This window comes from Lytechinus pictus, chromosome 10, assembly GCF_037042905.1.
Source record: "Lytechinus pictus isolate F3 Inbred chromosome 10, Lp3.0, whole genome shotgun sequence".
NCBI lineage: Eukaryota > Metazoa > Echinodermata > Echinoidea > Temnopleuroida > Toxopneustidae > Lytechinus > Lytechinus pictus.
In genome coordinates this window covers 25,130,773-25,272,198 of record NC_087254.1, presented here as the reverse complement: position 1 = coordinate 25,272,198, position 141,426 = coordinate 25,130,773, and the positions used below count along the sequence as shown (strand labels likewise).

The 141,426-nt window shown below is 34.9% G+C and overlaps 7 protein-coding genes across 7 annotated transcripts; 2 read left to right on the top strand and 5 right to left on the bottom strand.

Moving 5' to 3' along the window:
• Positions 1-46,335: 46,335 nt before the first annotated feature.
• Positions 46,336-58,965, top strand: LOC129270380 (cytoplasmic phosphatidylinositol transfer protein 1-like). The gene is made up of 6 exons (XM_064106069.1): positions 46,336-46,341; positions 46,865-46,963; positions 47,526-47,585; positions 48,813-48,908; positions 51,335-51,398; positions 55,360-58,965. Exons 1-6 carry the CDS (start codon positions 46,336-46,338, stop codon positions 55,533-55,535), a joined length of 501 nt encoding a protein of 166 aa, XP_063962139.1. The 3' UTR covers positions 55,536-58,965.
• Positions 58,966-61,609: 2,644 nt separating this feature from the next.
• LOC129270020 (thiosulfate sulfurtransferase-like) lies at positions 61,610-68,497 on the bottom strand. Its single transcript, XM_054907450.2, has 4 exons — positions 67,867-68,497; positions 66,761-66,884; positions 65,607-65,832; positions 61,610-64,297 (listed from the first exon to the last, which is right to left on the bottom strand). Exons 1-4 carry the CDS (start codon positions 68,130-68,132, stop codon positions 63,999-64,001), a joined length of 915 nt encoding a protein of 304 aa, XP_054763425.2. The 5' UTR covers positions 68,133-68,497; the 3' UTR covers positions 61,610-63,998.
• A 2,617-nt stretch (positions 68,498-71,114) lies between these two features.
• On the bottom strand, positions 71,115-75,934 carry LOC129270019 (thiosulfate sulfurtransferase-like). The gene is made up of 3 exons (XM_064105660.1): positions 75,667-75,934; positions 72,792-73,424; positions 71,115-72,105 (listed from the first exon to the last, which is right to left on the bottom strand). Exons 2-3 carry the CDS (start codon positions 73,399-73,401, stop codon positions 71,756-71,758), a joined length of 960 nt encoding a protein of 319 aa, XP_063961730.1. The 5' UTR covers positions 73,402-73,424; positions 75,667-75,934; the 3' UTR covers positions 71,115-71,755.
• A 3,439-nt stretch (positions 75,935-79,373) lies between these two features.
• LOC129269361 (3-mercaptopyruvate sulfurtransferase-like) lies at positions 79,374-86,180 on the bottom strand. The gene is made up of 3 exons (XM_054906852.2): positions 86,110-86,180; positions 83,543-84,156; positions 79,374-83,013 (listed from the first exon to the last, which is right to left on the bottom strand). The coding sequence occupies exons 2-3, from the start codon at positions 84,129-84,131 to the stop codon at positions 82,697-82,699; spliced, it is 906 nt and encodes a 301-aa protein (XP_054762827.1). The 5' UTR covers positions 84,132-84,156; positions 86,110-86,180; the 3' UTR covers positions 79,374-82,696.
• Positions 86,181-86,402: 222 nt separating this feature from the next.
• Positions 86,403-101,809, top strand: LOC129270018 (AP-4 complex accessory subunit tepsin-like). The gene is made up of 10 exons (XM_054907448.2): positions 86,403-86,490; positions 87,768-87,840; positions 90,443-90,534; positions 91,265-91,358; positions 92,583-92,650; positions 93,557-93,719; positions 94,848-95,027; positions 97,366-97,566; positions 98,764-98,872; positions 99,469-101,809. Exons 1-10 carry the CDS (start codon positions 86,428-86,430, stop codon positions 99,632-99,634), a joined length of 1,209 nt encoding a protein of 402 aa, XP_054763423.2. The 5' UTR covers positions 86,403-86,427; the 3' UTR covers positions 99,635-101,809.
• Positions 101,810-117,842: 16,033 nt separating this feature from the next.
• Positions 117,843-120,146, bottom strand: LOC129270371 (uncharacterized). Its single transcript, XM_064106154.1, has one exon. It carries the CDS (start codon positions 118,939-118,941, stop codon positions 117,925-117,927), a length of 1,017 nt encoding a protein of 338 aa, XP_063962224.1. The 5' UTR covers positions 118,942-120,146; the 3' UTR covers positions 117,843-117,924.
• Positions 120,147-135,627: 15,481 nt separating this feature from the next.
• LOC129270370 (uncharacterized) lies at positions 135,628-136,860 on the bottom strand. The gene has a single exon (XM_054907763.2). It carries the CDS (start codon positions 136,765-136,767, stop codon positions 135,727-135,729), a length of 1,041 nt encoding a protein of 346 aa, XP_054763738.2. The 5' UTR covers positions 136,768-136,860; the 3' UTR covers positions 135,628-135,726.
• Between the last annotated feature and the right edge of the window lie 4,566 nt (positions 136,861-141,426).

The following is a 141,426-nucleotide window of genomic DNA, read 5'->3' as shown; positions in this document are numbered from 1 at the left end:
TGAAAGGATGGAAAGGGGTATAAAGTCACCCTTTTAATTGGCTGAGGAGTGACATCGCTTTAAATAAGAGTGAAAAAAAACTGTTATTCCTCAGTCATTTTAAAGGGTATAACTTACCCTTTAGTTTTAACCCTTTTATTTTGTTAAGTGAATATGAAATCTTATGTTGTCATGAAATTGCAATTCTTGATATATCAACAAAGAGGATTAAATTATATAATGGCTTGCCATACCTTAGTCAGCATACATTGGCTAAATTGTCAAGGTGTGACAGGTCTCTTAACCTTACCATTGAGTCTTGTGCTGCATTATGCTATAACCTTGGTGGAAATATGGGTTTATGGGAGAAAGGGATATTTTGACTGTGGAGACCTCTCAGCTTGATGGAGGAGATTGGCTTCTAAATCAGCAAGATCCTTATTCAGGAGATGTGGTCTGATTGGCATTGATGAGAGTAATGAGATGGGAAGAGATGAGAAGAGAAAGTGAGAGAGTGAAAAGGGAGATGTAGAGAGAAAATATACCAATTGACTGGCTGAAATAGAGTGCGAGAGAAAGTGAGAGAGAAAAAGAAAGGAATGGTGGCAGACAGAGAAAATGGCAACATATTCAGAAGAATGGACACAGAGAAGGAATTACCAACAAAACAAAACTTAAAACCAGAATATTCCATGAAAAAGTTTAATAAAACCAAAAAGCTTAACAGTATTATCATTAGGAGAGTAGATACTCGAAAACTTTCATTTTCTATGTTTACGTTTTACAGGAAAGAGTAAGATATAGTATAAACTAAACTTAGAAGCAGAATATTCCATGAAAACAAAAAACGCTCTAATAAATATAGTAGTACGAGAGTTGAGACCATGATGAAAATTTTTACTTTCTTTTACTACCTTGATATTTTACATGATAAAAAAGCTTTTAAACTGCAGGTTTCTCTGAAGAAATAAAATTATGGAATATTTGAAATGCATCAGAATGAGGTGAAACATCACATACACACACACACATTCCAATTTGTAGAGAGATTTTGTAAAAGGTGATTTATTCTCTTACAAGAAGAGACATGCGTCCTATACTCTGAGATATGAAGCCAGAACTTTTAAAAAAGAGATGCTTAGAACTGCATATTGTGCTTTTTTGCTGAATGGATTTTAGGTATGTTTTTTTACTCTTCATTGAAAAAAAAAACATTTATAAAGAACATCAAAGAACATTGAATTGTAATTTTAGGAAAGGGAAACCTGGGGGCTCTACTGCAAGTGTAGAAGGTTCCTTGTACATAATGATTGCAAGGACTTCAGCAGAAGAAGCCGCTTTGAAAAGTTATAGAAAGTACAATAATTTTCAAGGAGAAAATTATTCTACAACAACATAAAAAGTTAAAGTGGTGGAAAGCCTCACTTCATGTACTATTACTGAGGCAGACTTTTTTAGTGAGAAATTATTGGCGGAAATATCCAACCAGTGAAGTCTTTGGTGTGCAGGTAATGAAATCCTTTATTGTTTGAATGGTTTATTATTACATTCATGTACACCACTCACTCAATCAAGGTAACTTGCTGAAAAATATATTCTTGCATGAAGAAAGCAAGATAGCATTAAGTACCGGTAGTGCATTCAGTTTCACATTCGTGAGAAAACACCTACATGTAGTTGACTACTTGTAAATTCTCAAAAGGAAAAGTTGTGAGCAATGAAGCATACTTCATTTCCTCTTATCTTTCTTTTCTTTTCTTTACAAATAAAGCATGCATGTTCTGTATTTTTCTGTGGAAGAAATGAAATGAAAATTAATCGACTTCCAATTTCATGCCGGTGTTGTTTTTCTGACGTCAATGGAAATGTTTTTTGCATTGAGGTAGAATGAAATCTTGAGAAAACACTTTGCGTTAACTTTAATTTGACATCTGTCGTAAGGTTGGGTAGATACAGAAGAGAGTTGGGGAAGAAAACTTGATATACGTACATCATTTTGTACTTTGTAGAAAAGAGAGAGAGAGGGGGGGGGGCAGATTGAGGAAAACAGGGCAAAAGGGAGTTTGGAAAAGGAAATGGGAAGATACAAATACTTGTACATGTATGTAAAAACCAAGAGAGTGACAAAGAGAAGTCATAAAGAGAAACAAAAAAAAGTTGAAAAAGAAAGAGAGAGAGAGAGAGTGTGAGTGCAAATAATGAAATACAAGAGGGACATGCAGCTTTTATGTGAGATGGAGTGTAGGTAACAGAATTCTTGCTTTTTATTCATATAAAAAATCGGAAGACTGAATAATAAAGGAAAGGCAAAATATAGAAGTTCATAGAGAATTGGAAGTAGAGGACAGAGAGAAAAGGTCACACGGAGTCTACCTATAGATGTTTCATTGCATTTTCTGTCTCTTGTATCTTTCGGTACCACATAGGGCAGCTGTACATGGCAGCTAAACACAGTGATGAACAGTGTCCAACTATGTCTCATTGTGTTTTTGTCTCTTGTATCTTTCAGTACCACATAGGGCAGCTGTACATGGCAGCTACTAAAACACAGTGATGAACAGTGTCCAACTATGTCTCATTGTGTTTTGTCTCTTGTATCTTACAGTACCACATAGGGCAGCTGTACATGATAGCTAAACACAGTGAGGAACAGTGTCCAACTATGTCTCATTGTGTTTTTGTCTCTTGTATCTTTCAGTACCACATAGGGCAGCTGTACATGGCAGCTACTAAAACACAGTGATGAACAGTGTCCAACTATGTCTCATTGTGTTTTTGTCTCTTGTATCTTACAGTACCACATAGGGCAGCTGTACATGATAGCTAAACACAGTGAGGAACAGTGTCCAACTATGTCTCATTGTGTTTTTGTCTCTTGTATCTTTCAGTACCACATAGGGCAGCTGTACATGGCAGCTAAACACAGTGATGAACAGTGTCCAACTATGTCTCATTGTGTTTTTGTCTCTTGTATCTATCAGTACCACATAGGGCAGCTGTACATGGCAGCTACTAAAACACAGTGATGAACAGTGTCCAACTATGTCTCATTGTGTTTTTGTCTCTTGTATCTATCAGTACCACATAGGGCAGCTGTACATGGCAGCTAAACACAGTGATGAACAGTGTCTATCTATGTCTCATTGTGTTTTTGTCTCTTGTATCTTTCAGTACCACGTAGGGCAGCTGTACATGATAGTTAAACACAGTGAAGAACAGTGTCCAACTATGTCTCATTGTGTTTTTGTCTCTTGTATCTTTCAGTACCACGTAGGGCAGCTGTACATGATAGCTAAACACAGTGAAGAACAGTGTCCAACTTTGTCTCATTGTGTTTTTGTCTCTTGTATCTTTCAGTACCACATAGGGCAGCTGTATATGATAGCTAAACACAGTGAGGAACATTGTCCAACTATATCTCATTGTGTTTTTGTCTCTTGTATCTTTCAGTACCACATAGGACAGCTGTACATGATAGCTAAACACAGTGAGGAACAGTGTCCAACTATATCTCATTGTGTTTTTGTCTCTTGTATCTTTCAGTACCACATAGGGCAGCTGTATATGATAGCTAAACACAGTGAGGAACAGTGTCCAACTATATCTCATTGTGTTTTTGTCTCTTGTATCTTTCAGTACCACATAGGACAGCTGTATATGATAGCTAAACACAGTGAGGAACAGTGTCCAACTATATCTCATTGTGTTTTTGTCTCTTGTATCTTTCAGTACCACATAGGGCAGCTGTACATGATAACTAAACACAGTGATGAACAATCTCAGAAAGGGGAAGGTGTAGAGGTCATCCAGAATGTGGAGTGCAATGACCCCGTCCATGGCAAGGGCAGGTTCACAGAAAAACGGGTCTATCTTTCAAAGTAAGTCCAACAAGTCACACGTAACAAAGTGTGATTATTTTCTTAGAGTGTAATTAACATTAGATTGACTTTTCTTTCTGCTTTAATTGTGAAGGTCCTGTGACATAATCTATGTAATGATACCTTCTGAAGAAAAAGTGAATATTGGTACATTTCTATTTTCATTCATTCTGCAACAGTTTTTATTGCAGAGATTTCAAGATATTGGGAGATGATGAAGTGTTTTTTAGCTTTTATTTTGACCCGTTCACATTGAATTTGTCTTGTCTCTTTTACATGTGACACAGGCAGATGGCATTGTTGAATTGAAGTGTGTGACAGGCCAGGGCTTAAATTCTTTATAACTCAACATGACTCTTTGAAGAAAAGTTTATTCTATAATAGATATCCCAGTTTACCCATGGCTGAATATAAATAGAAAAATAGGTATGAATTCTACATGAATGAAAATAACATCAATTTTTTTCTAATTTTCTCTGGAAATGAAAATTTTTGAGAAAGTGTGGAATGGGTAATATATTGTTACTTCATTATCATGGCATGTGATTTAGGTTTTTCAGTTTGATATCTTACATTATAGACTTTTGATTTTTTTTTGACAGTCGATTACCAGTGTGGATACAAAAGTTAGTTTCCAGGTTGTGTAGTTACTTCTATATAACAGAGAAAGCATGGAATTACTATCCACATACAATGACAGGTGAGCTTTAATATGACTTTAAATCTCTTATTGTACTGATACATGTACATAAATCTCTTATTGTATTGATACATTCATTCATGTACTTTCTCTCCATCATAAACCACAGTTGCATGTTGAGTCCAATAATATTTTTATAGTGTAACTTGTATTGTTGTATACCGGTACATCTCAATTTTACAAACCACTTTCTAATTGTGTTTAAAATTAATTATTTTGCAGACTTGGCTTTTCTGACTCCCCATTTTGGTTAATCTAACACTAGGAGAATAAGAAGGGGAAAAGATGTTGAGTAGGAGAAATACATGTAGAGAGAGAGGGGGGGAGTGAGACAGAGAGAGATATATATATATACAGTGCGTCCCACAAAAAACGAAACCGAGATTTAGCGATGATTTATCATAACTTTATCATAAAAACAATAGACAAATGACCTACCAATGTAAAGCTTAGAATCTCTTCTTTCATCTGAAATTACTTAGATTATTCCTCATTCTCGCATGAGTGAGCAAAAACAATTTGAAGAAAGGATACCAAAAACTAATTTGGCGGGGGGGGGTATCTGAATTTCAAAAAGAAAATCACATGCCTAAAAAGTTCAATATCTGCTCTTTCATTTGATACCTTAATCACAGAAAATGGTCAAGAAGTAAAAAAGTTCTGTTCCCTCGAAACAATGCTTGTATTTCCATAATTTCATTAAATAAACGTGTATTCACCGGTTTCCCACAGAAGCTATCGCACGGTCAACAAAAGACTTAATGCATGGCTGATCATCAACAAAACGGAGTGTCGAGTGAGACTGGACGCTAGCCTGTAAAACCTCTTCATTTTATGAAATTGTTGAAATTCAAGCCTTAATTCAATTAACCAGAACTTTGTCATTTCTTGACAATTTCCTGTAATTGAGGGGTATCAAATTAAAGAGCAGATATTGAACTTTTAAAAAATAAGGTTTTCTTTTTGAAACCCAGATACAGCCTGCCAAGTGACTTTTTGGTACCCCCTCTTCAAATTGTTTTTGCTCACTCATGCATGAATGAGAAGTAATCTAAGTAATATCAGATGAAAGGGGAGATTCTAAGCTTTACAAAGGTATGTCATTTGTCTATTGTTTTTGTGATTAAGTTATGATAAACCATTGATAAATCTCGGTTTCGTTTTTCGTGGGACGCATTGTATATATATACAGTGCGTCCCAGAAAAAACAAAACCGAGATTTAGCGATGATTCATCATAACTTAATCACAAATAAAATAGACAAATGACCTACCAATGTAAAGCTTAGAATCTTCTCTTTCATCTGATATTAATAAGATTATTTCTCCTTCACGCATGAGTGAGCAAAAACAATTTGAAGAGGGGATACCAAAAAGTCATTTGGCGGGTTGTATCTAGCTTTCAAAAGGAAAACGACATTTTTAAAAAGTTCAATATCTGCTCTTTAATTTGATACCTCAATTACAGAAAATGGTCAAGAAATAACAAAGTTTTGGTTATTTGAAATAAGGCTTGAATTTCAATAATTTCATAAAATGAAGAGGTTTTACAGGCTAGCGTTCAAACTCACTTGACACTCCGTTTTGTTGACAATCAGCCATGCATTAAGTCTTTTGTTAACCATGCAATAGCTTCTGTGGGAAACCGGTGAAAACAGTTTATTTAATGAAATTATGGAAATTCAAGCCTTATTTCAAATAACCAGAACTTTGTTATTTCTTGACCATTTTCTGTAATTGAGGTATCAAATTAAAGAGCAGATATTGAACTTTTAAGACATGTGATTTTCTTTTTGAAATTCATATACCCCCGCCAAATTAGTTTTTGGTATCCTTTCTTCAAATTGTTTTTGCTCACTCATGCATGAATGAGAAGTAATCTAAGTAATTTCAGATGAAAGGGGAGATTCTAAGCTTTACAAAGGTAGGTCATTTGTCTATTGTTTTTGTGATTAAGTTATGATAAACCATTGATAAATCTTGGTTTCGTTTTTTGTGGGACGCATTGTATATATATATATAGAAAGTTAGAGAAACAGTGTAGAAAGCAAGTGAGGGAAAGGGAGATAGAAGAAAGAGAGAGGGGCTGAAGGGATGGGGGGGGGGGGGGAAAGATGGCTATAAGGGCTATACAAGATGGTTATATTGGTAGTTTAATAACCAAAGCATACAATTCACACTTAGCTAGCTGTATTTGGAGATAAAACCCTCCATGGTATTGATTTTACATTTATGGATAGTGCACATGACTTTCGCCATTTGTGTGATATGCAAACAAGTAGTACTCTGTAGTCATGTGCACAATGTAACCTTGTAATCTCTTGATACACATGTATAAGGTCACACTGGAGTTGTGGCCTTGGGCAATAGTAAGTCTTTAAAGCCCTTTGTGTTGACTTTGATTACAAATCATATGGTGCTGCAAAGTTTCTGGCATGCTAAGAATTAATAATCAAGGTTTAATTTACAAACATAGACAGGTCAGAAGAAGGATTACTTTGGGACTGGGGCAATTTAGCTCGAAAATGCACAAAAGATCCCTGGAAACTTTTTTTTGAAAAATAGATATAGGCACTAAGTTGTTACAAGTAGCCCCCAATAATGAAATTTATAGCTTCTTTGGTGTGGTTAAAGTAAAATGGACTTGGTATTGGGAAATTTTCACAAATACATGCACTTGTAGTTAAAGGAGAAATATATTGAAAATAGTAAAAATGGAGAATCATATATCAAATCAAAGGAGAAAATAAGTAGAACACGATGGTGTACATCATTTATCATGGAGACCGATGGAACTCAGTTAATTGATAGTTTGAAGTTCTCTCTCTGAATGCTTCAAACACGCAGAATTACGTCCGCGAAATTGGGGATTTTTTATGACGTCACTTTCTGTACGAGAGGCGTGATTGGCTCTCCCACGTGAAGCTCCACTTGCATGCAAAACCTGTTGCGAGGGTACGTTTTCTCCACATTGTCACTGAATACTTCGATCACGAAATGAAAGAAAACCCAGAATTTTATCTAGATTTGGATTTTCAAATTGATGATTTTGAAGATGAAGAGAATGATGATGAAGTGAACAACAAAGTGACGTAGTTGGGGGTAAATTTGGGGAATCGATGATGAGGAGTCGGACAATTCAACTTGCAACACGATCACATGCCGATTCGCTACCAACTCATGCAGCTGCTAAGTGCTAGCTACACCGCACGTGCCAAATTGAATTCACGAAAATGACTTACCACACTGTCCAGACAGAGTCTCTTACTTCTGTGACTATGAAGAAGGAAAATAATGATAAAACTGTACTTACAAATAAGTGAATGTAATCCGAACCTGAAGGCAAATCAACTCAACGAATGCCAGCAGACGATATGCACCGATGATAAACTTCATGTGGCTGGGATAGATTGTCACTCGTTCTGTTAGATGTAAGTTTTATCTCATTAATTTGACAAAATTACGAAACTCGGGGAATTATTTATTTTTATAAAAATATAGTAACATCTCGTATAATTTTTAAATTACGATAAAATGTTTTTTGAAGGAAAACGTTGAGGGAAATTAAAATTAGATGTAAAAGATCCCCAACATGCGTAGCTTGATTGAGAGCTGTGCAACACGTGCATAGATCTACTCTCTCAGCCAAGGCGAGAAAGCGATACGGCATGTTTGTGATTTTGATTACGATCACATATACGAGCTTTTAAAAGGTTTTATCGTAATTTAAAAAATAATACGAGATGTTACTATATTTTTATATAGATAAATAATTCCCCGAGTTTCGTAATTTTGTCAAATTAATGAGATAAAAGTTACATCTAACAGAACGAGTGACAATCTATCCCAGCCACATGAAGTTTATCGTCGGTGCATATCGTCTGCTGCTATTCGTTGAGTTGCCTTCAGGTTCGGATTACATTCACTTGTTTGTAAGTACAGTTTTATCATAATTTTCCTTCTTCATAGTCACAGAGGTAAGAGACTCTGTCTGGACAGTGTGGTAATTCATTTTCATGAATTCGATTTGGCCCGCGCGGTGTAGCTAGCACTTAGCAGCTGCATGAGTAAGGTAGCGAATCGGCATGTGATCGTGTTGCAAGTTGAATTGTCCGACTCATCATCATCGGCGTAATTCCCCCACTTTACCTCCAACTACGTCACTTTGTTGTTCATTTCATCATCATTAATTCTCTTCATCTTCAAAATCATCAATTTGAAAATCCAAATCTAGATAAAATTCTGGGTTTTCTTTCATTTCGTGATCGAAGTATTCAGTGACAGTGTGGAAAAGGTACCCTCGCAACAGGTTTTGCATGCAAGTGGAGCTTCACGTGGGAGAGCCAATCACGCATCTCGTACAGAAAGTGACGTCATCAAATACAAGTCAATTCAGAGACCGATGCGAGGCATATTTCGGAGAGGCATTTTGAGCGTTTTTTAATGGCCGATTTGCACCTTATGTATTATTTTCGTTATTTTTGAATTACCCACTGATAATCCCCACATCATTACCTTTCCATTGACATATAATAAGACCTCATTCATAATCAATATAGTTCTCCTTTAAGTGTGACTCAAAGTAAGTGCTAACATAATCTGACTCATCATGCCGTACATGTACATTATATGCTACGCACGGCTACAGAGTTTAGTGTAACCTTATAAAGTCAAACTAAACTTTGAGAGAAACAGCACCCTGGACGTGTTCACTAATACCCCTTTCATAAACCCATTAAAACCCAATTATGCGGCTAATAGCAGCATAATTTGGTCATAAAATCAGAGGAGGACAAGAGTTATCTGCATTATTCTGATGCTGCTATTATCCGCATAATAGCGGCATCGGGACAAGATTTTGAGTTTATGAACGTATTTCCAAATAATGCGGATAATTGCCATAGTGCGGTCACAAGGTCACCCTTTTCCAACACAACCGCATCGGAGGGGGCGTGTCCAGTTGTCATGACAATTATCCGCCTTTTTCAGGACAGGCGCTCGTAAAAAGAATGCGGATAATTTTCAGAGTTTGTGAACGCAATTTTTATTGAATTATCCGCATTACGCTTAGGCGGCTAATTGGAGGATAGGTTTTATTGGGTTTATGAAAGGGGTATTAGAGGCCGTTCTCATTACGCTTTCTAAAACTAGTTTACTGGAAACCGATTCAGGAAACCACTTTGGAAGATCGCTTTGCTAGCGTTCCCACTTGATCACACGAAAGTGGTTTTCAAATCTTGTTGCTGTGGAAACGCTCTCAGTGGGGTGACACGTTTCGCGCGAAATTCAAAACCGCAGCATAGGCATTCTACACCTGTCGTGTGGAGTAGCGCGCTCAAAATGTGCGAAGATCGCTTCCCGAAGAACGGTTGTGTCCTCACTTACGCTAAAACCAGTTTAACGAGGCAAAGCGATCTTGAAAACTACATTGCGGGGTGGTTTTCCAAACTGGTTTGGAAGATCGCTTCCAAGACCGCTTCGACCGTTCTCACTACGCGTTAAACTAGTTTCCAGTAAACTAGTTTTAGGAACGTAGTGAGAACAGCCTCTTAGTTCTTGCATGTACATGTACTTGTATAGTCCTTGGTTTTGTGGTTGTAAGCATCTATTGTTTACAAGTGTAAAGACCTGCTGTACTACTTATTGGTTCTTCACCCGGTATAATACAGTCCATCAACAATCCCCCATGTACCATCAGCTGTTCCATGTCAATTGACTTTAGCCTGGGGATTGGTCTGGGATCAACTGTCTATCATTTTGATTTTCATACATAATCCTCTTAAATCCAAGGATGGTTTCATACAGTTGCTCTGACTGTCATGGGAAAAGGGGTATCAGAGTGGAAGCCAAGACAGTTTCCATTAAAGGGGCATTGCAAGAAACTCAAAGTTTTGTAATAAAGTCTAAAATCGATTATATGTCTTGCAATTGATTGCAAATGTGCAATTGATTCTTGGTCTGTTGTTTAATGTTGTTTGCTCTGTAAAATATTGTTTTCCCTTCATTAAAGTTGATTTTGATGTCATTTGCAAACTTAGTTTGAATTTGCAACTGATTGCCAACAAAACGATTTTGCAACAGCCCTAAGAGTGCATTCAAGCAATTTTCTTTTATAGCCATAGATTATCACAGGCATGAATTATAATACTGCATGATAGCACTCAGGTGATCATTTCAGGCAATGCCGATTCTACATGTAGTCATAGTGCTGAGTATTGCGCAGTTTGAAGTGTCTTTTTTTGGGGGGGGGTCTAACATTCCTAATATTTGGAAACCATAGCAAGAATTAAAAAAAATCTAAATGTTACGATGGGCTGGGCATTAATTCATTTAAATTAATTAATACTGTGATCCATGTATGAGAACGGTTGTAATTTACAGTTCAATTAAAAAAATAAGTATGATTAATTGTGCTATTGACTACAATTTTCTTGATCACTTAATTGGAATATTAGATGATAGATCACTCAATAAAACAGCTAACATTTTTTTCTTTATTCTGAACACAGCAAAACGTTTTGTGTTGGATGAAAGCATTAGTCAGTATGTTTCTCTTTTAAAACAATATGTAATTTAAAATTTCAAGGAATATGTACATGTACATATGTTTGACATTGACAAGAAAATGCAACAATTGTTAATTGGAAAAAAGGTGAAGATAGCCTTGACAGTGATAGGCATGCCAAAATTTCAATCTCTGAAATATTCATTGGGTATGGGGATTGATTTTATTGTCATTCTATTCAAGGGTTAAAACATTGTAACGTCACAGTTTTGGAATGCCAAAATTTATTCAGTTACTTTTAAATCTACTGTTTTATAATAAGGTTTATACCTCTTTTGCAGTCTATCATTATTTGTAAGTATTGAAAGTATTTCAATAACAATAGTCAAACAAATTAAGATAATTAAGGGTACATTTACATACATGTATAAAGAAATTAAAATGAGAGCTATGAAAAAGAAAAACAAATCTTATATCAATTGATTTTCATTTATTAAAAAAAGGTATATTCTTTTTTTCTTTTTTGCAATTTACAAAAAAAGAACCCAATAAAATGATACTGCAAGAAAGAATAGGGATGAAACAAGGCATCACGGTGACAATCCCAGCATTTCCTCCTATCAGTGACACATAGAAAAATCTAAGCATTATTCCCAGTTGTGTGCAGTCTATCATGATTATGAAGAGGATTTAGATGCTCAGTCAAGGTATTTAGTCCAATTTTGATACTGAACCCTTGTAATACTAGATGATTTACTGCAGCATAGACTGTCAGGAAAAATGGGAGAGACTCTTTTGCTGGATCATTCTTATGAGCATTATTGGTGATATTTTCAGCATTTGTCCTGATATTTAATGGGAATTTGCATGATTTTATTTTAGGATTTTATTGCATAAATCAATTTTCCTTTGTATTTTACATATACAAAATAATAGAAAGATAATAAGCAAGTAGTGTGTGCTGTATCAGTTCTACTATCGATTAGTCTATCATTTGTTCATTTTTTTGTAGTTGAGTTTTTGTTGTTATATAGTGGCAATTGTTACTGTAGTAGTAGTAGTAGTAGTAGTAGAAGTAGTAGTAGTAGTTACTGTAGTAGTAGTAGTAGTAGTAGTAGTAGCATAGTAGTAGTTAGTAGTAGTAGTAGTAGCATAGTAGTAGTTAGTAGTAGTAGTAGTAGTAGTTACTGTAGTAGTAGTAGTAGTAGCATAGTAGTAGTTAGTAGTAGTAGCAGCATAGTAGTAGTTAGTAGTAGTAGTAGAAGTAGTAGTAGTAGTACTAGTAGTAGTACTAGTAGTAGTAGTATTAGTAGTAGTAGAAGTAGTAGTAGTAGTTACTGTAGTAGTAGTAGTAGTAGTAGTAGTAGCATAGTAGTAGTTAGTAGTAGTAGTAGTAGCATAGTAGTAGTTAGTAGTAGTAGTAGTAGTAGTTACTGTAGTAGTAGTAGTAGTAGCATAGTAGTAGTTAGTAGTAGTAGCAGCATAGTAGTAGTTAGTAGTAGTAGTAGAAGTAGTAGTAGTAGTACTAGTAGTAGTACTAGTAGTAGTAGTATTAGTAGTAGTAGTAGTAGTAGTAGAAGTAGAAGTAGTAGTAGTAGTAGTAGTTACTGTAGTAGTAGTAGTAGTAGTAGTAGTAGTAGTAGTAGCATAGTAGTATTTAGTAGTAGTAGTAGTAGTAGTAGTAGTAGTAGTAGTAGTAGTAGTAGTAGTAGTAGTAGTAGCATAGTAGTAGTTAGTAGTAGTAGTAGAAGTAATAGTAGTAGTAGTAGTAGTAGTAGTTGTTACTGTAGTAGTAGTAGTAGTAGTAGTAGTAGCATAGAAGTAGTAGTTAGTAGTAGTAATATTAGTTGTAGTACTAGTAGTAGTAGTTTTAGTAGTAGTAGTAGTAGTAGTAGCAGCAGCATTAGTCGTAGTAGAAACACTTAGTGTTGGTACAGAATAGAGGTAGTAGTGGTAGTAATCAGAGTTTGAATAGTATTATGAATATAAGTGTAGAAGTACTAAATCAATTTTCCTTTGTATTTTACATATACAAAATAATAGAAAGATAATAAGCAAGTAGTGTGTGCTGTATCAGTTCTACTATCGATTAGTCTATTATTTGTTCATTTTTTTGTAGTTGAGTTTTTGTTGTTATATAGTAGCAATTGTTACTGTAGTAGTAGTAGTAGTAGTAGTAGTAGTAGAAGTAGTAGTAGTAGTTACTGTAGTAGTAGTAGTAGTAGTAGTAGTAGCATAGTAGTAGTTAGTAGTAGTAGTAGTAGCATAGTAGTAGTTAGTAGTAGTAGTAGTAGTAGAAGAAGTAGTAGTAGTAGTAGTAGTACTAGTAGTAGATCCTAGTAGTAGTAGTAGTACTAGTAGTAGTAGTAGTAGCATAGTAGTAGTTAGTAGTAGTAGTAGTAGTAGCATAGTAGTAGTTAGTAGTAGTAGTAGTAGTAGTAGTAGTAGTAGTAGTAATAGTAGTTAGTAGTAGTAGTAGTAGTATTAGTAGTACTAGTAGTACTAGTTAGTAGTACTAGTAGTAGCATAGCAGTAGTTAGTAGTAGTAGTAGAAGTAGTAGTAGTAGTAGTTGTTATTACTGTAGTAGTAGTAGTAGTAGTAGTAGTAGTAGTAGTTAGTAGTAGTAATAGTAGTTTTAGTACTAGTAGTAGTAGTTTTAGTAGTAGTAGTAGTAGTAGTAGTAGTAGCAGCAGCATTAGTGGTAGTAGAAATACTTAGTGTTGGTACAGAATAGAGGTAGTAGTGGTAGTAGTCAGAGTTTGAATAGTATGAATAGAATTTTAGAAGTACTAGTAGTGTGTAGTTGTGGGGGTGTTGATGGTAGTACAGGTGTCTAGCAGTGTCATACAGTATGTAGTCATGTTAATAGCAGTTGGAGCATTGATGGAATTTAGTTGTAAAGAGAACAAAGCATTTGTAGGAAGTAGTAATAGTAGTAAAAGTGGTAATGTTATTCTTAGTTGATTATTTTTTCTTCCCAATTACCCGCTTGATATCTATCTCATAACTTCATATCTTCATTAGATATCATGAATTGGGTGAAATATATGTAGACTTGATTATACATTGATTGTTCAACTAGGATAAATTACAGATACAAGGAAAGTCTCTCCAAAGTTAATGAGACAGTAGAAAATAACACAAGAGGCTGATTAAATTTTGGTCACCTTGCTTCAAAAAGCTGCTGAACAAGATAAGCACAGAACTGGTACAAAATGATGTTTTTAATTCATTTGTGCAACTTAACATTAATTTTATTATCAGAGGGTCATGAATGCTCAGAACAATTAGTGTTTGTTAAAGCAAAAATAAAAATCAATTTTTGCCTTGAGATGTCTGAAAGCTTTAAATGAGCTTATTTGCTAAAAATTATTGTACTTTATCTCTACTGTGAACAAAGAGCTCTTGGATGTCTCATATTTTCATTCCTTCCCTATATCAATACGTCTTTGTATAACCCACAGACTTTATCTACATAACCATGGAGCGAGTAGCACCATGATATAATGTTATCCCAAGGACCCACACATTTACTTTCTATGTAAGAATTTCATTGGCTGATTTCAAGCTCAAATTAAGTGCTGATGTTAGTGTCAAAAGCACAATGCAAATGAACATTGACTTCCAGTTCCTGATCCAACTCTATCATTTTGTGAGATTACAAAGATAATAATTCAATATTTATATAGCGCCTATCAAAATTTCTCTAAGCGCACATATCATTATCAGATTAAAAGCTGAATGCCAATGCGTTTTCTAAAGATTATCCCCATTTTGTAGTGCTGTGCTCAGTGTGCTGGTGAAAGTATTAGCTCGTAAACCAACACCAACATCAAATTAAAAAAAACCAATGTACAGTACATGTACCTCGGAGTCCAGATCTACACCAGCCACCCCAAACCAACAATAAGTCACCAGAGAAGGTTCTCTGTATATAGCCTATAAGCAATTTGGTCTTCTAAAAGCAAAAAAAAAAGATTATCTAAGTGATAAATTTTAATAAAAGACAAGATACAAGAGTTATATTAATTGTAGACTGCATGGAGTTTTTACTGAGATTGCACATTGCGCACGTCTCATGCTTGAGAGAATTCCAAATTTCAAGCCCTGCTTTTTCCTTATTTCTTGAAGCTCATGCTGAATTACTTCTACATTCAATCATTTTCAATCAAGTACTTGTGAGTGCTATTTTTGATCAATTTTGTCAAGTTAAAAAGCAAATAATACTTTCATATCTACTTTGGATTGAATTTGTGAAATGCTTTCATGTAAAAGACTCCAACCATTACCTCTCTGGACTTGTTTTGCCAACCAGTATATGTACCTAGCACAATGAACCCATGTATAAAGTTATCCATGGTTCTTTTCTCCCCCCCCCCCCCCCTCGCCCTTCCCATTAACTTTAATTCTCAGTGATTGCCATGTTCATGGAAGTGGAAACGGTACATGGCCCTAAAACTTATTTGTGATTACAAATTTTCCAAGAAAATTTCTCCAAGAAAACAATCCCAGTGCCGTTCCTAGTCTTAATAGTTTCCATCAAGATTGAGACACATGTACTCCTGCTTGAAGTTAATGCTTTTGACGCATGTATCATGAGGTTAAAAGTCAAATTCTTTTAAAAAGTCTGTGCTATGGGCTTTAAAGATTTCATCTCTGATAACATTTCTGTAAACTCTCTTTGTGTAAAGATTAACATGATAGCAGTCTCAATCACACATGGACCACATCCTATACATCAGAGACAAGAGGAGTAGCATACTTCATTTTTTTAGCCCTGAAGGATACTATATTAAACGCACTAGAAATCATTAATGTTTATTCCTTGAGGGAATGACGCATGTGAAATTGATAGGCCCTGCATGTAGTACCCTTCTTGGATCGTATGAGAGGGCAACGCTCTCCACGAAACCATCCACTTCAGTTTGCCCCAACAGATCTATGATTTATGAGCATGTCAAGCGTTCATGTATTATTGATATCACCCTCAAGCTCCAAGCCCATCAATATTCACGCTCACAGGTAAGTGCTTAGAGTTAAATGAAGCCTGAAATGGCCCCTCGGTCCCATGTGTAGGTTCCCATGTCATGCAGTGGCGGGTCATGCACCCATCCCAAGCCTTAGCTGTCCAGTAGCGTAGGGTCGTACTTCATGACGGAAATGAGGTTGCAAATTTTGCAATATTTGATTAACATAAAAATGATATTGGCTGCTATGGATTTTTCTCTCTTTTTTTGCCCATGCATGGATGGCCCTAAAATTCTTCTTCACCAATTCAAGATTTGCCCACATATGTAACCATATGCAAACCTGAAAAAATCTGAAAAAAAATTGTAGAAATTATGTCCACAGTCCATCTAAAAATTTTTTTTACTCTAGAGATAGGATAAAAGTGTATTAGGCCTTTACATAAATGGGATATTGTGTTTATTCAAAATACAGGCATGTGGGATAATATGCACGACATAGGGAAAAGAGTATCAACATAATGAATGCAGAATTAAGTATTATGGTGGAAATAATTTGAGTGATGATGTAATACAAAGTATTGAGGCTAAGAAGTCCCATTGTTCCTACTATTTTTCATGTTTTATACAATGCACATGGGATGCTGAGGGCTTTCTTTTGGAACCCTACATGTAGCTGCATGCAATGGGTTTGCTTGCTCCTGGTTCTCGCGCCTGTCACAGAAAGAATTGTGTTTAAAAGCAACTCCAAAAATCAAATGTATATTAAGAGTGTGCCCCTGTGATTGGTTGAAAATCAAGATGTGTTCAATGTTCAGTCTTAAGGTATCAGTGCAACTGAATCTGGAATGGGTCCCAGGGTCTCCTTGATCTGCTCATGAAATTGTAATGTTCCCAAGGTTTCCTGAGTTACAATTTGATTGAATAGAGAAAAGAATGAAAGCAGATAGACAGACAGTGGGGTGGATAGATAAACAGTTGGAGGCAGAAAGTGGATGGAGAGAAAAGAGAGGAAGAATCAAAATATGTCAACAGAGAAGGGGAGAGAAAGAGAGAGAGAAAGAGATGGATGGACACATGGTAATAGAGGAGGGTGAGAAGGTTTGTGGAGAAAAGAAAAAAACAGCAACAATCAGGACAAGAACAAACAGTTATGCATGTAGGGGAGAAGAAAAAATTACCAAGTGTATGCAGATCTTTCTTCATCCAACATGGAATGGGGAAAGGGAAAGTAAAAGGAATAAAAAGATGAAATACAAACCTAGCTTAAGAGAGAGAATTAGATATAGCATTGAAGAATAATAGGGAAGTGATTACTCCTAAAATTAAAAGTGACACAAAAAATACTCTTGGAAGCAAAACTAATTCCCGCAAGACCCCAATAGAAAATTAGTTTCACACTCGCTATTTAAAACGTTTGAATATTTGATGATGTCCCCTTTGCCATCGCAAGTCAAGCAGAGCTGCCAATAGTCCCTGAGGATTCCTCTTAGTAATCAGATATATGCCGCGACTTCTTTGAAGATAGGAGAGTTGACAGGGTCTGTACTTGCTGTTTATTTGGGCCATTAGTTTTGCTCATTTAGGCCAGACAGGGGACACTGATTCCATGAATATTATTACTCTTTAAAGTCATGATCAATCATGTCTTGGCACAAATAGTACACTTCAAGGATTTTCATTGTATTTTTGTTTTTGTTAGGTTTTCATGTGTTATTATTTTGTGTGGGTGTGTGTCCTGGTTTGGGTGGATGTGTGTGTGTGCATGAATGTTTATGTTCAGGGTTTGGACGCAAAGTAATATGAAGTTAGAATAAACACATATACACTGGTGTGAGTGTGTGTTTTTTATTAAAAATTGAATTATATCTCGCATGGATAGAGTATATCCTGCATGCAAAACAGAAGCGGATCAATGTTTTCCAAAAATAAAAACAAACAACATTGAATGTTAGATCAGATAGAAAGGGATAATTATTGAAATGCAGGTTTTGCATAAATATATTTTGGATCGATGTCTTTACCGAACTTCCATGTCAATCATACTCTCTTTTTTTAACACCTAGTAATATTAGAACCACTAGGCTTTTCCAGCTCATCTCACATCCATGGCAGTATCATCATAGGTTGAGACAAGTTTGACAGCTCTGCATGAAAATACTAGCATAAAATCAATACTTTGAAAATATTATTCATCTGACAGAGACTATAATTTTATAAACATTTACCAAACTGTATAATTAGAATAGTTCTTGTATACAAAATTGTTATCACTGGGGAGTTAGCGTTTGGGAAATCATTACTTTATCAATTGGAATGAAAAATAACCATGTATGCTGATGCAATATTAGAAATTCAAAACACATATGACATTTACAGTATGTGACTTAAATTGACTCAGAAATCTTGAAATATAAAGACATTGATATATATGCTCTGAATGAGTACCGTTCCAATTTCACTCACAAGTTGAACCAGTGCTTGCTACAAGTAGAACTTCCCAGGTTGAGCCAATAGCATTGTGTTGGAAGTGAGTGTGGGTATGAGTGGAATACTCATGATCATAGCTCTTACATACAGATACTTTTAATGAAACTCAAATGATATGAGAAAAGTTTATTGTGTAATGCTGAATTACAATTTTCATAATTCCATTGAAGCCAGTGTTTAAATGTACATGTATAGTTTTTGGAATATGTTCAGAGTTTTATAATATTTGAATTATTTTGCATGATAATGATATATTCAAATAAACAAATTAAAAAAAATCAGGGTAAAACAGTTAGTGGTCAATGCAGAGTTCATATCTAATGCTCTTTTTATTAAAAGAATTCTCTTATTCTCATATTACGTTTTAGGGATTTTAATTTCTTTGCACCACCTTTTCATTGATATGTACACCGTGTACTGTACAGTACACATGTGCTTATGAGCTCCAATTTTCCATTTTTGTCTCACCTGCATAGCAGAGTGAGACTATAGGCGCCGCTTTTACGACGGCGGCAGTGTCAACACCAAATCTTAACCGAAGGTTAAGTTTTTTAAATGACAGCATAACTTAGAAGGTATATTGACCTAGTTCTTGAAACATGGACATAAGGTCAATAAAGTTTTATGAAACATCTTGCCGGAGTTTCAGGTCACATGACGAAGGTCAAAGATCATTTAGGGTCATTGAACTGAGACCATGTTGGGGGAATCAACATCAACATCTTAACGTAAGGTTAAGTTTTTGAAATGTCATCATAACTTAGAAAATATATGGATTTAGTTCATGAAACTCAGCCATAAGGGTAATAAAATATTTCTTAACATCCTGCCTGAGTTTCAAGTCACATGACCAAGGTCAAAGGTCATTTAGGGTCAATGAACTTTGGCCCTGTTGGGGAAATTGTTGAATACCATCATAACTCTGAAAGTGTATGGATCTAGTTCTTAAAACTTGGACATACTATAAGAGTAATCAAGTATCACTGAATATCCTGTGCGAGTTTCAGGTCACATGTCCAAAGTCAAAGGTCATTTAAGGTCGATGAACTTTGGCCATTTTGGGGTAATTATTGCTGTCATAACTTTCAAAGTTTATATAATTTATAAAAATTGGATATAGGGGTGATCAAGTATTACTGACAAGTCTTAGGTCGCATGATCAAGGTCAAATGTCATTTATTGTCAATGAACATAGTATTGTATCATTATATGAATTGTGCTTTTTGTGAATAATTATTTTATAGTAGTTTTCAAAGTCAGCACTGCTGCTTTATTGAATGGCATGATGCAGATGAGACTGCCAGAGGCACTCCACTTGTTGGTTGAAAGTAGCATCACTCCCTATTGTTAATTGTTTATCATTATGTTATTTATAACCAGGTGTTAGCAGTCAGCTGATGTTCGCCTCAGGAGTCTGTAATTACAAACCTTATACAAGAAGCTGAGCTTTTAGTTTCATAAAAGAAAAGCCTTGTGTTTGAGTCTGACTTTATGAATGACGTAAAATATGTAGAGATACACTATTCTCATTGATCTACCATTCAAATTATAAAGCTTTTTTGGTACTCAAGTGGACAGTTACAGTCACAGTTAGAGTTCACTTGTATGTATTGTAAAATAATATTTCTTGATGCCAGCTAAAAAAAAATTTCCATATGTATGTAATATTATACCACACATGTATAATACTGAATATTGTATGTAATTTGTTTTTCTTCAGGATGGTTCTCAGCATAAAGACTGTTGTACTACTGTCAGAGCATACTGTACATGTAATGTAACCAGCCACCCCAAAACTGAATAGTTGTAGGTTCCATGTGAAAAGTTAAAACAATAAATAGGTCTTCTAAAAATAAAAATTAAAAATATGTAAACTAGCATACCTGAAAAGTATTAGAAAATATTGCATAATAAGGAAGGATGCTGTAGTCTTTCCACATTTTATAAAGAAATCCCTAATAAGAGCCAGGTCTTTTTAAGCTATGATTCAGCAAGACTGATGCAGTCAAAATATTTTTCCGTCTACTGAAAAATAGACTTGAAAGTCATTATGTCGGCTATTTATCATATTGGACCATTTTTAAAGAGGCTTCTGGAATTGCAAGTGAAGTAGATTTTACAATGTATTTGATAATACTAATAGGAAAGTACCTGGTATATTTCCACTGACCTGGAATTATTCAAAGCTACAGTATTGTTGATGGGTTTAGTTTATTAATTGTGTCCCTGTATTATGGAGTGACTAATAAGGAACATCATCCATGCTCATATCTCTAAGTAACTCAATTATTTTGATATATGAATCCCCCAACTACCAGGGAACTTGCCCCTCATATATGATGAATGGATGCTCTTGAGATTTGTTTACATACAGAATTGACTCTGACACAAGCTGTTCATGGCATGGTGTCAACCGCTTGGAGGCTTTGGGTGCATTCAAGCGAGTTTTCTGAAGCAAGAATCACAAAGCAAAACCAGAACATGGTTCACAGTGTGGATGAGCATTCAAGCAATTTTTCCTCAACGTTGATTCTTCCTAATTTCAAGTTGTGTCTGGGCAACCATAATGGACAGTTTGACCAGAGAGATACTTGACCTGAAAAATATACAGGTCAACTTGCAGTACTTGTTTGAACTGGAAGTAAGCTTCTGAAATGGTGCCACAGAATCATATTTATTCATCTCTGTTGCATTAAAGTGATTCACAGTGATCTTGGTTTTTCAAAATCGTGACAAACACATGTCTCGTTTTTGACAAGTTTTCTATTTGTACTTTCAATTTTTAACGAAAAATTTCCTGAACACTACCACATTAAATATCATTTGAAAAAAACCTCCAGTAATTCCAGGGGAAAATTGTTGCTTGAATGTAGCCATTGGCACCGTCCTGTTTGCTCTCTGGGTCTGATATTGAAAAGACAGTGATCATTTATTAAGGGATGAACATGTACATCTGAATGTGAATTATTGCTCATTAATCTCCAGTCAAGCATTATGGTTTTACTAATGGAGCAGTTAATGGGCTTTTTTAGATACAGCTTGGGTATGGGGAAGATTTGATAGTCAAGTTTAGTTGGTTATTTTTCAGATTAAGTATTGCTATGGTTGTAGCAACAGCAAGTACGATTGAATTGTGAAAGAAACTATGTGAAAGTGACTGGGAAAATTGATTATATTGCACTTTGATAAATGTATGCATGTATGAAAGGGTGTAAATGTAGTTTTATTTGCAGTTGAAAATAAACAATAAAAACATATTCTACAAAAACACCTTTTGAAACACACCTTTTTCAAATTTTCATGTTTTCATTCTGAAATTGATGAAAAATCTCTCAGTTATAACATGGTTTAAGCTGTGGTTAAGGGTTGTTGATTGAATGCAGTCCTATAGACTCCCAGAGTTGTACCTCCACGATTATACAGTAGGTCCCAGAAAAAACTAAACCGAGATTTATCGATGATTTATCATAACTTAATCACAAATACAATGGACAAGTGACCTACCATTGTAAAGCTTAGAATCTCTCCTCTTTCATCTGAAATTACTCATATTGTTTCTCATTCACACATGAGTGAGCAAAAAAAATTTGAAGAGGGATACCAAAAAGTCATTTGGTGGGCTGTATCTGGGTTTCCAAAGAAAATTACATTAAAAAAAAAATTCAATATCTGCTCTTTAATTTGATACCTCAATTACAGAAAATGGTTAAGAAATAACAAAGTTCTGCGTATTTGAAATAAAGCTTGAATTTCAATAATTTCATAAAATGAAGAGGTTTTACAGGCTAGCATTCCAAGTCACTCGACACTCTGTTTTGTTAACGTTCAGCCATGCATTAAGTCTTTTGTTAACCTTGCGATAGCTTTTGTGGGAAACCGTGAAAACACGTTTATTTAATGAAATTATCGAAATACAAGCATTGTTTCGAGGGAACAGAACTTTTTTACTTCTTGACCATTTTCTGTGATTAAGGTATCAAATAAAAGAGCAGATATTGAACTTTTTAGGAATGTGATTTTCTTTTTGAAATTCAGATACCCCCCCCCCCCCCGCCAAATGAGTTTTTGGTATCCTTTCTTCAAATTGTTTTTGCTCACTCATGCGTGAATGAGGAATAATCTAAGTAATTTCAGATGAAAGAAGAGATTCTAAACTTTACAATGGTAGGTCACTTGTCTATTGTATTTGTTATTGTTATGATAAATCATTGATAAATCTCAGTTTCGTTTTTGGGACGCACTGTACAGTAGTGTCGTGTATGATTTAAAGATTATCATGCCATTATGGCTGTCAGCTGGTGATATGTAAAATGTGAACAGTTGGTAGATATCATGTTCTGAATGGTTGAGTACAGGAACAGTAATTGAGGATCATGGCTTACAGCTATTAAAACAGAGCTTTGAAAGCAGGAAGAGTATGTGAATAGATGAAAAGCAGTTTGGGGCATTTTGACAGAAGTCACCCTAATTAGGTCAAATGAAAATTGTAGTAATCCCAATTCATGTTATGATTTTTGTTTGTTGAGGATATATAGATCTTTATTTAGTGGTAGAGAGAAGATGATTTGGTAAATTTACAATATATCGTCATGATATTGCAAAAAATATTACAATTGTGTGCTTTTTAAAAAATGTATTAAATGTATCAGAGCAACCATATGATAAAACAGTGTCCTGTATGTTCATATATTTCTTTATACAAGAAGGGCTTAGGCCCTGCACTTTTAACCATTCTATTCATGTTGCTTTCTTCCATAAGCCTTCTCAAACTACTTGCGCTTTTTCGTACTTCATGATGTAATGACATTTTTATGACTTTTCAATTATTTTCCCCTTTTATCTTTCTCACTTCATGTTGCTGATCTCTTACTGGGTGTCATCTTTGAATCTCATCAGAGTACACAGTGAGTATTTATTCCTTCAATAATGATTTGAAGCTTCTTTTTAAAATAATAATTGAGTAAACAACCCTCTTGAAAATATGTAGTGTTTACATGTACCTAAAGTGAATTTAAAGGGAGCGCCCGCTCAAAATCCATGTATGATCAATTTCATTCGCTTATCCCTAAGGCAAGCCCGTATATCACAACGATCTTGGAGCTGCGAACACAATTACTGAGGGTGGGATAGTTTGTCAGATGGCTTGTTTGGTTTGTCTTTGTTCGAGTGCAAGCTGCATAGGCAAGTACACACAAATCATGCGCGCGCCTATCGCAAACATGTACGGAGATTCCCGAAAGTTACCCGAGCTAGGCCAAGTTCCAAAGTACCGCAATTTGCTACTTAAGCTGTTTATGAATTAAAATATATCTTTGTTTGTTAAAAAAAATAATAATGAGGTCTTGCAGCGTTATTTGGTATTCTAAAACTTATACATTAGCATTGTGTAAGAATTTATTATTTTTAATACTTTTCCACTTTATTATCATACACATAGGTCTACTTTACCAGTCAGGTGCACACATGTCTTTACATTGTTAATCTCACAATTTTTTTGAGCATTTTTTTATCGGGGGCAGAAATGTTAATTCTTATCAAATAGATATAAATTCCCATCCTCATTCTTTCTTTTATAAACTCAGATTCTCAACATATCAATTTACCTGGATACTCCTTTAAAATGACGAAAATGCAAAAGGGACGCTCCACCTTTAAGATATGAAATGGGAGAGTGTTGGAAAGTGACTGTTGAATCAATTTGATTGTCATTCTCTTCATATCTGTCCAACATGATGTGTCTGTCGATGTATTATCTGTTCACATGGGTTTGTTTTTATCATCAGTCTCAGTTTACACTCTGGCTTTCCACTCAATACCTGTTGGTACAAAATAGAATCATTATCTATCAGTTATCTCTTAAATGGGGAAAAGGGCATTGTTGCCAGAAGTGTTACAACAGAAATGTAGCAATTTCTGAGTACGTGGCTCTGAAAAGTAGATTGAATCGGGGGGGGGGGGGGGTGGGTGAAAGAGCCCCTTTCCACCCTTTTTGCTTGTAAATCAATTTCAATAATGAGCAAATTTGTCTCCTCTGTAAAATCAAGGAGCTGTGTTGGAAGCTCCTTGGTAAAATGCACAATTATCTAAAAATAACGTGTTTTCCTATTTCGTTTTTAAAGCCCATTTTCAGTATTGGTAAATCCAGTCAAAAGTGCCTGTCACTATTTCACTAATTTTTGATATGCCCGATCTATTATAATACATTCATGATGTGGACCCTGGTGGAGGATATCAAATAAAAACATGTTTTATTTGAAGAATTTAGGTATTTTTTGGTCGAGTGCCTAATCAAAATAACAGTGTGCGGCACATTTTTTTAAATATATATAAAACCACTACTTTTCAAGCATGGAATGAGTTGAAAATTTAAGATATAATCTTTGTAGCTTACTGATATCCAATCACTGAATTTGAAATATCATTCAAAAGTGCTGCCTAATTTGACCCTTTTTTAAGAAGAAATTACCAAGAAAGATATCCAAAAAGTCAATTTACACAGAGAATGAATGGAAGAAGGATTCAACAGCCACTACACTTTTGTAAGATTTGAATGTTAAATGATAATGTATAATTCATATCATTGACCTTTTAGGCTTTCACCAATAAAGGAGACAAACAACTGAAAAATATTGCTGCAATTTCTTCACTTTAAGTGAACATGTATTGTTACTTTCATGATGTATAGATTTTTTTTCTTTTAATTGGCAACTTTTTTTCAAGGCAAAAGGATTCCACCTACCTTTTGATATCCACAGTGCATTAAGCGATTAATGGAAGATTTAGTAGGGCAAACTTTAATGGGACAGCATTATCAAATATGTTGCCAGGGCAACGGATGCCTTTGGAATACTCCTGAGGATGAGTGATTATGTCCATCATCCATCTTGATGGGTAGTCAGGTGATGCATCATGGTAATGAGAATAAGTTTACCGCTCTACCCACTTCACAATGAGGTTTAATTAGATAGAACTTCATATTTTGAAAGTAAGGATAGATTGCTTGTCAAAGCCAAAGGTCCTTCATTTTTTATCATGAATAATTCATATTGAGTTCAGTATTGCTTGATTTATTAGGGACCCATGAAATATGGTGACAGTGATGCCAATCTTTTATCTAATGTTTGCAGTAGGGCTATTTTCTATTTAGTAGTGTTTTTATAATTTTGTAGAAGACCTATTATTTCCTCTTGATGAAATTGAATGCTTCAGGTTTATACTTGAAATGTTTTGTAGTTCTTTTTTTTGTATTGTTTTCACACTTTTAAGGAGAATGAAACCTTTGGACCGAGATAGCTCGTGTGAAAACAGAAAAATCAAAGAAACAGATCAACAAAAGTTTGAGAAAAATCGGACAAATAATGAGAAAGTTATGAGCATTTGAATATTGCGATCACTAATGCTATGGAGATCCTCATATTGGCAATGCGACAAAGATGTGTGATGTCACTTGTGAACAACTCTCCCCATTACTTTACTATATATTTCACTTAAACTGCCTCTTTTATCACATCTATCAGTAGATCATGTATTCTTTCTATAGGAGGGCATGTAATACAGATTTTTTTAAATACATCATGGATCATGATCATGTATCACCTTAAGAAAAAGCAAAAAGATATATTTTGGGGGTATTTTATAGTCCATCAAAGGGAAAGTTGTTCACAAGTGACATCACACATCCTTGTCACATTGCCAATGGGAGGATCTACATAGTATTAGTGATTGCAATATTCAAATGCTCATAACTTTCTGAAACAGTCTTTGTTCTTAATCTTTGATTATTCTGTTTCGACACAAGCCTATTTGTTCCAAAGGCTTCATTCCCCTTTAATACATGGAGAATAACAGTTTGTCGTACATCCACAACCATTTGACCCTCTCCCCCTTCCAATATAACTGCTATCACCATCTACATATCTTAAGAGATGATTATTGTTTACTATGTTACTGTACACGTAGGGACTGGTGACCTATACATGTACATGTAGAGTATCAAATGGTGTTTTGACAACTCTATAGGCATGGATGGACACAACTCAATCTGAAATCCAAGATCAAATTGTGCTCCAGTGGTTATTGCTCCTGTATTATTGATGAGATAGTACAATACATCTTATATACCTTTTTTGGGATTGTTTAATAAAGCATCTTGTGCTTTTTACTAAGTACTAACAATGTGTTTTCCACTATTAAAAACAAAGTTGCTATTAGCTTTATCAGATGCAAGGATTTCAGTAGCTTAAAATATGAAAATATGAAAAGGGGGGATACTGTTAGGTGGACAGAAAGACAAAAAAAATGTTGATGAGAGGACGTAAAACAAAGCATTTCAAATAAAGCAAATGCATGATGAATGAGAATGTTCTCTTTTTCTCGAAGTTGCTTTCTCTGTACATGTACACAATATTGATGTTGAAATTATAGTAAACTTTGAAGTTGATTTTTGTCTAAAATTCACACTGTTGTATGTGTAATGCGACGGTTTAGATGACCGCCAAGGATACATACGACTGCTTTGAGTCCTCTTCTCTTGGAAACACATTTCATCATAGGGCATAGATTCCTTATCAGTGGGCCTACTAACCTATAAAGTTTTTCTTTCTTGTAAACTGATTTATAATAGCCTAATATCACATACTTGTACATGTATATTCATTAAATAAACCAAATGGGACTCTCATTAATCTTTGAAATTCTACAAAATACAGGAACTTGGGATTTTTCTAATGCTGTAAATGAAATTCAAGGAAGAAAAATGTCTTTTTCATACCACTGAGTACTTCTAGATGTTTCAGGGTATTGTTACATCTATGGTTATTCCAAGGAGCTACCTTTCTATTCCCTCTGCAAATATTAGTATGATATTACACGTTCCCCCTGCATGACACACAGATTGAGGTCAAAATTATTGAAGATTTCGAGTGATGTGGACCATCAGCTGACCCAGATTTTAAGCTGTTGTCCCTCAGAGCTAAGAACTTTCTCCCAGGGAAAGTTGTTTACTAAAAAAAAACAGGTTATGGATCATTAAGCATTGTTTTTCATAAATATTGAGGAGTCGTCAGTTGATACTAATGGCAGATTCAGGATTCATTTGACAGATGATACAAGGTGACATCCACATTTATTCTCTTTACTTTCATGTGAATTTCTATTTAGGCCTGTATTATTAAATCATGGAGCTATTAATAACTATGATTAAATCTTACTTCTTCTTAATCACTTTTCATTTTCAAGTTCTTGATTACACTTATTTGGGCAGGGGTGGGAAGGGAAGTGAGTTAAAGGTCAAGTGCACAAAAAATCTTTGAATTAATAGAGAAATTTCCCTTGTTTAACACAAAACAGTTATATACACAAAACAATGGTATGCAAATAGAGTTGATTATGTCGCTCACATCACATTACTTTCTAAATTTTGGTTGCATTTTATGATATCAATTTTAGCAAATTTGATATCAAAACTCTTCATCGAATCACAATATGTTACATTCATGAAAACTACGAATGTTAATGGAGGATTTAAAATCGCTCTCAAAATTTGTTGAAGAAAATGAGAAAATTAAAATAAAATATACATGTCATGTACATGTATCAAAAAAAAAAATACACAAGAAATTAGAGTGTGCGTGTGACATAATCGGTTCTGTAATTTGCACATTGACCAAGATGAGCATATAATTGTTTTGTAGAATTAGGCAAATTTCTCAATGTCAAAATAGTAATTTTTTAAATTTTGAATCATATTTTTTATGAAATTTTCTGCAATACTTTATTTTTCCTTAAATTCAAATTAATTTTTTGGTGGGGTGGACTTCTCCTTTACTCTTTGCATGGAATGTAGGGAATGCACATATGCAAATCAGTGATTGGGACACATGTTCACTTTCCTTTCATCCAGGCGACTCCCTCACATCCACCAGGTTTACAGTCTTATAACAAAAATGATGAATTAATTAGAATACCATCACACCATAGCTCCATGATCACACAACATTCACCCAGTGCTTCACAACAAATATTTCACTTCTGTTCATACATGCAATAATTACTGTGGAAAACATAAACAAGGCGTAACCACATTCGAATACCGTTTAAAAGGACAAATATATTATAAAACATGGCGAGATCTTTGATTTGAATCATGTGTAGAATTTAAAGTGAACGTGAAATGAGATTTTGGCATTCTGTCACAACTGAAATGCACTTTCGCACCGGGCGATTTTCGCCAATTAATTTTGGCACAATATAATAATTTTATTCCCAAATGTCTAATCAATCCATAACCTGAATTTCAGCCGATCTCGACGCCTTCGTTTGAAGGCACAATATAATAATTTTATTTTATTTTATGTGAACCTGCCTCGCGAAGGATGGGGCAGTTTGCGCCGCGCCGCCTGTGTGTCCGCGCGGCAGGTTCACATCATTATGATCGCTAACTTCAGTCCATATCGCAACTACGGCTTCTTTGTTTTTTCCCCATTGCTTTCATACTTTTTTTCTTTTTCTTTTACATTTTTTCCCTTTGACTCCTTTCACTTTGTTCTTTCTTTTTCCCTTTTATTTATCCTTTCTTTACCTTTCACTTCTTCTTTCTTTTCTTTCGTCCTTCCTTTCCTTTATACTTCCTTATTATTTTCTTTCTTTAATCCTTTTTTTTTGTGATAAAGGGGACAAAAAAAATAATAATAAATAAAAATAAATAAACTTGCGTCATTTTAAAATGTTTTCTTCCTTCTTTACTTTTTTGGACCAATAGAAATAAAAAAAAGTAAAAAAATTAAAAAATTAAAAGCGGGGGCGATAAAATGAATATCAGCTAAAGCAATGAAATACGTTGAACAAGTAAATAAAAAGGTTAATGTAAATCCTCCAAAACCAAATACTTTTTAAACTTCCATTTTTGTCTCACCTGCATAGCAGAGTGAGACTATAGGCGCCGCTTTTCCGACGGCGGCGGCGACGGCGGCGGCGTCAACACCAAATCTTAACCTTAGGTTAAGTTTTTGAAATGACAGCATAACTTAGAAAGTATATGGACCTAGTTCATGAAACTTGGCCATAAGGTTAATCAAGTATTACTGAACATCCTGCCTGAGTTTCATGTCACATGACCAAGGTCAAAGGTCATTTAGGGTCAATGAACTTAGACCATGTTGGGGGAATCAACATCAAAATCTTAACCTAAGGTTAAGTTTTTGAAATGTCATCATAACTTAGAAAATATATGGATCTGATTCATGAAACTTGGACATAATAGTAATCAAGTATTACTGAACATCCTGTGCAAGTTTCAGGTCACATGATCAAGGTCAAAGGTCATTTAGGGTCAATGAACTTTGGCCAAATTGGGGTATTTGTTGAATTACAACCATAAATTTGAAAGTGTGTTGGTCTAGTTCATAAAACTTGGACATAATAGTAATCAAGTATCACTGAACTTCCTGTGCGAGTTTCAGGTCACATGATCAAGGTCAAAGGTCATGTAAGGTCAAAGAACTTTGGCCACGTTGGGGGTATTTGTTGAATTGCCATCATATCTCTATAAGTGTATTGGTCTAGTTCATAAAACGTGGAAATAAGAGTAACCAAGTATCACTGAACATCTTGTGCGAGTTATAGTAGTTTTCAAAATCAGCACTGCTGCTATATTGAATCGCGTGATGCAGGTGAGACGGCCAGAGGCATTCCACTTGTTGTAGTTAAAATGAGGGGCAAAATTTTTTCAAACGCTACTTTAACTAAATATCATATTCGTCCAACTTCAATAGCATTTTAATTCTCTTATCTGTATTTCTCTTATTAACCATAATCCTATACTCTATCACTTTTTACTTTCTCACTATTACCTTTAATCAATCATATATTTTTCAAAACAAATTACGACTTCAAATAAAAACCTAACTTTCACATTCCTTTCAAACCACAACCTTCTCTTAAAAAATTCAAATGTTTATTTCTTTCCCTATCTTGAATAAACATGTCAATCTACAACAAATTCTATTTAACTTAATCACACCCCCAAAACCCGTGGAATTTCCACGGGCTCTGCTAGTAATTACATGATTGGTCTACAGTCAAACCTAATATAGAAACAACCTGTATAGAAGAACTACCTGTCCATAAAAACTCCATAAGCTTGATTTCCCTTTAACACTGTAGTATTCCCCCTTGGGTATCCTTTTCACTGGCCCTATCACAAAATTCATTATTTAAATTGTTATTGCATTCATTATTGGATAACTTGTAATTAGAAACGGAATATTGATGTTTTTTTATTTATTTTTGTGTATTGTGACATACTGATTGACATTTGACATAGTACCTGTTTACTTTTATCTCAATTAAGAAAGGTCTGATCTTGCTATGATTAAATTTATGTGTCTTATTGCCTTTTATTTATTATCCATAACTGGTATTCTACAGGAGGGGTGGTGGGGCTAGCTCCCAAAAAATTATTTGCAAGATATAAAATTTCCAATATATTACAGGGGCCGCGGAACGGTTTTCAAAGTGGGGGGGGGGGCTGACCATGTACATGTTCATGTTCCCATCCTTATCCTTTCACTCTCATCATTCCTTCACTTCTTCAAGCATACACTATATTTTAATCTATTCATACTTTTATATATATATTATTTTTTTAATTTTCTGAACACGTACATGTATTTGTTATTATAAACGCATAGGTGGCCATTATTAAAGGTCAAGTCCACCCCAGGAAAATGTTGATTTGAATAAATAGAGAAAAATCAAAATAGCATAACGCTGAAAATTTTATCAAAATCGGATGTAAAATAAGAAAGTTATGGCATTTTAAAGTTTCGCTTATTTTTCACAAAACAGTGATATGCACAACTCAGTGACATGCAAATGAGTCAGTTGATGATGTTCATCACTCACCATTTCTTTTGATTTTTATTGTTTGAATTATACAATATTTCACTATTTTACAGATTTGATAATGAGTACCAACTTGACTGAACCATATACATGTAGTATTCAAAAAATGCCAATTCCATATGTTCAAAGAGGAATTAATCTTTGTTTCACTTGTCAATGAGGAGAAAATTTGAATATATCATAATAAAATACAAAAGAAAAAGTGAGTGGTTGACGTCATCAGTCTCCTCATTTGCATACCGACCAGGATGTGCATATAACTGTTTTATGAAATTAAGCAAAACTTTAAAATGTCATAACTTTCTTATTTTACATCCGATTTTGATGAATTTTTCAGTGTTATTCTTGTTGGATTTTTCTTTTTTTTTTATTCAAATCAACCTTTTGTTGGGGTGGACTTGTCCTTTAAGGGACTTCATGTAACACAACAAACTATTACATGTAACTATGTCAATCTGTTTGATTTCATCACTAAATTAGTCCTTTTTGGTTTTCTTTTGTTCACAGTGTTCTTTTGTTCCGAAGTTTTCCATCCACATTGATACAAGATACGAGAATAACTCAGGGACCACAGATAATGTGAGTATTTTTTTAATCATTTATTTTGCAAATAAGATTGGTTGCCCAGGTAAAATGTCACAATACTCCTTATAAAAGAACGTGTATATACATTTATACATGTACATGCAAAATGAAAGATCTACAATTTACTTGCAAAATTATGTCAGAACATTAAAATCAACTAGTAATCACTAACTTGGCATCAATTTTAGTACATACATGTACATAAAGAGCACACAAATTAATATAATGAGATAGTTTTAACAATTGAAGTAGATGAAACTTCAAAAGTTTTTTTTTTCAAATTAAACCTTTTCACAGCGCATTTTGCACATAAGTTAGACTTTGGATATGCAGAATAGAATACCAAAGCGATGACGTCAGTTGCCATGGTGTCATGGCGGCCTGGTTCTAAACAAATGAACCCGGGGGATGTTTCATAAAGCTGTTCGTAAGTTAGGAGCGACTTTAAGAATGACTGGTGATCCTTTCTTACGTGCTAAACCATCGCCACTTTATTATACCATTTACCACAAGAAAGGATCACCAGTCATTCTTAAAGTCGCTCTTAGCTTTATGACTGTTATGACTCTCAGAATGATGGTAACAACCAATGACAAAACACATCACCATTTTTGCAAATACAAATGTGTATGTAGACGATCGTGCAGCTGCGACTCAGTTTAGAACCAGCCGGTTCGTTGTCATGACATTGTGACATCACACTTCGGTACTCTATAACACAAGTCGAATGAGGGGAGGATTTAGGATATTTTTACAGCAGCCTGTAAGAGAAGAGGGTATATTCACAGGGGCGGATCCAGCTTTCGCCAATAGGGGGGGCCGAAAAATATTTTCATCAACATTTTTCTCGATTGGCCGCTATATAATCAGATTTTTTGTTGGTTTTTCAGGGGGTAGTCCTAACTAAAGACTGAAGTTTTGAGTATATGTTAGTTTTTATTGTTATAAACAAGTTAAGGTATCTCATGTGGTCTTAATATATAATGCGAGCGCGAAGCGCGAGCTCAAATTCTTTGATATTTTATGTCCTTAGACCTGAAGATTCTGAGAAGATTTTATAATCATGAAAAAAATAAGTATCCAACTAAACTGCGAAATTTTTGATATTCCGACCTGAAAACTGTTCAGTCTAAGCGCGTTTTTATTTTAATAAAGAACAAAGCTGTGTGTCTCAAACAAGTAAATGCGAGCGCGAAGCACGAGCTTAATTTTTTGATATACTGACATGATAAAGGAGCATTTTGACAAATTTTGGTAAGAATTTCCAAAGAGGATAGGTAACTCACAAATCAAACAATGCGAGCGCGCAGCGCGAGCTGAAAATTGTGATATATACTAACAATTTGTGTAAATCAAACAAAATAATGAAAGCTTGATGTGCGAGCTAAAATATTGTGTGCAAATTGATTTCAGAACTGGATATATAAGTGCCATTTAATCCTCTTGAATGGGATTCATTACACAGGCAATGCGAGCGCGAAGCGCGAGCGAATTTTTTTATATAAAGTCTATTTTCCAATTCTTCCCTCACCTTTTTCTTGTTTCCTTTCGGGGTCGGGCCGGCCGTTACGAGGCTGTAAATTACACATCATGGGTATGCTACCTCTTTCTTACTTTTCTTTCTGTTTTTCACAATTTCTATCAAGTTAAAGAGTACACTTTTTCTGCAGGTTGTCAAAAAATAGGGGGGGCCGGCTCGGCCCCCTCCTGGATCCGCGCCTGATTCATCTCCCGGTGTTAACAAAAAAATTAAGAATTCAACTTCCCATATATGGTCTGAAAAATTACATTAACTTTATTAACAGAAAGTTTAAGATCAAAATTCTACTTTTAAAAGCAGACTTTGTATTATGCATTATTTCCAATTGCACTGTACATGCATATCTAAAATGTCCCTTGAACAAGAAAAGAATCAAGATTATAGATCATTATCAAAGATATAGAATATTTGTTCTTATCAATATTATCTTAAAAAAATATGGGACAAATTATCAAATATACTTTCCAAACTGAAAAATCGCCCAGTCATGCGTAAAACCAGTGATGTAAAACAACACTATATTCAAGTGCATATGGGCTCCGGAGCCTTTAAACGAGTTTTTAATTGCTACCATTATACATGTACAGCCAGCTTATCAAATTGAATCAATTTGTATAAATTTACAATTTTCTTGAGTATAATGAGCTATGTAATCTAATTTGACTGCATTTTGTCAGCAAGTGCTAGGCAATTAAATGTTGGTGTGTTATGAAGGAAGTAAAGTGCATTCATCTTTTCAATTTCTATGAAAGGTATTTCAGGTGATGAAAGTGGGATGGAGAAGCTTATTGGCATAAGGAAACAGTCAGTGGGAGTGTATCACACACACACACAAATATACTTTCAAGCTCCTGAAATTCTTGAATCTGGTTGACTGAGAGCAGAATTGTATTCCACTCCCCCCTCTGACCACCCCACCCCCCCCCCCCCCCCGTTAAGAACGATGAAGTTTAAATATCAACTATATTTTCACTGTTGAATAAAATTTTTTAAAAGATCTACATGCACATGAATTTGGGGTATATCAAACAAATCGTCGGCAGTCATCCAAACCGTCATATCCACATACGACGGTGCAAACCCATTTCAGAGAAAATCGACTTCAAAGTTTACTATAATTTTCACACTTAGTTTTCCAGCCTTACAGCATATTCATTGCGAGAAAAATACATGGTTGGAAAGACCAAAACAATAGCTTGACAATGGTATTCTGATTTTTACACAAAACCAAGGATCATAGAAAATATCGCAAAAGAGCTCCTTGCTTGTAATTTCTGTTTGAACGGTTTAGATTTCCCCCGTTCAAAGACGCCATAGGGAATACAACAACCCTGACCGCGTTTTTAATGTGCGTGGTCAGTCAAAACGTCGTATCGCTTTTCACGTGCAAAGTCAATGCAGTGCAGATGGCCGATACGACAGTTTGGTTGACCGCGCGCATTGAAATCGTGGTCAGTCAAAACGTCGTATCGGTCTGCTACAGTACACGTTTCCAATGGGATTTGCGCATTTTATTAAAAATTTGTAGGGCATCGCTGTGCTAAAATGAATTGCTGCCTAGAAATTCAGTTATGAATAGAATAGGACTTGCACATTCATTTTCTGCAAAAATCTCAAAATCAATGTTTTAAAACCAATATTGACTGATACGACTGTTCGGATGAACTCTGATAAAATATGGACCGCTCTGTATTCGGATGACAGTGGAAATCATCACTTCCTCTGTGGTTTTCATACTGGCCGTCTATCACCCCTCGGCAAAGGCCTCAGGGTGATAGTAGGGCTGGTATGAAAAGCACCCCGGGAATGATAATCTATACAGTTATCTTCATTTGCAGTCAATATTTGTATAATAATGCATTTCTAAAGCAATCATAATCTTTAATGATTTGAATTCAATGATATCAATGGGTAATAGGTCAATGTCCAACTCTCATATACAGTATTTGCCCTACAAAGATGTTTTCATCACTAAATCATTTGCCTATATTTTAGTGAAAAGAGTATGTGCAAACAATATTTGTTTGAACTAGGTTATCTTGAGATGTATTTGAATAGTTTATTAAATCATATTCAGTGGTTGATCTGGTATGCCCAAGACGCTGTTGATATGTCATGCATAAAACGCTCTAAAAACCATATGTAGTGTTAATGTGCTTTCTAAAAGACTGATAAAGTACAAGTCATGCTGATAGCCAATATATCATCAAACTACCAGTATTATTCATAAATATATTTTCATAGAAAGAATATGAATTAACTTTCAGTACAATTTTTCAGTTATAGCATCATTGCTGCAAAAATATATATATTTGAAATGACAGTTACATGTCAGGGAAGGTGGGGGTGGGATGTTGTGTTTGACAATAGCATGCCATTTTTGCCTTCGAACCTGAAACTTCTTATAATCCTTTGCAATAGAAAGATGCTGATTATTTTGGTTTAGGTTCTTTTTACTGTATGATTTATTGAAAACATATAAACATGGACAGAGGAAAAATATAAGCATTTATAATCAAGTATGATAACAACAGTTTAAACACTGATTTTATTTTGAATCCTTGTCAAAGTTACTAAGTGCCTTTTAACAGATGTTCTCCCATGCTAATATTTTCTGTCAGTGTCAAGCTTGGTTTATTAAAACAAGCATGAAATGAAATTCATTGGATACATGTATATGTTAGCCGTCATAGAAAACACCTGTTTCCTGCTATAATATGCTTTGATCTTGCACATTGAATAGATTGATCACCAAGGGAGCGTGGGTGCTGAGGGTGTTGAAGCACCCCCAAGATTTTCTGGGAAGGGGGGGGTGTGCTGCGTGTATTATTCTCCATAGGCAGCACCCCCTGGATTTCTTGTAAAAACTTCTTTGTTTTTTTTGCTTGTCAAATTTTTCGGGGCCAAAATTACCTTCATTCTGTAGGGATCCCCCCCCCTTTATCAAATTTCCAGGGACCAAAATGACCTTCAATTTTTAAATGAAACCCTTTTTTTTTCTTGTGTAATTTACAGTACATCAGCACCCCCCCCCCCCCCCCCCCCGGTTAACAAAAGAATTGTTCCCAGGTCCCTGCAAGAAAGTCCACTCTTATGTAAAGGTGGTTTTGATAAAAGATGGAAAATTAGAAAACATTTAAGGTTTGGCAGAAACCCAACCCAACACATTATGAATTTTTAAAATTTTAATTTTGTGATATGATTGCTATCTTCGGTGAGTTGCTCCTCCCTGAATATTTCATGTAATACTATTGCCAGAAATTGCAATTATTGCAGATAGAGTGTGTACGAATGACAGAAAACCACTTTCTCTTTGCTTTTTGAACAAATTATTAATTCTGCTGTACACATTCTGGGCCCCAAAATGTAAAGCTTAACAATTGATCTTGGGGGTCAGTTTTATAGGAATGGTTATTGTGTATTGTCAAAGGTAAAATCAGCCCACATTCAATTCTCGCTACCCCAAATAGGAACAAAAATCTCATAATGCGCGAGACGAGATAATTTTCACTCCGTCGGGTCGTCTTCAACACTTCCGGTTCAGAGTCATGCTCGCGCGAGGTTCGCGATACTGAGTTTTCCACCACGCTGAAATCGATGACAATCAGCGTAATATGTACAGATTATAATACTTTTTATTTAATTTGGTCAGTTTTGATTCCATTTGAATTATGAATAAAAATGAAAAATATATTTCATGTGAAAATAGTTTTTATCCATGTTTTTATTTGGTTATAAAAAATTAAACAAAAAATGAATATCTTAAAATTTTGCATTTAGCGACCGGCCTGACATCACGATCGTATTCGACTAGACGCTAAATATATACAGCATTCATTCCGTTCAATTTTTCGTCGACCACAAAATGGATAGAAAATCAGTTTCGGAACTTAAAAAAAATCTTAACTGACAGAGGAATACCGTGCAATGGAAAGCGTCGGGCAGAATTAGTGACTTTAGCAGAAAAGGCTGTTAAACTGTATCGTGAAAGAGAGGGTTGTGATCACGAACTTTCCGAGCGAAAGCGACGTTGTGTTGTTGTGCATGACGGCACTGTTGATCTAAATGGCAAAACAGTGCATTGGACTTCCGAACAGGAAGTTGTAATACCGAAAAGCTATCCCATAATGCAATGCGCGTTACAGGGATTTTCCCGGATCTCGGCGAAATCGCTATTTGGGGTAGCGAGAATTGCTATGCTTCAATAGTGGCCCGGAAAGTGCATACATGTGCACAAGTCAGTCAAACTACAAGCTTCTGCCACGCTGTTGCATTGCATGAATACATTCATGTTGTGGACTTTAGTATTTTCAATCAACTTTCACAAGTCATGGAAGTTACTAGGTCAAAATAGAAATGGTAATTAGCGATATGACAGCACCTTGCAGATGATCAGCAAACAACATTTTTAAAATCTAATTCTTCACAGTCTATATTTTAACTCTTGATAACAGGAATTTAAAATAAATCCAGATCTTTTGTGGTTTAATAGTGACCAGTTCAACTTTGTAATTCAAATCTAAATCATCAAGATTCATTTTTCAATCAGAATGTGATTTGAGTTAAAGTCTTATAAGATATAGATCTAAATCCATAGGTTGAACATTCACTCTTTACAGTGTATTTGGATGTATGTTTAAATTCATTTAGAGTGTATTCAGCCAGGAATAACCTAGACATATCGGGAGTGATTATCCTAGAAGTTACTTCACATATTCTAATGCTGATTTCTGTACACTTATCACTCTTTTTATTATAGGGGATAGGGTTTTTTTAAGTGGTTTATTCTGTGCATTCACAATGCCTTAACCATGTTCTCTTTTATCAAAACTTTTTGTCAACAATTGGACGTTAATACTTGTACTTCAAGTCTAGCACAAAGCCTGTAATACAGTGTTAGGGCCTTTAGGTGGCAAATTCAGACCACAAGGATTTGTGTAGCATGAGCCAGCAACCACTCTCACATGAAAGGATGCGCATTCTTCTTGCTTTTCACATCTAAAGTTGATTGGTTTTCACACGGTCAGAACCACTTGGCATAAAGAAAACTCTTGTGATATTTCTTCAAATTTTTAAATAACTTAGGGGTATTTTCTTTCTTACATGTAGATATTACAAGTTCTTAACTCTCGCAAAATATGTGATAATCAATCAAACAGAATATGACAAAATTTATGCATGTATCAAGGAATATGTGACAAATTGTCAAATATTTATTTTAAAAAAATTGTAACTACTCAGTAATTAGCAAATTATGTGATGCAATCCTTCATAACATATAGATGACTCTTCCCTCTGTGTATGGTTGATAAGCATATTAAATATGTTCAGTTTTCAGCAAGTTTTACTTCATATTTATTAGCTTGCTTGATGATGGTAATTAAAATTCGCTTTGGTTTTAGAGAATTTATCTTGAAATCATGACCAGCTGCAATGACCTTTTTACCTTACATTGGTGTAGAATAAATTTGTTTTTATTTAATAGAGTTGTTCAGATGGGGAATAAGTATCTGTTATTTTTCATTTTATTTTCACTGCATTGGGGCGTGATTGATGGAAAAATTACATATATAATTTTCAGTGAACTCTAATAATTTTTTATTGGAACACTCTGTAGCAGAGGACATACATGTAAAAGATGATACTCATATCAAATGATCCTTTATGAGTCAGGATAAGTGTGTCAAGATGACAGCATCATTGTCTGTAAATCATCTTTATGTACAGTGTAGATGATCAGAATACGCTTTTGATTGGATACATTTCAGTGTTGAGTTGATTTACATAGACTGTGCTAATAAGATTTTCTGGAGTGTGTGTCTTTTTCAAACTGAAATTCAGTGACCTTCTTTTAACATGCAATCTAATTTAGAAGAATATTTATGTATTGAACAAAATACAGTAGGGAATAAAATAGAATGTTTTTCTACATTATGATGTAATTTCATTCTGATAAAATTGTTAAAAATCAGATATTTTGATCTTTTTGTCTTGTTTGATATGTTTACAAGGTATGAAAGAGCACTATACTTCTTATAGTTGACTGCTTCCGTAAATCATACGTAGTCTTTAATAGTGACTCTGTCCATGATTGAAAATCAAAATCGCAGATTCAGCTGACAATGCAATCATAATTGCAACCCTCTTAGTCAGACAGGAATGACTAGAGTTTTATAAGCCAAGTGGCCATTTATTCCTCAAGATATTATTAATATGATTTCACAATAATAGTAACATTATACACCATGAAGAATTTTCTGACATGGGCCCCATTGCATAAAAGTTACTACTATGGTAACTTTCGGCGTGTTTCTACAGAGAATCGTTAAACGGCATTACCCGCATACATGTAAGTATCCAGAATTCTGGAAAACTTCTTTGTAGAAAAAGACGCGATGCAGTTTATTGATAAACTGCATTGCACAAAATACGGTTTGTCATAACCACCTCTTAGAGGAGGTTATTGCCGTGTAAATCTGTTTATTTCTTCTGTAGAATGTGAGTTCATCGCATTATTCACTCTGTAGAAACAGGTTGGTTTAAGGACGATACGGTCGTTTTATTACGGAAACGACAAACCGTTTTTAACGATTCCCTGTAGAAACACGCCGAATGTCATCCAGTGGTAACTACCATGGTAACAATGCTCATCAGCCAATCAAAATCAAGGATTCAATGAAAGTTACCATTGGATGGCAAAGTTACCATAATACTCATGCAACAGGGCCATGGTGTTTGTGTCGCATGCCACCATCTTCGGACACTCTCATGGTCTTGCCAACTGGATGCTCTGGAGAAGGGTGCAGGGTGAACCTCAATTTAATATTAATCACCTACATGTATATAGACACTTATTTACTTCAATTTCATCTATAAAGTTTATGTATTGTTAATTATACTCCAGGAAGCCATACAGTATACCTCTTATTCCATCAGAACCTTTTTTTTCCTAATAGTTAAATCCAATTTGTGCCTTTAAACCACACTACTCATAAATCTCTTTAGCAAATCTCAGTAGTGATTAGAGACCAGCCATCAGGCAGGGTCTAATTTGTTCCAAAGAAATTCCCTGTAGATCTGTATGGTAGTATAAAAACCAAGATGTGTTTGGCTGCCCTTTTCTACAAGCTGTGACCTTTCCAATTAATGCCATCTCCAACCAAGATCTACTGGTAATAATGTCATCATTTGCTGTCCAATTAAAGTGTGCTTGGGGGATATTAAAAGCAAGATATGTAGTCCCAGGTCATGCATATTTGTGTATTTTAAATATGGGATGTGATATAATACTAATTTGATTGATATACATGTGCTGTTCTCATTCAGTTAATAATTCACTACTTCATTTTGCATTTAAAATAGATTTTTGAGCATAGGCCCTACTTATAATAGGATGATGTGAATGTTATCAGTACTACATGAATGGTCCATAGTCCTGTCTGTGAGACATTGTAATGAGTTGACTCTTCGGAATTAAGGGTGTAAGCAAATGAGATGGTGAAAGCTTAACTGCGAATTAGTGACTGCCATATTCACAGATTTTCGACAGAATATACAGGACGCAGCAAGGAATTAAATTTTTGTCGAGAAAAGATATTTTGCAAATGAATTTCAAGTGAAGAAAAATGTCTTGGGTGGAAATATCAAAATGTTTTATTTTTACAAATTCAGATATAAATAATGAGGTGTAAATCTCAAAATTGTTCTCAGATTATCAATTGATATCTATTGTCATTTTTCGACCTAGAGCCAGTTGCTGAAAGTTTATTCAATAAATGTGAATCTAAAAATCAAATGCAACCTGAATTTCTGACCAATAAGGAGCATGCATTTATGACTTACATTTGATTTTTTTAATTATTGCGATGGAACTCTAATCAATCAAGGTACACATGTATGTAGAGTCCCATCTATCTTCTTGCATAGGGATTTGGTATTGGAGAAGCCCCTCTGTGAGTGTTATCAGTTAATATCGCTTGGCTCACCCCCTTACACGGTTGGACGCCTGCAGTATTAAACATTAGGAAAATTTGTTGAAAGATTGATGCGAAGGGACTGAGGCCTGCCGAAGATCTCTATGGCGCCGTCTCCTGGGCCCAGGGATTTTTTTTGTCAAGAAACAAAGATTTGATTTTAAAGGTTTATCGCCGAAGGATTCATTAAAAAAAACAATGAATATGAAATGATGAAAGGTGACCAAATATCCACCAAAAAAATAGATCACTACATGTATGAAAAATTGACAAGAAGTGATATATGATTATTTTTGTTGGATGTTATTTGTATTTGTCAACCAAAGTAAAGATGGCCATTAAAGATGTGCCTTTATTACTGGTATGAATTGTCAGACTGCCAACTGCTGATTCCGAATGAGATCTGATAGCCTCTGATTATTTGCTTTGATATCATGTAATGTTCTCACTTTTGGCAGAGAGAATTTAAGAAACATTTTATAACTTTGGTATTCGACTTGAAGCATTTTCCACTGCGAGATAAAAGAAGTGTCAAATGTACCCCTTGTGATTAGGGATTGGCTGTTGTTAAAAACTTTTAATACAGATAATGAAAGAATATATTGATGTGGAACATACTACATGTATGTATTTGCATATTACTTTTTTACTCTAAATTTGGATATGCTTGATTTTTCTTTAATTGGTTATTGTTGCTGAATAATGATCTTTTTTTTTTTAATTGCAAAAGTTGTTTTTTTTTGTAATGTACCGGGCAAACAGTATATGAGTTGTCTACATTTCATCTGCGGAGTCTAGTTCTGTACAAATCACTCAATTTCTTTTGTTAAAGAGATAATTGATACTCTTCATCAATAGTTTCTCTTATTTTGCTTTACAAACCGAGGCTATAAATACCACATGAAGTCCAAAGTTGGACATCTTACATTGCAAAAGTTTTATATTTAAATCTTGCTTATGAATATTCATTTGCTAGATTTACAATATATCTTGATGAATCTCCTTTTCAGGTTCAGAAATTATTATTATTACTTAAAGATGTCTCATCTTTATCTTTACAGCTATTCAATATAGTATTTCATACTCTTATCCTTAACTCTTAACATGCCACTATTGCAAATTGTCACCAAATAGTACACATAAATCCCATCTTGAGCTGAAACTCTTCTGGCATGTTAAGAGCAATGCTACTGTATGCATCTCATCTACCCCCCCCCCCCCTCACTTCCCCCAGCATGTAATGTGACTCTCCATCTCAAGGGGGTCAAGCATAAACAGTAGACTTGATTCTTGCAGTGCATGTTAAGAAATTTAAAAAAGAACGACGTTCTTTGACCATGTCCATGTCAATCACCAGACTGACCATTAGCTGCTTAGTGCCCCTCTCACCGCGGCTAGTCTGATACGAGGAAAACCCACTCATCCTAAGGGTGGAAGAAACCAAGTGGCGGATTGTTTCGTCGCCTGGAGCGGCGCTCATCCTAATAAACGAGATCCATCTCATTCTCGTTTCCCTAATTCAATTTGCCCCTCTCAGAGTTCTCCATATATACTGCCACCATGTTTTGCATGTGTCTCTTATGCTAGTCTTACATGCAGACCTCATCCGTCAAGCAGTAGTGATGTAATGATTAGACTTCAAGGAAACAAACAACATATATAAAAAGAACCAGAAAATGAGGAAAGATCTGAGTAACTAGAATTTATGTGACTGTTTGAGAGTATAGGGCACATTAATCAACTTGTTTGAAATGTAAAGTTCTGAGATTGAGCTGTATTAATGCACTGCACTATTACTCAATGTCTGTATTATGCTCAGGGTACCATTGTAGAAGGGGTGGCAATGAAAAAACTTGTAAAAATCATACGCAGCTCAATTTTTAACCCATCAACATCACATACCTTAATAGTGATATTTCTGTGATAACTTTCTGGCTTTCAAGTTTTGCATCATATGAACAATTATTAACAAAGTGCTTTCCGATAAAAATTGTGATTTCCCCATACTTCATACATGTATGTACATTTATGCATGGCCTTTTAATTCCAACGTTCCAATCAGTCATAGAAACTGGGGCAACTGCGTGGATGATCAGCTTGCATGTAGATTGAAGAGATTAGCGATTGCACCTCTCTCATTTCTCAATCTTGCGAAGATCTACAATGGTATCAAAATGAAAGAGATCTGGAAAGAAACACAAGATGTTTGAGATCTAGGTAAACCAGTGTCTCTCTCCTCCTTGTAAATCATAGGTTAGTTAGCATAAATCTTCAGCATATCAAATCATCGGTAAAGCAATCATTCTGGCGGTGCTACTCTGCTTCCCAGAATTCATCGATTGGCATATATCTGTTTCCTGAAAGAGAACGCTGGTGGTGTGGGTGTCATTACTAGTGATACCCTGTGGGTGTTTCATAAAGCTGTTCATAAGTTATGAGCGACGTCATGAACGACTGGTGATCCTGTCTTGTGGTAAATGATGTACACTGAATTTTCATTGATGTTGGTTAAGTGCCTAATAAAGGGTCTCCGGTCGTTCATAAAGTCACTTATAACGTCTTACAGTTTTATAAAACACCTACCTGGGGGTCTAACATAAAGAGACACACTCAATACATGTATTCACAATCAATCATAACTATTTGTCAGGGTTAGTCATAGATAGTTAAATTCAATTTTGCAATTGACTTTGAAAGAGCCCTGGCGGGTGTTTCATAAAACTGTTCGTAAGTTAAGAAGGACTTTAATAACGACTGGTGATCCTTTCTTGTGGAAAATGGTATATTCATTGGTGATGGTAAGCGCGTAAGAAAGTTACACCAGTCGTTCTTAAAGTCACTCTTAACTTACAAACAGCTTTATGAAACCGCCCCCTGAACAGGCAAACCACATAGAATTAAAACAAGTACAATAGGGTGTTATTACTCATTACTCACGTTATCACTGTTGAATCTTGATAGACTTTAAACTGGAACACAAGTGATCTATGATCTGGCATACAGTATAATCTATGGTAGTATGAGCTCGAAGCCTGAGATCATCACACCAGCATTTGCTATTCAATACAATGAACAGCCTCGCTTTCAACCACAGCACCTTCTCTTTGTAATAATTTTCCTGGGAACGCATCACAATTTGCTCCACATTCTTTAAGACTGCTACAAAGAAAGATTTTGTTTATGTAGGACAACGTACATGTAGTTGAGAGCTTTTCTCTTTTGAGCAAAAATTGCTAATCAAATTTAATAGGCAAAATCATTCCCAAGAATTAGAGAACTATCACATATAGCTAGAGACCTTCAAATTCAAAGTGAAGTCTAATCTTTTTTTATGATATATACCAGAATCATAGTAATGCAAAGTGTAGCAACAATTGCTAATATTTGTGTAACAGGCCAGAGTTCTTGACACAGGATTGTGACACTCATCCAAACTTTTTGATCACTGATATTTCTAGTTTTGCACACCTCAGAGAAGAATATATCCTGAGTCATAAAATGTCTAATATTCATTAAAGTACACTCTACATTTCATGAATATTAATAATATATATTTTGGCTGTGAATAATGACCAGTAAATGTCTGGATTTGTGTCTGAGCTTGAGTTTAATGATCTATCCAAATGATATCTTGTTATACCAACATATGTCCAATATTAATTACAAGATTTTAAAATGCAATGGGTTGAATTGGAATCAATCCGTGAAAATAAACAAGAAAGAAATCCACATAGTTTTATAAAAGTAAGAAAATATCAATGAATGCAAAAGATCACCATTTGGATTTCAGCCTAGTTAAACCAGGGTCCCTCTTCCTTGTAAACAATAGGGTATTTTAATGTAAATTGTTGGCATATATTTAATAATTAAATCATTATGGAAATTTGACAGTGGAAGAACGCATACATGTAACCCATTCAGACCCAATTAGATTGAAACAAAAGTGGAAAACGAATATGCACCCCCACCCCCCCCCCCCCCCCCCTCTCTTGAGATCCTGTATTCCCCAATATAATGATCTACAGTAGATATTAAGTTCACTGTTTACCAATGGGTTCAGTAGTAGAGTATACATGTAGATGATTTCTTAATTAATGGTATTATCATGTAGTAGCATCTTATACATAATGTAGTCTTGACACCTTTGATAAAACCTTTTTCTTAATTATTCCTATCGTAATGCAATGCAAATGCACTAATGAATATACAAGTATACAACAGACAAAATTTAACTGAAAACCAAATGCACTGATAATCAGTGACACAGGCAAACACGTGGGCACATGGTTTTAATGTTGCTCAGAAAAAAAACAACTTGAGTGTGCTTTCAGATTACGCTTACATGACTTATGGAGCGTTTTAAGAACCTTCCAATCAATTGCAAGTCAATTTTAGGTCCCAAATTCAATCATAAGTCTTACAATTTTAATTGCAAACTTTCACTCAATATTCTTGGTCTACTTTTTGAAACAAAAAGTTCAAATTGATTTGCATTAGTTAGAAAGGATCTATCAATTGTATGCTTGCAAGGAAATTTGCAATTAATTGCAATTATTTTCTTTCACCACCTCATTAGGGTGTCATTTTCATTGAATCACGTTAGAAACAACATTGCTGCAAGTAGATCATTCATTATCTTCAATGCTGAATCATCAACTCAACTGAAGTTGCTGTTTTTAACATCCCCCATATTTTTGGAGGTTTGACCGTTAGAATCATGTATTTGCATGATGATAAGTATTGACACACTTTCTCCGAGGTCCACTCATAGATATTATATGATATTGTCATTTCCTGAGAAATGCATGCCTAAGGATGGAGGTTACTAGTATAAGGTTACCTCCTTCTGCTTTAGTGATTATTCAACACTTCTCACCCTTTGAATCTCATTTACAATCGATACTTTCATACTCACTTGATTTGAATATACCTGATAAAAGAAAATACCTTGTTTTCCGAGCAGGAAGTTGACCCTCATCAGAAAATACCAGGTTTAATGGAGGTTGAATTTTTTTTTTTTACAACTTAATTATTTTCAAATCAAAATTTTAAGAGTACATATATATTGCTAAGATGATAAAAATAATTAAGAAAAGGGGTTTTCAGTTATTTCACTTTACCCTAGGTGATTAACATTACATTTTACTGTTCTCTATCATTTCACCTCATGATATTTTAGGGGTTACATTTTCCATCCTTATTTTTGTCACACTTGTTTTATGTCTATATTTATGCCTGGGGTACTTTGAAAACCAGCCCTTCATAAAGGGCTATCTACCTGATGAATGTAAATTTATATATAAATTATCATTTACTTTTATTCTCCATTATTTTCTTTCTCCAGTGCCTTAGTCTTTCAGATACAGAATTAAGTGAAAGAGAAGTTGTCCATGTTGATATAGCATACAACAATGTTCCAGAAAAGTATTACAAGGAAAATGAGGTAATAAGAATGTGTCATTCTTGATATTTCAGAAAATGATAATGTGTACTACCTGTATACAATTGATAAAACACATTTTAATTAAGTTCAATAATCATTGTGATATCATTATGACATCAGTATGCTTTACTTGATGACTTGCTAAAGTATTTACTTACGCCCAGGATACTGCCAAGCCAACTCCCCTATAAAAAAGGGGTCAAACGGGCTGGGGTATGGTAAAGAGATGCTATTTGAATCAAATGCAACTGAAGAAAAATTCTTATGCCAAGCATAATGCTAAATTATTTTCTTTTACATAAACATAATTTATAAAAATAAAGCTATTGAATTGATTTAAACTTAGTTCAAATATAATTTAGATAACTACACATATGCATATAAAATCAAAGCCCAGAAACAAATGCAATTAGATACACATAATATACTGTACTAAGTTTGAAATTTGTCAACTGGAAATCTCATCTAATTTCAATTGGTCACACCTGGTTCCAGTTGTTAACCTAATTTAAGATGTATTTTATATAACCCATCGACATATTCGTACTTGTCCTTTTTTCAGGATCCTACAAAGTTCAAGTCAAAAAAGACTGGGAGGGGTCATTTACAAAAGGATTGGAGGGTGAGTTGGACTAAATATATTTCTGATTTTAATTTTTTATTCCCTTCAATAGAAATTCCATTTCATATTGTGAACAGACAAACTGAGGGAGTTAGAATAAATGTACAGAAGGCCTCAGTATTGAATTATAGCTTGGTCAAATTTGATGAGGAATTTGCAAACTCTCTGTACATAGTATCTGCTGTGCACAAAATCTTTACATTGATAGTTCTTTCTGGATTGATACTTTTCTGTCATTCTATCATTATCATCATGTTATATAATTCAATTTCCATCGTTTTAAGCAATAAAATTTTCCATTATACAATGAAAATGTTGAGAAACGTTTGCAAATTATAATCAAGCTGCACTGAGAAGGTTAAAAAGTGCTCTAATTTTAAAAAAAAGAAGACTCACTGAAATCATATGAGTTGAATGTCAGATGATCTCGAACTCTTATCTTATATCCATGGCAGATAATTTGACTCTATATTTATTCAGATTCAGAGCATTATTCTTACTGCTGCAAACACTGGATATGAGCTTAAATCCTCCTATGTTATTTTATAGTCAATTAAATCTTTGACTATGCATTATTTTGTCATTTTCATGCAATAGGTTGAGCAAGATGGTTGCTTATGAGCAATTTTGAATTCTTGATATGTTCCTATTTCACACCCTTCTTATGTACTAAATTGTATACACAAATGCCCCTGCTGCTAGCTATATTGGGCAGGGCATAAAGGCTTTATCGGTTTTCAATTCACAAGCACATGGATTTGAAAATTGTTTCAGCATAGAAGTTGTAAAAGGTTTATCCAACAAATATTCCCAAGATCTTCTCATGCCTTATACACCAGTGTATATTCTTAAATCATTGTGTTCTAAAAAAATCAAAGGCTTTTGAAAAAATACTTTCTCTGCCTTCGCACTTTCTCTCTTGGAATAATTTGCCATTATCTTTGAGAATTATATAATCATTAGAGACCTCCAAATCTGATCAAGTTTGGTATCTTTTTAACAGTTCAACATGTACTACAACACTCATCCGACTCCTCTTTAATATTCTTTCTATTTTTTGTACCTGGGAATAAAATATTTTTAGATAGACAGCATCAGACAAATGTTTTTTGTTATTATTAAGATTATTTTTTGTCACTTGTTTCCTTTTGCCATGAGATATCAGAGTGGATTCCACATTTTAATATAATTCTAATCTCATTTTTGTCACCAATCTGAATCCCACAGGAGACAAGTAATCCTATTATGTGTTCCTACAAATTGGTACGGGTCAAGTTTGAGCTTTGGGGTCTACAGACGAAAGTGGAAAGCTTTGTACATAAGGTATGTATGCCATTGTTTACATGAAAACACCAGCAAGTGTTTCGTATACATGTAGGGTACACGTAGCAGGAGAGGGAGGGGACTCTCCCACCCCCCCCCCCTCCCAATACGCCTTTTCTCCCAAATTTACCATTTCACAAATTTTTTTTTTTGCAATTTTTTGGCCCACTAAGAATTTATTTCTGTTTACAGTCATGGTGTAGAGTTGAATTGGCTTACAGTATGAATCACTGCATTGATTAGATAATTTCAGGAGATGGATACTATTTGTCTACCCTTGAGAATATGCATGAGATAGCATATGCACACAGATACTGGAGGTATAAAGTTCATCTCTGTGAAACATGTGAAGGTTGTTAGTTGTCATGAATAACCTCATTGTATTGTTTCTGGTGGGTGTTTTATAAAGCTGTTCACAAGTTAGGAGCGACTTTAAGAACGACAAGTGATCCTGTGTTGTGGTAAATGATACCTGTACACCAAATTTTCATTGATGTTGACTTGTGGTAAATGGTATACACCAAAATGTTGATTGGTGATGGTTTAGAATGTAAGAAAGGTTCACCTGTCGTTCTTAAAGTCGCCCTTAACTTACAAACAAGTTTGTGAAACACCCCCTGGTCTATTTCCTAATTGAAATTGTGTTTCCTTTTTTTTTGTTAAAGTATTAATTTTTTTCTTCTCAACATCCCACTCTTTGAACTTTACAAAGAGAGAATATCATAAAAGACCTATTATGCACCCACCTATATCCACAGGATTACTACTAGTAGCATTATATCCAACAAAGTCTTTGAGATCTTCTCACTAATGAAAAGTAACATGTCATTATAGCCTTAGGGAGTCATTAGAGCTAAACCATCATTACAATGCTGATACCTTCATTATGGAAATGATTTGCAGAGGTGTTTTGTCAGAAAGCTTGATCTCCTTCTCTGCCATTTTGTCACGTCATCATGCTTGCTCTTTAACCATCCATTTAATGTGCATACAATCTAGGAACACTGTAGTACCCTATCTAACCAAAAAGAAATGAATGATGGAGTATTGCTGATAAAAAGTAAAGGGATATTTTCATCTGTATACAGAAATCTTGATGATTCAATTTGAAGTTTCTGAATATTTTTTTTTCATTTTGCATGATTGAAGATACAAATACATTTAAAATCATTCACTGTTATATTTCCATACCATGCAGTCCCATATCCTTAGTTGATGTAACATCATACTTTTTATGGAGTTATTGTTGCCAGCTCCATTAGTGTATAGATAATTTTTTCATCAGAGTAATATATCAGCTTTCATTGGAGATATTTACCATTCAGGTGTTCTTAACCAAGGTGGGAAAATTATAATGAATAAAGTCTGTTAAAGTATTGTGTGTTATATGATGCTATTGACAAATTAAGCATCTCAAGAGTTGACCCTTTTTTAAACACTTCCAGGAATATAGGTGTTATCATGACTTCAAATTCTTTTGATCAGCTCTTTTTTTTTTATCCTTCAGTCTGATTGATATTCAACGGGAGTTATATTTCTGGCTTCATTAAAACTTGATACCACCAGCTTAAAACATGTGGCTTGATAGATATGGAAATATGTGAAAGCTCTTGATCCAGTTAGTATTATTATCCAGGGCATGAAATGCTGACGTTCATACCACTATAGATCTACTGCATACATATATGCCACTAACATAATGAAGTTAAAGCAAGACTTGTGTAGTTGCAGCAAACAATAATTTCTTGCTATAATCTTTAAATTCAAAGATTAATTTTAACAATATGCAGAGAGCTAGTAGTAAATATGCAAATTAAACTTTGTGATATCATGAAATTTGCGCTCAAAAGCCAGCATACTGAAGATTACCAACACAGATAAGCGCATGTTGGAACTTGTATTATTGTCTTTGTGAAGATGTATATTGCTCATTTTTTGTAATTTTGCTAAAGTTTACAGTAATTAGATGTTTTCTATGACAGTCATGTTTGGCAAATACCTGTAAGAAGATCTTGTACCCTTCACAGTATGAGACACTGGGCACCAATTGCATAACATTTGCTGATTATGGTAATGACAGGAAACATGTCGACAGTGACAGCTCAAAGGAAGTGGATGAGTGGCTACTGCAGACAGATGTATACATGTATTATGTCTCCACGAGAATCATAGGTCACTATAGGCAGGAAGCCCCAAAATACATGTTTATTCTTCCGTGGGAATTCACCAGTTTATTGTGGTCACTATGAAAGACAAGTGACTGCTTTTTTATACACATGCCTTGGTTGCAATTGTGGTGTAAATAGTCACTTTAGGCAGATGACTGGTATATGGAGATTGCCTCTAAAACAGACTTTACAGTACTCAACTTGGATATGATATTATAAATTATACTCTCTTTATTTATCATTTCTCCATTTTAATAGGCAATACAAGACATCCTATTACTGGGTCACAGACAAGCTTTTTCATGGATTGATGAGTGGTATGGTAAGTTCATTTCACACAAAGTATTACACAACCTGCAAAATTCCCCTTAACTCATTGCATTGTTTTATTTATATGTGGCCTGATTATCACAAACTTCTTTCCAAAATATCTGAAGGGAAAGTTCTTCCTGATGCAGGCTTCACTTTTCAATATTTTTAGGGCAAGGTCTTTAGAGCACATTTCCATATTACAGCACAATGATGAATAATAATAATGATAATAATAATGATAATAATAATAATAATAACAGTATATTTACCCAGCTCCCAGCGGGCCCTGCTATTATTATAACCCAGCTAAGCTAGGCTACCTATTCAGGTGCATACAGCTTTTTTTTAGGAATTCCTGCCGGTACCCATTAACCTCACCTGGGTCGAGTGCAGCACACTAGATGAATTCTTTGCTGAAGGAAATTACGCCATGGCTTGGATTTGAACCCATGACCCTCTGTTTCAAAGTCCGGAGACTAATCCACTGGGCCACGACGCTTTAGAAGACTTTAAGAGGGCACAGTATTGTTCAAGTCCAAGGATAGGGTACATTGGAGTCAATCGATAGGACACCTGGCTCTTCCAGGGATAGGAATAGCAGCAGTAATGATATAACTAAACATATTCTAAAAATTTCGCATTGAAGAAATTTGGTACATTTGAAACTTATACAACTTGATGATATTTTCACTGCACCAAATCCATACTGCATAAGCAAATTTCGTAACAGGATTGAACTTCGCTTTGATTTCACTAATTAGGTGACCCAAATTTCCTTTCAGTATAATTTAAAAACTATGTTTATTTCTGGCCATGAAAACACAACCAAAATCATGAATACAACAACTGGTTAACTTGCTAAAGTTGAAAATTGCTAATGCATTGCCTTATGCATGCCTGTTGCCAACTTTGGGGATTGGCATGTCAATCAACAGTAGAGGGGGGTATATACATCATGATTTGTTTATACATTGCAGCTTTCTACTCTTCCTTTGCTTCACTGACTCTTCTACATTGTCATTTCTTTGCTACATATCTTGAACATAAAGGCTGTAGGTAGTTACTCATGGAAATATACATAGCTAAGAAACAATAAGCTTACCAGTTTTATGATCTCCATGATAAGCGTAGTAAGCATGGATTAGTTTTATACTAAAACAGTTGATAGTCATTACAACTCATGGGCGTTATACATGACGCCGTACTATTCAAGTGGAAGGATGACGCAACAGTTCATCCCCCCCCCTCCCCGAATAATATGTGACACAATATTTGCTTCTGTGACAAATTGTTCCTGGCTTTATTTCTTCTACGATATAGGGTTGCAACAGGGTTCTATGTAAGGTTTATAGTTAGGTTTAGTATAGGATGTTGAATCCAGGGTTAGTTAGACTTTCGATTAGTGTGTGGAATTTAACCCTAAAAGGCCTGAGGGGGGGGGCAGATTCTAAATTTTTCACGATAAATCCGCCACGCAAAATTTTTCAACCGTGACTTTTTACTTTTAAATCTCGCACAACTTTTGAGACCAAATTTGCGATGCCCGGTTACGATGTTACGAAATTACGCAACATTATGTCCGGAGGGGGCCACTTCCATTGACGAGTGGATACCATGCGTGACCATGAGATCTCAAAAAGCACCCTAAACACGTATTTTCCATATTCTAAAAATGCCCCCTTAACAAGTTTTGGCGTGTTAAACCCTACCCTTAACCAGTATTGGAAACAAAACGATAATTGGCAAGTATTCCCTGAATTGAACCCCTAAACAAGTACGGCGATATTTCAACTGTTATGTAACGGACGTCGGTTTTACCTTTACATACATCATTGGGTTTAGTACAGCCCCACGATTGCGCAAATCGTACTCTTAACACGTAGTGTTGGTTCTTGGGGCAAAAAGTACATCCGTTATAAAACATTTTAGTCTCGATTTTTTATACCTTTGCAAATTTGACCCTAAACACGTAGCTTTCCTCGCGAAATAGATACCCTTTTTTCATTATTTTAGTGTTTTTTACACCCTTATTACGTTACGTACGTAACGTGCCCTATCTTGAAAAAGACATCCTTTTTACGTGTTTTTTTGGTCGCGCATGGTATCCACTCGTCAATGTAAGTGGCCCCCCCCCCCCCCCCCCTGGGCATTATGTTAGTGCATGTCAGACCCAAAACTGCTCAAAAACGTGAATTCATGTACAAATCCAATGCAAATTGTGTACTTAGCCAAAATTGATAAATGTATCATTATTCCTACTTTTACTGATTAAACTTAATTAATTTTGTCTTGTAAATGATCAGCATTGAGTCTGCAACAATTTCTATTGACAAAACAATAAAAAACATAGAAATACATAAGAAATTTAAAAAACAAAATACATAAGAAAAAAATTGCGATACCAAATTTTTTTTAAGTACATTTGATCAGGATCCTACAAAGAGTCTGTGAATGAAGAAATAGCAGTTTTGGTGCCGTTTGATAGTTGATTAGAGCAAATGTTTAATTTCATGCCTAAATTAGCATAATTAATTCATTTAATGAAATATCTTATTATTTCAAAAAAAATAACCATACATCCTTATATATTTTAGCGCACACTACCACTGGCGACGCTCGCACGATTGAAGGCCGAGGGGTCCAAATAACCCAGCTCTGTAGGGGTTAAAGTGGAGCAATTGTCGCCAGAGTAAATCAAACAATAGTTTCGCTGCTTTAATCTACGCCATTGATAAGACTTTGGTACTATATATCACCCTGCTTAATTGTGAAGTCAAAATCAAGAACTCATTTGTCACACTTTGTGAAGTTGAACCCTTAATTCTTCTAATGGTTGCCTTCCTGTCTGGGAAAGATTACATTTCATAAAGCTGTGCAGAAGTTATGCACGACTTCACTCATAATTTGTGAAATGCCCTTTGAAGCCTAATCAGATTCTCGTATTCATTCCAACTGACTTAATTTGAAATCTTATATTTAAAGATTGAAATTCAATGAATTGGTAAGCATCTGAATTCAAAATTTATGATATGTTTGAAAAGGGGAATTCTTCCTATGTTTAAACAGATAAGTCTGGTGATGTGGAGTAAGAGTAGCACCTATATGTAAAGTTATGATTAACAGTTTTATTAAACACCACCCATATTTCTTGGCAAGTCATTGTACATAAGTGTTGACAAACAGATACATTTTGTCTTTGTTTGGGGTCATTATAAGATTTTGGTACCAAAATTATCAGCAACAGCTGAATTAAAAAACAACCAAACAAACAAATATAAAGCGTTAACTCCATTAAAGGGATGCTCCAGGTTGACAATATTCATATCTCAATAAATAGATGAAAATTCACAAAGCAAAATGCTGAAAATTTGATCAAAATCGGATAACAAATAACGAAGTTATTGAATTTTAAAGATTTGCATTATACCGGTGAAACAGTTCTAGGCATGTCTTCATGAATATTCATTAAGTGGGCTGATGTCATATTCCCACTTGTTCTTTTGTATTTTAGTATATGAAATTAGGTTCATTCATGAATTTTCTACCAAGAACTAAAACAACTGGATTGACAACTGGTGCATTAGTTATTTATTGCTACAACTTATTTCATCATAAAGGAGACACATCATTTACACATTTATGAAAAAATGAAACAATTATGATTTCAGGTAATAACATAAGAAAAAGGAAAGTGGGGATGTTTCATCATCAGCCCACCTAATGAATATTCATGAAGAAATGCCTAGAACTGTTTTACCGGAATAATGCAAATCTTTAAAATTCAATAACTTATTTGTTATTTGTTTGTTATCCGATTTTGATGAAATTTTCAGCATTTTGCTCTGAATTTTACTCTATTTATCTAGATATAAATATTTTCAGCTCGGAGTATCCCTTTAAGCACACCTCGATTGATTTGTTTGATGATTTAACTGCTCTTTGTTGCTCTGATGAATTATCCTTCCTTTCAGACATGACCGAAGAAGACGTGAGGAAGTATGAACAGCGCCTCCAAGCGGAAACGAACAGAAAGGTGCACCAGGGTCTCGAGAGAACGTCGAGTAGAGACTCCACCGATGCCGGAGACGATGATGAATTCGCCGATGCTGTCGAGGATCAAAGCGATCTCGCTCAAGGAGGATCATGATGACAGTAGAGATGACAGGACTCTACTTCCAGTTTTATAAAGGACATTACCAATATTAAGAGATTGCACTGTGCACAAAGTAACGTAGAAGGAAGATGCATATTACAAAATGACGGCTATATTGTAGGAGAAATTCCTACCAGAGAAATATTCATGTTGAAAGATTTTGAGTTGAAATCTTTCCATATGAGATTACTCTGTGTACAGAGTAATAGAGTATGGTGATTATTATCAATTGAAATAAAGATATTTTTCCAGAGAAATGTATGAATATCAACATGTTGAGTTGAAGTCTTGAACATGTTATGAGAGTAGACTGAGCACAGAAGTTGAAATTTCAAGTTAAAAATCTTTTCAACAAGTTCAGAAATTGTGCTATGCACATATTAGAGTGGGGGAAGGTTGTGTACTGAATCGAAGAAATGTTTTCCAGAGAAATTAATAGATACAGCTGATGAGAAAGATCTGTTTGAATATGGTGTCATGTTTATTTTGAAGATTGCAGTATTTGGGGATTTTATGATCAATGTCAAATATGAGGGTGTATCACAATGTAATGCTTTTGCTTGTTGTTTCTTTTCTCATGCATCAATATTTATCAGATTACATAATATTACATGTTCAGGAAATCTCATGTGCTGCATTCACCCCATGTGAGGCAAATAGATACCTGGCAGGATTATTTGCTTCAATGCACTGAGCACTGGAAGTGGCAGCTAAAGCCATGGTAATAATAAGGAATAAATTTATATCTAGATAGATAGCACTATATACATTAAATCTCCATTATTATCACCTGTAAAAAATAAAGTGGTCATAAACAAGAAAGAAATTTCTATGTCAAATTTGCTCCTAAAGGCCCTTTCACAATAGATCCCTGATCAGTTTACCACCATCTACAGCTGTTTTTTCTTGGTGTTGCACGATTGATTGCTTGGTGTCTTGCAAGCACTCGCAGTCGTAGGCGATTGCATGAACCTGAGGTGTTTGTGACTGGTCTTACAAAGAGTTGCGATTGATCTGATCCATCACAATTATCGACGGCCAGCAACGTCAAAATTTTTTATGTATGTTTGTTCAAAGTATTTTCTAGCTATGATGTATATTCATGCATTAATTGTTTTCTTGAAAATTCACTGTGCTTCTCTTTGCATACATTGTGCAAAGTTTTCGTAGAAAAAATTATGACATAGATGGATTTCTATAGAGTTACGGTTGATTGGTTCAATCGTAACCCTTTGTAAGATGAGGCCCAGAACTTTGAACATGGTCAAATTAAAAGAGCAATCAAGTACGATTGATTCACTCGCATTGGCTTCTACAACCATTAAGACCAGTCCCACCGGTTTCATGCAATTGTACAAGTGATCGCATTGCCTCAAGTCGACTGTCATGACTATGCAATCAGTAGTGCAACTACCGGTATTGAGTTTTGAGATTGGTGTAAAACCACTTGTAATCACTCATGCAACACTCACTTGTGAACGCAGTGCCATTCGCATGAGCGCTATATGTATGTGGGTAATTGCGACTTACTGGTCACTTTTTTTTGTACGACTGCTGTTGCATTTATGAAAGCCATTCTGATGCCTGTTGCAGCCTGTCATGCAACCAAAAGGTCACAAGTGTTCGCAGACCATTTTGCGTAAGGGGCATAAACAATCGTCATGACCGATTGCAATATGTAGGCATTGACATTGAAATGGTTTTTGGATAGTACTTGAATACCATACTTAGTCCTACACCAGTGTTTACAGGTCATGTACGATTCAGATAAAGCTCTTGGCACAAAAAGCTCAGTTGCATATATTTGCAAAATTCAGGAGATATAAAAAAAAAGCAAGAAACTTTCGTTTTGGGGGTAGGGACTCTCAAGAGTAGAACGCTAATAAATTTAGCATAACTATAGATGGGGTAATTTATTTCACTGTCTTATAAACACTCTGACCAATATTCATTGGCTTTGTAACAAGGTACGTGATCAAGGTCTGCAAGTCACTGACAAAAGTCTACTTTTAATGCTTAATCTTGAATCCTTTATTCTGTTTAATGTGTTTGTATTTATGTCAGGGTACATGTAAGTTTGCACTATTGTTGACCATGTACGAATTGCTGCAATATTAGCACTTGTCACAATCATATTTAAATATGTTTGGCACTGTATATTTTGTTGTTACATTCTCAAAGTTATTAATTTAGAGAATATTTCTCAAATTAAATAGCATAGTATTCTTTCAGTGTGTTTTAATCATACTACTTATTTCTAGTATCTAAGGGGTGTAATGTTCACTTTCAAATTGGTAATACAGGTGTATGGTGAGGTGACCTGGGGAGTGTTTCATAGAGCTGATCATGTTATACACAACTTTACGCACAACTCATGACCCTTTCTTATACTAAATGAATATACACCAAATTTTCCTGGTTTAAGCATATTTGGAGTGCATTTCTTGTAACCCTAATCAAAATTTGTAAACTGATCAATTTTCCATTTAGATGGTTGTTAACCATTTTAATCTATAAAGGTCAGATTCAGCTTAAGCTAATATGAATCAAAGTGATTGAAGTGATTTAGCACCCACGAAAGTGTAATCAGTGGTGTTAGAGTAAATTTAGCACCCAAGAAAGTGTTATCAGTGGTGTTAGTGTCAGTGTAAATTTAGCACCCAAGAGAGTGTCATCAGTTGAGTTGGTGTAAGTGTAAACCATTAAAAGAAAGCTGTGCATAACTTAGGAACATTTTTATGAAACATCTACCAAGATGCTCCAAATGTTATATTAATTGTGCAATTCTTTGCTTTCTTTCCTTGTATTCTTTCTGAATTGTAGTCTTATAAATATTATTGGTTGACATGTTACTAGATTAATAACATATATAAAGTATATGGATAAAGTATTTTCTTCTTCTTCTTAAGATTTTATACACCTTGTTGATAATACATTTTTAAATTGAGACAAAAAATGGCTTTGATAAAAGGCATGAAAGCATATGTATAAAACATTAAGTTTGAAAATGATTATACTGTAAGCAAAACAAATATTTTTTGTATATTGTGAAAGGAAATAGTATATATTGATATATGTTGCTTTGTAAAATGACTTGCAGTGAAAGAGTACCGGTACTCTCATGATGTTTGAGTAAATGAAAGAAGATCTAGATTGATTTAAGACCAAGAAGAGTAGAAAATTATATTATGAAAGGGATTTACGAAGCTACCATTTAATGATTTTTCTGTTTGGTGTCAAAGTAACAAAATTTGTTTCTTTTAACCTCCGCCCTCGTCAATATTCCTCATATGCATAACTATTTCATTCTGCTTTTAAACTATTTTCCTCTAATATATTAATATAGAGTTGAGTGGTCCATAAAGTAAGTGGTCCACCCCTAAAAAACAATGATGATAATAATTATAATAATAATCATCATCATAATAATAATAAAAAATAACAATAACAATAACGAAAATAATTATAGTAATGATAAAATAAAAACAATGATAATGTTTTATATTATTATGATTATAGTACTAAAATAGAGTGGTGCACAATTATTTTCACATCTTTTTACCTGATTTCCATACTTTACGAATGCTATTACTTTGTAGCAACATGCTTGAAGTGAAAGACTAGCACAAGGGGATTCCCCTGGTTCAATGGAATATATGCATCTGATTGGTCAAAAGTTTTGTTTTTCCTCCAACAAGTTAGACAGGTGGTAAATCACATGAGAAATTGTTGTGATGCCTGAAGTATGATATAAAAATAATGCAGTTACATATTAGGATTTGTTATGCCATGGAATTATCTCTGGAATTCACATCTTGTGTTTATTCATTTCCAATGGAGAATTTGAAATGAGAGTGTATACAGTCGAGAGTGAAAGAAGACATGAAGACCAATGTTTTCAACATGAAATACAGTGCATGTGCAATGTAATTGAATTCACGGCGTGTAAACATATTTTTATCAAAGATTTCCTATAGTTAAAGTGTTTATAAAAGTAACCTGAAGGAATTTATTTCATCAGTCATTGGCTCAGTGATCATTATCAATTAGATGTAAAACAGGTAATGGCCAAATGTAAACTTTTTATTTCTGTGATTCACATTTAACTTTGTTATACCTGTTGTTACCTCAACTATTGGATGATAATTTGAAAAGTATTATGTTTCATCTTAAGACATTATTACAAGATCCTCCAAAAGGCAAGGAGTTATAAAGATATTATATTTGCTTTTATTTTTATGAGTATAACCACATACTAAAGCGCATTGTATATTATTTTAAGCAATAACACATACAAAGATAGGTATATGTATATAAGAATGTTGTTTTTCCCCCAACATCAAACTTATTTTTTTCAATTATCACCTTTTTGTTCTTTGTAAAAAAATAAAATGGATGTCAGAATATGAGAATAACGAGGATGATTTTAATAATGTTACATGATAGGTACAGATTAAGATGCACATTGAGGAAAATTTGTGGCTGATTATTTATTGCAATTACAAAAAAGTATAAAAATCAATTATCAACATGTTAAGGGATAAAAATGGAGGATAAAGACAAGTATGACCCATAAAACAGCTCAGATTTTAAACAGCAATTTGATATTTTTGGAAAGCATGTCCTTCAGTTTTGGCAACATTTAGAATATGAAAACAACTTTTCTGATTTCCATTGTTTTGTCTGCAGAAACTACAGTGTGAGTCAGAAAAAAAATTTTACCGGTAAAATCACAAATTTAATGAAAAAAATGTGACTTAAACACAAACTCTCATATGTGTCCTGAAAGAGTACCTTCTCCAACATAATTTGATACCATTTTTATGTGGTATATGTATACACTTCGATAATTAGGAGGTATTGCTTGTTGTGGTGTGAAATTCAAATTTTTGCCAAAGTACAGCATGAATAATGTTAGATGTCCGTGAAGTCATAATCACATAGTTACAGTAAATGCCATTGCATACATTTTCAATAGATTTGTTTAACATAGGAATGAATACTAAATGGTGTTTATTAAGCAATTATCATGTTAGGTCATGCAAAAAATACATTTTGCAATGAGCTTTACCATATTTACTGCAACTCTTGTAGGATTATGACTTCATGGACATCTGGATTTACTCCTTGCATTCATGCCTTACTTTGGTGCAAATCAAATTATGCTTCACAAAAAAAAAACCTCCTTATTATCCAATCGTAAACAAATACCACATAAAAATGCTATCAAATTATTTTGGAGAAGATAATTTTTCAGGACATATATGAGAGTTTTGTGTTTCGGCCATTTGATTTAATTTCTTTTAAATTATTTATGAAATGTTTGATATTACTTTTACATTTAACGTTCTGAATTTGTTCTTTAAAGTTAAAGTATCCGGAGTAGATTTTTTTATTGTAGCTGTTTAATATAACTCTGTGTCATTTTCAGTTTAAAGTATCTTTGAAGAAAAAAGGAGGGGTTTAATGCCATTGTTTATTTGTTAATCAATAAATATCTTTAAATCTAACTATACTTTAAGTATTATATTCTTTACAGAATCTTATGAGAATATTCTTGTTTTGCCTGTGAAGGGAGTATGGGTCATTGCTGTGAAATTATCTTTCTTTTAGTTATTTGATTTTGTGTGATTTTGTATAACATTTAAATTATATGTACATTATCTTTCTTTTGCTATTTGGAGAATATGGGATAGATGAATGTTTACATTTTGACTCTGAATATTTGTGACTCGGGCCTATAAAGTTGAAGTTAAAAGCCAGTATTATTATCAGCTGCCTAACTTTACAAACTTGACTGCTAACTTCAGACTTAGTCGCTGTTCAATTTATGAAAGCATTTATAGGAGATACTGGAGGTCAGGCCTAACTGATTTAGGCACAATTTTTATTGATTTTAATGATGAACAACTTTTTACCTCATTAACCATTAATTTTTACTTGAAATCTGCAACACAAACCAGCTATGACATGTATGTAACAACTGGTAATACATGTCTTGTTCAAATAAACAATGTGGTAATTAATAGTATGTTGCATCAGCTCACAAACTCAAAATGAAACTGGCCTTCAAATAATATATCTGTTTTATTTACAACAACATATGTTTAATCGCTAGAGGGCATTCATTTGTTTTGTCTTGCAATCTACTATGGTCAACAAGGAAATTTGTGATCACTCTCGCAAAAAGTGTTCACTAGCTTTCTAGGAAATTTGTGATTACTCTCGCAAAAAGTGTTCACTAGCTTACAAGTTAACGAGCTTTCGAGTGCCGCTGCAACTCTTTATCAAGTGACGAAAATTATCTGATACGGTAGTCTATCTTTATTAGAGGAATACCTGTCTTTTATCCAGAAAACAGGGTGGTTTTAAAGGAGAGAGAACTTATCAATGTCATACTGTTATCGTGGACCTATATGCTAAAGTATGGTTTTATAAGGAAGTGGATCTTAACACATTTATTTGAAATATTGAAGTATATTGTTTTGGGGATTTGTTGATTTCACAAATTACAAGTGTATAGCTATGGTTTGAATAAATAAGACTATGATGATGTACTTTACATGAATATGATATGACTGAATATAAATGGAATATCAAGTTGTAAATATTTTGTATATATAAAGCACACATATAGCATATCACAATGTCTACTAAAAGAAACCAAATGAATTTATGGAGTAATAAATATATAAAGTATTTCTGGAGATCACCTTGTTTCTTATTTTTTATTATTACAAATGTACAGCCAAAGCAGCCATAGCGCCCCACCTGTCTACAGAGACCGTACACTGTTTAAATCGGGGAGGGGGGTTAACACTACGCCACCTGTGGTGTACAAAGAGGACCATCAGTGTAATTTATGCAAGGGTGAAATCTATTGTGATCAATATCCTTTGTTATAATACATTTTGTGTGCATAGTGTTATGTTCATTTCCATGGTGTAATTTACCACTGATATTTGTGTTATTCATAACTCCCATGTTCTACCATGCATTTACCATTTGCTTTTACAATAGAAGTAGTTTCTCAGCTGCACAGCAGAGCAAGGGAACTTTAATATGAAAACCACATGTCTGCAAACTTGGTATTTCACATTCTAATCGAGTTGTTGGGAGTATAGTTAGTTTCAAATTGATATTGAGTCATGAAAAGCTTTTGAAATAGCATATTCTAAGACGTTTAACATCCATGTACTTTTTTATATTTACTTCACCCCACCCCCTCCCCATACATTAATACAATATACAATCATATAATTGAATGGGGAATCACAATAAATGATAATCTGTTTACAAAAATACACTGTTAAAAAAAACCCTGATTTTTCAGAAAAACAAAATTTTGCAGAAAGCAATAACAGAATCATTCTCTAAATTCATAAAACAGGAAGTTTTCTGCAATTTAACAGAACAGGTCTGTTTAAAAGGGGAAAAGGGTGTTTTATTTAAGGAAATTTGTAAGGTTCCATACACCAAATACCAATTTCCTGTAATTTTACATGATATAATGTAAGATTACGCAATCTGGTAAGATTACAGGTGTTCTCGAGATTCTGCTGCAGGAACTTCTTTTATTTTAAGCATAAATTTTCTATCAGTGTACAGGAGATTTTTTTTGGAATGAGGGTCAACACAAAATAACAATTACCCTTGTGAAATGTCCACCCTTTATATGAATAGAGTATTTGGTATATGGTCAACTTTATGAAAGTTTTCTTGTACTCTCACAAGAAAAAAAATGATCGTTCAGAGGTTATATTTACAAAAAAAATACGAGGTCTGATATCATATTGGGGTCAATCTCTCCTTTCAAATGCCAAAAGTTGCAACAATCAAGGCTACACTCAGAATAATAATTTTTCTTGGAGGGAGAAGGGCAAGAAGATATGAATCATTCAAGAACATATACAAGTGAGGGGAAAAAGCAATAAAGCAGATATTTGTGCATATCTGAAATTGGATTTTGATTATTTTGCAGACATATGGGTTTTATCTTGAGTTCAATGATTACTTAGGGAAGGGGAACTGCCCGTCATATTCTGATATTTATATTATTTTTATAACCATAAAACTCATATCATGATGAATATGACCCATTGACTTGTATAGTTAATATTTAAGTTTGGGTCCTTTTTAGTGATTGGATGGGGGGGGGGGGGGCTTGTGTACACGTGTCATCAAGATAATGAAATTGGTTATCAAAAGTGAATGAAAATTGCAAATGATCAATCAAGATCAATACTGTATAAAAAGCTATTCTAATCCATTTTATACAGTACTTTGACTGTCAATTAAGCCTATCGTGTGGGAAATGGTAAATTTAATTGCGTACTTTTTGCGAAAAGAAAATAATTGTTTCAATTGACAGCTCATCTTCAGGTTTTGAAGAAGAATTTAACCCGGCATTTTTATCATGTTCACAATTTCTTTAAGCCCAACTCCCCCTATCTTTTTTTATTTTGGAGGATCGGGAACGATGACATGCGAGTCCTTTGGTGCTCGTTTGCAAAACTCATCCCACGATCCGTCGTAGATCGCAACGTCCTCCTTCCCGACCACGTAGGCAGCGAGAGCGACTGTGCATGCGCTGATGCCGACAAAACATGAGCTGACGAGAGGACGTGAGAGATCGATACCCGCCGATTGAAAAAGTTGAAGGATATCTTCCCGCGCTACCATGCGATCGCTATCACTACGGACCAATCGACCAAAAGGAACGTTGACCGACTTAAGGATGTACCCCAATGGCAAGTCTATAGAAGAAGATGAAATAAAATATGTATATGACAGTTATAAGTTTATTCTTAGTTAATGTTTACAAATATGTTTTGCATTTCACGTTTTCTCCTCTTTCTATTTCTACTTTTTCTATTTTTCTTCTTCAATTTTCCCGAAGATCTGGACCTATATGTGCATGTTCGTATAATACCTTGTCTTTCTGGCCCTAAATAATTTTATTTGATTTGTTTTACTTGCTATAATATTCCACAAAATGAATTATTTTACTTCCAGTATTTTGGTAAACTTATCTAAGGTATCACTCTCATCTCCCCCTTTCCTTCTAATTTATCTCTTTTTTCAAATGTTTCTGCTTTTACCTATTTCCAAGTCTTCCGTTGATAATCCCAGCATCAAGTTACATTGTTAAAAATCTTCATATAGCTCGACAATATAACATAATGCCCCGGGGGGACCACTTCCATTGACGAGTGGATACCATGCGCGACCATGGGGTCTCGAAAAGCACCCTTAACACGTATTTTCCATATTCTGAAAATGCACCCCTTGACAAGTATAGTGTGTGAAACCCTACCCTTAACAAGTATTGGAAACAAAACAATACTCTTGGCAAGTATTCCCTGAATTGACCCCCTAAACAAGTACAACGATATTTTTATTATGTCACTGTCGTCGGTTTTACCTGATTGGGTTTAGTACAGCCCCTGCAGCTCCCACATCTCGCGCAAAATCATACTCTAAACACGTAATAATAATAATTGGCATTTATATAGCGCTTTATCAATCTACGACTGTTCAGAGCGCTTCAAAATTATTAGTGTTGACTCTTGGGGCAAAAAGTGATCCTTTATAAAACATTTTAGTCTTATACACCCTCGCAAATTTGACCCTAAGCACGTAGCTATCCTAGTGAAAATATATACCTTTTTTTCATTATTTCAGTGTTTTTGACACCCTTATTACGTTACGTACGTAACGTGCCCTATCTTGAAAAAGACATCCTTTTTACGTGTTTTCTTGGTTGCGCATAGTATCCACTCGCCAATGTAAGTGGGCCCCCGGGCATTATGCGCATGTCTTTCGGGGGGGGGGTGGTATATGTTTTGTTATTCCTTCTCATCTGTTTTCGAATTGTAGGGCAAATTCTTAAATATTTTAATGACTACATACATGAATGATTATTTTTTTCTCTTCTATTTCATCTTTTCTCATTTGTATAGTTTTGTTCTCAATATTGTAGTTAATCTTTCAATTCTGTTTTGTTTGTTGTTTCTTCTTTTTTTGGGGCTCATTATAAGCTTGTTTCCTCTCTCATTATCTTACCAGGCCAAATAGAATCCATACTCCCGTCGAACCATTCTGGTAACCTGCTGTCAATCAAACTAAACTCCTCGGTCTTCTGGTTATCTAAAACCTCGTCGAAATGCTTGATGAGGCGTGGGTTGGGTGGCTTGGCCATGAAGGTCCGCTGGTCAACCGTCTGGCTCCCGCCCTCGACCGCGAAACCATCCTCCTTCCACTGTTTCAAACCTCCGTCCAGTATTGAGATCTTTGGGTATTAAAGTTGATTGGTTTGGAAGTAAATTTTAAAGGAAAAACCGAATATATATATATAGTTTAACTTTGGCTTTGGCATTCATATTCCTTTGGTGAACCCCATATTAAATGGGTTTCAAACCACGCGAGTTACTTTGAACAAAAGATGACAAAACTTCGTTCTGTTTCACACTGATATTTTGACCTTTCATTTTTCTACCAAGATGAAAGCGAAACATGGCTTAACTCCTTGTGAAATACTGTTCAAGAAAGAGTAAATTATGAACAAATGTATAGAAAAGGAACAATATAGAAAGGTTTTCATAACAGTTCAAGATTTCGTTGAACGAATGGATAAAATAATATGTATAATACTATTCTTTAAAAAATATAATTCAAGACACAAGAGAAAAAAATAAGATAAGAATACATCGATCCTAATGAGACACAAGATTGGTTCCATACATAGGCGGAAATCTGTCCCTAAAGGTAGGGGGGACCAGGGGCTTAAAAATTTGACAAGCAAAAAAAAATGGTTATCACCCAAAATGTAAGGTCAGTTTAACCCCCCAAAAAGGTTTTCACCCAAAATGTAAGGTCACTTAATCCAAAATACATGTATTATTTCGATTTTAAATGATGATGTATTTTTCTCCATCATAAAAGACCAAAAATAGTATAGGGGGACATCAGTGATACGGTGTCCCCCCCTACTTTTTGGGGGTAGGGGGACGCGTCCCCACTGCCCCCCCCCCCCCTGGGATTCCCGCCCATGGTTCCATAAACACAAAGTTGCCAGCACTAACTCCGATAATTTTAGTGAAACCAAATGTTTTTATTGACTGAAATGACTTGGTCTCCGAACTGTTATTATTCCATTTTCCTCCCCTCCTCTTTCCCCTTCTCTCCGTTTCCTCTTTTGTACTTATTCTTCTCCATACCTTGTCATGACCAAACGTTCTGAACATCCACCATGTCCTAGGTGCCGACATCATCCTGAATATTGGATCATTCTCGTATACGATCACGTGGGTCTCGTTGTCGATACCTAGCTCGCCTACGTACCTGCCATCCAAGGAAATCATTAATGATATCATCCATTATGAATGATAATGTGACCCCTGTGGTTATGTCAGTGCCGCAATGAGCCAACAAAAAATGAGAGGGCACACCGGAATACCGGGGTAACATTTCCCAAAACTTCTGAGTGAGCGAAAATTTTGATCTTCTTAAGAATTAAAATCGAAATTCGTTAGAGATTTTGTCATAACATTAAACAAATATCATATTTCACATTTCGCATCTTTATTCGTTGAAATTTGTGGGCGATTAAAAAAAAAGGAATAAAAAAAAAACACTGAATGCAAAAAAAATATGTCGTTATGTATCTTCTTCAATGTTTTGATGTAATTTTTTGGTTAATACTGTCAAATCCGTACCAAATAAAATCTCAATATCCAATATCTTCCATTATAAACTACGTAAATTAAATCTATACATATAGTATAAGTCTTTTCATTTTTTTTAAATTAAAATCACTATATGCCTCATTATTCAGAAGTTGTTCTATTGTTCATTCTTAAATTATCGATACACGTGAACAGAGAACCAGGACTGCAGAGAACGAGGTCATCGGGTAAATACTGAAAACCCTGAAAAGCAATCAGTGAATAGACTACCTGCAAATATGGTAAAAATTTATTAATGCTTTGTCGGGCGTTTTATACGTGAAGCAACTGTGTACTCCGAATGAGTAAAAAGAGTATAAATTGATAATAGAACTATGTGGTGGATGAAAGACATTGGTTTTGTGGAAAATGACATACACAGCTTTCTATTGGATCCCGTGTATATAGGCTTATAGCCACATAACACGTTTACCATCTATACCCTATTTCAATGCCGCCCATTTACAAAATTATTAATCTCTGAAAATCAAATCAATGTAGACGGGACTCAAATGCAACAGACTATAATATAAATTTTAAAAAATATGGTTTAAGACAAAAATATGTGTTTTTTATATTCACTGGTTTCCTTCACTTACTTTGCAAACTCTTCGGCAGATGGAAGTGTAAAGTAAAAGCGGGAAGATTTATCTCTGCATTGGTTGAGATCAAAGTGAACAGATCCGGGAATGTGCTCAACTCGGAAAGCATCTGGACCCTCTGTCACAATCCCTAGCCATGTCGCATCAAGTACACGAACCGAGCACGATGACGACGACGACGAAGAGAATTGTTGTTCACGTAGTACATCGCTTAACCATTTTGTGGTTACCAGAGGTGGTATTGACGAAGCATTCCCAGCCATGTTATAATGAATCAATTTTGTTGTTGCCGGCCGCAGTTCTTTTCAGTATAATTATGCGAAAGAATGTAGACTGTCTATCCGGGCTGTCTATTTACAACCCGTGTTTGCCGAGTGAGATATGGTGCCTGTTTATATTGTACAGTATAGGTTAGGTATCTAGTGAATATTCTGGAAAACCTCTGTCACAGCATGCAAAGTAATCCCACAGAGGGTTTACATGTATACCAAAAGTTCAAAACAACATTCACATCACCATCAGTCATTCAAATCGTTATGTTTGGCGCAAAATAATGACCCGTCAGTTTGGGACACCGCTGTTGGGAACAAATCTGACATTCGTAGTTTATAATAATGTTCTTGACAAGGATGATAAGGATTAAAATACCAAACTCATTGTAATGTCCTACAGAATCAGAATTGTTCTGGTCGAGTAAGCCAAGTATGCCCATCACATGTTTTGCATAATATCCATAACAGATTATAAAAATAAAATAAAGAAATAAATCCTCCAGAAATACCACCATGTTCTCCCGCGTACTGAAGTTGAGATTTTTTTAAATAATCTAGTAATTCAATAAGATATTACATCATGAATTCTTATAGACCCAGTTCAACTCGACCGTCTTATTGTTTTGGGTCAGTTATTGGATCGAGGGAGATTCCCAAGTGAGACTGAGGTATCGGATCAACTGTCAAATTGTTTTTAACTCATTAATCTCAGTCTTTTAAGGTTGCTTCATGCGCATATGACCCCATTCAACCTTTCTGAAAATTATGAAAACACTCGCATCTGAGTGTATCCAGGCAGAAGCGTCGGGGGGCAGAGGATGGTACGTGGCAAAGTCTGTAGTCTGGTGCAAACCCCACTTTTGCAAGTAATCCCAAATACTTCAAATATTTTCTAGAGAAATATCGTGGGTTCATCTATCTATCTATCTATCCATCCATTCAACCATCAATCCATCCATCTATCTATTTCTCTATATATCCATCCATCTAGCTAGCTAGAGATAGACAATTGTAGCTATATAGATTTCTAAAACATGCAGTGTATTTTTCCTATACCGATAATGTGTGTGTGTATTTGAGTTTTGTCAGACGTGTATCAATCATATATGATTATTTACGTCTGGGACCGACCTTTAACGTCACCATCCGAAAGACGTGACCAGGGTTCGAACCTCTGCATCAATTTGTAACTTCCCCCACGTAGCTTGGATTACAGGCGCACGCCACAACGCCCATACCGATAATGCTTTAAAATGCGCACATTTAAGCTTTATTTAAAATGCGATGAGTACAATTAATTGTTTGTGCTATCAAAGCCCTAAATTTCAATTTTTGTATGGAAAGGTCACTCTTCTAGAGGTTATTACATTACGAATTGAAATGATGATAACGACAAACGTTTGACAGCATGAATTGAAAAGATGGACAAATAAATCAAAGGGCACACAATTATCCGTCACCAATAATGAGAGGGGCACTGAGGCAAGTTAAAGGACATCCATAGAAATTGGATATTCGTATGTAACTGTCAAATAATTGTATTGAAATTGTACGCTTTTAACATTGTTCCTTTTCAAGCTTTTAATGATCAAGAAAACAGACTAGAGATTGGTGTTAAATAGTTTGCTTATTAACTCTTTACTCTTGCTCACAAGCAAGAGTCCCACCTGCCATATTTGTTTAATCCTTTCCTCCAAAGTGCATGTATGACTCATCAGTGGTGTACCGTGGGTCACGGCGTTGGGAAAGAGAAATTTTGAGGATTGTGCCATTAAACGAATATGTATCTCACTCACTTAATGCGAGCACGAAGCACGAGCTGAATTTTTTTTTATATTCAGACCTAAAAAAAGGGACATTATAAAAAAATTACAATCATGATACATACCTGTCTCACTAATAGTAAACAAACAATGCGAGCGCAAAGCGCGAGCTGAAATTTGCATATGTTGACCCCAAACAGGGACAATGAGGACTTTTTTTCAAATTCATGAAGAGCATACATATCTCACCATATCCATCTAATGCGAGCGCCAAGCGCTTGCTGATTTTGTTAGAATTACATTTAAACACATGAAACACTTTTTGTAGTCATTGTAATCATCAGCATGATACGTATATCACTTCGTGAGCTGAACATTTTTGGAATTCAAACCTGAAGAGGGGCATTTAGTCTTATGCTTGTTTGTAGGAATTCACTAAGACCATAAGTATTTCACTATACAATTGATGCGAGCGCGAAGCGCGAGTTGAAAATTTTCGATATTCAGACTAGAAAAGGGACAATTTAAGAATTGTTTTTAGGAATTCATAAAGAGCTTACATATTTCACCAATCCACTAACGCAAACGTATGTACGGATTGGAAATAATTTATATTCAGACCTTAGAAGGGGGCAATCGCTTTAGGTAAACATGAAAAAGAAGCATAATATTATGCCACTACTTAAAGCAATAATAACTGGAACTAAAGGCCTATTTGGTGTATATTGACTTGAAAACGGGATGTTTTTAGTACAACAGGATTTAAACAGACAATGCGAGCACCAGGAATGATGAACACATAGGCCCTAAGCAAATTATGTTTCATAAAGTTATGAAAAATATTTATTACGTAATATATAATATAACATAGTATAATATAATATGCAATGATTTATTCATCCCCCTCTAAGATTTTTCTTTCTTTCTCCCTCTCTTTCTCCTTTTCCCCGTTTTTTTTTTGGAGGGGACGTGCCCCCATGCCCCCCGTAGTTACGCCACTGTGACTCATATCAGCAATAATATAGCAACAAATTGAGTTGTTCTTGTTGTTGTTGTTAATGGTGTTTTTACAAGTTTGCAGCTGATGCAGATATTGCGGCTGATATGGATTTGACAAAAGGAAAAACAAAATGTGTAAATGGGTCTTGAAAGTAACTTTATAATATTTATTGGTCTCTCTCTCACAATGAACTGAGACGGACGGACGAAATTCATGTTCAGAAACAAATTTATTAGAAATTCAATGAGAGGTGTAAATGACAATTACTAAATTTATTTTTCTGAAAGAGGATGAACTCCGCGGCGTCTATAAAGTTAGTTATAATTGTTTTTCAAAAGAAAGATTAACAATGTATACGGTACAATATAGAAGAAACAATCACATTAAGAGGTCCTTTGGTTTCCGTCATAACTTAAATAATGCTGGTAAATTAACCAATAACGTTGTGATAGCATTCGGCATTTTAACGATGATATTTAAAAAAAAATGATTTTTTTTTTCTCTTATAATTATTTATTGACTGAGATACGTGAGTTATGAATACAAAGAGATCATATACTAATTTATATCTTTATAAAAATTATGAACCGGGAATTTCCACGGTATGAATATGAACGGACCTTTGTTTATCATGAAGTCAGAAAGAGAGGGTCAGTGGAATTGAAATGGCCCCATCATTATTCCTTCCGCGGTATCACACATATTTGGTTCTGAGATAGTTATAATGTAGTATTATTTCAAATTACATCGTTGATAACAACAATCTAAATTTATAAATCTCCATTAGAAGCAAGAAAGCGTAAATAACGTTCGATTGTAAATTCATGATGCTCATCATAGGGAAGTCGTTTCTATTGTTTATTGAATGTCGGCACAGGCGGGAAAGTGTCATCAGTATCATTCAGGTTGACCTTAACTTCATAAACAGTCATAGAATCATCGGGGCCTCTCTGAGAATATTCATCCCAAGACCCATCGAACACCGCCACGTCCTCCCTCCCGACCAAGAAGGCGCTAAAGGCCAAGATGCAAGCGGTGACACCAACGAAGCAGGTCGAGGTCAAAGGTCGGGATAGGTCAATGCCCTTTGAATGGAAGAGTGACTTGATGTCATCGGGCTTCTTGAACTTGGAGGATCCCTCTGTGAGGATATTTGGGAAGGGGATGTTGACTGCCATCTTCATGATCCCGAGTTTTAAACCTGTAAACGGAGGACATGTTATCTGTTATTTTGCAATTTACAGTCATGCACTTGGAAAAAATGGGGACTCGATCCCGTGCACAAGAAATTATCTCTATTTTTTTAGACAGAAAGATTTCGTATTGCGAATCCAGATTTCAAAATTCAATACTCTTAATACATTTCTATATCAACAAAATAAACAAATACAGACTAAATACAAATAGTAGGCTAGATCGTTGGACATATAGTGTACAATTGCGTAACAAGTAAATCAGATGCAGGGGTGGGTGGGTTGGGTATCTAGACCTGAACAACATCAGAGAGAGCATTTAGTGAGCAGCCGTATACTGCTGATTTAGAACGCTATAATGATCGTGTTTTTTTTTTCAATTACCAGAATATTTTTGTCGGATGTCCTTATTATGGTCATTGGCGGCGGAAGCCAAAAATTTTAGGGGGGACCACAAAAAAATTTTGAAGAGCAAAAAAAAAAAAAAGGTTATCAACCAAAAATTTTAGGGGGGACGCAGGCAAAAAAAATTGACAAGCAAAAAAAAAAAAAAAAAAAGGGTTATCAACAAAAAATTAAGGGGGGGGGGGACCGTCCCCCCACCTAAAATTTAGGGGGGGGACACGTCCCCCCCCCCCCGCCGCCTATGATTATGGTCAATAATTAAAACCAAAGTTTTGATGATATATTTTACCTGGATAAGGAGAAGGCAATGTACCATCATACCATTCTACTGGACGACTATCCATCAACTGAAATTTAGTTTCCTTTACGTTCTCTAAGATATCATCAAAGTTCTTGAAGATCTCAGTACGCGTTCTCGTCACCTTGAAATTGGCTGGCTGAGGAGCTGGTGTTGCCTCATCGGTGACCCTTCGATTCTCGGCAACCCACTGCTGAAGTCCACCATCGAGCACCGACACGACGCCGTGATCGAAATATCGGAACATCCACCAGATCCGAGGCGCCGTCATGATACTATAGTAAGGGTCATTCTCGTAGACGATCACGTGTGTGTTGTTGTCGATGCCGAGCGTCTTCCCAACGAACTCGGCAAAGAACTCCGAAGTCGGGATGGTGAAGTAATACGAAGTGTCCTTGTTGCGGAGCTGGTTGAGGTCGATGTAGAGACTTCCTGGAATGTGCTGCTTGCCGTGAGCGTCCCGACCTTCATCTGCCATACCGAGCCATGTGGCGTCAAGGAGACGAATCGATCTTCCATCTGGGGTCTTCCCAGCCTCTAAAGCTTCGGCCAACCACTCCGTTGTCACTAAAGCGGGGACTTTCCCTGCAGATGATGCCATGGTGTTCCGCTTGATATTTTAGCCTACAGAAGATAGAATTTTGATCATGTAACAACACACTTTTCTTTAATATGTTACTTCTCTCTCGATCTCTTTCCTTGTCATTTAAATGATGCATATAAAAAAAACTAAGATTTATGTAAACAGTTGTTTTAAAAAATAGCATTCGCTTTGCTTTCTGTGAATTATTTCGCTTCAGAAACCATTCAGAATAAGTCCCTTATGATTATTATGATGTGATCACATTTATTGACGAATCATTTTGATTCTCGAATGATCCTATTTAAATATAAGCGAGGGAATGAAGCGAGCGGGAAACAAGTTTTTTAGTCAATGTTGCATTTGCCTTTTAAAACATTGTGTGAACATTGAAAATGTGTTTTGTGTACACGGTGCAATGAAGATTTTCAATATTGAATTATTACTGAACATTATTATTATTATCATTATTATTATTAGTATTATTATTGTTATTATTATAATTATTATTTATTATTATTTTTAATCTTTCTATACTCCATTTGGGGAAATAACACATTTAATTATCAAACCAAAATGTGCAGTAAGTTTTCATTCTTTTTCTTTAAAGAATTGAAAATATAGTGCAGAACCACTGAAGAAAAAAATATTCGCTGTATGTATTCTTCTATATCGGAAGGAGAGTTTAAAGGAAGTCCATCCAAACAAAATGTTAGTTTGAATTACAAACCCAAGCTAAAATTTCATTAAATTCCTATGTAAAATAACGAAGTTGTGAAATTTTCTCAAAGCTTTTTGCTTAATTTCACAAAACACAGATATCTCCCCATTCCTGTTGGGTTGGTATGCAAATGAGGGAATAAATGACAACACTCACTATTTTTTTGTATCTCATAATACATGAAATGTGAAATATTTAAATTTCCTCCTCAATGTAATATGAAACAACGTTGAATCATCTCTGGACATGTGGAATTACAACTGTTTGATGAAGTCTTCTAATGGTTAAATCTGCAAAACTTAAAGTAGGCCTATTGCATACTTTAACCAATAGGAGTGACATCATCCACTCTCATGCACTGTGATGATCACAATTTTGTACCTGCTTTGTGAAAAACAACCAAAATTAAAAGGGGGGACAATTCCTTATTTTACATAGGATTCATAATGCTTGTTGGTTTGTTTTTCCATTATATTTAAATCAACCCTTAACAAGTATTGGAAACAAATGCTTTTGGCAAGTATTCCCAGAATTGAGCCCCTATAAACAAGTACAGCGATGTATTTTCCATATTCTGAAAATGCACCCCTTAACAAGTATTGGAAACAAAACGATACTCTTGGCAAGTATTCCCTGAAATGAACCCCTAAACAAGTACAACGATATTTTATTGTTATGTCACGGGTACCTTACACACCATTATATTGGTTTACGGCCCACCTTCCACACCTCGCGCAAATCGGACTCTAAACACGTAGTGTTTGGGCAAAAAGGACATCCTTTATAAAACATTTTGATTTTGTTTTATCATCCCCGCATATTTGACCCTAAACACGTATATTTTTCCGAGCGAAATAGATATTTTTTTTTTTCAATATTTTTGTGTTTTTGACACCCTTATCACGTTATATACTTACGTCGTACGTAACGTGCCCTATCTTGAAAAAGACATCCTTTTTACGTGTTTTTTTGGTCGCGCATGGTATCCACTCGTGTCAATGTAAGTGGCCCCCCCCCCCCCCCGGGGGTGGAATTTCCTTTATCCTTGGGTTCTATGGAGAGAGGTCCAATGTTGAAATCTACAGTGACAGTGGTCACGTATATTGATAGCTTGTTGATAGAAACATAATTACTTCTGACAGCAACCAAGTTTACAAACGAAGGGAAGGCATGTGATAGAAAAAAGATTTGAGCCATATTTGAGTAAGATATCAAAATGCACAGTAAGTTCTCTCGCTTCTTCCCCCTCTCTTTTAACTTCTTTTAACATTTTGAGCTTTATTCAGGGAGTTAGAGGGATAAGTATGATTTTGCATACTAATACGCATAAATTAACATAATCACTTAATAGCGATTCGCATGAAATAAATTACTATACGATTTTGTAGATTATGTCCCAGGCAACCCGCGTGCCAATTTTTGGCGCGATTGTGAAGTCGACGGCCGAGATTTCAAGGGGGGCCTGGGAGGCCCCCCCCCCCGGCCATATGAACTCCCAAAATACCCCGGCCTAGATAGGGTTAACAATACAAAAATTATCATAAAATAAATAATGATAATCTTACCACTTGTAAAGTAGCAAATTTCAGCCACAAGCGCCTATACACCCCAAACTAGTATAACAAAATCCCAGTAAGTCCAGCAATGTAGGCTGTATAATCTACGTGTTCTTCATAAGGTTCATAACAAACCGACGTATTCAGAATGACTCAGTTATTTTTTTTATCTTCTTTTTTTTTTCTAATCAAATTCATATCCTGTATCGCTGAACCAAGATTTGATCGTTGGCATAACCTCATTGTCAAACATGGTACTTTGAACGCAAGCGAATATGATTGTTTGAACTGTTAATAGAAATAGTCGAGTGTTTATTCAATCACGCTAACTTACAAATGGAGGGGAAGAAAGACAGAGAGAGAGATAGAAAAGAAAAGAGGGGGAGACAGAGAGAGAGAGAGAGGGGGGGCGGGATACACAGGATTTCCTTTCTTTCTAAAATCACAATTTAACCTTCAACTAAAAAAAAAAAAATTCTCAGACACAGCATTTATTTTTTTTCCATTCCATCCCTCACAGGGGTTTTTATTCAGCTCTGCTGATCTGAAATCTATAAATTCAATTTAGTTTCACACGACAATAAAACATCAAAGCATTAAATAATATTAGTAGTATTCTTTCCACAATTATAAATGCACTGTGTGTTAAATTCATCAACTAGATACACTCTCATAAAGGAATTGATCAAATAACCAGTGTAATGGTTAACTATATAGAGTGCGTACATGTAAGCAAAAAATACCACATTGGTATAAAAATTGGCCACAGAGAAATCATCATTTCCAAATCTCTTGTGGTTAAAACGTACCAGATTTTTGGTTAAACCATTATTCACTAGCACATCGCATATTTTTACAATTTCTGTTGCAATGCACATGTATAGATACATGAAAATACACAAAATTGCACACACCATCATAAAAACACATCGCATAAGTTTTCAAAATCTCAATGATTTTCTAGGTCTTGTGAAGAGTATTGTAAATGATATTAATTCCTTATTCTAGTTAATACTTATTTCATTTGAATATAGCTTAATACCACACAACTCTGAGTAAATGATGAAAAATGTATATACTTGTAGTTGTAGATACAGCAGGAAGATGGATTGAAGGGAATATGTAGATTGAGAAATGTGATGACAAAATAAAGATGTCTAGGTATATTGACGTATATGCAACATTTTTATTATGTAATCCATGAACAAAAATCTGGCCTTCTTCTCATTTTAAGTTTTATAAATTATTTTGATGTTTAGAAATAAAATATTAAAGAAAAGCACTATGATAGTTACAAAACTATACTTCATACATTTACCAAAAGAAAAATACATACATAAAAACTGCATTATTAATCATTCTGATGATATCAAAATACAAGAAAAATGCATAACATTAACATATATATATATATATATATATAGTTTTCTGGTTAATATTGTAAATTATTTAACATCAGAGATTGTTTCTCTTATAAAAGCTCATATATTTCATGGCATTCAATAAAACAGTGATTGTTCTACTTCTCTTCTTCCAATTGTGTTTATTATTTCTTCTATTAATTCTTCAATATTGATGTCATCATACTAATTATGATTAGAATTATCATTGTATTTTTATCATTATTGTCATTTTATAATAATAATAAGAACAATAATAAAATAATGATAACAAAAATAAATATCATCATTATTATTATTATCATCATTAATCATTATCATTATTATTATCATTATCATTATTACTATTATCATTATTATTATCATTATTATAATTATAGTTATTATCATTATTAAGCAACTGAAAAGACTTAAATCTAATGCATGAAACACCTTTGCTTTACATATATTTTTATCACAGTAGTATAGTCTCTTTACTTTATTTCAGATTGCATAAGCAAGTATCTACATGTACTTTTCACACTAAAGACATGTCGCAGTATTACTGGTCAACTATTTCAAGGTGGGATTTAAACTAGTATTTCACATCAGGCAATAAAGACAACATATTTCAAAGGAGGTATTAAAAAGTATTTCAAGCACATTTTGGGTAATATGTAGTAAATGCAGGTCTATACAAAAACAAAAAAATGAGGAAAATTTAAAGTTAAATAGAAGCAAAAATGCAACTTATCATGCAAAGATGTCTGTGTGATGTAAACACAGAACTCAAACTGAATATCATGAGCTGAAGTACAATATAGTAAAACATTGATTTCTACACAGGTGATTTTGAACAAAAGCAACACAAATTTATATAGATATTTTGACACTTATTGACTAACCTTTTTGAAAAATAAAAAAAGATTGATAAACTGTTTAAAAAATGAATGGCAAAATTGTAAATAGTCAAAATTACAGTATTACCGCTTTTCAAAATACCACCCCAATACGCCCCCCACCAAAAAAGACTGTGGTCTGTTCACTTTTGAAAAGTTCATATTTTGTCTGAGATACTCACCCATGCATGAATCACCTTAATTTCACACAGACTTCAGACAAAGTATACCTTTAGGAACACATTGACAAAGCTATTTTTATCTAAAAAATTATGCCACAATGATTATAGGGGAAACTTTTTGTGCCTTCTTGTATCGTACATTGTAGTTTGTCCCGAGGTACTTCCAATAGTATCATACCTGACACAAATTTGTGTGTACATGAATGGGGAATGTTGATGAATTGAATTTGTGCATCTCTATACAAATAATACATATACTTCACCCAACAACCAGCTGTATATTTGTGAATATGTACTTTTCGGTTTTGTGCATAACAAGTAAACTGAACATCAAGGTATCAATATGAGATTCTTGATATCAAAGGAAGCACACAAAGTGATGTCTAGTTGCATTTATATATGTCTACTACTTAATATTAAAAGTCAAGTCCACCCCAGAAAAATGTTTATTTCAATCAATAGAGAAAAATCAGACAAACATAATGCTGAAAATTTCATCGAAATCGGGTGTAAAATAAGAAAGTTATGACATTTTAAAGATTCGCTTTAAAAAAAAAATAGTTATATGCACAATTTAGTCACATGCAAAGGAGAGAATCGATGATGTCCCTCACTCACTATTTCTTTTGTTTTTATTGTTTGAATTATACAATATTTCAATTTTTACACATTTGACAAGGACCAACTTGACTGAACCATAAAGTGTTGAGCAAGGGTAATTCCACATGTTTAGGGAGAAATAAAACTTTGTTGCACAGGACAATGAGGAGAAAATTAGAATATTTCATGTAATAAAATACAAAAGAAATAGTGAGTGAGTGAGGTCATCAGCTCCCTCATTTGCATACCAACCGGGATGTGCATATAACTATTTTTTTTAATCAAGCGGAACTTGAAAATGTCATAACTTTCTTATTTTTCAGCCGATTTAATGAAATCTTCAGTGCTATGCTAATTGGATTTTTCTCTTTTTATTCAAATAGACATTTTGTTGGGGTGGACTTGTCCTTTAAAGCATGGAGCTATTAAACATAAATAGCTCCATGATTAAAGCATGGATACTCAATTCTATAGATATCCAGTTTTCTGAGGTATACATGGTTTATTCTACGATCCAGTTTATATGCCAATCGGGGGGGGGGGGGGGGGGGGGGGAGGGACCCTTACAAGGTGGACACTATTCAAGCAAGTACAAGAGTTGTTTTTTTCATGGCTGGGCAATGTACATGCAATGAAATGTGCATCAAAAATGCAAAAATAATTGTAAAAGGGTTTACTTTTGGGACTTAAAATAATTTAAAAAAGGGTTTAGTTTTGGGACTTTTTCAACCCTAGCTAGACACATGAAAAGGGTATAACCTATCTATAAAAAAGTCAAAGATTTATTCAGGGTGGGCAAACACAATACTTCAAAATGTAAAGTCTGAGCGTAATACGAGATGGAAGGACGATTTTAAGGTTCATTATAAAAGTTCATTGTACAAGCATGATGTTACACCTTCTAATGATGGTAACCCTGGGATGTCAATACTGCAGTATTATGGGAATGTGACATCAATGTACCCTGTAAAGCATTTGCAAAAAAACCTTTAGGATTCAGCGATAGGCCTATTGCTGTAATATTTCAGTGTTTGACTGATCATGTATGGTAGCATTCATTTCAAATCTTGTTTTCTCTTTGGCGACATCAAGAATATTACCTCCTGTCACTACTTAAGTTAGTACATTTTTGAGCTTATTTTCCCAAAGATAAGAGCACACATTGTTATTTCTCTAATGATAAGTATCCCCTGTTACATTTAGCCTTTGCATAGACAAATACCACACATTTTCAACACAAAGTGAAATAATTGTTTACTTTGAACCAATTAACATAATAACCCTGTAAAACAGGTAGAATAGGACAGAATGACTTCAAATATTTCCAGAATACAATAGCCCAGAATATATACAAAATTGTAATTTATAAAAAAAACATCAAATAATCCTATTGAAGAAATACAAAGTACCCACACAATTTATTACATGGCTATAATGTTCCATCATCTCCAAAGTACTTAAAGACTTAGTGTTAATTTCTTTCCCTTTTTTCCCCAAAGAATCAAAACATAAATCAAAACATGACTCTTTCACAGCATAATTGTAGCTTTGCACCCAAAATAACCAATAAGTCTCAACCATGTTAAAGGGGTACTCTAGTCTGAAAAATTATAGTAAAATTCACCAAGCAACATGTTGGACATTTCCATTAATAAAGATGACAAATAACAAAGTTAACTTGAATTTTAAAGTTTTGAATATTTTGTGAAAACAGTTCTACATATCATCAAGACTATTCATTAGGTGGGCTGATGATGTCACATCCCCCTTTCCTTTTCTTATGTTCTTACATGAAATCATGATTATTCAATATTTTCGTACATGTGTGTAGGATATGACTCCCTTATCATTAAATAAATTGCAGCTATGAATATCTAATGCATTAAATCAGATGTCAATCCATTTGTTTTAGTTCTTGGAGGACAAAGTTTGAATAGAAATAGCACATCCTCTCTTACAACTTGCTCCCATGTTTTAGAAATTAGCTTGTTTTACATTTGCTGACAAGCTCAGTATTATTTCAAATGGCTATTGTCTGCCAGAAATGGCAAGGAATACATAGTTTTATCCAAGCAGTGTTCAATGAGAGAAAAAAAAATATGTGTGCACTGAGCCACTGAGTCTTATTCGAGTCTGTTTCATGCTAAAAAATATACAAAACGTGATCAGATTCAATTTGTGGCCATGATTAAATGCAGGGCTCCACACTAACCCATTTTTTCTACTGGTCCAACCTATTCATGTCGGACCAGTAGATACCCAGTTTTTCAAATTTTTACTGGTCCGAACCTAAAATCTACTGGTCCCCAAAAATAAAGAAAACATTAAAAAAAGGCGCAAGTTTATTTTTCTAGCCTTTCGTTCCCCCCCCCCAAATAAAATGAAGGAATGAAGGACAAAAAGAAAGCAAGACAGAAACGAAGAAAGAAAGAAAGAAAGAAAAGAATAAAAGAAAGGAAGGAAGGAAGAAAAAAAGAAAAGGTAAAGAAAGGATAGATGTGAAGGAAGGAAAAAAAGAAAGAACTAAAGAAGGAAAGGAAGGAAGGAATAAAGAAGGAACAAAAATAAAGAAAGAAAGAAAGAAAGAAAGAAAGAAAGAAAGAAAGAAAGAAAGAAAGAAAGAAAGAAAGAAAGAAAGAAAGAAAGAAAGAAAGAAAGAAAGAAAAAAAGAAAGAAAAGAAAAAAAGAAATGAAGGAAAGAAATGAAGCAAGCAATACAGAAAGAAAGAACAAATCCAGTAAGTAGTATAGGAAAGAAAGAAGAAGCAATACAAAAGAAAGGGTAAAAGGAGAGATGGAAAGAAGGTCAAAATAAAGAAAGAGAGGAAGGAAGGATTGAAAGAAGGAAGAAAGGAATTAAGGAAGAAATAAAGGAAAGGTAAATGATAGATAGAAGGAAAGAAATAAAGGAAGGGAAGGAAAGAAGCAAGCAATATAAAAAAAAAGAGAAAATAATAGATGAAAGGAAGAAAAAAAGAAAGACTGAGAGACAAAGAAAGGAAGGAATGAAAGAATAAAGGAGAGAAAGGAAGCAAGCAGTCAAAAAAAGAAAGGAAAGGTAAAAGGATAGATTTAACAAAGGGAAAAAGGAAAGAACAAGACATATATAAGAAAGGAAGGAATGAATGTAAGAAAGAGAGAAAGGGTTGGAAGAAGGAAGAAATAAAAAACAACTAGAAAGGGTAAATAAATGATGGATGGAAGGAAGAAAGTAACAAAGAATGAAGGAAAGAAAAGGGTAAAAAGAAGGAAAGAAAGGAATGAGAGAAGAGATGAATATAGGATGGATGGACTCGAGAATTAAAGAAAGAAAAATATCAAAAAGAAAGAAAGGAAGGAAGGAAGGAAGGAAGGAAGGAAGAAAGGAAGAAAGGAAGAAAGGAAGAAAGAAAGAAAGAAAGAAAGAAAGAAAGAAAGAAAGAAAGAAAGAAAGAAAGAAAGAAAGAAAGAAAGAAAGAAAGAAAGAAAGAAAGAAAGAAAGAAAGAAAGAAAGAAAGAAAGAAAGAAAGAAAGAAAGAAAGAAAGAAAGAAAGAAAGAGAAAAAAGAAATAGAGAAAAATATTTTTAAAAGGAAAGAAAGAACAAAAAAAATGAAAGAAAAGAGGGAAGAAACAAAGAAAATGATATTTTTTACTGGTCATGTCGGACCAGTAAATCTTCCTATTTCTGAAAATCTACTGGCCCGACAGCGATTTTTACTGGTCTGGGACCGTCGGACCGCCGCTAGTGTCGAGCCCTGTTAAACAGGAATTCAAACCAGTCAAAAATTGATAGGGGTAAAGGAAGATTTGACTGCAAGACATAATAATAGCCATCGGACATTGCAAAAGAGTCCCCCACAATTGCTAGTGGTTTATTAAATGAAATTAACTCTGAACAAAAAACCTTTGACAAAAATGAATTGTTCCTAGTTTGACAATTTTTTAAATTCTAGACATCTCAAGTACTCAGGTGTCTAAAGGTCACATTCTGTAATCTGTTAACCAGCATTTGCTTCAGGATTACATACCACAATCTGATCTTCCGTTGCTTTCTGACCGTATTCCTCCCATGATCCATCATACACAGCAACATCATTCTTTCCTGCTCTGTACGCAGCCAATGCAAGGATACAGGCCGTGACCCCTGACCCGCAGGTTGATGTGACAGGTTGGGAGAGGTCAACGCCACGGTCTGCAAATATCTTGGTAAGCTCTTCTGGGGACTTCATCAGGCGTGCTTTTTCTGAGTCATCATCATTGAGTAGGGTATTGAAAGGCACATTAGCAGAACCTGGCATATGGCCACGGCATAATCCTACATGTTACAAACAAAAGCAAGACAAGAAGTCATGTTTACAATCATGATTAAAATATGTTAGAGCACAATATGACATATGAATATGAATTTTCTAAAAATATTCTAATTTTCTAAAATATGAGTAATCTAAATTCATCAGACAATCATAAGTGTTTATGTTTTCTAAATATTGATTGTAATTGCCTAAAACCAAATTTCCCTGTAATAATGTCTCTTAAGACTGATTATTTTATATAATTAGTACCGGTACATTTCATGATTTATTAGGATGTTTTTCAAGTTTTTCTTAAAAATGGCCATTACCGTAATAACAGTCATCATGACCATATGCTCATCATATCTCAGAATGTCTTTTCAAGACTCTGCTTAATCAAACTGTCATGTAGTTTACATGTATGCTAGTTTGAATTAATGTTATTGTTAAACTTGTTTTAATTAATTACTCCAGTCAAAAGCAATTTACTCAAATCTGTTTCCATAAAAAAAAAAATCAAAAAAAAAAAAAATCAAAATTTCAGATACGTACCTTCTCGTGGCTCAGGCACCTGGCCAAAGAATCGGGCTGGAGATCTGGCATCCATCACTTGAAACTTGTTTGCTTTCAGATTGCCTGTCATATCGCTAAATCTTCGGACCAAATTTGGTTGAAGCTCGGCTTTGAACTCCTTTTTCTCCACCTCACTGGGAGCTGTGCTGCTACATAAAGGATAACCTGATTTCTCCCACAGAGGGAGCCCTCCATCGAGTACTGAGACAGCATTGTGTCCAAAAACACGAAACAACCACCAAACCCTTGCCGCTGAGAATATTCCGTACTGTGGGTGACTGTCATAGACTACGACATGCGTGTTGTCGCAGATGCCACGTTCCCCAACATATTCGGCGAAGAACTCTGGTGTTGGAAGAGTATGGGAGAAAGGAGAGTGTGGGAGGGTGCAATCATCAATGCTGAACTGCTCTGCACCAGGGATGTGCTTTTTGGCAAATTCTGCTTTTGGGTCCTTCCCGCTACCTGGCATGTACCAATTCCCATCCAGAACTCTGAGATATTGAGTTTGTGGTGATAAGATTCGGGAAAGCCATTCACAGCTTACTAGACTACTCACTCTCTGCATCTTGCCAACCAAATGAAGTCGGTTCCTGTTTTTTTATTTTTTGCAAAACAGAAAAGAAAAGGAGTGTTAGACAGGATTTACCAAGACCAATTCAAAATTGTCACTGTCTTATTGAGCAATAATATTATTTTGTAGAAGTTACACAAAAAGTAGTTAAAACAAAATAAAAAATTGAATTACCAGTCCATAAGGTAGGCCTATTAAAGGGGAATCCAACCCAAATAAAAACTTGTTTTTATAAGAAAAAGAAAAATCAGACAAGTTGATAGGTGAAAGTTTGAACAATATTGGACAAGCAACAAGAAAGTTATAATTGTTAAAAGTTGTAAATATTGGTAATCACTATACCCATGGAGACTTCAAATTGGCCGCATATGGGATGTCATAGTGATGTAAGGCAAGGACTACTCTTCCATGTACTCCAATACATATTATGGCTAAAATGTCATTTGCGAGTGGATACCATGCGCGGCCGGGCGCAACCATGGGGTCTCGAAAAGCACCCTACACACATATTTTCCATATTCTGAAAATGCACCCCTTAAGTATTGACGTGTGAAACCCTACCCTTATTAAAAAGCATTGGAAACAAAATGATACTCTTGGCAATTAAGGGTTTCACACGTCCATTGCGAGTGGATACCATGCGCGGCCGGGCGCAACCATGGGGTCTCGAAAAGCACCCTACACACATATTTTCCATATTCTGAAAATGCACCCCTTAAGTATTGACGTGTGAAACCCTACCCTTATTAAAAAGCATTGGAAACAAAATGATACTCTTGGCAATTAAGAATTCCCTGAATTGAACCCCTAAACAAGTACTGCGATATTTCAATTGTTATGTCACGGACGTTGGTTGTTGGTTTTACCTTTACCTACATCATTGGGTTTAGTACTTCCATTGCGAGTGGATACCATGCGCGGCCGGGCGCAACCATGGGGTCTCGAAAAGCACCCTACACACATATTTTCCATATTCTGAAAATGCACCCCTTAAGTATTGACGTGTGAAACCCTACCCTTATTAAAAAGCATTGGAAACAAAATGATACTCTTGGCAATTAAGAATTCCCTGAATTGAACCCCTAAACAAGTACTGCGATATTTCAATTGTTATGTCACGGACGTTGGTTGTTGGTTTTACCTTGGCTTTACCTACATCATTGGGTTTAGTACGGCCCCACCTCCCACACCTCGTACTCTAAACACGTAGTGTTTATTGACTTGGGGCGAAAAGTACATCCTTTATAAAACATTTGTATTAATTCTTTATTCCCTCACAAATCTGACCCTAAACACATAGCTTTCCTCGCGAAATGGATACCCTTAATATTTTGTTCATTATTTTAGTGTTTTTGACACCCTTCTTACTTTACATACGTAACGTGCCCTATCTTGAAAAAGACATCCTTTTTAATTTTATGTGTTTTTGGGGTCGCGCATGGTATAACTCCTCAATGTAAGTGGGCCCCCGGGATGCCATGCCAGCTAGCTCACACTAGTATTAATGTAAAGTTAGAATAGATTTATAATCTCGCTAATTCAAAAAGCCATTCCATGGCATTTCCTAATTTTATTTTTCACCCTCTAATTTGATATCATCTAGTTTAATAATACTTTCCACTTTGAAAACTGCAGTTAACATGGTTAATAATAAGGTCGACCTTTTATTTTGGCTAACAACATACAGTTTAATACCATACATGCCGCGCCCACGGCCACGCCCATGAATGGCCTTAATCCTTATTCATTGAACAAGCGCGTGGACCAAGATTGCCTCTCTTCTCGCCTACCGCTAGTACCGGTACTCGAGTCCCTCTCTGCAATTCAAAAGTTAACTTTAAGTTTTATTTTGGTCCTGGGCCTGGTCGTTTGACAAATCAATGGGAATTTTCCCAAGGTCATTATCTGATTTAGCTTATTATTTTGATTTATGACGAACACGACAGTCTATATTTTGCAAATTCATACTTACAAGGTGGTATTATTCAATAAAGTGCCAGAGGAGTGTCGGATACAGAACAAAGATGAAGATGAACATCGATAGATATAAACATTAGTTATTAAACGCTGGAAGTGGAGAATAAAACTAAGAATGATTTAGTCTAAATAGTTCTATACAATAATGTTAGGCCTCAACATAGAAAGTAGATTGTAGGTAATTTTTAATTAGGAATAAAATAAAGTATTTTGCTGAATTTAAGATGAGGAAATGTAATTTTCTTGATTTTTTTCTCACTTTTTTTAGTTGACTTATGGATCGCCGAAAGTTGATGGTTATTGTAATTTGGTAATGATGGCAGGGCCAAACGAGTTTTTCTCTGGCGTTATTGGGAAGGTAACTTTCGTCAACAAGGTAAGATTCCTATATGTATTATTTGACGCCTTATTTTGTACCATGGCTGACGTGAAATCATAAATGCAATGATACGAACTCATGTATTTTGGTCTTCAGAGCTGACTGACTACCGCACCAGTCATTGTCAGTGGCAGTGACTTAGTCCCATGCTTAACTTATTGTGTAGCCTCGCTGAAGATCTAGACATAGACACTGACAATGCGCTCGGCGCTTTAGACTTAATTAGATACCTGTTAAACCAAGAAAAAAAAATAAGAAGAAATGTAATTATCAATAGTAATAATAACAATGAAAAGATGATGAAGGAGGTTAAGAAAAAAGAGAGAAAGGAAGGAAGGTAAGCTAAGATGAAGACAGAAAGAAAGAAACTTGGAGTTGGAAAGGAAGGAAGCAAGGAAAGAAAAAGAAAATCGAGGAATTAAGAGAAAGAAGGAAAGGAAGATGGATGGAGGATCAAAGGGGAAGTTCACCCTGATGAAAAGTTTATTGTAAAAATAGAAGAAAAATTAAAAGAAAATATTTCCTAAGATTTGAAAAAAAAAATCGAGAATAAAGTTATTTTTACTAGACTGGATGTCTATACAAGCACTCATCCTACGAACGAGGTTATAATATACAAGCAGCTTTCCTACATATGGTATGGTAAAAAATCAATAAAATGTCATTTTCTCAGAAAATTGAAAATGGTTTCTACTTTTCTTCAGTATATCAATAGACGAGTCATTTCCTACTGGTTCCTAAAGTAAAACTAGAAAACAAAAACAAGTCATCATAAACCAATAAAAATTGAAATTTGTGCATTTTATATCTTACATAATATTTGGGCAGCTTGAAATCAAATTTTTTATTTTTTCATGATATTTACTGCTATTTTTTACAACAAACTTTTATTCAGGGTTAACTTTCCCTTTAAAAGAAGAACGGGGAGCAGAAAAAAGAAGCTAGAGCAGGAATATGCAATATTATTGTATTTTCAATTCTTCATTTTCAACCTTATTATGACTTATTCTATAATGTATTCACATGATCACATTAATCTCCCCTTTCCATATTATCAACCCTCTTTCCTCTATTCTTTTGGTTTAGTGAAAGGAAAGTTCAGTAACTTTCATAACAGGTCAGCACTTGTAGGTGTAATTTTAGTTGAATGTTCACAGATTATAAATTTAAAGATCAGGCACTTATAATATTTTCTACTGCCCTGAAAATGTAAGAATGCAGCAATGTGAATGCCTGCAAATTCATCACTAGGAATCTTTCTTCTTGTTTAACAGTGGCCATTGCTTTTGAAGGCAACTCAGGATGATGATGTTCCAACCCCTGGCTATCTCTTTAAAGAAATAGCTGGTAAGTTTGATAAATTCTTAAAGGTCAAGTCCACCTCAGAAAAATGTCGATTTGAATCAATAGAGAAAAATCAGACAAGCACAATGCTGAAAATTTCTTCAAAATCGGATGTAAAATAAGAAAGTTATGATTTTTCAAAGTTTCGCTTATTTTTCACAAAATAGTTATATGAACGAGCCAGTTACATCCAAATGAGAGATTCGATGATGTCACTCACTCACTATTTCTTTTGTTTTTTTATTGTTTGAATTATACAATATTTCAATTTTTAGGAATTTGATGATTAGGACCTCCTTGCCTGAAGCACAGAATGATAAAATAATGGAATTCCACGTGTTCAGGGAGGAATGAAACTTCATTTCACATGACAATGACGAGAAAATAAAAATATTTCATACTTCATATAATAAATTACAAAAGAAATAGTGAGTGAGTGATGTCATCAGTTCCTCATTTGCATACCGACCGAGATGTGCATATAACTGTTTTGTGAAATGAAGCGAAACTTTAAAATGCCATAACTTTCTTATTTTACATCCAATTTTGATGAAATTTTCAGTGTTATGCTTGTTGAATTTTTCTCTTTTTATTCAAATCAAGTTTTTGTTGGGGTGGACTTGTCCTTTAAGTAATCCATTAGTTGTGTAATCCCAGGCAGGTGCTTAGCCAAGGGGGCGGTCGCCCCCCCCCCCAACGCTCCCAAAAAGAAAAAAAAAGAAGAGGAAAAGGAGAAAAAGAAAAAGCAAAAGGAGAAGAGGGAAGAAAGGTATAGCTTTTGTTGTTTTTTCCTTCTTTTTTTGGTCAAAAGAAAAACAACCTAAACGAGACGTTCTTCTTTCTTCATGCTATAAATTTTCTTCCGTGCTTTGCGCGGGAAAAATATCAAAATTGCCATTCCCTTTTGTTTCCCTCACACCTTTTTTCTACTCCGTTTTTCCCCTTCCCGGCCGTGGGAATCGTATATTCTCGCCAGAAATTATAAAGTATACATGGGTGTAAAAAGTATGAGAAGTATTTTTTTTATATTGCATTGATACAAAATTTTGGCTCTTGTGTTCGAGCATGGGAAAGGAAAAGTCCCTCTTCTAGCTTGCATCATCCCTTTCTTATTTTGGGCTTGTTTTTCTTCTTAATTGAGCTATATATAATCTAAGAAATATCAAAATTAGAACAGGTTAAAGTTTCAGATAAATTTCTAAAAATCAAAGCTTCAACGCGATTCGCGGGAAGGAATAGGACCTATTATCTTCTGTATATACCCATTTCTATTCTGTTTTGCGACTTGAGTTAACGAAATTTAATGTAGATAAACTTTTTACACTCAAATCTAATGTGACTAAGATAGGCATAATTGTATAATTTCTGTTCTCTATTTTTATAAAACATTTTAAGCTTCCGCGCTTTGCGCGGAAAGAGGAATTGTTTCAAATTCTATAATCTTTTCCCATTTTTGGGGTAGCTCATAATTTCTTTTTAATCACAGCAAGTCAATTTTTGAGTTGATAAGGGTACTAAAGACGCAAGAGACGCCTTCTTTTGATTTGAATTTGATGAGATATCAAAAACTTCGCGCCCTCCATGCATCTTCCTCCCTAGGGAGCGCGCTTTGCGCGCTCTGTAAGTGTTGGCACGCTTTGCGTGCACTTACTGCCCCTCCAAAATTAAATCCTGGCTATGCGGTTGATCCCAGGGTCCATGTATGAACCTCTTAAATAAGGACTTCATCTTGCTTTTTATTTATTGCATGCATCACTCGGTTCCAACAGGTAGCTAGTTAACCCATATTAAATAATATTTGAATCTGGACAGGATTTTAAAGTTAGCATATGTTTTCCCATCTGCCTCATTATTTTATTTATTTATTTATTTATTTATTTATTTATTTATTTATTTATTTATTCATTCATTCATTTATTCATTCGTTCATTCATTTATTTATTTGTTATTTTTTTGAGGTGTAGGGGTAGATGCAAGGATGGATGATAAAACCATTATTCTCTCCCCACATTTAATATGATTATCTGTTGGTAATAAGGGTTTGTATTTTTGGTCAAGTAAACAAATAATGATGTTAACAATTTCATGCTATTCTTCTTTGAATATGTCTGATAAAGACGTAATTATAGCAATATATTGTTCTAAACTAAGTTAAAAAGATTTGCAGGGCTTGCAGGAGTGTTTAACCATAAAAACACATAAATAACCATAGAAATGTTTATTCATACATAGAAAAACAAGAAAATGCTTGTGTATTATATATATGTTTGTCTTCTGCTTCTAAGTCTAAGATAATTAGGCATAGTGGCTGACCTTATAGATGGCATGATTTACTCTCATGTCTTTTTATCAAAGTATAGACAATGGTAGAGTGAGGATTCGAACACACAACCTTCCGATTATGATTCCAATGCTCTAACCACTAGCCTACCTACCCAACATATTCTAAGCTATGTAGATACTTACATTATGTAACATGTATATTTAATACTCTAGAGCAAGAGAAGCTGCTATGACTGATCACCAGACATGAAAATTATACCCATAAAAAGAGTAAATTGATGTTATTCTTAATGAATTGTTTATTCTTATTGTTTTTTTGTAGATATAACATATGAATCTGGAAGCAGTTGTCAATGTTTGGTTGACTTCATGGTGGAAAGACTGGAGAAGAAATCATGTCATATCAAATACAAGGTATGGAGATGTCGAAACTGTTGCAGTTCAGAGAGGGAGAAAGAGAGAGTTGGGGAGAGGGGGAGAGGAGGGGGGGGAGGAAGAGGGAGAAGGAGGCAGAGAATGATAGATTTCAAATAGAAAGTGAGAGGGATGGTAGGAGAGTGACAGAGGAGGAGGATATGAGAGAGCACAACAGAGAAAGAAGTAATATCCTTTTGTTCTTTGGGTTGGGGAGAGGGGGCAACTGCACCCTTTATCCTTTACTCCAACTATGAATCATGATAACATGTTTATTGATTTGTATATCAAGTTTGTTTACAATAAATATTTCATAACGTATACATGTATGTAGAAAACAATTTGGAGGAGATCGAAAGTTTATTGCATTATTGAGCCAGCTTAATGTTTATTCTTGTTTGCGGATACATAGGTTATTCAAAATGTAATTTAAATAGTTGTTAAATTCTGTAGATTGTATTCAGAATTTAATTTGAAATATTAGAATCAGCACTGGAAAGGGTGATCGTGTTATTGTTCTCAAATTCAATAGATAATTTTTTTTACTCGCGTCGAGCATAGAATGTTACTGTGTATACAAATTGCTATGTTTACCCATCACCGTTTCTACACTGCATGACACTTCTTCCAGTGGATCACTTCATCCTAGTATAGCTTTCTGTAAGTACTGCCAAAGGGATTACTACATCAAGTAGCTAAAACAAGTACTTTATTTTATTATATTTGTTAGGTTCTGAAGTTATTGCTTCATTTGGTTGAGAAAGGCCATCCATCTTTCTGTGAAGGTCTGAGACGTAAGGCTCAAGGAATTCAATCATCTGCAAGTAAGTATGAGGTTCAAGCTGCTTACATCAATTAAAAAAAAAATGGATTTTCATGATTTTCTGATTAAAAAATCACAAATAATAATTGAGAGAAAAAAAATTGAAAATAAGATAAACCTGTATTACACATTACTAGTACATTGTAAAAAATACAGCATATTGACAAATAATAAACAAGCAGTCAAGGTAGTCTTTTTTACTCCTCTACATAAAAGGCAAGTGTGTATGAGAAGGGTGATAAGATGGGATAGTTTGCTTGTAAACATAAAAATGCTTCATTATTTTATGAGGAATTGAGCTATATATTTCATTGATTAAAAAATAACTTAAGTATATGTATTGAATAGATATTTTGGCTTTTACTCTCATGGTGAATAAAATCTCTTTAGATTTCAAGATAATATTAATGGGGTGATAAGACCATGTATCTCAAATATTTGTGAAAATATTGCTTCATTTATTTCATATAATTTAATTATTTCAATGACTAGATAGTATATCAGGAGAATCCCATTATTCTGACTGAAAGATATAAAGCCCAGGCCTTAAATTTCAAGTCTTACACTTAGATTCAATAATTCTAGCACTTGCTTATTTTCTGGCACAAATGACAAAAAGTTAGATAAATAAAAAAAGTGCATAACAAATCTCAAAGGCCAATGAGGTGGTCATCAATGCCGGTCAATGGGCCATCCATGGCTTTGGTCTTTGAATGGCCTCGGATTCATGTAAGCCCCGGAAGCTAGTTAGCCATGCCATCATAGAGAAGACTATCCCATTGGATATATGTTATGGCAGTACAGTTTTCTTTGTTCTCCTGAACATTTAACTTTTTTGAGATGGAGGTTTTGTTGGCCCAAGAATATTCAAAATGCTAGTTGAATAGTTTGCACTTTGGTCTCTTGAAATCAGCAAACTTGATTAAACTCTTTCATTTCAGAAGATTTTGTTATCTTTCTCTGTTAAAAAAAAACAAATTGCACCTAAACAGAAATCTTCAATCAGGAACAAAAGAGAAAAAAAGACAAAGAAGACGAAGGAAAATGAGAAAGAATGAAGGATGAGAAAGCAAAGAACATGAAGAAGAAGAAGAAGAAGGATTAGAAGAGGAAAAAGAAGAAGGAAAAGGAGGATCTCTGCTTTAATACCTTTCCACAGTTAAAAAAGCATCAATCTAATTTCCAATTTCTGTTCCCAACCTGCCTTCCTTTCTCTCTTTATCAGAGTGTAGTGGCCCTCCCGATCCCCTCCATGGAATGGCTCCATATGTTGCTGTGAGAAAAGCAGCTAAGGTCAGTATGTATTGGTGAAAGAGCAATGATCCATTTCAATGGGCTACAATAGTAAAGAACAATTTCCCTTCACTTGAACAAGTGTTGGGTAGTAGTATGCAGGGCTTTGAAACATTTGTATGTGCTATAGAAACTGTGCATTATTGCTATTATTATTATGATATTTATTTTATTAACCTTAATTTTGTTTGTGTTGCCATGCAAGCTATGACCAAAAAATGATACAATTTCAGTCTTATTTGGCACCTCTGTGGTGTTTTACTGTAAACAGCAGTTGACTATATTATGGTCTCATTGTCGCTGACTTTAAGCAAATTGCGTGCTAGATATAATTTTTGTATAGACAAGGTCACAACAACTGCAATGTGTTTAACTGGGTAACCTTATCAACATAATTTTGCATAAAGGATCTTATTCAAATTTTATAGGACAATAAAGAATTATTTGCTGAAATGCATTAATTTCATTTCTAAGTATATGTATGAGACCGAGACCCAGAACACATTTAAAAAACAATTACCAGTAGGATATAGCTTATCAACCCCATAGCTGCCCCCTTATTCATTAAGAAAGACTAATGAGGATCCATTATTGCTGTTTCACATTCGCATTAGTCACAAACCTTGATGTTATGAGGGCCTGTCAACTACTTCATAGTACTCATCATAGGTTATGCAAATTTCATATTAATGTTTATTAAAATTAAATAGATCTTTGAATCATAAGGTCAGAAACTTTAACCAGATAATCCAAAACGTTGTTATTGTGTTACAACTTTTTCATTAAATATCTGAGGAACAGGATATATCTTAATATTCAGTTGTGAGAGTTTTAATGCACTAGTAGTATACATAACATTTAGTGGTTGGAATCATACTAATACTTTTAAAATATTCTCGGATACAGGCTTTGAGCGAGAAGTTATTTGACACAGAGGTCACACACACCAGACCATCGACCAATCAGTCTTGGAAACAAGGTCACATGACACACGACATTAAGCAGTCAAGAGAGGGCGGCAACACCAAGAAGATGGAAGGATTTGGAAACACTTCAGCTGTGTCACAGAGTAAGAGGCTTTGTAGTACCATTTGATAATAAAAATTTAATAAGAAATCATGTGATGAAGCTTAGCAACATCCGCCTGGATTAGAATAGGATTTTCATTTATTTGAATGCAGGATAAAAGAGCATTGTCAATTAAATGCCTTACTCAGGGGCATAGGTGCCGCGGCCAGGGTTGGAACCCCGGATTTTCCATGTATAATCAGGCGCCGTAGACCACTCGGTCACGGTACCTCCACTGAAAAGGTGGTATAGAATCTGGTGTGAACTGTGGTTCATGCATTGATTGGTTCTTAATTCCCCATATATATATTGAAAATGGGTATAATAGTGAATGAATGGATTTAGCAGAGATCACAATATTGATATTTGATTGATCAGAAGGCAATTTGCTATTTGCAGTATATAAAATTATTATTATTAATATTATTGAGGCTTGTTGCTACGGTGGGAGTCTAATATGAATTTCATTATGTGAACAGTGGACTTGATGAAACTGAGCTCATTGGTGTTCAAATCAACTATATACTTTTACACTGTTTTCCATATTAAATTGTGATTCTCTTAGTGTGCAGATCTGCATGATATTGTAATCAATGAGTTAACTTTTCTAGATATATGCATGACAATCAGCTAGTTTTTCATTAGGTTTAGTAAGAATATGTTCATTAAGAGGGGAAAAAAAGAATTTCTTTTATGCAAATATGGATTCCTTTATAGGTAGTATATTTTTGCTTTGAGACTTTTCTCAATCATTGTGACGAAATCACATGTGAACAGTGGACTTGATAAAACTGTGAGCTCATGGATGTTCAAATCAACTATATACTTTTACACTGTTTTCCATATCAATTTGTGATTCTCTTATTGTGCACATGTGCATGATATTGTAATCAATGAGTTAAATTTTCTAGATTTATGCATGAAAATCAGCTAGTTTTTCATTAGGTTTAGTAAGAATATGTTTATTAAGAGGGGGAAAAGAAGAATTTCTTTTATGCAAATATGGATTCCTTTAAAGGTAGTATATTTTTGCTTTGAGACTTCCCAGTCATTGTGACGAATTATATATTTGTGCCTTTATTCATATTGTTTGGAAAAAATAAGAGAATTTCTGCTTGATCCTGTACAGAACCAGTTACAATAGAATCCCTTGGAGAGACAGTGAAGGGTGGCTTTCAACAGATAGCCAGTAAGCTGAGTGGTGAGAACAAAAGTGTAATGACCTTTAACCAGGCTGATACAGGTTACAAGCCTCTCCATGGTTACGACCCGACCTCCATCAACAATCCTCAAAGCCCAGTCAGGCATGGTGAGTATATTTTTTTCTTTATGTTGTATGTTATATTACTCAAAGTGATTCAATGTTTGAAGAGATATACTCCCTTCCCCAAGCCACAAAGAATGTTTTAACCACTTTAACCGGTGTGTTGGCTCAGATGGTAGAGCGTCCGTCTGACAACTGGGAGGTTGGGAGCTCAAGCCCCGGCCGCGTCAGACCCAAAAAGTTAATATGGGAGTTGCTGCTATACCCTGTTTGGCGTTCATTGATTTTAGGGATAGAGCTATGTCGATCTGGTGCTGCTCAGTTGCTTCAGCGCCCACGATCAATTTTGCAAAATGAATTTTTTTATGATTTCTATCTGGAATAATAAAATATGGATTTTTTTTAATGATGGGTAAGATTGGAACCTCCTTAAGTATACTAAAATTATTTTCAGTCAGCACTAATTTCTTCTATTAACTGATCAAAGAAACACATAATTGGAGAATTTCCTGTCTGAATTTATGCTTAAGTTTTAGCAGAGAAAATCAGCAATTTGTTTAGATTACGCTGTTGAGTTCTGATTTTGGAGAGTTATAATGGCCCCTGTCACTATTTCGCCATGTTATGTGTTCTTTCCTCTCCTCTAGTAGTGCAATGCAGTATCTTTAAAAATTATGAATTGACCTTCAAATTTCTAAATTTATTATTAATAGTTGCACATTTTTGTCTCACCTGCATAGCAGAGTGAGACTATAGGCGCCGCTTTTCCGACGGCGACGGCGACGGCGGCGGCGGCGGCGGCGTCAACACCAAATCTTAACCTGAGGTTAAGTTTTTGAAATGACAGCATAACTTAGAAAGTATATGGACCTAGTTCATGAAACTTGGCCATAAGGTTAATCAAGTATTACTGAACATCCTGCCTGAGTTTCATGTCACATGACCATGGTCAATGGTCATTTAGGGTCAATGAACTTAGACCATGTTGGGGGAATCAACATCAAAATCTTAACCTAAGGTTAAGTTTTTGAAATGTCATCATAACTTAGAAAATATATGGACCTAGTTCATGAAACTTATACATAAGGTTAATCAAGTATCACTGAACATCCTGCATGAGTTTCACGTCACATGACCAAGGTCAATGGTCATTTAGGGTCAATGAACTTTGGCCGAATTGGGGGTATCTGTAGATTTACCATCATAACTTTAAAAGTTTATGGATCTGATTCATGAAACTCGGACATAATAGTAATCAAGTATTACTGAACATCCTGTGCAAGTTTCAGGTCACATGATCAAGGTCAAAGGTCATTTAGGGTCAATGAACTTTGGTCAAATTGGGGTATTTGTTGAATTACCGCCATAACTTTGAAAGTGTGTTGGTCTAGTTCATAAAACTTGGACATAAGAGTAATGAAGTATCACTGAACATCCTTTGCGCATTTTAGGTCACATGACCAAGGTCAAAGGTCAATGAACTTTGGCCATAATGGGGGTATCTGTTGAATTACCATCATAACTTAGAAAGTTGATGGATCTTTCTCTTGAAACTTGGACATAAGAGTAATCAAGTATCACTGAACATCCTGTGCGAGTTTCAGGTCACATGATCAAGGTCAAAGGTCATGTAAGGTCAATGAACTTTGGCCACGTTGGGGGTATTTGTTGAATTACCATCATATCTCTATAAGTGTATGGGTCTAGTTCATAAAACGTGGAAATAAGAGTAACCAAGTATCACTGAACATCTTGTGCGAGTTATAGTAGTTTTCAAAATCAGCACTGCTGCTATATTGAATCGCGTGATGCAGGTGAGACGGCCAGAGGCATTCCACTTGTTGCATTTAGATTGTTAATAATAATTTTGGCAATAATTTCTCTGGTTCTTATTACCCCCACCATAATTTCAATTTTGGCTTATGGTAGGGGTTTGAGTTCCAAAACAAATTGATATTGATTGCCTCCATTGATAAAATTTGGGTTTTATTTATGATAGGCATAACATGCAGATTTTTCATGAGGAAAATTTATGTTGGAGCGATAATTTATGCAATCTCCAAGGGGTTTGGGGATGTCTCTGAAATGCTGATCAGCCCTCCATACAAGAACTCCGGCTGGAGCAGGTTTTATCCAAAAACCTGGAGAAAATGGATACATGTATTTCAGGAAAGGTCATGATTTTAGCAAGGAATCAACATGTCAAATTCTTGCCCCCTACATGCTTGATGAGTTGCTGGGAATGGTTTTCTCAGCATTATGCACCAACTGACTGCTTCCAGTAGCATGGGATGAAAGCCAACTTCGTTGTTCTTCCAAGGGCTATCCAGCCGATGTTTAGAAAATGAATAAAAATCTTCCATCTTTTCTGTCCATCTTCTAGGCTTGGTGAGCAGCCGGTCTGCTGAGTGGTCCCCTCATCGTTCTGTAACAACTGACTACTCTCCAGTCACAATGTATGAAGCAGAAGATGAGACTAGAGAAGCAATCTCCAGGAATTCAAAGACATCCTCATCATCACCAAGACGGTTGCGACATCAGAGAATAGATGCTGAAAGATTATCTATGTCTTCGATATCAAAAGGTATGGAAATAGTGTGTATTGAGTTCTATGTAAGTATATTTATTGTATTGGATGACTTAGAATAGAACACCAGAAATATTCAAAGAGTTTGGGCAAATATATTATTAGGAATATTAGCCCTAATGAGAGGGATATTTCTGGTATTCCATGTAATAAAGCCGGCAGGTACGCACACAAGTTTGAATTGTACATAAAACATTTTTTAACATGCTCAAAACATTTCACCAGTGATTTGCGGGTGATTGCTCGCAACTCAGCCGCAAGGCTTTCACAGAACGATGTGACAGGGCCTTTAAGGATATCAATAATTCATATTAATAAACGGATTACTAGTAATTTCCAGGTACAATAGGACAATTATCTGTAGGTTTTCTAAATTCATGGAATGGATGGGTAATGATTGCATAATTGAATGTCTTTAGTATTTACTATCATGCAAGATTTAGGCTCAGATGATTTCAAAATGGCTTACTATGAAGTGGCAAAGTTTTTTAAAGGTCAAGTCCACCTCAGAAAAATGTTGATTTGAATCAATAGAGAAAAATCAGACAAGCACAATGCTGAAAATTTCATCAAAATCGGATGTAAAATAAGAAAATTATGACATTTCAAAGTTTCGCTTATTTTTAACAAAATAGTTATATGAACGAACTAGTGAGAGAGTCGATGATGTCACTCACTCACTATTTCTTTTGTTTTTTTTATTGTTTGAATTATACAATATTTCAATTTTTACGAATTTGACGATTAGGACCTCCTTGCCTGAAGCACAAAATGTTGGAATTCCACGTGTTCAGGGAGGAATGAAACTTCATTTCACACGACAATGACGAGAAAATAAAAATATTTCATATAATAAAATACAAAAGAAATAGTGAGTGAGTGATGTCATCAGTTCCTCATTTGCATACCGACCGAGATGTGCATATACCTGTTTTGTGAAATGAAGCGAAACTTTAAAATGCCATAACTTTCTTATTTTACATCCGATTTTGATTAAATTTTCAGTGTTATGCTTGTTGAATTTTTCTCTTTTTATTCAAATCAAGTTTTTGTTGGGGTGGACTTGTCCTTTAATAACTACAGATGACTTCCCAAAGTAGCATATTTTTATGTGTATGATGGCAATTACCTTCAGCTACATACGATCACATTAAAGCTATCACGAATTTCTTCATAATGTTGTTTCATTTGAAGAGGAAGACACCAATCTTATTGATACATCATCAGTCTCCAGAGGGAGGGAAAGCAATGGATCAAAGAGCAGTGATCAGCTGAGTGGTACAGGATCAGACCTATCAGAAAGGTATCAAAAATGATCTATGAACAAACTTTATAGATATGGGGAGGGCATGGGAGTAGGACTTTTGCTCTTTTATACTTCTCTTTGGCTTTCATCGTCCTCTTGTTTGTTTTTACCTTTTTCCTTTTCAATCCACTATTCAGAAAAGCATTGATGATGATATAAAAGGGCCTTGTAACAATCTTAAATCAACTTAGTAGAGCTCTTATTCTTTGGCAAAACGTGAACAGAGAGTTACAATCGATTGGAAGTATTTATATATGTTTACAGGGCCAAACAAATCTCCCTAAAAGTGGAATACCTCTGGCAGTCTTGCTTGCATTTAAATATTGCAGACTTTGAAAACAAGTAAAATGTATTTTTTTTAAACAGCCAAAAAATAAAAGGATGGAAAGGAAGAAAAGAAAAGAAACAAAGAAAAAGTATGGGGAAAATATGATTTAGCTAGCTGTTTGACCAGATGAAATCAATTTTTCTACTGAAAGAAATAAATCAGAATCACCTATATTTAGCTGTGGGACGTTATGCCCCTTTAATAAAATGCCCAGCGCTTCCCCTATATCTGATTATCCTCTTGTCTTGTTTGTCCTGTCCTTCAGACTTGCATCAGTGAGTGTAGCGGATTGGTCAGAAGAAGTGTCCACTGTAGAATCATTCATTTCATGCCATCAGGAAGCCAGACCAACACCAACCAAAGAACAACTTCAGAAGTTTGTCAAGAGGTATGTGAATATTTCATATTCTCTCTACTTATATGTTTGGTGATGATGTCATTCTTGTTGGCTGTGTGTGTGTCCAACATTTTTGCCCAGTTCACTTTCAGGGTTGTTGGCGCATGCAAAGCATGTGCAGGGGGAGGTGGGTTGTGTGAGATAGCTATCGAAAATAACAAAGCTGAAGAACTTAGATTGTAGCTAATTTCACCCGCACAGGAATGTCTGTGCAATGCTTCCTTGGCTACACAGCCGTTGCAGGGATTGCAAGGCAGAAAAGTATGACGTCATGCCTTTAAATAAGGACAAAGAAAAAAAACGTATTTACTTACTTACATTTGATTCATAGATGGAAAGATAAAGACTCTGAAATTTTTAAATTTTATTTAAAATCTGCCTAGTAACTCATTCTATGCATATCATGTGCAGAAAAGATTGCACAGAAACAATTCAGTCATAAATATCTTCCACTCACAGTAGTTAGGCCCACAAATTCATAATATCAACATTTTATAAAAAGGAAAATATACATTGTAAAGAGGAATCAGTTCTTATGTACAGCTTTATGATATTTCATGTGCAAGTAATAAAGCTGTTGAACTTGCTTTGTATGCAAATTTTAGAAAGTAATATATTGAAATAAATTTTGTTTATCATTTTCAAGTCTACGTGTGTTTATGAGTTGATATACTTTTAGCTTCTCTGTGACTGCAGTAGCTTTTTTTTTATCAAATTAATAAAAAAATCATGCAGGCTGCGTTTTTTTTTATAAGAAATTACATGTCAGTCTAATTTTGTTTATTATTTTGACACACTAATAGTCTTGACAAAAATTAGGAACAATATCAACTGAAACATGTGGAATTTTAAAGAAATTCTTTTTAAGTACTCAGTACTCACTATCAGACATTCTCCTTACCCATCATTTTGTGCACATTAATGATGTAACTTGAACAATGCGCAATATGAGGTAAACATCTTCTTTGCACTGCTGCACTGCTAGCATATACAGAGAGCTGAAGATGGAGACTCGATGTCCATCCCTCTTACTCTGCCTGGATCATTGGCAAGAAAGAGCTGAGCTGAGTAAGAGAAAGCATGGACCAAATATTGGATGAAATAATTTCCATAATACAGTTCTTAACCCTAGCATGTATACGAAGGTGGATTAAAAGCAGAACGTTCTTGATCATTTTATCAATATTTGGTGTATTTTACTGTTGTAAGCCTGGGTTATCGGGGAAGTTCAGGGTTGTCAGCTTCACCAACGAAATTTTCAGAGTGGGCGGTCACCACCTGACGTGTTGTGAGAATATACAAATAGCGAATAGGCATGAGTGTGATGGTGTGAGATTTTGCATGAGGTGAAGGAAAGATGCTCTATTCAATAAGGCGTAGCCGGGTTAAATATATAGTGTATCTTTGTTTTATCGAAATGTCATTCCATTGCACAAATAAGAATATTTGCTATTTGCGTTGTACAACACATCAGAACTTAGCGAAAATACAAACAGTAATCAATTTGTTTTCCTATGGTTATTTATGAAAGTGAGAAAGAATAATTGAAAGCAAAATTCCTCAAACGAGCACCTGAACTACATTAGCAGACAAGCAACTGACATCATAGGTGAATGGGATGGTCCCTGTACACCACCAAAATATTTTCTGTTTGAAATTATCTTTAGCCTTCCTGACAAAATCACAAGGTGGGTGTTTCATAAAGCTCTTTGTAAGTTCCGAGCAATTGGTGATCCTTTCTTGGGAGCTAAATCAACATCAAGAGAAATCGGTGTTATCATTTACCACAAGAAAGGATCACCAGTCATTGTCACTCTACCTTATGAACAGCTTTGTGAAACATCCACCTGATATTATGATGATATATTTATCCACTTTCGAGTCCAGTACCACATTGTCCAGAGTCTAGATGTTTGTGTAAAGTAGAAATAAAATCATAGATTTTAAAAGGAGCGTAGCTCCCAAAAATGAAAGGTAAAGTCACACTCTTCGTCAGTGCCCATGATGTGACAGGAAATAGAGAATTCAAAATCTGTTTCTGAAACAGCCGTGAAAAACATGTCTGTTCATGGGCATACGGATTGTGAAACTCACCTTACAAAAAAATCAATGCACTGAAGATGGAGATAGCACACTGAAAAAAGACGCATTTAAGACGCGTTGCCATGACTGCAAGATGGTAATGGGGAATCTCCGGCTCCAAAACAGGAAAATATGAAAAGGGCCTCACAGGCAACAGTCAAGGTTTAGCAGTAAAAGTACCTGAGTAAAATACACAAAGTCCGACTTCCATCAAACATATCTAAATGAAGCAATAAGTGAAAAAATTTAACAATTTGAATTATTATAACATGAAAATTAGGCTATGAACTATCATAAATTGTTAGGCATCTTGCTTCACAAGTTTCCACATCAGTGACAGGATTTATTGCTATCTCTGTTACATCTTCCTGACTTCCACCAAACATATCATTCTTTCCATGTATATTTCTATTTTTGGAAAAGTGATGTCAGTCAGTTCAACTGTTATATACTTGATTTTCAGCCATGTTTTGAAAAAAGAATTGGGATGCAGCTTGTATTGTATCCATTACATAAAGTCTGACCAACAGTTTGTCATCATCTTTGCTTGTTACAGTGAAAATGATGAAGATTTTCTTACAGGACATGTCCACCCCAACAAAGAGTTGATTTGAATAGAAAGAGATAATTTCAACAAGTATAAAATTGAAAATTTCATGAAAATCGGATGTGAAATAAAAAGGTATGATATTTTAAAGTCATGCTTCATTGCACAAGGGCGGATCCAGGATTTTCCGAAAAGGGGGGGGGGGGATTTTGTTGCAGGGATGATTTGACAAGCACAAAAAAAACAGAAAGGTATTCACTAAAAATGGAGGTCATTATGTGCTACCAAAAAATTGACAAGTAAGAAAAAGAATAAAACGCTTATCAATAAAAAATGGAGGTGATTTTGTTCCTGGAAAAATTTGAAAAATCCAAAAAATGGTCCTTGCTTATGAATGGCAAATTTCCATTCAAAATATCATGGCTTTCAAAGGGGGGGGGGCACCAGCCAGATGTGCCCCCCCCCCCCTGGATCTGCCAGTGCTCCATGGAAATTGTTTTAACATTTTATGGTTCAGTCAAGTTGGTCCTTATTGTCATATCTGTAAAAAATTTAAATATATCATTCAAACAGTAAAATACTATAGATAGTGAGGGACATCATCAACTCTGTCATTTGCATGTCATAGAATTTTATGTAAGTGTTTGGGGGAAATTAAGCGAAACTGAAATCAATTTCTTATTTTACATCTGATTCATATTAATTTTTCAGTGTTATGCTTATTTTCTTTTTCTAATGATTAAAATTAACTTTTTCTAGGCTGGACTTGACCTTTGAATTTTAAAAACCAAGTTTAACTATTAAAGTACAAGGAGGAGAAAGTGATTAATACATTATTTCAGTATTCATACTTGACAGTGATTTAGTTTGTGACTGTTGATATCAGAATTCAATTTTAATGTGCTGAGGAGCCAGTGCAAGAGTTGCTTGTTCTGTGATGTAAATAAGCATGAATCATGCAGTAGTTATATTTTAATAGCAAGTTTAGCACTGCTAATGCTATGCTACATATATAGGTTGTTCACAACAACCAATGTATCACACTTTAAAACCAGTTTCCATTTAACAGTGAAGGGTGGGTAGCAAATATCAATGTCTGTCTCTAAGAATAACATACAAGTCCCAGTAGATATAAAATATGCATGGATACCACATTCATTAATTATGACACATTGCATGTAGGGGGAACCATTGAATGTAATATCATCGCAGTAATATTTGGACTGTACCAAGATCTCCAAAGGGGTAGTTTTGCTTTCCATGTCCTCTAATGAGGTTCAATAATCTTTCACCTTGTATTTTTCACAATAAATAAAAGCATCAATAGAGTTGTCTACCAATCACAAACAAGGCCGTATGTTTTCAAGATGATTACGTCCATTTCCTCCTCCAGCTATTTTTTTAAAAACATGATTCTCTTTGTTCCGTTTCCAACAGCACAACTGAAAATCAACATCATGAATAATGAAGTAACAATGATGGGTTTTTCCCAGTGATGTAAAAGGGATTTGTTCCTGACGTTAAGGTGTGCGTGATGATAATTCAAACTGCAGACAAATCTGTCTAGTAAGTCAACCCAAGGGAAACAGAAAAAATGTCTACCATAGACATGCAAGATTCATTTTGTAAATGTGTTGGAAACTGCATTACCATGGTAATAGCATAGAACAGGGGTATTAATCACCTTTAGTGGTATTCCTATTCTGCTCCTTTATTCCTTTGGCTTTTAAAAATATTTGTTTTGCATTTCTTTATTTGCACCCTTTCTCTTTTTTTTACCCCTCTGCTTTCAGTGTTTCTAGGGGCATGTGCCCCCTTGCCCCCTAGATACGCCACTCCCGGGGGGGCCACTTACATTGACAAGGGGATACCATGCGCGACCAAAAAAACATGTAAAAAGGATGTCCTTTTCACGATAGGGCACGTTACGTACGTAACGTGATAAGGGTGTAAAAAACACAAAAATAATGAAAAAAGGGTGTCTATTTCGCTAGGAAAATTACGTGTTTAGGGTCGAATTTGCGGGAATGATAAAACAAAATTAAAATGTTTTATAAAGGATGTCCATTTTGCCCCAACACTTCGTGTTTAGAGTCCGATTTGCACGAGGTGTAGAAGGTGGGGTCGTACTAAACCAAATAAGGTAAAGCCGATGACCGAAGGACCCGTAACAATAAAACATTCCTGTACTTGTTTAGGGGAGCATGATCGGTTAAGGGTTAGCATTGAGGTGAATTTTTTTTTTATAGATATTTCTATCAAAATTGCTTTTAAGATAATCTTTGATATCTCAGGTTTCAAAGAACTCAGTTTCATGAAGATTGATAAATCCGAAAGTACTGGAATAGTCCATTTTATTTGTAGGGGTGCTATTACCTCTCATCACGGACGGACATTTTTACTCAAATTAAATTCTCTCTAGTTTTATTGTTTTTAAAGTTATTCTAATTTGGTTTGGATGTTCTTGCATTCTGAACATCAATCTATTATCAAACATAAATTAGTGGAAAAAAAATATTGGGAAGTAATTTTTTTTGGTAGGTGTGAACATTTCCATTTTGAAATTTCCGTCCGTGATGAAAAAAAATATAAAAAGTTTTTTTATTTTTTATCAGAATAGAAATAAAAAATAAAAAGGTGTAGAGGTATCTCACTAAACACTGTACATCATTTTATTTGAACATAGCTGAAATCCATACATTTTATCCATATCATAAACTCAATCAAAAATGATCACGGACGGACATTAATTTCATCACGGACGGACAATGTAAATTCACTCAAATTCAATTCACCCTAGTTTTATTGTTTTCAAAGCTACTCCAATTTGGTTTGGATTTTCTTGTACTCTAAACATTAATCTATCATCAAACATAAATTAGTAGAAAAAATATGGGAAGTAAATTTTTCTGGTAGATGTTAACATTCCATTTTGAAATTTCCATCCGTGATGAAATTAATGGCCGTCCGTGATCATTTTTATTGAGTTTATGATATGGATAATATGTATGGATTCAGCTTTTTATTCTTTATCAGAATAGGAACAAAAATAAAAGTGTGCAGAAGCATCTCACTAGACACTGTACATCATTTCATTTGAATATAGCTAAAATCCATACATTTTATCCATATCATAAATCAATCAAAATAATCGCAGACGGACATTAATTTCATCACGGACAGACAATGAGCAAATACTGAGCAGATTATGAATTTAATTTTAGTTCCAATTTGCAGTGAAAAATGGTACTGAGAATTATTCAGAACTCAAATGGATGGAAACCTACAACTCTTCACAATTTTTTGTGTAATCTTTCTTTGGCTGTTATTGGGGCTTAATTGTTGTCAGGAAATTTTTTTAAAACATAATTGGAACGCAGATAGAGTTGGAAGCTACATGTATGCCAAAAAGCAGGAAATGAAATAGAGCAAGAATAAGTCAAAAGCTGTATATTTCATAAATTGAAGCTTGCAGAAAGTGATGGAAAAGAAGAAAGTAGAATGCATACCGGGGTATTCTGATAAGCAGAAAAAAAAAAATCATTTTTTCCATGTGCAAACCTATGGATTCACAATGCTTCTAACAGAACATGACATCACGTCCTTGAGGCTTGTGAAAAGTACATAATTCCTTTTTTTAAAGTCCATTTTGGAGCTAATTTTGAGCAAATTGCTGATCTGGTAATCTGAAAATGCATACAATTCATAAAAAAATTGCACTGCAGTGTTTATAAGTTTAATTGGTATCTGATTTCAATTTTGGATTTGGTCAGTGCCTAAATACATGAGGGCTGTTGATATGAAGGTGTGTCTCCACTTTAATATGGACAAAAGATGAATTTGAAGAGAGCCTGGACAAGTGTTGTGGTCATACTTGATCCACCAAACAAGCATAATGATCAGCAACCTGTGAATCTTTTGGATTTACTTAATGGACATTAAAAAAAAATATGTGCTCTTCGAAAATTAATGCCTAAAAATGTATGAACATTTATCATCATGATAAGAATCAACATGATCATTGATCCACTGGATGTTGATTTGGTACCAACTACAGTATTCTCTAAATTGAAAAGAAGACAATGTGCATTAGGATATTTGATTTTGAAAAGAACTGTCTTTAAAAGCAATCATATGGCTAGATTATTTTGTGTGTCTAGCATAGAAATCATGTTGCTACAACTTAAATCAAGTTGTAGCAACTTGATTGAAGTTGTAGCAACTTGATTGTGCAACTAATATTGTTTAATCATATTAAAAAAATGTACAAATCATCAATACATTAGCATTTGTTCCCCCAAACAAGTAATAAGAACTTCTTACAAGGTACTTCCAATGTATTTTATTTGTGTCCGTCCGTGATGTCCGTCCGAGATATCCGTCCGAGATGGAAAATATTTGCAATTCTCTCAGAAGTTTGATATTGGTTAAGAATTCAATATGCTGAACATAGAAGCTAACATACCCGAGTGTAAGTTGCATTAACAATTATTGGTCAATGTTAAGCTATTTAGATAGAAACAATAAAAATGTTCAAAAATTCTGAAAACCACATTTCTATCATGTCCGTCCGTGATATGGCACATTTAGTGGCTACCTATGTAGGCTATGTTTGTAGGTAACCATGGCAACAAACTTTTTTCATCATTCAGCATACTTTGTCCTACCCTTCACTATAAAACACAAAGGAACCATGTTCATCTTATTCCTAATTTGTTACAAGCCTTCAAAGTTGTCAAAATCTATCAAATGTCCGTCCGTGATGAACCGATCACGCTCAGGGGTTCATTTCAGGGAATATTTGCCAAGAGTATCGTTTTGTTTCCAATACTTGTTAAGGGTAGGGTTTCACACGCCAATACTTGTTAAGGGGTGCATTTTCCGAATAAGGAAATTACGTGTTTAGGGTGCTTTTCGAGACCCCATGGTCACGCATGGTATCCACTCGTGAATGGAAGTGGGCCCCCCCCCCCCCCACGCCACTGCACTGACATGGATGGATTGGGATTAGATCAGACGCAATTGATATCTTGTGTTTGCCAGACAATCAGACAATGGCTTGGCTTGTTATTGCTTCCAGCGCAATGAAAATTGGCACTGGATCAAGATTCCTCCTCATGGTGGCTTTTCCACTCCTGGATCTCCTCCCTTATTGATGTTATCTTCTTCTTCTTCTGGAAACAGTACAGTCCACCGTCTGGTGTATTGTTATCAGAATATACCTTTACCTTTTTTCCTTCCATCCCTTGCTCACTCTCTCTCTTGGCCTTTTCTCACAAGGGTTTCTTGACCCCATATTCTCCTTTACCCCTGATTATCCTTAACCCCATATTGAAATTTTAAAGTTATCACATAAAATTCAGCATGGCGGCTCTTCCACCGCTGCATCCCCTCCCTTATTGATGTTATCAGAATGTTTTATTTGTGTGGGTATAAATGAGTGTTGAATGTCTACTTTATGAAAGCTTATAAAGACATGATGAGAGGAATCAATTTTCATGTTCAACTTGATGATATTCATTACAAGTATGAACAATGCGGTAGTTGAACTTGCTTTGTGTGCACATTTTAGAGAGTCTATTATTGTAAGAAATTTTGTTCAGCATTTTCAAGTCACCCAGTTGGTAGTTATTGCTTCAGCTTCTTTGTGACTATAATAGCCAGACTTCAAGTGTTTTTTGTATGAAATTAATCTAAAAATCATGCAGGCTGTGTTTTTGTAAAAAATTACATTTCAACCTACTTTTGTATATTATCACTGTTGACACACCATTAGTCTCAACGAAAATTAGGAACAATATCAACTGAAACATTTTGAATTATGAAGAAATTCATGTTAAGTCCTCGGTACTCAGACATTCTCCTTCCCCTTCATTTTGTGCACATTAATGATGTAACTTGCACAATGTGATGAAAACATCTTCCTTGCACTGCTGCACTGCTAGCATTAGGAGAGAGCTGAAGATGGAGACTCGATGTCCATCCCTCTTACTCTGCCTGGATCATTGGCAAGAAAGAGCTGAGCTGAGTAAGAGAAAGCGTGGACCAAATATTGGACAAAATAGTTTTCCATGATACAGTTCTAAACCCTAGCATGTATACGAAGGTTGATTGAAAGCAGAATGCTCTTGATCATTATATCAGTATTTGGTGTATTTTACTGTTGTAAGCCTGGGTTATCGGGGAAGTTCAGGGTTGTCAGCTTCACCCATGAAATTTTCAGAGTGGGTGGTCACCACCTGACGTGTTGCGAGAATGTACAAATAGCGAATAGGCATGAGCGTGATGGTGTGAGATTTTGCATGAGGTGAAGGAAAGATGCTCTATTCAATAAGGCGTAGCCGGGTTAAATATATAGTGTATCTTTGTTTTATCGAAATGTCATTCCATTGCACGAATAAGAATATTCGCTATTTGCGTTGTACAACACATCAGAACTCAGCGAAAATACAAACAATAATCAATTTGTTTTCCTATGGTTATTTATGAAAGTGAGAAAGAATAATTGAAAGCAAAATCCCTCAAACGAGCACCTGAACTACATTAGCAGACAAGCAACTGACATCATAGGTGAATGGGATGGTCCCTGTACACCACCAAAATATGTTTCTGTTGGTATTATCTTTAGCCTTCCTGACAAAATCACAAAGTGGGTGTTTCATAAAGCTGTTTGTAAGTTACGAGCGACTGGTGATCCATTCTTGGGAGCTAAATCAACATCAAGAGAAATCAGTGTTATTATTTACATCTCAAGGAATAACATAATGACGTCCCAGCAGATATGAATATGCATGGATACCGAATTCATTTATTATGACTCATTTGCCTGTAGGCGGAACCATTGGATTTAATATCAACGCAGTGATATTGGCACTGTACCAATATCCCCAAATGGGTAGTTTTTGCTTTCCATGTCCTCTATTGAGGTTCAATAATCTTTCACCTTGTATTCTTCACAATAAATAAAAGCATCAATTGAATTGTCTGCCAATTAGAAACAAGGCTGTATGTGAATGGGATGGTCCCTGTACACCACCAAAATATGTTTCTGTTGGTATTATCTTTAGCCTTCCTGACAAAATCTCAAAGTGGGTATTTCATAAAGCTGTTTGTAAGTTATGAGTGACTGGTGATCCTTTTTTGGGAGCTAAATCAACATCAAGAGAAATCAGTGTTATCATGTACCACAAGAAAGGATCACCAGTCATTCGTAAAGTCACTCTACTTTAGGAACAGCTTTATGAAACACCCACCTGATATTATGATGGTATATTTATCCACTTTTGAGTCCAGTACCACATTGTCCAGAGTCTAGATGTTTGTGTACTGTAGAAATAAAATCATAGATTTTAAAAGGGGCGTAGCTCCCAAAAATGAAAGGTAAAGTCACACTCTTCATCAGTGCCCATGATGTGACAAGAAATAGAGAATTCAAAATCTGTTTCTGAAACAGTCGTGAAAAACATGTCTGTTCATGGGCATACGGATTGTGAAACTCACCTTACAAAAAAATAAATGCGCTGAAGATGGATATAGCACACTGAAAAAAAGACTTGTTGCCATGACTGCAAGATGATAATATGGAATCTCCGGCTCCAAAACAGGAAAATCTGAAAAGGGCCTCACAGCCAACAGTCAAGGTTTAGCAGTAAAAGTACATGAGTAAAATACTCAAAGTCCGACTTCCATCAAACATATCTAAATGAAGCAATAAGTGAGAAGAATTTAACAATTTGAATTATTATAACATGAAAATTAAGCTATGAACTATCATAAATTGTTAGGCATCTTGCTTCACAAGTTTCCACATCAGTGACAGGATTTATTGCTATCTCTGTTACATCTTCCTGACTTCCACCAAACATATCATTCTTTCCATGTATATTCCTATTTTTGGAAGTGATGTCAGTCTGTTCAACTGTTAACTTCTTGATTTTCAGCCATGTTTTGAAAAACAAATTGGGGTGCAGCTTTGTTTCATTAATTGTATCCATCACATAAAGTCTGACCAACAGTTTGTCATCATCTTTGCTTGTTACAGTGAAAATGATGTAGATTTTCTTACAGGACATGTCCACCCCAACAAAGAGTTGATTTGAATAGAAAGAGATAAAAAGTATAAAACTGAAAATTTCATGAAAATCGGTTGTGAAATAAGAAGGTATGATATTTTAAAGTTATGCTTCATTGCACAAGGGCGGATCCAGGATTTTCCGAAAAGGGGGGGGGGGGGGATTTTGTTACAGGGATGATTTGACAAGCACAAAAAAAAAACAGAAAGGTATTCACTAAAAATGGAGGTCATTATGTGCTACCAAAAAATTGACAAGTAAGAAAAAGAATAAAACGCGTATCAATAAAAAATGGAGGTGATTTTGTTCCTGGAAAAATTTGAAAAGCCAAAAAATGGTCCTTGCTTATGAATGGCAAATTTCCATTCAAAATATCATGGCTTTCAAAGGGGGTGGGGGGGGGGGGGGGACACCGGCCAGATGTGCCCCCCCCCCCCCCCTGGATCTGCCAGTGCTCCATGAAAATGTGGAATTCCATTGTTTTAACATTTTATGGTTCAGTCAAGTTGGTCCTTATTGTCATATCTGTTAAAAAAATTAATATATCATTCAAACAGTAAAATAATAAATAGATATTGAGTGAGGGACATCATCACCTCTGTCATTTGCATGTCATAGCATTTTATGTACCTAAGTGTTTGGGGGAAATTAAGCGAAACTGAAACCAATTTCTTATTAATTTTTCAGTGTTATGCTTATTTTCTTTTTCTATTGATTAAAATAAACTTTTCTAGGGTGGACTTGACCTTTGAATTTTAAAAACCAAGTTTAACTATTAAAGTACAAGGAGGTGAAAGTGATTAATACATTATTTCAGTATTCATACTTGATAGTGATTTAGTTTGTGACTGTTGATATCAGAATTCAATTTTAATGTGCTGAGGAGCCAGTGCAAGAGTTGCTTGTTCTGTGATGTAAATAAGCATAAATCATGCAGTAGTTATATTTTAATAGCAAGTTTAGCACTGCTAATGCTATGCTACATATATAGGTTGTTCACAACAACCAATGTATCACACTTTAAAACCAGTTTCCATTTAACAGGGAAGGGTGGGTAGCAAATATCAATGTTTGTCTCCAGGAATAACATACAAGTCCCAGTAGATGTAAAATATGCATGGATACCACATTCCTTAATTATGACACATTGCATGTAGGCGGAAACATTGAATGTAATATCATCGCAGTGATATTGGCACTGTACCAAGATCCCCAATGGGTATAGTCCGGGGGCTGGGGGAGTTTATTCAGCTGATCGGGTACAAAAGGTTTGATGGTCCCAACATGTTGGCATGATATCAGTGGTCAAGAAAATGTGCTGCTGCCGGGTCATATCCTGTACGGGAAGGCCCAGAGGACCCCATTTTTGTTGGCCATCTTGGATTTTTCATGAAAATCAATTATTTTCATTTTTTCGCACAAACAAATGAAAAATATTAAACAAATACGCAGTTCACAATGATTTAGATAGTATAAATCGATTGCAATCGTTTTCTGGACAGTCCGATTAATATTTTTTGATAAATATACGAATTTATGCCAAAATTTCCATGTTTTTAGGCAAAAGGCGTTTTTTACATATTATTCCGTCTCTAAGTGATTTTGCCACATTGAGGGCTCCAAAAGGCAAGATATTTTAATAGTCAAGCTTCGGATAAGGGTGGGGTACCTTCGAAAGGCTCTTGTGGGACTATGTTTTAAGGTGCCCGAATGTAATTGCTTGCGACATGCAGAGCAATGCCTCCTCTAACTTTTCCAAGAGGTTTCATTAACATAAAAGTTGCTTTAATATGTAAAAATCGCCTTTTGCCCTCATACCCATATATGTAATATACACTTTTCTAACACGACGCTAATTACATGCATTTATGTGTGCTAGTCACACCAACAAAGGCGAGGCAAGACCGATTGAGTCTATTGTACTCTTTTGAAAGGCAAGCCAGCGAGCGCATTGTAGTCGGTATCACTAGTGTGACTAGTGACGGACGTTGCTTTTTGGTATCATTTTATCGCTATATTGGGGAATACATTTGGGGGTATTTCCCCTATATCTAAGCAAGTTAAGACATTAATACGGTCATGAAGCATATCGATGTTCTCGTTAATATATCCTCTTTCGTGTAGAGTGCTGATATTTTGCATTAATTGTTGATATTTATGACAAAACAGAAAGATATCAATGCACATGCAAATTTTTGCCTAAAAACATGGAAATTTTGGCATAAATTCGTATAATTATCAAAAAATATTAACCGGACTGTCCAGAAAACGATTGCAATCGATTTATACTATCTAAATCATTGTGAAATGCGTATTTGTTTAATATTTTTCATTTGTTTGTGCGAAAAAATGAAAATAATTGATTTTCATGAAAAATCCAAGATGGCCGACAAAAATGGGGTCCTCTGGGCCTTCCCGAACAGGATATGACCCAGCAGCAGCACATTTTCTTGACCACTGATATCATGCCAACATGTTGGGACCATCAAACCTTTTGTACCCAATATGCTGAATAAACTCCCCCAGCCCCCGGACTAGTAGTTCTGGCTTTCCATGTCCTCTATTGAGGTTCAATAATCTTTTACGTTGTATTCTTCACAATAAATAAAAGCATCAATTGAATTGTCTACCAATCAGAAACAAGGCTGTATGTTTTCAAGGTGGTTACAATCTTCCCTCCTCTATTAAAAAAAAAATTATCATGATTCTCTTTGTTCTGTTTCCAACAGCACAACAATGAAAATGAAGGTTTTCCCCAGTGATGTATTGAGTAGTTAAAAAAAAGGATTTGGTCTTGACGTTAAGGTGTGCGTGATGATAATTCAAACTGCAGACCAATCTGTCTAGTAAGTCAACCCAAGGGAAACAGAAAAAATGTCTACCATAGACATGCAAGATTCATTTTGTAAATGTGTTGGAAACTGCATTACCATGGTAATAGCATAGGACGGGGGTATTAATCACCTTTAGTGGTATTCTTATTCTGCTCCTTTATTCCTTTGGCTTTAAAAAAAAAATTGTTTTGCATTTCTTTATTTGCACCCCTTTCTCTTTTTTGCACCCCCCTGTTTTCAGTGGTTCCCGGGCATGTGACCCCCTTGCCCGCAGATACGCCACTGCAAGACATGTATGGATTGGGTTTAGATCAGGCAATTGTTTGATATCTTGTGTTTGCCCATGGACCAATTAGGTCCATGGTTTGCCAAACAATGACTTGGCTTGTTATTGCATCCACCACTGATATTGGCACTGGATCAAGATTCCTCGTCATAGTGGCTCTTCTACTCCTGGATCCCCTCCCTTGCTCACTCTCTTTCTCTCTCTTAGCCTTTTCAGCCTTTTCTCATGATGGTTTCTTTACCCATCCTTTCCTTAATCCCAGTCTATCATTAACATAATTTTTAATTTTTAAAGGTTTTACATAAAATTCATTATGGCGGCTCTTCCACCCATGAATCCCTTCACTTATTGATGTTATCAGAATGTCATAGATTCGTGTGGGTACAAAAGAGCGTTGAATACCTACCAATCAGATTTCTATATGATTCAGAATCATGTGTTTTTAAAGTTTACCAATCTTTTTTCATGTAACTCTCATAGGTTCTTATTTGGTTTTGTATTTTCAAATTCTAAAGTTTGAATACTGTGAAATCACGTGTGAGCTATTCCCTTCTGATGTTCTGCTTATATATTGTATGAATTACCATTTTCTATGGTTAATGTTAGATTAATAGATTATCTAAACAGGGTTAATATTGACATAAAAACACACTTTGATCCCTGTTTCTATAGTTTCATCATAATGAGCCATCGGTTTTGCTTTAATTTACCTGCATCTTTTTTCCTCCCCTCCCATGGTGCCTCTGTCTCTCTCATAGCATTTTCTCACAACAGTTTTCAACCCTGGACCATGGAGCTATGCCTGGACTTTCCCAAACCCCAGACTTTCCTTTTTATAACCCCTAAGATTTTTCCTGTTCGCATGGGCCAAATTTTCTGCCTAGCCCTGACAAAGAAAATACTTGTCCTAATAACAATTCATGAGTGTTGGACAACAGGGATGGCTCCATTGCCCCTAGGGCATACATGGAGCACTGACCATGATGGCTTGGCTAGGTTTCTGTTCTCACGATGACCCTGGACTTTCAAGCTTAAAGGAAAATGAAACTCTTGGAGCAAGTTAGCTTTTGTGAAAGCAGAAAAATCAAAGAATAAGATCAACAAAAGTTTGAGTAAAATAGGACTAGCAATAGAAGAGTTATGAGCATTTGAATGTCGAGATCACTAATGCTATGGAGATCCTCCCATTGGCAATGCGACCAAGAATCTATGATGTCACAGATGAACAACTCTCCCCTTTTGGACACTGAAAATATACTCCAAAACATCTCTTTTTGCTCATTCTAATCATATGACAAACGATTCATCAATGATATAATGTTGTGAAACCTCTGTACTTGTCCTCTCATAAAGAGAACACCTTACCTTGTGATAGACTCTATAAAAGTGAGAATATAAGTGAAATAAGTACTAAAGTAATGAGGGAGTTGTACGTGTGTGACATCACAGATCTTGGTCGCATTGCCAATGGGAGGAACTACATGGCATTAGTGATCTCAATATTCAAATGCTCATAACTTTCTTATTATTCATTCAATCTTCCTCAAACTTTCAACAATATGTTTCTTTGATTTTTCTCTTTGATATGGATTCAGCTGGTTTCAAGGGTTTCATTCTCCTTTAACACTGCAATACCCTGCTACATGTAATTTGCAGGGCCAGATATTCCCATACTTTTGGTGGGGTTATAGCCCTCTTTGCAAAAATGTTGTGAGAACAGAAAGTTTACTAAGCTTAGCCCTGGACTATAAGAGTGGGCTTAGCTTGCCATTATTTTAGCCCTACCTATAGTATTGGTTAAAAAAATCTTTGCCTGTGAGAAAAGGGTATTTTATTCTAATTTTTACTTTTTCTATCTGCCTCTCGCTTTCCCTGTCTGTCTCTCCTCTGTCCCACGCTCACTGTCTCTTCTTGAATCTACCTTGATCTGTCTATGTCCCTCTCTTATTTTTTTCTTTCTGTATTCCATCACTCTCAATTTCTATCTGCTTTATCACTCTTAAGGTGGTTTCCCGGGGGGCCACTTCCATTGACGAATGGATACCATGCGCGACCATGGGGTCTCGAAAAGCACCCTAAACACGTATTTTCCTAATTCTGAAAATGCACCCCTCAATAAGCATTGGCGTCTGAAACCCTACCCTTAACAAGTATTGGAAAAAAAACGATACTCTTGACAAGTATTCCCTGAAATGAACCCCTAAACAAGTACAGTGATGGGTCCGTCAGTCGTCGGTTTTACCTTTACACACCATTTGGTTTAGTACGGCCCCATGCACCTTCTACACCTGGCGCAAATCGGACTCTAAACACGTAGTGCTGGGGCAAAAATGACATCCTTTATAAAACATTTTAATTTTGTTTTATCTTTCCCGCAAATATGACCCTAAACACGTAGCTTTCCTAGCGAAATAGATACCCTTTTTTCATTATTTTTGTGTTTTTGACACCCTTATCACGTTACGTACGTAACGTGCCCTATCTTGAAAAAGACAACCTTTTTACGAGTTTTTTTGGTTGCGCATGGTATCCACTCGTCAATGTAAGCGGCCCCCCCGGGGGTGGTTTCAAACCGCCTCGATCATAAGAATTCCCGTTAAATTACGAGAACTGTTTTAGGCTAAAAAATACCCATTAATTGTTCCTGCATTCACACCGCCCTGAAACATACCCTTCGGGATAAGTTCCTGAAGTTACGAGCATGCGCAGTATGGTCTGATAAGCAAGCGAGGCGCAAGATTCAAAATCGCTAGCTCAGCAGCCACCCACGGCGCCCGCGACAACTACACACTGGGCCAAAAGTTCCGTAAATTGCTTTCACATTGCCAAATTACCTGGTATTTTCTGATCGGGGTAAATTTCCCGATCAGAAAATACCTGGAACTGACGAACTTCGAGGCGGTCTGAAACCACCTAGAGTCTGTTATTTTCTCCCAATCTGCCCATCTCTTCCCCTTTCCCTTTCTTTCTATATTCTAACTATCTATTTCTCTATTTGCATCTCTTTCATTTTCTGCCTCTTACATGTATATTATGATCAATCAAATGTGATAGTACAAAAATTATGGGAATTAGCTCTGGTTCAAAAGTCTAATTACCAAAAACAGGGTAAAGCAATGTACCCTAGGTAGGGCACTTTTCAACACTTAAATTCTTGTTGCCTTTTACTGTAGTGTAAGTCAAAGCAGTATACCATACATTAAAAAATAATTAATAGGCAGTGTATCAACATGATATGCGAGAAAATAATTAAAACTTGCTTTATTTTGTTTTGTATAGAAGTCTTTTAATATTCATTCACTTCAAGTTCATTTTACATAGGCAAAATGATGGGCCCCCATGGCAAGTTTTAATAAAATACAAAGTTAAAATTACACATCCGAATAACTTTCTTAAATCTTGTTATGTTCTCATTAGATATATGACCTCTTGCCCCTATTTCGATGGCTTCAAAAGAAATAGAGTAATCGGTTTCGTTAAGTCAGATAGCAAACCTTTGTATCATTCACACTTTCTTTCATTTGCATCTTGAACATTAGTCTCATTTCATTTCATTTCATTTTTTCAATACTTTCATTAAAAACATATAACAATGTAGATTATGTACACACATATAAAGAGTATAGATAAAGAAAACATATAAAACAAGAAATACAAATGTATAATGAAAGTATTAGGAGGGACAGAAAGGCAGAGCCTTATATCAAAAGCCAATCTCCATAAAGATCAGTAGACTTAAATTTTGAGTTGTTGATTAAAAGTAGCAAAGTAAAATTAATTGAAAATAGTACATTTAAAGCATACACCCATACATCAACTCACATACACCATTCGTTATCAAACACCCACATACACAAATATACATTTCTTATTTAAAATATCAAACTGTTACATTTAGATGTACTTATGTAATAAAAAAGATTTCATTTTTCTTGTTAAAGTATTCAGCGTTGGACTCTGTCTTATTGTAATTGGTAATTCCAAATTAAAGGACCTTTATAAAAAATTGTGTTTTGATAGGTTGAAGTTTTTGTTAAAGGAAAGTGAAAAATTTTGGAATGCCTAGTTTGATATTCGTGAATATTTCTGTTCAGTAACTTCAGTTGGAAGTATAAAACAATAGATGTTGGTAATAATTTATGGATACATAAATACATTGCACATTGGTATACATAGAAATCAGGCATTTTCAGAGTCTTTACATTGAAAAATATAGGGTCTCAAAGGGACTATAAGCTCTACCAAAAACATTTTCTTTGTGATGGTGCCCCCTGCTACAGAATAACCTTCGAGGTCTAAATAAAGATTGAAGTTGCTTGTAGCAGTATATTTTATCATTCTATAAATTGCCAAAAGCACATTGTTATGCCACCACATAATCTGTCCAGAAAGGATGGGCAATGCAACAGAATATGATCAATATATTATTGAATATGTGAGATATTTTTTATCACCACATAACAATTTCACAAATAAACTTTTTGTTGAGATGGATTTCCCCTTTTATATTGTGCAATGTGATGAATACATGTATATTTCCATTTTCCTTTCTTGATCCATTTTCCATAAATGGCCCTGAGGAAGTAATGTAGACTTTGGAGGATCTTGATTCTCATTATCAATAGTTTTTATTTTTATTCTAAAGTAGACAAGCAGGATAAAAATCAGTAAAAGTGAAATAGTAAAGCTAACTGACAGGATGGCCACAACACCTTTGTTGGGGTTGCATTCTTTTAATTCAGTTGGAGTGAAAGTGGAGTGGGTATCATTTTCAGGACTAGGAGTATGCCTATATGTTGTAACTTCACTTTCTGTTGATGCAGTGCAAGGGTCGTGACTACTTCCATCAGCTTGAAACAGAATAGTATCATTGCATTCACATATTGATTTGTATTCATCTAATGTGCAAGAACAGCAAAATGTGGGCTCTGATTTTTTTATGAGAATAGTCTGTTTCAATAAAGAGTCAGTCTCAATAGGTGTAGTCAGGGGAGCCATCCACAGACCATTCTGATAGCAATTAATCTTCCCAGGGAGACTTCCAGAATTAGCTGTACAGTCTACTAAAACCCAGTCAGCAGCTATTTCACGATCCTCAACACATGTTACCTGACCAGGAGGATAATCTACTTGAAGCCTTATTGCTGTGAAATCATCAAGAACTTGTCCATCCTTATACACTGTGGAAATGTATGTTTCCTCATCAATTAACTTGAGGTTACTTATTTGTAGTTCGAGATAACAGTTTCCAGTTTCATTTCTGTTTTGCACATTAAATCTTGGAAGCTGATCTGTAGGCAATGACCGTAATGAATTCTCTGTAGATCTATAAAATGGGGCATTATGCCATAGCTGTAAAGTAACTTCTGAACTGTCACAGGGATATGGAAATTTCAAGTTGGCATCCTGCCCTTGGTTCTTGGATAACAATAAAGATTTACATGCACTTAGGTTGACGATGATGACGATGATGGAAATTGATAAATTCTCTTTCAGAGAATGAAACCAAATGAATGACATATTGAAATGTTTTCAGTGACTATAACAAAAAATATAATTGTCCAAAATTGTGTATAATCCAACATTTGATCTCAAATATCACAGATTTCAAGATGCATACATTTCCAGCAAACAAGTACAATTGCATGTGTAACTGTAACTGTAACTCGTTAGGTTAGCTTGTACAATGTTTCATATTATGTTCCAATTTTGGTTGCTGCTAGATCAGTGACCCTCAACCTGCAGCAATCGTTAGTCAGGCTTGTAAGTATAACTATGGTAATGTCTTATCCAAGGCTGACTTCTGTAGGTTTGATTCCAGGTTAATGAAAAATTTAGATATCAATTCCAATCCAGTCTCAAAATTCAATACTAATTTCAAGATATGTAATGATAAAAATTGTAATGGAAATGTCCATCTACATGAACTTCAAATACGGTAAAGGAAGAATATTGTGTGACTTCAGATGAAAGAGATGTAGACAGTCATCAACTTCTATTGTGATGAGGTGGTCAAGTGACCTATCTGTTAATGAGAAAATGAAAAAGACAATACTAGTTATAGTTCCTACAGGGGAAGGGATATAAAGTTCTTGTTTTCTGGGTTGTAATAAAAAAATTATTTTAAAAAGTTGTTTGTTTTTATTATTTTAATTCATTTTAGAACGATTTAGAATACCCATTATTTGTTTAAAAGGTGGTTGTTTTAAAATACACCATCTGAAATGTGCCAACCCTGCCGGTATTCACTTCTATTCTCAGGATGATATCATAAGGTGGTTTCAAACCGCCTCGATCACAAGAATCCCCGTTAAATTATGAGAACATTTTTAGGCTAAAAAATACCCATTAATTATTCCTGCATTCACATCGCCCCGAAACATACCCTTCTGGATAAATTCCTGAAGTTAGGAGCATGTGCAGTATGGTCTAATAAGCAGGCAAGGCGCGAGATTCAAAACCACTAGCCCAGCAGCCACCCACGGCGCCCGCGCCCAACGACACGGGCTAAAAAGTTCCCGTAAATTGCTTTCACATTGCCAAAATACCTGCGACCTTGGAAAAATCCCCGCGAAAGTTCTTGTAATTTTGCCAAGTACCTACTATTTAGCGGGTATTTTCTTTCGGGGAAATTACGCGTAGTTTGCTTTCACATTACCAAAATACTTGGTATTTTCTGATCGGGGTAAATTTCCCGATCAGAGAATACCTGGAACTGACGAACTTCGAGGCAGTCTGAAACCACCTATAGTCATGCATTTCTGAAAAATTCCACAATGTTTGGATTTGGGTTTAGAGCTAAGTAAGTATGATTTAGATCTTAAATCATAATTTCACTGCATAGGAAAATGCAGTGTGTTTTTAAACTTTTGCAGAATTTTTAGAATATTTGTCAAATTAACAGCACTTTTTAAAAATGTAAAAAAATGTAATACCAGAACCAAATCTAATGTTTATTTGTTTGAATCTATCTGATGACAAACTGCTAAGGGTGTAAATGTCATTAAAAGAAATGATCTAAACTGAACCAAAATAATATATTCAGCCCTATAAAGAAACCACATACCTGATAGAAATAACATTCAGTGATCAAAACAGTTATCTATATCAAGCCAGAAACGACCACTCCATGTCAGGTGTGCAGAATATCCTGATGAAAATTCACAGGCTAAGCTGCATTTTGTTGCAATGATTCTCAGAAACTGTAAACCTGAAACATGCGGGACATTTTGTTTGCAATTTTCCACACTGCAGAAAGTGCTGCTCCAATCACAGAACTGAGAATTCTATAGAATATCGTTGATCTACCAATCAGATGCCTCAAAAACTTCTCGTATGTTCCTCTCTCCCCATTGCTATTCCTCTGCATTTTGTTCATTTGCCTCCCTCTGAATTTTGTGTTGGGTTTTCCAAGTGATGTAAAAGGTGGTTCAAAATAATTCCGGATCGTTTCTTCAATTGTGTTTGTATGGTGATAGTTATTTGTTAAAAGGATGTGACTGAATACATGTACCATTTCCCCAAAGCTTTCCACACAACTCTGAAGGGTAAATGAGAATAAGTGACGTAAAGTTTGAGAAGATATTTGTTTGATTCCTTTTGTTTGTTCTCTTTCTTACCAGTCATCTTTATACCATTTCTATTAGACGGAAATCCAACTTTGCAAATAAAATGAAATGTGTGTGAAAAATGAAAATGAGACAGTTTGAAAGAGTTGATAATGAACAAAAAAAAAAAGCTTTGGCTGTTTAAAAAATGAGATACTCTTAAGATGATGTTAACTTTGAAAGAAAATTTTGATTTAAGTGGACTGTGACTGTTTAACAAGTGGTGTGGACTATATACTTAAAGAACAACAAGTCCATCCCAACAAAAAGTTCATTTGAATAAAAGAAGGAAAATACAACAAGCATAACACTAAAAAATTTCTTCATAATCGGATGTAACATAAGAAAGATATCACATTTTAAAGTTTCGCTTAGTTTCACAAAACAGTTATTTGCACATCCTGGTCAGTATGCAAATGAGCAGACTGATTACGTCACCCACTCAGTATTTCTTTTGTATTTTATTATATGAAATATGAAAAAAATCTAATTTTCTCCTCGTCATGCGAAACAAATTTTCTTCCTCCCTGAACGTGTAGAATGAGCATCATTTTAACAGTTTACGATAAGTCAAATTGGTCCTTGTTGTCAAATCTTTAAAAATTGAGATATTGTATAATTCAAACAATAAACAAAAGAAATAGTGAGTGAGGGACATCATCGACTCTCTCATTTGCATATAAATGAGTTGTGCATAAACTATTTTGTGAGCTTTCTTATTTTACATCCGATTTTGACAAAATGTTCAGCGTTATGCCTGTTTGATTTTTCTCTATCATTTCAAATCAACATTTCTTGGGTGGACTTGACCTTCAACTATCAGGATTTTGAGTCCTTTTCTAGGGCAGTAAAATGTCACTTAGAGAGTGTTAAACTTTGCCTGTGAGAGCATGAACTTTCATCACCCACATAAATATGAGTTTCGCATTTTATAAGCAACAAGTTTTTATGGGAATTGTGTAGTTGACAGAATAACAATTTGTAGGTCAAGTATCAGATCGTGTGCCATTGAATAGTGGAGGGGATGTAAAATAAGAAAATGTCAATCCTTAATTGAAAAAGTGGGCAGAATCTCTTTTAAAATGCATGCTCTTCAGTTACCACTCCAATTTTGTTATGTGAGCTTATACTCAGAAGCAAAATTTGAGAGGTCCTTTCACACTAGCTACTTAGGAAAGTGGAGATTGGAAGAGCCCCCGGGGGGGGGGGCACTCAGTATATAATGCATAGTGGGTATGTGCCGCGGAGGGGACCCCCATTTTTACACTAAAATTTCCGTTCCAAGGCATAGCATTTTTGTCTTATTGAGAAAAAGAACAAAGAAAGCCGCTCCAAGGCATAGCATTTCCTTCTTATCGAGAAAAAAGAAGAAAGAAATCCGCTCCAAAGCTTCGCTATTTTTCGTTACGCCGTTCCGGTCGCATAATTTTGGTGAAAAGCGGCCGTAGAGCGCTTTTCGACCATCGCCTAAGCGCGAGCGCACGCGGCGGAGCCGCGCTAGCTGCGTCATGCACGATTGCCCGTTCCATAGGGATGCATACGCACTCACAGAGATACGGAGATCCGTTCCGAGGACCCCCGTTTTCACAAACATTTGTAGTTCCGAAGCCCGTTCCGAGGACCCTCCTTTTTACAATAAGCCCGCTCCAAGGCCCCCGTTTTTTGCCTCGCCCGCGGCACACCCCTACCACTTTTTTGGTCGAGTGCCCCCCCCGGGGAAGAGCCATCACATGCTGTGTCTATATTAATATGGAGGAAAAATTTGAGAGGTTCACTTGCATATTAAAGGAGAATGAAACCCTTGAAACTAGCTGAATCCATATCAAAGAGAAAAATCAAAGAAACATACTGTTGAAAGTTTGAGGAAGATTGAATGAATAATAAGAAAGTTATGAGCATTTGAATATTGAGATCACTAGTGCCATGTAGATCCTCCCATCGGCAATGCGACCAAGATCTGTGATATCACACACGTACAACTCCCTCATTACTTTAGTACTTATTTCACTTATATTCTCACTTTTATAGAGTCTATCACAAGGTTAGGTGTTTTCTTTATGAGATGACAAGTACAGAGGTTTCACAACATTATATCATTGATGAATCGTTTGTCATATGATTAGAATGAGCAAAAAGAGATGTTTTGGGGTATATTTTCAGTGTCCGAATGGGAGAGTTGTACGTGTGTGACATCACAGATCTTGGTCGCATTGCCAATGGGAGGATCTCCATAGCATTAGTGATCTCGACATTCAAATGCTCATAACTCTTTTATTGCTAGTCCTATTTTACTCAAAGTTTTGTTGATCTTATTCTTTGATTTTTCTGCTTTCACAAAAGCTAACTTGCTCCAAGAGTTTCATTCTCCTTTAATCAGCCAGAATCCGCTGGTATAGAGCTTAGAATTTGATTCTCTGTTTATGTCCTAAAATATAATTCTCTTTACATCTAGATTTTTTGGGGTCATTTTATGTATTTGAGCAAAAGAATTATACCACACATCACTGTGATGGTGGTTTTAAATTGAAATCTCCAATGACTTAGTGAAGAAACAGATTTGCTCATTTTTTGTCCAAATTTGTCCAAAACATAACTTCCTTCAGTCCAATGGTACCTATGGGCATGTGCAAGATATTTTTCTGTGTTGCAAATAAAGTTGTTCCTTTTCCCATGAATGTGCTATCATGACCTTGCACCCACGCAGCTTTGTGAATATTTATTCCATGGTGGAAAACTTGTCAAAAACATCTCTTATTATTTGTATGGATACAAACATGGCTCAGCCGTATGTGCTTTGTGTTTCTGGTACATGAGCACTGGGAATTCCCAGCTATTTAGTTGAGTATTATAAAGGCATAGAATTCAAAGTCATTGATGTCACGCTTGCAGGCGCAGCGCTAGACCCCAATTTGCGTTAACGACCCTTCTATTTTGAATTTGTAACAGACTTTTATGGGTGATCAAAAACGTGGCCAATGAAAGTCAAAATCTTGTGTCTCTTATAGCGTCGCTTTGCTGGCATTTCATGTGCGTGCTGAAACTCCCCAAATTAACTAACATTTCCATGAAAAAAATATTCAATTCCATGCTTAGGTAAAACTTGAGATTTTATCATTTTTTCAGACGAGACATGGCAGAAATGGGCTGCCTAATATTTGTTGACATTACCCTCAAGCAAGTGCTACACGTGTGAAAAGTATATATAATTATCATCTATATAGAGCATTTTAGCCATACATTAAAAACATGTATTTTGGTCTGCATCAATTGCCTGTGCAGTATCAGAGCGTATCCCTAAAATGACCAAAATCTGATGCATATCCCACAGGCTCCTGTACAAAATTTACTGTTGAGTATGAGACCATATTCAACAATCTAGTGTGCATGCGCGAATGCGTGAAATGTACAAAGGGTACAACAATGAAAGCAATGTGATGCGTAGCATAGATCACAATTATGCTCAATGACGTCATTATGAACTACTTGTAAGTCGCATGTCAATGACCAAAATTGATCCAATTTCCCCCTTTTTTTTGGGGGGGGGGGTTGTATAGATTACAATAATTATATTGGATGGCTTTATTTCATGAAATCGCAGATGAGGACCATGTGATATAATGGCAGTTTTCGCATGAATGTTAGTGAATTCCCATATACCAAGATGGCATGAAGTAAATTACTGAAGTAATGGTGTCAGCGTACATAGATGGGACACATGCTTTGTAAAAAATATACTGTAAAGAAGGCAATCATAAATGGAATGTAATAGATAGGATAGTATTCTGGTGTAAGTTATTTCTCAGTCACCTCATCCTATGGCCTCAGTGACATAAATTGAGACATAAATTCATGGTATATTTATCTTCAGAACATGTACTGTATCTATGGATATAAAATATGAAATATCTAGCAAAATTCACAATTATGTACATAAAATATGGAATCACCGTTATTGTAGCTTACTATGATTCAACATAAGGACTTCTTTAGAATCTGCAAAAATTGAAATATTATCTACTTTATGCAATAGAATACGAAAAGATAGTAAGTGGCATCAGCTCTCTCATTTGCATACACCCCATGATGTGCGTGTATTTGATTTTTCTCCATTGAATTTATTTAAATTAACATGATTTTTCAGCATGAGTTGAAATTAAACATATTGCATTTTATGTGTGACCAATCTCTCACACAATGGAGTGTTTACGATTTTGTCTATGAAAAAAATACCACCCTAGACACCCACACCCTTCCCCATCCACCCACCTGCAAGACGCACTATTAATTGCTCACCCAACCAAACAAGATATCCATCCACATCTTTACATGATCACCTATCAACACACACACACATCCACACACCCTCATACCGTACCTAGCTACAATACCTACCAACAATTTGGAGAGCACTTTTACAAAAAACTAGACCTCACACTATCACCTGCTCACCTAGCCTTACAAGACATCCATCCAAACCTTCAAATACCCACCTTCAGGCCGGCTCGGTGTAAAAATGGCAGAGGTAATAATGGCAGAGGTAAAAATGGCAGAGGTAAAAATGGCAGAGGTAATAATGGCAAAGATAAAAATGGCAGAGGTAAAAATGGCAAAGGTAAAAATGGCAGAGGTAAAAATGGCAGAGGTAATAATGGCAGAGGTAAAAATGGCAGAGGTAATAATGGCAGAGGTAATAATGGCAGAGGTAAAAATGGCAGAGGTAATAATGGCAGAGGTCATAATGGCATAGGTAAAAAGGATCTTAAACCCCCATGAAAAAAAAATTAAAAAAAAGCCCCCGCATGTAAGCCCTACATAGATTAACTAAGAAAGGTTCTAAGAAAATAAAAATAATGGAAAGGGTGACATTTTTAAAATCATAGATAGATCGTCTGCACCAAATTTATAATCTTTTGGCTGGAATACCTTATTTTTTTCTGGACTCTCATGGACGGCCTTCTCATGTCAAATCGCTGTATTAATATTCAAATTTGAAGCACACTCTTGATCGCAATTGTACTTAATTCATTACAGGGGAAGTTCAACCTCAGTTAAAAGTCATTGTAGAATAGCAGAAAAAAATAAAATGATATTGGTGAGGGTTTTAGGAAATCAATCAAAGATTAAAAAAGCTATACTTTTATATGTTAATGATGACGTCATTTGCGAGCAGCTGTCCCATATTTGGTGTATAGAAAATATTAATGAAATGTACTTTTCTAGAAAAAAATCCAAATGTTTTTTTTTTATCTTCAGTATATATCAAGAGACAAATCATTTCACTGACGCTCCTGAAATGTTTTTTTAAAACAATTATGAACCATTTTGTAGTGCATAAAATGTCATGGGGAAGCTTCCCATATATGACGTCAGACCCTTTGGGAACCTGACGTCCACTTGGACTAGCTGCATTGAGGTATTGCTCTTAAGACTGAACAATAATTGTATCATTTACATTTAACGTATCACATTAATCAGGGGCAGATCCAGGATTTTCCAAGGGGGGGGGGGCTGTTACACCCACAAATGTAATAATCGCCCACAAATGTAATAACGCCCACAAATGTAATAACACTTTACCCACAAATGTAATAACGCCCACAAATGTAATAACACTTTACCCACAAATGTAATAATTTCGCCCACAAATGTAATAATGCACTTTACCCACAAATGTAATAATTTTTGATCGCCCACAAATGTAATAATGACTTTACCCACAAATGTAATAAATTTGAAGGGATTTTTGGCGAATCCGTTTTAAACTAAAATCCTATAGTAATGCGTTCATATAGCGATTGACCTATTGCAATAGGACCATGATATAGCACAAAAATGCAAAGTCTTTTTTCCAGACCCGGTTGTTTAAAAAATTATGATAAAAGTCCAAAGTCTTTTTTCCAGACCCGGTTGTTTCAAAAGTTATGATAAAAGTCCAAAGTCTTTTTTCCAGACCCGGTTGTTAAAAAAATTATGATATAAGTCCAAAGTCTTTTTTCCAGACCCGGTTGTTTAAAAAATTATAATATAAGTCCAAAGTCTTTTTTCCAGACCCGGTTATTTCAAAAATTATAATATAGGTCCAAAGTCTTTTTTCCAGACCCGGTTATTTCAAAAATAATAATATAAGTCCAAAGTCTTTTTTCCAGACCCGGTTGTTAAAAAAATTATGATATAAGTCCAAAGTCTTTTTTCCAGACCCGGTTATTTCAAAAATAATAATATAAGTCCAAAGTCTTTTTTCCAGACCCGGTTGTTTCAAAAATTTTAATATAAGTCCAAAGTCTTTTTTCCAGACCCGGTTGTTTAACAAAATATAATATAAGTCCAAAGTCTTTTTTCCAGACCCGGTTGTTTCAAAAATTATAATATAAGTCCAAAGTCTTTTTTCCAGACCCAGTTGTTTCAAAAATTATAATATAAGTCCAAACTAAGATACGATAATGATATTCCAGTGGAATGGAAATGAGAATCGAGCTTAGTCTTTTCTCCAGACCCAGTTAATCAAGACTGGTGGAATTAATGTCTTTGTTGTTGTTTTAACTTATACGTCGCTTATTGTGAATATATGCGCTAAGAGTAAATTGAGAATCAAGCGTAGTGTTTTCTCCAAACCCAGTTACTTAAAACTTAAAACTAAAACCCTTTACCCACAAATGTAATAATTTCATCCCACAAATGTAATAATGCACTTTACCCACATATGTAATAATTTTTGATCGCCCACAAATGTAATAATGACTTTACCCACATATGTTACAAAATTTGAAGGGATTTTTGGCGAATCTGTTCTAAAATAAAACCCTATAGTAATGCGTTAATATAGTGCAAAGTCACAGTCTTTTTTCTCTAGACCCGGTTATATAAAACATTTAAACAATCTTCCAAATAAATTCGTCTTATTGTTGAATAACATAGAAGTTTAGCTTAGCCTTTGCTCCAGACCCAAATCTTTCAAATAGCAAATAATGAATAATAATTAAAAAAAACCAAAGACCCCACGATTTTATTAATGTTGAACAAAATGTAAATATAGCATAGTCTTTCCTCCAGACCCAGTTATAAAAAAATCATTCAAAAACAAAAGAACAACAACAACAACCAAAAACAGACCTCGCAATCTTTTCAACATTGAATAGCGTGTGTGTGTGTGTGTATTTGAGTTTTGTCAGACGTGTATCAATCAGATATGATTATTTACGTCTGGGACCGACCTTTAACGTCACCATCCGAAACACGTGACCAGGGCTCGAACCTCTGCATCAATTTGTAACTTCCCCACATAGCTTGGATTACAGGCACACGCCACAACGCCCAGTTAGTGTGTGTGTGTGTGTGTGTGTGTGTGTGTGTATTTGAGTTTTGTCAGACGTGTATCAATCAGATATGATTATTAGTATCGAAATATGGTGTAGTCTTTGTTCCAGCCCCGGTTATTTCACAATTGCATATCATAAAGAACACTATTAACAAAGACCCCACTATCTCATTGATGTTGAATAACTTGAAAATATAACGTAGTCTATTTTCAAGACCCAGTTATTTTAAAATAAAAAATCATAGAAAAGATATATAATAATAATAAAACAAAGGCTCCACAGTCTTACTGATGTTGAATAACATGGAAATATAGCGCAGTCTTTCCTCCAGACCCACTTATTTCAAAATTACAAATCATTTTTTAAAGAGTCAACAAGAAACAAAGACCCCCACTATCTTATTAATGTTAAATAACATGGGAATATAGCGTAGTCTTTCATATAGACCCAGATCTTTCAAATAACAAATGAAGAATAATAATAAAAAATTAATAATAATAATAAAAAAAACAACGACCCACGATCCTAGTCATGTTGAATAATATGGAAATATAGCGTGGACTTTTATCAAGACCCAGTAATAAAAATAATTAAAAAACACAACAACAACAACAACAAAAAAGACCCTGCAATCTTATCAACATTGGATAGCATGGAAATATGGTGTAGTCTTTGCTCCAGACCCAGTTATTTCAAAATAGGAAATTATAAGAAACAATAAAAACAAACAAACAGTATCAGTAAAGACCCCACAATATCATTGATGTAGAAAAACATTGTTGTTGTTATCTTGGATTTTAAGGCGCGTATCATATGAATATTTACGCCTATGATTAATTTGTCGTCTTTGTGGTATGCGTTATCACATGATTTTTATAGTTTGGCTTAATTCGTATTTTTAAGAGAATTGGGTGTGGGGTAAAGACAACACTCTAAACCCAAGCATTTTAACTGGGTTTAATTTTGAAGATTGGTCTTAGCCTAGATTTTTTTTCAATGATTGTTTATCTTTTAAATAACCGGGTCTAGAAGAAAGACTAATCATAATACTCGGGTTATTCCACAGGAATAAGAATATGACAAAGTTTTATGTTTTTAAGATTGTTTAAATCATTTTTTAAATGACTGGGTCAGGAATAAAGACAACGCTTTAAACATGTGCTTTTTTACATGGTCTTAATTTGGAGGATTGATGGTTCTTAGATTCGTTGTTGGGGGTTGGGTTTTTTATTGCTTTTTTATTCTTGAAATAACTGTGTCTGGAGGAAATTCTACAATCGATCTTCATGTTATTCCACAGTAATTAGATGATTGGGTATTCGTTTAAGAATATTTGTAAAAAATATTTTATTTTTTCAAATAATAACCAAGTCTTGAGAAAAGATGATTGCTTTACCCATGCATTATTACAATGTTTTGTAGGGGTCTTAGTATTATAAAAAAAAAAAAAAAATGGGTGTGGGGTAAAGACATTTTTTTCTGGGTGTAACTTTTGAAAATTGGTCTTAGATTTTAAGTATTTTTAAATTTCATTTTTTTAAAAACTGGGTCTGGAGGAAAGAGTACGTTTTGAATCTCGTCTTATTCCACAAGAATAAGAATATGATAGGGTCTTACGTTAGAAGATTTTTTTGGGGGTAATATTTTAAATGATTAGGTCTGGAATAAAGACAACGTTCTTAACCTCTTTTTAAAACAGGTTCTTAGGTTGAAGGATTGCTTGGTCTTAGATTTGTAGTTTTTTATTATTACTATTTGCGATATTTTGAAAAAAAATAACTGGGTCTGGCTGAAAGACTACTCTATATGTCCATGTTATCCATCATTAACAAGATTATGGAGTCTTTATACTGTTTTTGTTGTTGTATTGTTATTTATAATTTTGGAATAACAGGGTTTAGAGAAAAGACTAAGCTCAATTTTCATTTTTATTCCACTGGAATATCATTATGGTATCTTAGTTTGGACTTATATTATGATTTTTGAAATAACCCGGTCTGGAAAAAAGACTTTGGACTTATAGTATGATTTTTTAAAGAACCGGGTCTGGAACAAAGGCTTTGACTTTTATTATAATTTTTTAATTAACCTGGTCTGGAAAAAAGACTTTGCACTTTTGTGCAATATGAACGCATTACTTTAGGGTTTTCGTTTTCAGTTTTAAGTAACCGGGTCTGGAGAAAAGACTACGCTTGGTTCTAAATTTACTCTTAGCGCATATATTCACAATACACGCCGTATAATTTCAAAAAACAACAAAGACATTTATTCCATCAGCTTTAATTAACTGGGTCTGGAGAAAAGACTAAGCTCGATTCTCATTTTTATTCAACTGGAATAGCATTATTGTATCTTAGTTTGGACTTATATTTATAATTTTTGAATTAACCGGGTCTGGAAAAAAGACTTTACACTTTTGTGCTATATGAACGCATTACTATAGGGTTTTAGTATTTAATTTTAAGTAACTGGGTCTGGAGAAAAGACTATAATTGATTTTCAATTTACTCTTTGCGCATATATTCACGATATGCGCCGTATAAGTTAAAACCACAACAAGACATTAATTCCACAAGTTTTAATTAACTGGGTCTGGAGTAAAGACTAAGCTCGATTCTTATTTTTATTCCACTTGAATATCATTATCGTATCTAAGTTTGGACTTATATTGTAATTTTTGAAATAACCGTGTCTGGAAAAAGGACTGGACTTATATCATAATTTTTGAAACAACCGGGTCTGGAAAAAAAGACTTTGGACTTGCATTATAATGTTTGATACAACCGGTCTGGAAAAAAGACTTTGGACTTATATCATAATTTTTAATCAACTGGGTCTGGAAAAAAGACTTTGGACTTATATTATAATTGTTGAAACAACCGGGTCTGGAAAAAAGACTTTGGACTTATATTATAATTTTTTTAACAACCGGGTCTGGAAAAAAGGCTTCGGACTTATATTATATTTTTTTAATTAACCGGGTCTGGAAAAAAGACTTTGCACTTTTGTGCTATATCATGGACCTATTACAATAGGTCCATCGCTATATGAACGCATTACTACAGGATTTCAGTTTAGAACGGATTCGCCAAAAATCCCTTCAAATTTATTACATTTGTGGGTAAAGTCATTATTACATTTGTGGGCGATCAAAAATTATTACATTTGTGGGTAAAGTGCATTATTACATTTGTGGGTGAAATTATTACATTTGTGGGTAAAGTGTTATTACATTTGTGGGTGTTATTACATTTGTGGGTAAAGTGTTATTACATTTGTGGGCGTTATTACATTTGTGGGCGTTATTACATTTGTGGGTGTAACAGGGGCACATTTTCCTGAAAAATTACACGCAAAAAATGTTTCCGCCTACTAACTCGTCCACAAAAATAATTAGCAAGCAGAAAAGGGTCTCGCTCTAAAAAGGGGGCACACTTGAGTTAGCATATTTGCTAAGATTTTAATTGTACCTCTCAAGGGGGGGGGGGGGGCACGGGCCAGCTGTGCCCCATGGATCCGCCAGTGACATCAACATCTACTCATCAAAATTAAAATTAAAAAAAATACTTTTATTACAGAATGTTCAGTTATTTTTTTATCCAGGTTAAATTATGAAAGTAGTTCGAAGTAGACCCGAACTTGTTCGTTTCAGAGGGTTAGTGGCTGCACACATTGGTGTTTACATTTTAAAAAATCGTTGAGTTTGTATGTAAAGCGTTGTTCTGCTTACGAGCTTAAGATCCTTTCATCATGCAGTCACTAATAAAAATCATTTTGGCAAGAAAATGCTTGAGTTTAGTCATATAAATGACAAAGTATAGATCTTAAATGACGAAAAACAACATAATATTTAATCAGTTTTTATAGCCCATTTCGTCGACAAGAGTCCGGTCATGGATGATAATTATTATGATGTAGCCTATATCTTTATCATCTTTACCTCTGCCATTTTTACCTCTGCCATTATTACCTCTGCCATTATTACCTCTGCCATTTTTACCTCTGCCATTTTTACCTCTGCCATTATTACCTCTGCCATTTTTACCTCTGCCATTTTTACCTTTGCCATTTTTATCTTTGCCATTATTACCTCTGCCATTATTACCTCTGCCATTTTTACCTGGCACCTTCAGGCCATACCAACCAGTTGAGTGCACACACACACACACACACACACACACACACACACACACACACACACACACACACCCATATCTACATCTCTCTATCACTTGCCCACCTACATGACCTTTTAACAAGTGAGCACAACCACACACACCCACACAAACCTGCACCCCACACTATCACCTGCTCACCTAGCCTTACAAGACATCCATCCAAACCTTCACATACCCACTTAAAGGCCATATCAACTAGCCAAAGAGCACACACATAAACCCACACCCACACAAACCTGCATCCCACACTATCACTTCTTCACCCACCCAGCCTTACAAGACATCCATCCAAACCTTTACAATACCCACCTACAGACCCTATCAACTAGCTGAAGAGCACACACACACACAAACCCACATCCACATAAACCTACACCTTACACTATCACCTACTCATCCATCCAAACCCTCACATATGCACTTACAGGCCCTACCAACCAGTTGATAAGTGTACACACACACACACACACACACCCACTCAAACTGGCACCTCACACTTTCACCTGCTCACCAAGCCTAACTAGACATGTATCCAAACCTTTACAATAACCCACCTACAGGCCCTATCAACTAGCCAAAGAGCACACCCACACACCAACATCCACACAACCTGCATCCCACACTGTCACCTTTTCACCCATGCAGCCTTACAAGACATCCATCCACACCTTCACATACCCACTTACATGACCTACCAACCAGTCACCAAGCACACACTCACACCCACACCCACATTCACACCAACCTACACCTCACACTCTCACCTGCTCACCCAGCCTCACAAGACATTCACACATTCACCATGGATCTATAAAACACCCAGAGGCCCTACAGACCCATCCCAGAGCACACCCACACCCACCCACATCCACACAAACCTACACCTCACACTTTCACCTGCTCACCCAGCTTTACAAGACATCCATCCAAACCTGTACCCACTTACAGGCCCTATTGAGTTGACCTTCCTTAGAGCAACACACGCTCACACAATCAAACAAGACATCCATCCACACAATAAACAATTCACCTACAAAGTTTACCAAATGATCTTAGAGCATACTCATAAACAATTGTACATTCATCCATATCTCACTCTCATCACATCTTTTCAACATTGAATGTGATAACTAGAAAATGAATTCATTACAGCACTTCTTTTTTGTTGAAGGATATAATTATTTCAAATGTTCAGTATATACATGTAGGCACTTACGGTCTTCTGTAAATACATAATATCAAAACTACACTATATTGTGTCTTGACTCATGATAAACAGTTTACCGTGAGATGTGTAATTTGAATTAAAAACAAAAAAAATCATGGTCTTGAAGCTCCCACCTTACTGCTTCAATTATTCAATTTCATACAATTCATAAGTATTTTTTACAAGCATAATATATTGATATGTGTATATTGCATGTAAGATGAAATCACATACTCCTAAATATTAGTAAGAAAAAGAGCATATTTGTTTTTAAGCTACTGTTGCAACACTAAAAAATTTCATACAAACAAAATTATGTCAAATAGTACATCATATCAACAGAACCGCTGTTTTTTGACAAAAATAGGACATCATAATTTCTTAAGTTTTAAAGGAGAATGAAACCCTTGAAACCAGCTGAATCCATATCAAAGAGAAAAATCAAAGAAACATATTGTTGAAAGTTTGAGGAAGATTGAATGAATAATAAGAAAGTTATGAGCATTTGAATATTGAGATCACTAATGCCATGTAGATCCTCCCATTGGCAATGCGACCAAGATCTGTGATGTCACACATGTACAACTCCCTCATTACTTTAGTACTTATTTCACTTATATTCTCACTTTTATAGAGTCTATCACAAGGTGAGGTGTTCTCATTATGAGAGGACAAGTACAGAGGTTTCACAACATTATATCATTGATGAATCGTTTGTCATATGATTAGAATGAGCAAAAAGATATGTTTTGGGGTATATTTTCAGCATCCAAAAGGGGAGAGTTGTTCATCTGTGAAATCATAGATCTTGGTCGCATTGCCAATGGGAGGATCTCCATAGCATTAGTGATCTCGACATTCAAATGCTCATAACTCTTCTATTGCTAGTCCTATTTTACTCAAACTTTTGTTGATCTTATTCTTTGATTTTTCTGCTTTCACAAAAGCTAACTTACTCCAAGAGTTTCATTCTCCTTTAAGTTATTACTTTCCAGGGCAAGCATGTTTTTGTGTACAAAAGTCTTACACTGCAAATTAACAGTGTTAAAACTACACCAGTAGATGTTGTGAGAGGACCGCACCAAACATATTACACCATGGTTATTATTCATGGTGTTAATTCCACACCATTGGTGTCCTGTTTGTTTTGTGTTATATTCAACTTCATTGTGTTTATGTACTTTTGACAATGTGGGATGCAGTCCTCTCATAACACTGCTTTAACTGGTGTTCTTTTTAACACCATAGATTTTACTTAGTAAGTTTAAATTTCCATTAAAAAAATCCAAGTGACACCTCTCTATCAACTGAACTAAGATTACAATGTAAGTATGAACTTAAGGTAATTGTTTTAAATTTATTGTACCATATACTTTTCAACTAGATCATAGTAATTTCATATACCAATTCATATTTACAGCAAAATTCCATATAATAGAAGAGTTAAAATTGAAATGATATACAAATGTTAATGATACAAACTTCAAAAGAACTTCAAACAACATTGTTCATGTAGGTCAACAAACAGCATCCTATAAATGCATAGTGAGAAAGGGGAATCTGTTGTTAATTACTCAACATAAAATATAAGATGATTCATGTGAGTAGATGCAATGTTGTACTACATAGGAGCAGAAAATTAAGAATATTTTTAATGTCATTAAAATATGTCATAACAAAGGGATTGTGAGACTTAAATCAGCTCTTCAAAATACAGCGTATACCAATAAACATTGTTAAGCATGATTTTTCTATAACTCATACACTTTATTCTTTAATATCCATTTTTATACACTTTCTTTGTCATGGGATTTGTTTTCTCTTTATAATTCAAAACAATTTGATGTTGAGGTTAAAAGTACTTTGATGAAATTGCTTTCCTTACTTATTTAAATGAAATTTGCCATTGATTTTAATTATGTGATCACCTATTATAGGGACTTTTCTCTTCATTATTCGGAAGTACATGGAAACAAATAGCGTCCCTCTCAATAATCTTAAGGTTTGACACTGATCCTCTCAAATGATAACTGATCTTGAAACTCAAAGTCTGCATTTTTCTTGAATGAACCATTTTTTTGTAGTGCATGGCCATTTGATAAGCAGAATAACATTTCCTTTTCATGAATTCTCATTTTATAGAGACAAATTAGACTGAATATCAGCAATAAAATGATTAGGGACAAGAAAAATGACAGAGCAATAACTTCTTTCTTGTAATTGTATTCTCTCGTGTTATTTGTAGGTGTTGATAAAGTTGTAGTATAATTATCACTAGGGTTATTTTCAATGACAATAGAGGGATGATACATTGTTGAACTTTCTGATGAAAGTGGACAAGGATGGTTACTGTCATTATCATTTTGATTTAGACTAGTATCATTACATTCACATCTTGGTTTATCTTCAAAGACACTAGAAGAGCAGCAAAATGCTGGCTGAGATTTCCTGGTGAGAAAGGTCTGTTTCAATAAAGAGCCAATTTCCACTGGGTCAGTCAGGGAAGGCATCCACAGACCATTCTGATAGCATTCAATCTTCCCTCGTAGACTTCCAGCATTAGCTGTACAGTCTACTGCTACCCAGTCTCCACCCCTATCATCACTCACAACACATGAGGCATTACCAGGAGGAAAGTCTACCTGAAGATATATCCTATGTATATCATCACCTACTATGTTACCATCCTTGTATACAAACAATATGTATGTCCCTTGATCACCTCTCAAGAGATCCCTTATTGTGAGATCCAGAGAGCAGCTTCCATTGTTAATTATATTCTTTACCTTAAATCTCTGAACCTGATCTTCAGGCAAAGACAGGGATGAGCCATCTGTTGAACTATAAAATGGCCGTCTGTTTGATTGCTGTAATGTAACTACTGTACTATCACATGGATATGGGAAAATCAGGTTTGCTTTTTTTCCTTCTATTTTAGGTGATGCTGGAAAATTACACTCAGATTGAATTGCAAGAAAAATCATAATTGTAATAAGAAAAGCAAATCCATCAGACAGCATGGACAAGAATGGACTCATTTTTGATTATGTAGGAGAGATTCTCTACAAAAACTAAAATGATGAGGGTATGTTATGCAAGGTTGAAAACCGAGATGACAATTAATTTTTGAATTTAACAGTTGAATTGAATAAACTAAGCATTTGTCCAAAATGCTTTCTAAATGGACATCAATTAAATTGATTATAAATTTCCTTGCTATATAATATCTATGTTATTGCTTAAAAATATAATATAGACCTTCTAGTTAAAGTAAATGTATACAAAATGTGAATAAATTTGATCAAGAAACAGATTTTGCCACAACTTTTACATCAAATCAGTTCCAAATGTTTTGATGAAAATTTCATTTTGCTTTAATGCCTGCAAGTATACTATTTTATTTCATAGCTCTGATATTTTAAAATTGGCATCTCATGTCATTAACAATTGAATGAACGATGAGTTATATCTTTCTGATATCATTCAACTGCTTATATTCAATATGTCATTAAACCAAGCAACAATTACAACAAGAATGTTGGTTGTCACAATATGCTCCAGCTTCTGTTGCTGATGACTTTTGAGATTTTGTAATAAGCATCAGTTAGAGCCAGATGGCAAAAATATAGGCACCACTTTTACTGTCAAGTGCTTGCACACTGTTTGACTGTTTATAGAGCAACAGCATACAGATTCGTAGCTTATCTTGTCATCGCAGATTTAGTAGGTCGCTCCTCACTCATTAGGACTGGTTTTGATTTGATGAAACAATGACAAAGAGAAGATTGTGTGTCTCCACTTTGGGTTGATCTTTGGTAAACCAGTGGCCATTGGAGAGTGTAACAGGGAATAAATGGTCATATTTGTCTCCTGTGAATTAGAAAGAGACAGAGAGAAGAAAATAGTAACCGTTTTTGTTCATTGACCCATCCCTTGAACCACAAATCCCATTCACATCAAATTCACACAAATACCAATCATGATGGCTCAGTGGTATAGTGCTCTCCTTATATCTTGGTCACATTTGCTCTACGGCGGACATACGGCTAGTCGAAAACAGTCCTTTCATTATTATTTGTACCAGCTGCAAATAGCTGGTTTGAAATAAAAATGAATAAAACGGCTGTCTTCGACTCGCCGTACGGTCGCCGTAGAGCAAAAGTGACCGAGGTATTACTGGTTCAATCTGGTCCAATGCTGTATTAACGTGAGATTAACATAGTAATCTAGCATTATTAGACAGGGGCCGCGGAACGGTTTTCAAAGTGAGGGGGCTGAGCCAAAAGTGGGGGGGCTGACCATGCTAAAAATCACTATCATATGGTAATTTTTACGTTTTTGTACACGGTTTTGGAAAAAAGTGGGGGGGGGGGCTGAAGCCCCCCCAGCCCCCCCGGTTCCGCGGCCCCTGTTAGCTATAATAATTAAACAAAAAGAGAGGTTTATTTCTTCTATTGCTATTTCTATTGTGCCAACCCTCCTTCTGTTCTTCAGTGTAACCCAAATATCTGAAAACCTCAGCCACTCTCATAACCAAGTACATCATACATGTACAAATAACGGCTGGTCTATTGTGTACAGCTCTACTATTGGTAGTAGTAAAGCACATCCATAATATCAACCGTTATTCTATAGTTGGGATCACTCTTTTTCAAAGACATCTGGATTACTCTTATGTTTCACACATTAAAAAGTATGAAAGAGCATTTGTATATGTTAGGAAATAATAAACTTACCCAAACCTGTTATTCCTAATTATTTTAAGCAGCATCCTATGATGGACAACTTCGCAAGGCGTTTGTTTTGAGAAAAAATTCCCAGGTCAGTTGACAACAGATGACAAAAATAGCATCCAATCAGACACTGGCTGAAAGCATTCCAAACCAGCCTTGGCGGCAAAACGATCATAACATTGGGCCCATTCACACTATGGATATTCATATGAAACATGATTTTTTTTTTATACAGATTTAAAAAAAAATGCAAACTAATTCTTGGAAATAAACTTTTCCAGCCCAGTCAAACCTTTCTTTCCCATTATGGGGAAAGAGCAATCGTGATGTATACCAATATCAATTTAGTAATAATATTATTCTAAAGATAATCACAAATTTTCCTTCTTATTCATGCATACAAGTAACCCTCAAATATTTTGCTGGCTGGATAGTTTATTAGAATAATATGCCTTTTCAGCGTCTTCACAAAAATATCAGCCTATATAGCTAGAATTTTTTCCTTCATTTCCTTGAGAAATGAATAAACCTTTCACATACATGTAGGTTTTATATGTTTGGCTTGAACATGCTCTTGGTCTACATGTAGATCGATGCTAGGTATTGGTTACCATTTGTTTCAAGTGTGAGCAGCCCAGAACAGATGGATTTTTTCTCCCAGTTGTTTTTTTGTTATGTTAGCTTGCATGAGTCCAAAGTCCATGCTTTGAGGAAAGTAATAGACATGGACACATTTATAAACAGTTTCTTCCAAACCCTGGTAGACGGATCAAATTTCAATTTTGCTCATGTATGTATGATGTAATTGAAGATGATCTGATGAGTGGATATGATCAGATAATTTGTCATGGAATTTTCATGGAAATTGCTTGTTCACATAAGGAAAGAAAAACCGATGTATGAACTTCAGATTTGCCTCAAAATGTGCAATATCAAAGTTGCACTGATCTGATTTTAATTGGGGTGTCAAAGGTCAGTCCTATTGTCACAATGGTCTTTATAGATTCTATAGATTAATCAGAAATTAACTTGGTTCCTGAATGATCTGATGTGATTGTAATATTTTTCTTCAAATTTTAGAAGTTAAATATTAATTTCATATATCTATTGCTGATCAGGTTGACCATATAGATTAGAAACAACACACACATCCTCACCCCCACACACACATACATAATCATTTACAAGTAGCATGAGAGTATACATACAAAGCACACATGCAACCATCATTGTATAAGACTTGTAAACCAAATAAAGCAAACAACAAAATGTTCATGAGAGGTTCAGATTTATTAGAAATAATATTTTTTTTTAATGTTACAAAATAGACAGTTCAGGAATGATGTATTAGAGACAAAGATCTCTTGAATGATAATGATCAATAAGCATGAAGTACAACTTACTCATAAAATGCATGAATTAAGTACATTTTAATATAAAATTCATGAAAAGGCAATATTTCAGTGAATATTTATCAAGGTTTTTTTCTGTGAGACACACACACACAAAATGAATGCATGGTGTGTACATGTTGTGTATATTTGATGATTTTTTTTTTAGTTAGGAACTTAAAAAAAAAAACCAATTGTACTGATATTACAAAATAAAGTATAGACACAATAGTGGAATAAAAATGGACGGAAGTGAGGAATGGCATATCACAAATCACTTTGATAGTACAAAAATTACTATAAGAAAAGATGCAAAAAGAAGATATGAGTACATTTAATTTACAAAGTAGACAGTTGAAGTGAGATACATAGAGGTTAATTGCACAACTCTTAAATAATCGTGGTTTTGAATCAATTAATCAAAAGCATGTCATGAAAGGTTTTTTTTTACGTATGAAATCTATCATACAGAAGCATATTTCAGTAAATTTGTATTCAAGGTTCTTTTTTCCACAAAACACACACCACAGAATTTTACATAGTAATTTACATGGTATATACATGTTTGGATATATTTGATAAAATTTGGGTAGGTTATGAATCGATACAACAAACTATTGTACTGGAATTGCAAGTAAAAAAAAGGACAATAATGAAATATAGATTGCTGCATTTGTGAAAAATGAGGGCTTGAATATATACCATTGATAGTACAAGATAATCTACAAATCTATCCAAGACAACACCACACTTTAATTCACACATTGTTTTGAATTATTTCAATACTTGTTATTTCAAGTAATGAGTATTAATATATTATTTCAAAAATGTCTTTAAAGGCATTCAAATCCTCACATGTTTGTCCTTTTCATACATTCCCAATTATATATTTCATGTACATGCTTAATAATAAGTTTTGTAAGCCATCTTATATGAGTCCTTTTTATCACAGAAAGATGTTAATTTTAATAAATGTGAAATAAAATAAAATAAGACACCAAAGAGTTTTATAAAAGTAAGATTTGAAATTTAGAGTATTATCATGTCAATTTTGTTTTAGTTTCATAAAATAGTGATATGCACAGCAAGGGCATATGCAAATGAGAAAGGTAGTGATGGCATGTACACATAAGCATTATTGCTTTGTTTTTTTTCAATGAAATTAAGATTTAATATGTGAAATGATGATTTAATATAGAGCTTCTTTTATACCAAATCAATGAAATTGAAGTATTTGCCATTTCACACAAATAAGATACAAGAGGATTAGTGAGTATGACATATTTTCAGGGTTATATTTTGTTCAATGTTCTCCAAATATTCACTCATTTATTGTGCATGGACTTGACTTCTGAAAATATTTGAATTATATATATATATTTTTATTTGATATTTCATCGCACGGCTGGCAGAAGGGCGCACACACTAAATCCTATCTAACCTATAAGATATTATGAACTTATTTCAGACCAACCTTAAATAAGGGAATAAAAGGATGAAATTGAACATGCATAGTAAATTTGGTCTGAAATAAGTCGATATTTTATAGGTTAGATGGGATTTAGTGTGTGTG

Bases quoted from the DNA above. Each gene is read 5' to 3' on its own strand.
- LOC129270380 (XM_064106069.1), top strand. The intron at 46,964-47,525 runs GTAATAAGAATG...TCCTTTTTTCAG, and splicing joins AGTATTACAAGGAAAATGAG to GATCCTACAAAGTTCAAGTC. The intron at 48,909-51,334 runs GTATGTATGCCA...CCATTTTAATAG, and splicing joins TGGAAAGCTTTGTACATAAG to GCAATACAAGACATCCTATT.
- LOC129270020 (XM_054907450.2), bottom strand. From the start codon at position 68,132: ATGGCTGGGAATGCTTCGTCAATACCACCTCTGGTAACCACAAAATGG. The intron at 66,885-67,866 runs GTAAGTGAAGGA...CTTGGATGGCAG, and splicing joins TCTGCCGAAGAGTTTGCAAA to GTACGTAGGCGAGCTAGGTA. The intron at 65,833-66,760 runs GTATGGAGAAGA...TAATACCCAAAG, and splicing joins GAACGTTTGGTCATGACAAG to ATCTCAATACTGGACGGAGG.
- LOC129270019 (XM_064105660.1), bottom strand. From the start codon at position 73,401: ATGGCATCATCTGCAGGGAAAGTCCCCGCTTTAGTGACAACGGAGTGG. The intron at 72,106-72,791 runs GTAAAATATATC...CTCCGTTTACAG, and splicing joins ATTGCCTTCTCCTTATCCAG to GTTTAAAACTCGGGATCATG.
- LOC129269361 (XM_054906852.2), bottom strand. From the start codon at position 84,131: ATGCAGAGAGTGAGTAGTCTAGTAAGCTGTGAATGGCTTTCCCGAATC. The intron at 83,014-83,542 runs GTACGTATCTGA...TGTAACATGTAG, and splicing joins GGTGCCTGAGCCACGAGAAG to GATTATGCCGTGGCCATATG.
- LOC129270018 (XM_054907448.2), top strand. From the start codon at position 86,428: ATGATGGCAGGGCCAAACGAGTTTTTCTCTGGCGTTATTGGGAAGGTA. The intron at 92,651-93,556 runs GTCAGTATGTAT...TCTCGGATACAG, and splicing joins CTGTGAGAAAAGCAGCTAAG to GCTTTGAGCGAGAAGTTATT. The intron at 95,028-97,365 runs GTGAGTATATTT...TCCATCTTCTAG, and splicing joins TCAAAGCCCAGTCAGGCATG to GCTTGGTGAGCAGCCGGTCT.
- LOC129270371 (XM_064106154.1), bottom strand. From the start codon at position 118,941: ATGTCATTCATTTGGTTTCATTCTCTGAAAGAGAATTTATCAATTTCC.
- LOC129270370 (XM_054907763.2), bottom strand. From the start codon at position 136,767: ATGAGTCCATTCTTGTCCATGCTGTCTGATGGATTTGCTTTTCTTATT.